We start from the raw sequence: 121,896 nt of genomic DNA on the forward strand, positions 1-121,896 counted from the left end.
AGACAGTCTTTGTTCTACTCAGGCCTTCAACTGATTGCGTGAGGCCCATCCACATTATGGAGGGCAACTGCTTTACTCAAAGTCTACCAATTTAAATGCTAATCTCATCCAAAAACGCCTTCAAAGAAACATCCAGAATAATCTTTGACCAAATAGCTGGAGACCATGGCCCAGCCAGGTTGGCACAAATTTAACCATCACAATAACAATATCTGGTGCTCACACCTGTCCAGGAATAGTGCCTATTTCTATCAGCCAGACTGAAAAACAACACTTTTTTTTTCAGTCTAGGGCATCAGGTAGAGTACTCAGAGGGGTCTTGCCTCAGCAGTGGGAAAAATTTAGCCCTAGACATAACTCTACTCTGGTCCTATTAACAAGATCACAAGCAAGACCCATAAGGATCACAGGACTTCCAAGTAACTTAACTGTATCCTGGAATGAAGTTCAAGAATATTTATAGGAATACAACAATATCCAGCACCCAAGATGGTAAAACTCACAATGTCTGGCATCCAATCAACAATCACCTGGCATGAAAAATAAAGTAGGAAAATATAACCTATAAGAAGGAGAAAAATCAATCAATCAAAACTGATACAGAACTGACACGATATAAATAGTAGACAAATACATTTTAAAAGTCCTTATAACTGTATTCCACATGTTGGAAAACTTAGAGGAAAGACTGAACATATTAAGTAGAGATATGAAAGATATATATATATATATATATATTTTATAGCCAGAATTTGTCTATATTTAAAAATGTTCAAGAGACTTTAAAAAGGCCCAAAGGCCCAAGATTTGTATGTTTTAAAAGATGTCAATTGAACTCTAGAGATGAAAGCTACAGTGTCTGAGAAGAAAAATACACTGCATAAGATTAATAGCAAATGAGACATTCTAGAAGAAAAGATAAGTAAACTTAAAAATTGGATAAAAAAGTAAGATCCAATTATACACTGCCTACTAGAAACTCACTTTAAATATAAAGGCATAAATAGATTAATAGTAAAATATGCAATGTTAACACTAATCAAAAGAAAGGTTCAGTGGCTGTATTAACATAAACAAAGTAGAATTTAGAGCAAGGAATATTATCAAGGACAAAGAGAGTCATTTCATAATGATAAATGGGGCAGTTCATTCAAAAGACATAATCAGAAAATGTTACGTGTTTATGCACCTAAAACAGAGCACAACCCATGAAACAAAACCAATAGAACTGCAAGGAAAAATCAACAAATCCACAAATTGTAGTCAGAGGTTTCAATATCTCTCTCTCTCCATACTTGATAAGACAAGTACACAGAATAACAATATGGAAGAATATTATTGTTGTGGGTTGAATTGTGTCCCCCAAAAAGATATGTTCAAGTTCTACCCTCCAGTACCCCTGAATGTTATCCTCTTGAGAAATAGGGTCTTTGCAGATGTAGTCAAGTTAAGAAGAGCTTGTACCAGATGGGGGGGAAGTGTGTTCTAATCCAATGACTGGTGTCTTTATAAGAAGAAGGAAATTTGAACATAGACAGGGAGAACACCATGTGATGATGGCAGCAGACATTGGAGTGATACATCTTCAAGCCAAAGAACACCAAGGATTGCCAGCAACCCCAGATGCTAGGGAGAGACAAGGAAAGACCTCCTCCTAGAGACTTCAGAGAGAGCACAGCCCTGCTGACATCCTGATTTTTTATTTCTAGCCTTGAAAACAGAGAGAATAAATTTCTTTTGGTTTAAGCCACCCAGTTTGTGGCATTTTGGTACAATAGTCCTAGGAAACTAGTCCAACAGTCACCCAATTTGTTCTAATTGACATTTATAGAACACTCCACCCAACAACAGAAAACATTTTCTTTTCAAGTACAAGATGTCAAGATATGGGTCATATTCTGGACCGTAAAACAAGCCTCAATAAATGTAAAAGTATTCAAGTCATATAAAATATGTTCTCTGATCCCAAAGGAAATAAATTATAAATCAATAACAGAAAGATAGTCAGAAAATCTCCAAATATTTGAAAACTAAGTAACACACTTTCAAATAACTCACAGATCAAAGAAGAATGAGATAAAATATTTGCAAATCATATAGCTGATAGAGGTCTTTTATGTAGAACATATAAAGAACTCTCAAAGCTCAATAATAAGAAAATACATAGTCCGAGAAAATATGGCAAAAGATTTTAATACATCAAAAAAAAGTGGAAAGGTTATCTACTGAATGGGAGAAAATATTTGCCAACCATATATCTGATAAAGGCGTATGTGGGTACCTGGATTTGGCCACCCCAAGATATGTCTCTTTGGCATGATTATTTGAGGCTGGTTTCTTTCCAGACAGGAAAGCAACTGAAAAGTAGAACTTGCTTGCCCTTCGTTAGGAGACGTTTACATTGTAAAGGAAATCTCTATCTGTAAAGGTGCCTCCCTCTCTGTACCAGGAAGAAGAAAGGGGATGACCTTCTCTCTAGAAACTCTTAATCAATGCCAAAGGCAAGGACTTAAATCTGCATTTTGTTTACTGTACTTGTGTGGTAACCTCCCATGATCGACTCCCCCTCCACCCCCAACATCCTCCTTTGTCTTTAGATATTTAAGTGGTGGTTTCAGCCATCTTGGCAAGTTGCTCAGCTTGCCTGACCTCTCCCATGTATACATGTTATAAAGCTTTGTTTAATTTTCTCCTGCTGTTCTGTCTCATGTGAATTTAATTCATTCTCCAGCCAGACGAACCCACTTTAGGTGGAGGAAATGTCTTCCTCCCTACACTTAATATCTAAAATATATAAGGAACGTACACACTCAACAGCAAAAATACAAATAATCCAATTAAAACATTGGCAAAGGACCTCAATAGATATTTTTCCAAAAAAGATATTCAAATGTCCAACAGGTACATGAAAAGGTGCTCAAAGTCACTAATCATCAGGGAAATGTAAATCAAAACCAAAATGAGCTATCACCTCACACCTGTTAGAACAACTACTATCACAAGGACAAGAGATAACAAATGTTGGCAAGGATGTGGAGAAAAGGGAACTCTTGTGCACTGTTAGTGGAAATGTAAATTGGTATAGCCACTATGGAACACAGTATGGAGTTTCCTGAAAAAATTAAAAATAGAATTACCATATGATCCAGTAAATCCACTTCTGGGTATGTATCCAAAGTAAACAAAATCACTATCTTGAAGAGATATCTTCACCCCTCCATGTTCATTGCATCATTATTTACAATAGCCAAAACATGGAAACAACCTAAGTGTCCAACGACAGATGAATGAATAAAGAAAATGTGAGAGAGATATATATACTACTTGGCCATAGGAAATAAGGAAATCTTGCCATTTGTGACAACATGGATGGACCTTGAGGGCATTGTGCTAAGTGAAATGTCAGACAGAGAAAGACAAATACTGTATGGTATCACTTACATGTGGAATATGGAAAAACCAAACTCATAGAAACAGAGAACAGACTGATGGTTGCCAGAGGCGGGGGGTGGGAGGTGGGGGAAATGAGTGAAGGTTGCCAAATGGTACAAACTTCCAGTTATAAGACAAATAAGTCCTGGGGGTGTAATGTACAGCATGGTGACTACAGTTAACAATGGTGTATTTTATGTTTGAAAGTTGCTCGGAGAGTAAATCTTAAAAGTTCTCATCACAAGAAAAGAACTCTGTAACCATATGTGGTGATGGATGTTAACTAAACTTATTGTGGTAATCATTTCACAATATATACATTTATCAAATCTTTATGCTATACGCCTGAAACTTATACAATGTTATATGTCAATTCTGTTTCAATAAAACTTGAGGGAAAATATTTTAACAGACCTTTCAACAAAGAAGATATATAAATAGCAAGTATGCACAAGAAAAGATACTCAACATCATTAGTCACTAGAAAAATTCAAATTAAAATGACAATGAAATACCGCTACACTAGAATAGTTAAAAATGAAAAGACTGACACACCAAGAGATGGTGAAGATGTGAAGTAAGTGGAACTCTTACACTGCTGGTGAGGATATTAAATGGTACAACCACTTTGGAAACAGTTTAGTAGTTTCCTAAAAATTTAAGCATACATCAATCATGTGACCTAGCCATTCCACCCCTAGTTATTTACCCAAGAGAAATAAGACCCTTGTCTATATACAAAGACTTGTGCAAAAATGTTCATAATACCTTTGTTTGTAATGGCCAAAATCTTAAACAACCCAAACATCTAACAGGTGAACGGATAAACAAAATGTGGAGTAACCAGGCCACAGAAGACTACTCGGCAGTGAGAAGAATTAACTGTTGATAGACACAATAACGTGGATGAATCTCAAAATGATTATCCTGAGTAATGAGTCAGTCAAAAAATAAAAGTACATACTATGATTCTATTTATATAAAAGTCTAGAAAATGCAAACCAATCTACCGTGACAGAGAACGGATGGGGATAAGGGTGAGAGGGGAGATGCAAAGAGGAGGAGGAAGGAAGTATTATAAAAGGATGTGAGGGAACTTTGGGGGATGATAAATGTGTTTATTGTCTTGATTGTGATCATGGTTTCACAGGGGTAATATGCCAAAAGTTATTAAATTGTATACTTCAAATATGTATAGTTTATTGTATGCCAGTTATATTTCAATAAAGCTGTTTTTAAAAAAAAAAGACACACCAAGAAAAACAGTGAGTCGCAGATCACAGTCACAATTGACAGAGTCAAAAATTGATCTGATATGAGGTGGAGGACTCAGAAATTCCTGCTGCCTAGGACCTACTCCCAGACACCAGCTGCCATGAAATGCACTTCTCTGTTCTTATTAGCTCCATTTCTTCCTCTCTGCTACATGTAACCTTCCATAAAGCTTTCTCCATCATCTAGGGTTAACCTGATTGACTCTCTGTTTCTTAAAACCCAACATCCAAGCAAAAAAGTTCTTTGACGTGGAACTAGAAGGTCAAGGCGGGAGGTATGATTTAAATGGTTGATTTAAAGGAATTCAAGTTTCTAAGCTAAATGAATTCTTGTCTCAGAAGCCAAGAACTTGCAAACATGAATGAGGAAAGTACCGTTATGTGGCATTCAACAAATGTTTATGGAACTATTACAGATCTCTGAAGAATCAGCATGAACTAGAAAGGGATCAAAAGATAGAAGATAGAGAAAGGATGTCTTAATTTCCCAAATTTGAAAAGGATAGATTCTACAACTTTCAAATCATGAGTTTGACGTCAATTCCAGGAAGAATTCTGGAAGACACAAAATAAAGAAGCATGTGAGTACATTCAGAAGAAAGCAGCTGTCACTAAAAGCCAGCCTGGAGCCAGTTATAGCAAGTCATACTACTCTGAAATCATTTCCTTTATGACAGAATTTACATTCTGGAAGATCAGCAAAGTGTTTGTCTCTTCCATTAAGTGTTGGTTTTTCTCCAGAATTCTGTCCTCAGCACTGAGCGGAGTTCCTAATTTGGTAAGATGTAAACCGGGACCTTCTAAGAAGAAATATGTGGGGAAAGCCCGCCTGGGAGTGAAGAAAACACCAAGGAAAACAGGGTCAAGCAGTGAGGACGGGCAGAGTTCCCATGAGATTTGCTTCCCTGGATCTCCAGTTCTACCTAGAGGGCGACATACCTCTTACTTCAGTCATTAGTCACCACCCCCTCTCCCCTAACTTACTTACTTTATTTATTTAATCACTCATATATTTATTCATTTTAGTAAACTGATTTGAGCTGGATGTTTCGTAACTCGTGACCAAGAGGCTTTACCCACACAAACATTCAGCACAATGCCTCGTTAAAAGCAATCCCTCTGCACTTCATTTTGTCAGACTCGACTAGAGCGCTGTGAGCCACTCGACTGCGAATCGCTTTGGCCATAACTTTTTTAAACCACATTGAGAAGTTGCATTTCCTCCAAAACAGGGTGACCAGGATGGTGAAGATTCTCAAAACTAACATAGACGAAAAGAAACTGAGGATGTTTACCTTGCAGAAGAGAAGGCACAATGGCTGCTTCACATATTTGAGAGGATCTCGTGTATAAAAGTGAGTCGACTTGTTCTGGAGCATCAAAAAATGAAATTTAAGGGAAAGCAGATTATAGCTTATCTGTGCTCGTTTTTGTCCTCAACTCATTTTTACTCATCTGTGAAGATCGCTGAAGGGAATGTACATCCATCCTTTCCAAAAGTAAGACTCTATGATATATTCAATACATTCTATTACATATTCCTCTGATTACTTTTACAAGTAAGAATAGCCCTGGATAAATGTCAGCAGACATTTACTGAGTGTTCCCTATTTTCCTGGAACCATGTGTCTTTATACATATTCCCTGCGTCCTCCGTCCCTGATAACATGGCGCCTCTGCAAGACTAAAACCATTTCAGTGCTACCACTCTTTCTTGCAATTCATAAAGATGTGCTACCTTTCTTCTTGTTGAAAGTAAAATAAGCTCAAGAAATAAAATGTAGCCCCTCTGTAATTTATATACAAGATTTGGGAAAAGGCTCAAATAACTTCTCAGTCAGTCATTAATCCAATTTTCCCCAATGTGTAGCTTGGCGTCTTAGAATCCATGTCAGATATTGTTAACTGCCCACTCAATTGCCATTCTCCCTTCTTCCTCTTAAGAGAACCCTACTTTGATTAGATCAGCAACTTGCTCAGCCTCACTGGACAAATCATACATTCATTCCCTAAGTGCTTACTGAGTACCTCCTCTGTGCCAAGCACTCAAGACTCTAAGGATACAAGTGAAAAAGCAGACAATCTCCTGTCCCTTCAAAGTTTCCATTCTAGTAGAGAAAGACAATAAATCTAATACACAAGTAAATTATATGATTTATTAGAAGAACAATGGCATTATAAGGAAAAAGTAGAGCAGAGTAAAGGGAATGGAATTGCCAGTGGGGGAGACAAGGAGCAGGTTGCAATATTAACAAAGGTAGTTGGGATAGGCCTCACTGAAAAGGTGAGATTTGAGCAAACTCTTGAAAGGGATGCAAGAGTGAGCTGTGTTGATGTCAAAGAAAAAAGCATCCTAGACATGGGGTATAGCTAGAGCAAGGACCCTAAGGTAGGAACATACTTAGTATGTCAGAGGTACAGCAAGAAGGCCAGTATGGCAGGAGTGGAGCAAAGGGGAAAGCAGTTGATGATGAGATCAGAGAAGCCACAGGGTCCAGATGATGCAGGACCTTGTAGGCATTGTGAAGTCTTTGGTTTTTACTCAGTGGAACGAGGACCCTTCAATGAGGTTTGAACAGAGGAGTGCCATATATAACTTCAATTTTGAAAGGATCACTCTGAATACTGTGTTGAGAATAGACTGTAAAGTGGGTAGTATAGACACAGAAAGACCAGTTGGAGGCTATCACAGTGACCCAAAGGAAAGGTGATGGTGTTTTGTACCAGAACGGTAGCAGTGGAAGTGGTTAGTAGAAGCAGATTCTACGTATATTTTGGAGGTAGAGCCAACAGGATTTGCTCATGGGTTGGATGCAGAGTATGAAAGAGAGAAGTTAAGGTTGCCTCCAAAGTTTTTAGCCTGACAAACTCGAATGAAGTAACCATCAACCAAGAAGAAGGCTGAAAGTAGAGCAGATTTATGAAGGAACACAAGGAGTTCACTTTTAGACATAAATTGGGTGAGAGATCTGGGCTGGAGATATAATCGTGGGAGTCATTGCCATGTAGGTGGTATTGTAAACCACATAACTGGATGAGATCTCCATGGGTGATTGTAGATTCAGAAGAGAAAAGAATTGAGGACTAAGAGAGCTTGCCAACCTAAAGAAGTCAGGGAGGAAAGAAGGAACACCAAGGGAGATTGAGAAGAAACACTAGTGAAGCCGAAAAGGCATGAAGCCTCGCCTAGATCCTTCTCCTTATCTCCCTGACAGAAAGATTGGGGGAGAATGTGGGAGCTTGCAATTAACTCAAGCCCCACAATAACAGCCCAGCAAGGGAGTAAGTATGCTCATTTCCAGATATCTGGCTTTCAATCAAAAATTTTGAATTGAACAAAAATGAATACAGCATATCAAAATTTGTGGGATGCAGTTAAAACAGTATTTAGAAGGAAATTTGGAGCATTAAATGCTTATGTGAGAAAATAAGAAAATTTTCAAACTAATTAACTAAGTTTCTGCCTTAAGAAACTAAAAATAATAATAATAATGAGCAAAGTAAACCCAAAGCAAGCAGAAATCAATAAAATTGAGAAAAGAAAAACACTAGGGAAAACTCAATTAAAAAAAAAAGCTGCTTCTTAGAAAAGGTCAATAACATTCATAAACACTTAGCCAGACTGATCAAGAAAAGAAGAGAGAAGAAACAAATAACAAAATATCAGGAGTGAAAGAGAAGATATCATTATAGACCCTACAGATAGTAAAAGAGAATGAAAGAATATAAGGAAAAACTCTACACCTGTAAATAAAATAGACAAATTCCTTGAAAGTCACACTGGCAAAGCTCACTCAAGAGAAAACAGGTAACCTGACCAGTCCTACGTCTATTGGACTTTATCTGTATTTGCTCTTCAGTGTACCTGCAATGTTTTCCGCCAGATCTTTATATTCTCCACTCAGCTCAAGGGTGATCCGCTTTCTCAGAGCTGTCTAAGTAAAGCAGTAATTCAGTTTTATAGTCGTCAAAGTATTCATCCCACATGAAGTTATCTTGTTTACTTTTTACTTATCTGTTTACAGTCTGTCTCCCCATCTTGTCTGTCTTGTTCATGTTTATCCACAGGACTTAGCACAGTGCTTGGAATGGTTCAGGTCCTCAATATTAAAACGAATAGCCATTCCCAGTCATTGCCTATCAGTCACCAACTTGTCTGGGTTAAGATGGGTCCATGTGGGGTACAGACATCAACTAGCCCAACTTCTATATCTGAAGTCCAGGCTGATGATGCCTTCTACTTTGCATTTATCCAGTGCTTCACCTGGTCCTACCATCCAAAAGATTAAAGAAGTCAATTAAGTTCAACCAATCTGCAAAACACCAACTAGAAAACAGAGCCCAACAAAACAGTCTTCTGTTTAAATGTCTAAGTGTGGTAGAAAGGGTTTTTTTTCCTCCTTGCTTCCCATTTATACATACTAACACATTTAATCATCAGAACAATGCTGAGGATTAGGTATTATAATTTCTGTTTCATACATGAGGAAACTTAGGCACAGAGAATTTAAGGCATGCAACTATTCATTGTAGAGCCAGAGTTGAAATCCTGGCTGACTGGTTCCAGAGACTAGGCTCTTAAACGTTACACTAAACTGCCTACACTAAGGGGCATGCAGATACCCTGCCTGAAAGACCCACAGGCGCTTTCTCATCCCCCTCTTCCCACTATCCTGATTGACCAATCACCCAGGCCAGAGACTGAGCAGACAGAGACAAGTCCCTGGAGAAGAATTGTCCAACTGCAGCAAGGCGGGGATGGGCGATAAGATTCCAGAAGAAAGAGGGTCCAAAGTAGGGAGAGGAAGGTTTTTCCCTAACGACCATAGTAGATCTGGTGACATAGAGTGACCCCGAGTTTCTAGAACAAAGAACTCACCTTCTTTGCAAAGCTGGGTAAGTCAGTCAAATCAAGCAGAGAAGCCAGGCTAGAGTTGAACCAACCCCCTGGTTGGAAGATATGACTCAAAACCAAAGCAAAGAACTATATTTTTACTTTCTTCTCAATAATTTTTATATGACTGACTGGCAAAAGTAACGTTGTTGATAATAGGCTACAGGATACCCTCTCCCACAAAAAGAGCAGAGTCCTGGAGTTACATAGGGAACGTGGTCACACAGGAAACTCAGCAGATTGGGACACTTTGCCCAAAGCCCTCCTGATTCCAGCCTCCTCATAACATTTAGTCACAGGGAGCCTTTTGAGTTGCAATGAGAATTTCTCAGTTGTTTTACCTTCCAAGGGATATTTTTCCCAAGAGGAAAAAAATAAACGTAATTCAGACGAGTTTTTCCCTTTTTTCTGCAAAGCTTCTTTTCTCAAATGAAAAACACAGCTTTGTCCTGCCAAGAAGACAAAAATTAACTTTAAAAAAAACAGAGGTCCCCTGAAAACTTCTATTCCTTGGGTAGATTAGGTCAGGCATCGCACAGAATGGAGCCTCTTGAAAGATTTAATAACTCTTTCATATCAGGCCCAGTAATATTGCCCTTGGAGCCAAGAAGCCCTTCAGGAAAAGTCATTAACTCTGGGATTTTCTTGTAAAAAGAAATCTCCTCTTTACTGATTCCAAATACTCCTGTCTCTGACCTCAATGGTTCTCAATGTGCTAGACTCTCCTCTTTCTATAGCAAACATTTTTCAACGCTCCCTTTACTGCCCTAAAAGGGAATTCATACAAAATTGTAACCTACCTACACATATACTTTTTAACAAAACAATATAATGCCCTGACTATAACACAAAGGAGATAGAAAAAGAATGGAATTTATAACAAAGTATGTGTGCCAACAGGCTCAGGCACAACTATACCAGAAGACTAGGGAAGCAGTCAATGTGTCTACATGTGGAATCCATGGCAGTTTGACACCTCCTAACACAGGCTGATTAGGTGTGCTATACTGGTGATTTGAATGCCAAAGCAGAATGGCTGTTAGGTGATGTGGTTTTCCTAAATGGGGAACAACTCTTGGTCAAGTTCCAAACGAATCAAGTAGACTTTTCCTTCAATTTACACAGTTGTAGTCATGGAAAATTCAGTCCATTCTAAAACCATACAAAAAATATTATGAATTTATACGTAAAATGTAATTAGGTTCATAATTATAAACAAGTTTTTCACCCACTTGAGTGACTGGTGAAGCATTCAAAAGTTATGCAGAACATTGAGCAATTCTTCCTCGAGTAGCACTGTCCTGCAAACTGCAACTTTGTAGCACGCCTAGTCTTTGCCCACAGGATGGCTATAGCATCCACTGACACAATCAAAAACAGCCCCCAGTATTCCAAAATGCCCTCTAGGAGACAGTATCATTCCTGTTGGTGACAGGGCATATTTTTATGTGCGCGTACAAAAACAAGCACATTTTAAAAGAAATCTCACTTTAAAGTTCCATTTTTCAGACTTAGCTTTGACTTTAGTATCATCTGCATCAGAGTGGAGTCATCTGAAGTCATATCCGGGTTTAAACCTCAATTTCACCTGGGAGACCTTGAGTAATCTCTGATCACCAGTTCTTCTCCTACTAAAGGGAGAAATGATGTCTTTACAGCAGGACCACAAATTTAACTCACATTCAATTCAATAATGTCCTCATTGTCCATAAACTAATCTGGCATTTCTCCCAAGCTCACATTCACTGGTTAATGGGGAAAGAATTAACTATATGTCCGATGTAGTTTAAATTTAACCCAACCTGACCATTTAAACAATCCCTTTGGGCAACGTTGAGACTCTCTAGAGGAAAAATTGTTCAGGCTTTCAGCAGGGCTGGCTCACGGGCCTGAGGCCGTGCAGGGTCCTGCACTTAGAAAGGCCCCACATCTGGTGTAATGCTCTGCTGTTACAGTCTTAAAATTCTTAATTTTTGAAAAAGGAGCTTGAATTTTCATTTTGCACTGGGCCAAGCAAACTATGTAGACAATGCTGGCCCTCAGACAGCTGCCTCCTTCCCCTGTTTCTCTCCCTAAGATGACATCTGGAGATCTAAGGAGAAGGGTGTTGGTGGGTCCTCATGGCACAAGGGAAGGGGCTACCGGCCTCATGGGGGTCATTGGCATGCATTGGGAAGTTACTACTGGTCTCCAGGACAATGACCATTATTCAATGAGGGCTTCTTGCTTGGTCAGGACCTAGTAACACCTCTGCATGATCCAGCCTCACCCCTGCTATGTTGTCTGCAGACATGGAGTGATTACTCTGTCCCTACCCAGTCTACTGACCCGGCAGTCCACCCTGCCTTGTTGGGGCAGAGTGGGCAGAGGGTGCCTTGGAAGGCCTGCTGGCTCTTGCCACACCATCAGTAAAATGTGGGAACTAGCAGCAGCATAGGAAGACAAAACCACAAGATCCCCTTCTGTCCATCATGCATGGCCAAGCTGTTGTGGTCACACCTCCAAGTTGGTACAAGTGGACAGGATAAGAAATGAGATTTTCAGGGTTCCCAACTTGGAAATGGCCAATATCTCCCCTCTTTGTCCTTGCTATTACTCGTTAAATCACTATCTTCTCTTCTCATTCCTTTCCACAATCTCCTTGACCAAAGGGAGAGGGGAGGTGTCTATTTTCTTGAAATCATATCTATCTGCTTCTTGATGCCAATCTTGTTAGGCTTAACCCTGTATGAGGATGTCTTCTCTTTACAATAGGGACCCCTCTATGATCTGAGTTTTCTGGGCTCAGTTAGTGGTGTGTGAAATGGGAAATAAAGTAATTTGGCAAATGCCCTAATTCTACAACACCTGGCTAAGAGGTCAAGAACTCATATTTTATTTCTCTAGGACAATAAACCTCATGGGCCCCCCTTAGAGCTTTGCCCTTTGCAATAAAATATGACATAAGAGGGAAATTAAAATACATCTATTTAACATTTACAAAAATATTAAGCCAAGAATGTTTTATAGTTGGTTTTGAGTTTTGGTTTTTAGGTTCCTTCCCTTTCAACAACCCTATCTTTTTCTTCTACAATTAATTCTTGAGTACATACAATATCCAAAGCAAGCAGAAAGAGAGCCTGCACATGACAAATCAGGGATGAAATACCTCCACTGCAAACCTCTTACATGATTTCCAGTTCTGTATCTTTTCCCGAATGGCCCACTAAATCCTCAGACTCGGCATATCCAAAATTGAATCCATTAACTTGTCCCTAAAACTAGCTTTCCTTCTTGGCTTTCTTCTTTTATTAGCAATAGATAATGAGGTTAGAACAGCAGTTCCTAATCTTTCTTGGTTCACGGCATGCTTAGCATCTTGTTAGCTTTTTCATAGTGCCCCTAGACCAAAGAAATGAAATTTATTAAGTAGTTAGGTCCAAACAACTTTGTAAGTATGTCCTAACAACTTAATTACATTTGAAAAATAATACACATAAGTTTTTTAAATAATATTTTATTCAATTCTTAAATAATCACAATTACTTAATAATGGGATATATGTGCCTGTTGGGCACAGCACGACTTCTGCTACCTTGAAATCAGATTGGACACCACTATCCTTACATCGTGTTCTACACTGATTTTCACACAGTACTTGCCTTTTATCACAGCAATCATCAAAAACCCAGCTTTGCAAAAACACGACAGCATCTAAAGAAATGTATCATTATGATGTTGTCATCGTGACCCACATCGCACTTGTAGTTTGTGCAATGTCCAACAGTCATTGAGTATAACTACTTTTCTCTCAAAATTTAAAATATCCTACAATACCCCTTGTGAATTCACTGTGGTGTCCCAGGGCACTTCAGCCGCAGTTTGGGAACTGCAGAGCTAGAATGATAGGTTGGAACATATTGTGGAAGATCATTGCAGTAATGGCCCCCACGAATCACGTGTCTCTATACCCATGCACTCAGCCAATGTGACTTGCTTTGGCCAATGGGACATCAGCAAATGTGACACAGGCAGAGGCTTAAAAAATATGTGCACTTTGGGATTTGCTCACTCCTGCTGCTGGAAACCCTTCTGCCACCATATGACACACCCAGGGTAGCCCCCTGAGGGATGAAAGACCTCAGGGAGAGGGGCCTCAGGCATCCCAGCCATCCCAGACATGTGAGTGAGGCCAATCTAGACCATATAACTCCAGCCAAGCTGACCCAGATCAAAGAGCTGACCACTGACCCACAGAATCATAAAACATACGACACTTCTTTGTTTTAAACCACTATGTTTTAGGTGTCTCTTTAGGCAGCCAAACTGACTGACAGAACATTAAAGCAATTGTGCTTTATACCATAGGTGATGGAAAACCAGTAAAAGAATTCATTTCTTAATTAAGTTCAATATAGTTATAAAATGGATGAATGCATGACCATTCAATTGTCCCGTTGAAATTCTCTTAGAAATAGCTTGTGATTTCCAGTCTTATAGCCTCAGGAACAGATCCTGAACTTCATAAAAATTTCATTGTGAACAAGATTAGAAAATTGATTTCATTTACTTTAACCACAGTTCCTAAAATTATAATGTAAGTGATCATTAATGTATAAGGAAGCCTGTTTGTAAAGGAAGATGTGAATTTTAATTTGATTGTCAAAAGGATGAATACAAATCTTGTTGCAAAGTGCAAGAAAGGCCCATTAAGCAGAGGTCAGATAGCTGACCGCTATAATCACAGTGGCCAAAACCCAGCAGCAAATTCAGAAACAAATGGAAATGGCTTCACAGCGGCAGAGATGTGTCTGCCAAAAGACGCTGAGTCTTGATGCTAATCAGAGCCATTCCTAACCAAACGCTACTTTAATATAGCAGGGTCTCAGAAGAACCAGAGCACACAGATTGTCAGATAAAACAGTTTTCAGCAAGGGAAGGAGGCCAACAATCATAGAAACACAAGCGTGACCTTGAAAGTACAACCAGCAACTGCTCTTCAGGACAACATGGCATAATGAACTCAGAGAACATCACCATCCTACAGCACGGTAAAATATGTTCTTTCTAAGGATGAGACTGAGTCATCAAGAAGATACTGAATGTTTGTCGAAATAAATTGAAAACCCTTCAGTAAGATTTCCATTAAAAATGACTCAGGAAAATAGTATTGGCTCTTAAAGTAGTAAATGCTAGCTATCTAGAAACTTCACTTATGTGGAAAATTCCGTTTCCCAGGAGCCATTGCAAATGGTAATGGTTTGGGCATCTCCATGAATTAGAGGTGACTGTGCACCAGCTCGCCGTGAGCTTGGTATTATCTGTGGTTTTATTCTCTTAAGTGGGAGAAGTCTCCCAACGCTCAACAGCCCAAGGAGGACTGAGGCACTGGTTCTCCTCAGACAGCGGCTCCAGCTTCCTGGGAAGGAAACCAAATGGGGCAGTGGAGGAACAGGATCACCATTGCCTCATTTGGGCCCACAGGGGAGCTCCTTTCTGAGCAGGTGAGGCTCTGAGGAGAAGGTAGGGGGTGGAGTCAGTAGTCACGATCACCAGAGGGCCTGGTCCTGTGAGATGTGTCCATGAAAAGGAGTTGTCCAGCTAGGAAAAGCTGACCCAATTCCAGATGTCCTACCAGTGACCACGACCCTGCTCACGCCTGCAAGGAAACTGCCTGAGAGGCAAAAGAATAAGGAAAAGCACACGCCAGCCACTACCAATACAAACACAGGCATAAATATGGCCTATACAGAAGCAAAAATGTAATTAGCCTTTTTTTACGTTGTCACAGAAGCTTGAGAAAATATGGGTGAGGTAAGAAAGAGAGAGGAAAAGAGCACACTGTATAAATACATATTAAGTGTGTTCATATACAAAATGCTATATTAGAATCTTCTTCATTTATCAATGTATACATCAATGGGGTCGTTTCAAATTCCTGTATCATATCCAATTTTATGGACATATCTTTTTAATTGATCCCATGTTTTTGGATATCCAAATTCTAGTTGTTGTTGTTGTTGTTATTTCTTGGGGCCTCAGGAAGCCCCAGTTCAATACTAAGTGAGCAATAGAGAGGAATCAGACCGATGGAAATGAAACTATCAGAATTATTTTTGATAAAAGTCGGATGAGGTCACGGATCAGGTGTGCAGCCCAACGAGACTCCTCACACGGTACCTGGATTAAACAGAGTTCCCCAGACAGGCCCAGGCAGAGCTGGAGAAACCATGCCCCAAGTGCAGGCAGGCCTTCCCCACAGGAGCTCCACTTGGCAGGAAGCCCAGGAGAGCACATGCTCTCTGCAGGCAGACAGATCCCAAAGCACAAGAGTGGAGGAGCAGAGCGCTGACTCCCCAACTAAACAGGTTACTACTTTCCCCCGGAGAGAAGTGTGTGGCGGGAGAAGGACCAGTAGTATTACAGAAGCGGCTGCCCCTCCACACAGAAACCAGGCAAAGGCAGCTTACCCACCCAATGCCATTTTATAAGCAAGGCTGCTGTGAATATGCTTAAATTTACACCTTTCTGTGTTTGTCCTATTGTTTTCTTAGAACCAATTTCTAGAAGAGGGATTCCTAAGTCAAAGCTAAAAGCATTTCTAAACCTTTTCATACGCACTCTCAAATTGCAGGGAAAGACTGTGCAGATTTCCACTCCCAACAGCACTGGGTGGAAGTGCCCACTTCTTCACACCCTTTGTTGTTGTGATAGGTTGAAGGGGTGTCTCATTATTGTTTTAGTTTGCATTTCTTCACTAGTGAGGTTAAAATATTTCCATATATTTATTGGCCATTTTAATTTCCTCTTTTCTGACTCCTTTGATATGCCTTTTGCCTATTTCTCTAGAGAGATTTTCATCATATTCTTATTCATTAGTAAGATGCAAAAATATTTAAGCAAGTCACTCTTCTTAATCTTAGAATTGTGATGCATTGAGTGGCAGTCAGAATTGTAAGCCTAACAAAGCATGGCACTGATATTGAGAGTGATCATATCCATATTTATTAAAACTTGCACTTACACCAAAGCAAGAACCTACTTGAAGAAGAAACAGGTTTTTGGAAAAGGTCAATATCTAGAGCCCACAAAAGTGCTTAGACTTATTATTTTCTGATATGAAGTTTATGCACTGACATTTTTATTCCAAATTTTAAGAAACTTAATTATTATTGATCTAGAAATTTTTTAATATGAAAAAGAAGCCTTACAAGTGTACTTTATTTCAAGCATATTCAATACATGGAAATCTGAAATATTGGAGAAAAAAAACTCAGAGTAATTACTTGTTTTCTTTATTAAAAGATTGCCATGAGAAACTCCAGGTATAAACTACTAACTAAGGCAAGATGTGCTCTTTAAATGATTGAACTCATACAGACATTATAAAATTAACAGCCAGAATTTGCCAAGGATAGTCACTTCATATTTTTAGGTATTACAATTGACCGCTGACTGACAAACAGAATACTCTTTAAAGAACTGTTTATGGATTATTGAATAATACTTTTGTAAGAGGTCTTAAAGTAATGGATATTGAACAACTGCTAGTAAACAAGGCCTTGACAAAAATGTCCTTAGTCTTTCTTTCTATTAAGAGAACTTCCATTCTTAACAGAAACATATATGTTTCGAAATCTACCAAATCACAAAATTTCAGAGCTCTAGAATTCTTACTATTACACATTGTCCCCAAGTCTTCCCTCTATTGTCTTTATATTTTTCCATAAAGTATAACAATGCCTGTTAGAGCCCTCATCATTCATCACCACTCGTTAATCCAACAAACATTTTTAAGAACCTGCTAAAAGACATTCTTAAGAACTTAGTCAGTGCTACATTAGGAGCTAAGGCTACGAAGATAAGTAAAACAGTTCCTACCTCAGGGAAAACATGGTCTAGAGTCTAAGATCTAGCAGGAGAGACAGTCTATGGCTGACATAGTGGGGGAAATTGGCAAGGAACAGGAAAATGGAGTTCATTTTGGTATAATCAAACAGTGACCACTAAGACAGCCCAAGGGAGCAGCCACTAACTGAGGGTGAGGGAATCAGAGGAGGCTTCCAGGAAGAAGAGGATGAGTCACTGAATCCTGGAGAATGAGCAGGTTCTAGCCAGGGGGAAAAAAAATCTAAATCGGTCACGTATAAAAGCACAGAGGCAGGATGGGTCGCAAAGTAGAGAACACGGAGTTCCGTTTAGCTGATGCAGACAGCTGGGGTGGCGACAGATCATGGGGAGAGATCGCACTATAGAAGGAATATTACGTCTTTACAGTTCAATGAATGCTGAGAAAAATTGACGAGGAAAGGTCTATTCTTACCCTCCTCTCCCATTTCACAGTTAAAGAAACAGAAGCCCAGTGAGTTTAAGTGTCTTGCCCAAGGTCATATATTTTACAAGCGGCTAAGATAAAAATCCAATTTAGAAATTCCAGTTCAGAGACTAGGCTCATCTACTAATCATGGATGGATTTTATGCTGTGCCATGGAGTCTGAACTTTACCTTGAAGGCCATGGGAGGCCTAGAAGGATTTTAGGCAGAATGGCGTGATCAGTTTCGCCTTTTGAAAGGAGGACCAAAGTCACTTGGGGGAGGAAGTGGGGCTAGACATGAGATGGAATTACTCTGGACGGTTCTGCGTATTGTACACTGCACAAACTCTGGGGAGGGGAATTAAATGTGGTCTGTGAATGGCGCCCCCAGAGTTGTGCAGTGCACAACCTACATGGCCATACTTAATGTAACCGCAAGTTAGGAGGCTATTACAGTAATCCAGACATAAAAAATGTGAAGGGTTGAACTAAAGAAGGGCAATGGCAGAGAAGAGAAGGGGTCATAATGCAGAGATATTAATGATTTGGAATCAACAGGAAGTGATGGCTGGTTGGATGAAGACGGTGATGCAGAGAGAGGAAAGTGAAAGTGGTTTTATTTTGTGTCAGTCTGCCTAAGTTGGGACTACATTTTAGAATCCCCTTTCCTGTTTGGTTACAGGTTAAATTGGGCCAAAAGAGAAACTTGCAAAAGATTTGGAAAGAGAAGTGAAGCCACAGCCATTACACTCTGAAGGCCGTCATGGTTAGAGGTGAGGAGAGAGAGACTAAGAGACGCCAACAGGTACCCGTCTGTCCTCACTCTTCTTTCCCACTCTGCACCCGCTTCTGCCTTCAGGTCCAGCTGGTCTTCCCATCTGCCTGCCCCGCTGACCAACATCATCCCATGACCACATGCCTGACTGCAAATTCACAGAGGCAATGGCTAGGCCCAGGTCACAGACTTCCACAGACCTCTACATCAGTGTCAGCGCACAACCTCAGGACCTTCCCAGGTATAGTCTGAAACCAGCCCCATACATGGAGGGCAGGGAGAGACAGAAGAAAGAGGCAGCTCACCCCAGACTGGGAGGTGGCAAGTTTAATAAGAAACGGAACTGACTTACAAGGCTTGTCTCGGGAGGCAGCAAGATAAGCAGATCTCTGCGCCCACCCACCAAATCTTAGAAGTGTATATAGGGGCTTTAACTGGGTCCAGTCATGCATGCTGACCACATGGTCTCAAAACCACATTACTATCTCAAGGCTGTGTCCTTTGAACAGCTCGCACTGTAGGAATGGTAGGCAGAGCATACAGGCCAAGGACAGGGGAGAGGTGAGGAGCGTCCAGTTGCCCGGGTCCAGCTCAAGAGTCAGCCAGAGGTCATGTCCTCTCCATGACCACCTCCAACAAGCAGCTCCCTTCGCGGTCCCTCTCAGCAGATTTCCCTCAAGCTCTGCCTTGTCCACCACACCAGGTCTTCAGGAGGGCTACTTAGTGACTTCCCTGAAGTGCCAGCTCTCCTCGTGGACCCCTGCTTCCCCACTTCAGTTCCTGATCCTGGCATGCTTTTTTTGTAGATATTGAGCAGATGAGTCTAAAATTCATACAGAACCACAAAGGTCCTCTAATAGGCAAAACAGCTTTGAAAAAGAACAAAGTTGGAGGACTTGCACCATTTGAGTTCAAGACTTGTTAAAAAGGAGTCTGTAACAGTGCTGTAAAGACGGATGCCCAGATTATACAGCGGCACAACATTTGGTTCAATTGTTGCCCAGGACAGCTTGGACAGCAGGCCACATGCCTCCTGGGACCATGGGTTTGGTGGAAGGGGTTAGCAAGGGAATAACTGTGGGCTTGCTTTTACTTTGTGCCTCAGGCAAAGTATTATAAGAAATGAGCTCAGGAAACACCTGGCCAGTTTGCAAGCAGAAATTGAGGATTCAGAAATTGAGGGCCTGACTAGGAAAGCTGTACCAAAGCTATTAAACCCCAAATTTTAAAAGACAATTTTGGAGAAAATTTGAACAGAAAAGCCCATAAAATCCCAGCTCTGCTGCTGCCACTGGGCCAACCACAGTTGGTCATGGTGGGGTTTGAGGGTGACAGTCCTGACGAAGGGGTTGAGACAGCGTCTCCTGCTGTTCCTGCCACCACTATGAGGCCTCTGTCTACTCGCTGTCATGGGAGGAAACACAGCCCTCACACAAAGAAATTTAGGTCAGAGAAAAAGTATTCAAGGGCCACGCCGGTCCTCCAGGAACTACGAGCAGCGAGGCTGCCTCAGCCTCCCAAAGTGCCCACGAGACACGATGGACCAGAGAAGGTCCTGGCTTCATCCTGGAGATGTTCGTATCCAGATAAACTCCGTGCCTAAAGGATGTGCTGAAAATCTAAGTTCCAGAAATATACAGACTTTCTCTTGTAACTGGGCTTCTAACAACCTTTATGTGTGCAAATAAAAGCGTTGTAAATCAGGCTTTTCTGGGAGAAAGGTGCTCCAAGATTCGGATGCTTGGTTACCGGTATTCTTAGAAGGATCTTCTGTTCTCTTTCATTCTCAGTAACTTTATTACAGCTTAATCCTTTTAAATCCTATTTTGGATCATCCGAGCTTCTGGGAAGTTCTTTGGATTATTGGAATTACAGACTTCATTCTGAAATTCCTTTTCATAGGCTCGAAATGCCTGAGTTTATTGGTGCCTTCTTTCATTGTACCTTTCAAATCCAAGGGTTACTGGTATGTGCTCTTAGAAGAATTGCATCAGTATTACTGAATTTTGTTCTCATCCCAGTTTGGTTTCGTTACCTTATTGGCTATGGGGAGTTTGGTAATACAACTAGTTAGATTCTTAGGATATTACTGGTTTTATTCTACTTCATTTTAATGCTTTTGGATTTCTTTGGATATCTGAGAACTTTCAGACAGATATTTTGTGAATATTTTTTACAGGACCAAGTTACTGAGTGTCTTGTTGTTGTGGATGATATTTGTTCAATAAGCTGAATTTCAGAAGATTATTCTTCCCACCAGTCACTGTATATTTTCCGAAGAGAGCAGCACCTTATGGTTTTATAGAGAGAAAACGTGTCCGCTGTGCAGAACTGTGATTTCAGACATACAGAAAAATGGAAAGATGGGGCTACTTCATCACTCTCACAAACATAACTAAGACCTATAAACAACTAAGACCACAAAATGTTGATTTCACTTCGTTACAAGGACTATCGCTAAAGGCATTAGGATAGATTTCAGTGCTAAAAATTAAGAAAAATGTTTCCAAACCTTTCTAGAATATTAGAATAAAATTTGTGTGTATTTAAATTTTTTTAATTAAATAAATGAAAGGACACCGTTTTTAAAAATATTTAAGTAATGTTCAACCTAATGTGTATGTCAACATTGTTTTATTCTAATTACTCAACAGATGATTGCAGCATAAAATGTGTTTTCTTGTAATGTTACCACAAACAGCAACGGATAACTAACTAGAACTAGAGGTTTTAGAGGGATTTGGGTATTCTTTTCTTACATTGTTTCAGAATAAAGAATATTTTTCATAATATTTTAAGATATATCTTATCCAAAATCTAAAACATTTGCATAAAATTTGTATTTTTAAATGAAAGTTCTGTATGTTATATTTTACCTGTAACAATACGATTTTCGAAGTGAATGTTAATTTACTGAGGATGATATATTTTAATATTGTATTACTCTTTGTAATATGATCAACAATCAATGAGAATTACTCATTTAAATTTTTTTAAAAACCTCAGTCTTGTTGCAAAGATTTGTGGCCTCCACCCAAACCGATTGGCCTCAAGGTAGCCACCTTAATTGAGAAAGAAGGGCATGGGGGCAAGGAAGCAAATAAATAAATGAGACTTGAGAATGACATCTATGCAAACTTTGGATGCATTTACTGGCAGGTGGAACTGACTAGAAGCTAACAGATCAGAAACCTTCTAAGTTTCTGAGTTAATTGCACTGCCAAATAAACACGATGGAAACCTGAAAAAATCTTTGACTATCTGAGCATTAAAGCAAAACTTACGACCTCACAATTGCACAAGCAGGAAGCACACTGTGAACACTGTATATCCCTCAGGAAGGACACACTCCCAAATGTCCTGTTCAAGTGTGGCCATGAAGAATAATGGAAGATCCTCCCAGAGGATGGACCAAAGGCCGTGGACAAGGGAGTTCCACCGAGAGAGCAGAATCAGAATCTAATCAAGGAACTTCCCAACCACAGGGCAGGAGACCATCAGAACGCCTGCTCAGTAAGGTTTCATACACACCAGCAATCAGTAATTGCTGATGTCTTCCATTCTTCTGTTTTCCAAAAGAGAGTTTTTATTGTAGGTATCCTGTCCCTGATCCACCATTATACACTGAGAGAAAGAAAAGACGAATAGCTTATCTTTTTATTTACAGATCACCACAAGAAGCCCCATCCAGACACCATGGAGAAGATAGTACTTCACCTGAAGATCCCAAACTTTGTGCTTCCGCACTGACGTCATCGGTCTTTGGATTGCCTCTGATGGAGAAAGAGTATGTTCCATAAAAGAGAGGAAGAAAGGAACAGACAATTTGTGACCAGAATGACAGACTGTGGAGGACATTGGTTAGCAAGTCAACAAGAACTATTTCCTTTTTCTCCTGGGCACACTGTTAGATTATGCTTCCCAGGCTCCCCTGTGGCTAGACACAGCCCTGTGTCTGAGTTCTGACCAATGAAATGTGGGCAGAAGTGACCTCTGTTTCTTCCAGGCCTGGTCCATTTAGCCTCTGACTCACGACCCTCCATGCTCTTTCCCTTCCACCAGGAGAGACTGGAGAAGACTAGGACAACCTTGGGAGTCATGTTGTGAAGATGGGAGAGCCACAGCTTAGAAGAAAAGTGGGCCCCTGAAAACACGTGGGAAAAGGCCACCCTCAAAGAGTGATTGTATTCGATTACGATATGAGCAAAAAATAAACGTACTTTAATCATACGAAGCCCCTGAGATTTGGGAGTTTATCTGTTACAATCTCTAGCTTACCCTAGTGTACCACAGGCAGAGGGAATAGCACAGGCAAAGACAGGAGGATGGAATAGATGACATAACCAGAGAGGGTGAGGACTTATCTCTGGCTGAAACGTAGACGCAAGGGGGAGAGCAGCAGAAGACGAGTTAAAAAGGTTCCTTTGGGCAAATTGCTATAAGTTTTGAAAACTATGCAAAAATTTGAACTTTATGTTATAGAAAATGAGGACCATCAAAAGTTTTTTATTTTTATATCTTCCATTTAAAACTGCTGTAGTAAATGCTGACTATTACCTGCCTTTTCCAAGGCAATTGAGAATCCAAATCATCCACACACTGTTGCTCTCCAAAATTGAGGATATGAAATATAATCACCCAGCTGACAACAGCTGTTGCAGTCTGTTGAAGCTGCAACTCATCTCAAAATGGATCCTGCCGAATTCAGTAAGAAAATCGAGAATCAGTAACCCTCAGAGAAAAAGCCAACTTTTAAAAGCTGCCTCTTTATGAAACTATAGCATGTGTGATTTTCAAGTAATGAATGATATTCATGCAACAAAATGAAACTTGAGATGGGCTTCAGTTAATGCCACATTTCAAGCTCCTTCCATATGGCAGGTATCCTACTGGGTGTCTATGACGGGAATATAAATAAATGACTTATCAGGACTTTGAATGGCTCACAAACTAATACAATCAGTAGGCACATAAACAGATTAACCAGGATGTGTCAGGTCACACGATATTATAAAAATAGGACCCACTAGAGGCGAGCCCCGTGGCGTAGTGGCTGACTTTGTGGGCTTCGCTTTGGCAGCCCAAGATTCACAGGTTCAGATCCTGGGTGTGGACCTATGCACCAATCATCAAGCCATGCTCTGGCAGCGTCCCACATACAAAAAAATTGAGGAAGATTGCCACAGATGTTACCTCAGCGACAATGTTCCTCAAGCAAAAAGAGGAAGATTGGCAGCAGATGTTAGCTCAGGGCCAATCTTCCTCACCAAAAATAATAGGACCCACTAGAATTACAGAGCTTGGAGGGAATCAGTGGTAACTGAACTTCCTTAGCCTGATACTGAAGATCCTTCTTGGTAGGACCCAACCTACCTTTGCAGGCTGAAATTTCACTACTTTCCTTCACACAATTACTTGCTCTCGTACCTTCCTCCATTTTTCCACCTCCGAGCCTTGCCTTCTGTCTCACACTCTCTCCCTGACCCATTACTGACTACTGTTTCAGGTGCCACTAAGATTCCACTAATGACGTCTTCTCTGGTTCCAGTGGGTGCATTCTCTCCCTTCTCTGCAGTGCCATCAGCTCGCTCTGTCTCTCAGGAGGTTAGCACTCTCTGCTTTGTGTCATCATTATTTTCTGACTTCCTGGTCTTCGCTCTGAACTATAAGCCCCCTGATGATCAGAGCATTTCTGTTCCTTTTTTATATTCCCAGTACCAGGTATAGCACCTTGTATGTACATAGTGGATGTTCAGTAAGTATTTTCTGAATATTAGAATTTTAAACCCAAAACCTCCTCCCTGAAGATGCTGACTATGCACACACCAGTAGTCACTGCACTCCATGGTCCAGAGCTTAACAGTTGGGTGACAGATGATGTTTTCTCATGGAAGGGGGCGATTTTGCAAGAGGAATCAGTGATAGTCAATAGGGAAAGTAAAAATAATGCTACACCCCTGGTTCCAAATAGTGCCTAGCTGTATTACAGAAACTAAGACTGTCCAATGAGCCAATATCTTGGCTTACTGATTAGAAGAATTGAAATCCAATTTTTCCACGTTTTCTTTACTGCAAAACAGTCTTTTACAGAAGAAACTCTATAAACTGTTAAAATGTCATATCAGCATTTTCTCTTAAACAATCCAGTGAGAAGAAAATGGACAGTTGCCTCCTTTTCTAATATTAATACCATTAGCAAATGGTATTGACATCAGGGCAAGTGGGTGGGTAGGAAATATTGACTATCCATAATGTTCCCACGCTGGTGCAGTAAGAGAGCTGGGAGCTAAAACATGGGGACAAATCAGCATTATTCAGGATGGAATGGTCAAAACCAAAAGTGGGAAAGATCAATGCCTATAAAATATTGAAGTATACTGAATTTGTTGACTAATCTCTGGAATATAATAAGACAAATATATGCTTAAAGTTTAAGAGGGGAAAAATTTAGGGTATACAGAAATAGATACAAGTATTTTTTAAATGGAGTAAACTTTAGGTTTTTGTTAAGAGACAAGAGTAGACAAGAATGAAAATATAAGTAAATCAATAATAATAATATCTCCATAGTTTATTGATAGTAGAGACATTCTTATGGAAGTGGTCCTCTAGTTGGGTTCTGGGACCCCTCGACCACTGTAGTTATTAAAGGAGACCTAAATACATACACACAGCAGACCTTGTCTGTGGATTGTATAAATGACATGTCTAACATATGTACCACCATACACAACACAAAAATGGACGCTTTACCAGTGAGTAATGGAACGTCAGACGGGTTGGGGGAGCCAGGCAGACTGATCCGGTAGGGACACGCTCGCAAGGGAAAAGCTATCGGAGAGAGGAAGAGGACTCTCTCCTGGTCGGGGGGCACGTGATCAATGGGAGGATTGTCAGCAGGAGCACGGGTTTTGAGAGGCCCTGAGCAGAAAAGCGAGGAGTACAGGCAGCAAGATAGGGCGAGGCTATGTCGTGAGTGATGGAACCTCTCAGATTTTCAGGAAAACTACCACATTCAGAAAATTCTGGGTATGCTTAAATTTTTTATGGTAACTGGTTAAGGGGCTGAGCTTCTGGATTCGTCCCAGGGCTCATCCCAAACAGCAAAAAAAGTGGGAATAAAGGGAAGCATGAGGAACTCAAGAGCAAGAAACATGAACAGCCCTTCACCTGTTACAGGCCCTGGGAGTGGCGTCCGGGCTTCATTTCATCAGATCTTGAGGGACTTGGGGACGTTGGGAAGTACCTGAGTTCCTCATATAAATTCACTTAGAAGTCTTCCTGAGGGGCTGGCCCCGTGGCCGAGTGGTTAAGTTCTCGCGCTCTGCTTCGGGGCCCGGAGTTTCCCTGGTTCGGGTCCTGGGCGCAGACATGGCACCGCTGGTTGGGCCATGCTGAGGCAGCGTCCCACATGCCGAAACTGGAGGCACCCACAACTAAAAATACGCAATTATGTACTGGGAGGCTTTAGGGGGAAAAAGGAAAAGAAAGTAAAATCTTTACAAAAAAAAAAAAAGGCTTCCTGAATCCTTAGAAGCTTTTTGTCCTTGTGTGTTTCCTCAGTTGATAGAATAATGCAAAAAAGAAGTTTTACATTAAAAAATCAATCTTCACACTACATGAGTTCAGAACCACTCTTTTCGGAGCACTGGCCTGTTGTGATTGGTGTCAAGCTTCCCCAGAGAGGGAAGGCTGAGCTGGGTCCACTGCACAACTGTGACCTGCCACGTAGGCCCGTGTCCTCTCTGAGAGCAACCACAGACCACATTCCGGCCCGTGTGCTGTTGGATAAAAGGAAGACTGGTCACAAGGAAGGCCCAGCAAGGGTGTAAATGGTCAGAGCTTTCATCACAGTTTCTACTTTCCTTTCCTCCCTTGACCTCATTTAATACTCACAACAACCCTCTATGGAAATTAATATTATCTTCCCGATATTAAAGATGAAGAAACTGAGGCACAGAATTGACCAAGGTCTCAACAGCTAGTAAGTGGCAGAGCTAGAATCCAAAACTGTCTACTTGGCTGTGAAGCCGAAGAGCACGACGATTAATAAATTACTCAGCTACCTATTGAGCATCCACACCGTGCAAAGCACTAAAATAAGCATAAAATTAGCTAATGGCACAGACATTACTGTGTTAGGCAGCATTCCCCAAAGAAACAGAACCAATAGGATGGTACAGAGGGAGAGAAAGAGATTTATTCTAGGAATTGGCTCCTGCAGTTATGGAGACTGACAAGTCAGAATCCTCAGTGTAGATGGCAGGCTGGAGACCCGTGAGTCCAGTTCCAAAGGCCAGCAGGCACAGGTCGAGGAAAGTTGATGGTATAGACAAATTCTAAAGGCAGTCAGTTGGGGAATTTTTCTCTTACTTACGGGAGGATCTGTCTTTTTGTTCTATTTAGGCCTTCAACTGATTGGATGAGGCCCACCCACATTATAGATGGCAGTCTGCCTTACTCTACCCATTAAAATGTTAACCTCATCCAAAAACACCCAGAATAATGTTTGACCAAATATCTGGGCATCTTGTGGCCAAGTCAAGTTGACACATAAAATTAACCATCACAGGGGCTGGCCTGTAACCGAGCAGTTAAGTTCACGGCTCCACTTCAGCAGCCCAGGGTTTTGCTGGTCAGATTCTGGGTGCGGACATGGCACCACTCATCAGGCCATGCCGAGGCGGGGTCCCACATAGCACAACCAGAAGGATCTACAACTAGAATATATAACTGTGTTCTGGGGGGCTTTGGGGAAAAGAAGAAGGAAAAAAAAATAAGATTGGCAACAGATGTTAGCTCAGAGCCACTCTTTAAGAAAAAAAATTAACCCTCACAATTATATTTAAAATGAACCTTTCTCTCAATCTTTTCTATCCTTATGGTAACTTTTAATTTATGTACTTTACTAGTCTGAAATTTAATAGAAGTACTTTTTGGTCTCAAATACTTAAGAACCCACAATTCCCTTGAGAGCAATTAGGGATATCATTTACATTTGTATCTCTCATTTTTAAACTTTAAATTAGATTTTAAACGTAGGCTTTCAATTACCAGGTCCTCAGGGAACTCCTAAACTTACTAAGACATAAATTTGAAATTAATGCTTTCAGAGTTAAGCTCCTTTCTGTAAAACTCTTACCTAAGTAAAGTTTATCATTTTTCACTTTTACCATATAGTTAAAGACAAGAAAAAAAATGTCTGAGTCAGGGAAATGAGTACTGAGGAGGCAGAAAGGACAACCTAAACCAGACGGTGATTTAATCAGCAGAAATTAATTAATTAATCACGTGATTAATCAGGAGAAATACTAACAAAATTATAAACAGCAGTGAATACAATGCCTGGTAAAAAAGAAAGCAAACTTCAGAGCTGCAGAATAACTTCTAGCACCAACCATGAGGACCTACCATCGCATCCTAAGCTAAGGGTTAGTGTTAGAGTCAGGACTAGGTCTCAGTGTTAGGGTTCCCTGAGGGCAGAATCACACCTTCATGTCCCCGACATGTGGTATAATACAGGCCTTACACAACAGTCATTCAATAAATTATTTGAAGTTAAACAAGAATCAACTAGACTTATTGTGATGATCATTTAGCAATATATACAAATATCAAATCATTATGTTGTGCACCTAATATAATGTTATGTGTCAGTTATATCTTAATAAAAAAAATATTTAAGGGGCCAACCCCATGGCCAAGTGGTTAAGTTCATGGGCTCTGCTTTGGCGACCCAGGGTTTGCTGGTTTGGATCCTGGGCACAGACCTACACACAGCTCATGAAGCCACGTTGTGATGGCATCCCACACAGAAGAAATAGCATGACCTACAACCAGGATATACAGCTATGTACTGGGGCTTTGGGGAGAAGACAAAAAAAAAAGGGGGAAGATTGGCAACAGATGTTAGCTCAGGGCCAATCTTCCTCACCAAAATATATATATATTTAAGAGAAGAGTAGATATTCCTAGAAAAGTAGTTTTGCAGAGGGAATAGAAGGAAAAAGAGAGGCCTGTGACGTCCAGGCCTGTGCTGTGTCTTGGTTACCGGTTGATTAGGGACAGAGGCTGAGACTTCAAAACCTCTGGGTTATCAAAGGAGTAGGCTTTACATGCAGACAAGTTCCCAAGGCCTAATACCCTTGCTTAGTTCAAGAAATATTTACATCTTCCCTGTGTCAATAGAACGGATCAAAAATTAGATATTTAAGAACTCCCACCACATCCCCCACCCACCTGGCTTTTTTCTTTTTCCTAAAAAGCTAATAACTTTTTCTAGATTAATTAGGGAGAAAGAATGTTCATTTCTAATTCTCCTTTTCTAAGCTTTCTACCACCTTCAAATATTTAGGCTTTGTTTTTGGCTTGAACAACCTTTTTTGAAACACACACACACACTCACACACACACTCACACTAGGATTTATGTCGATCTCAGTCCGATTAGAAACACAAGGTCAGCTTCACTTTATGTGCATGCAGCACTATGGGAATTCTGATGCAATCAGAGGTCAGATACTGCTTCAAAGCCACAAGAATTCTCACACAGATATAGACATAGATATAGATAGGAGTCCAAACACCATTTCACTTCATATAGTACATTTCCTGGGAAGAAACCCAAAAGTTTCATACTCTATATACCTAAGGCACCAATTAAACAAAGCTGTCATGTCAAAGCTTTCAGAACAAGTGCAGAACCTCCGGCCTAGGATACAGGGTCCAGACCTTTACATCTGAGAAAAGTACCTTGAGACCCTTCAGACTCCAAATATCGTCTGAAAGAATAAGCTTAGTCAATAGTGTGGACACAGAGTCAGCTCGCTAGGAGAGATTTCATTAGAATCGAGGTGTGGTCAGAGAAGAACGACAATCATTAAGCCCAGGCTTAGAAGTCACCCAGGAATTTTTCTAACCGCTATTACTAATGAAATTATAAAATAGAATCTTAGGATTAGAGGAGGTGTTAACATGTCGTCTAGATTCTCGAGGATAACACTGCATCAGCCACATGACTATCCATATTTTAATTCATTTTTTATGCTTATTGAAATGCATTTGGAGACAACTGATTTAAAAAGCCTGAACTTAGCATTTTTTAAGTTACTGGCAATTTGACTTCCAGCTTGAATAAAAAAAACAAAAGCAACTTACCAAAAACCAGTCAAGTACAGTATGGAACATTTAGGAAGACAGTTATGTGGAAAATTCTAATGTGTTTTTTAAATGTTTCGGCACATGTTTTGAGACTGGTTTTAGACAACAGAGGGAAAAAGATTAGCAGTCAGAAGGAAGAAGTCTCAAAAAGATCACATGTACACCACTTCTTTACCAAATGTGAAAACCACAACATGTAGCCCTGCTGGTTCTAGTGCCCACGATGGGACGTCTGTCCCACTGACATAGGTCGGCTGCTTGAGATCTCGAGCTCTCCTAAGCCAACAGAGGCAAGAATTCTACTACAACATTTCTCTATTTATTTACATCACCTACATTTCAAAAGATGACTTACTTTTTCCCTGGAGTCTAAGACTTTGCCTGAACGAGGAGATGGTTATTGCTTAACTCTCCCCAAACTTATTTCCACTAGTCAGTCACTTGGTTCAATTATCTAAGCCCTTTCCTCTAACACTGAACAGAAATGGCCCTGATGAGATTTTCTGGAGAGTAATGTGCTGTTTGCCTGGGAGAGCTGCCTTTAAAAATTGTGTCCTCCGTTAGCTCTGAAAATTTATCACTTACGTCTCGGAGATAAAGCAAAGCATGGAACAAAACACAAATATCGTCCACATAACCTTAATTTTCTACAACAGTCCAAATTTCATGGATTAAAATATAGCATTGTGTCAAATAATAGAGTTTTGGTTAAATAAATTGTAATATACCATACAATGGGCAACTGTATAGCCATTTAAAAGATGTGTGGAAGAACATGAAATGGAAAATAGAAAATGCATTTAGGTTAGAAGCCAGGGTGTAGAACACTCTTATAGTACAATCCTGATTTTGTACAGACAGGGAGAGGACTGAAAAATAGACACCAAAATAATAATTTTAGTTATATTTCGGTGGTAAAACTATGTGTAATTTTTATTTTTTCTTTGAATTTTTCCATATTTGCTAAGTTTTCTATAGAAAGTGTTATTTATTAAATAGATTAAAAATAATTGCAGAGAGAAAATACAGTCACTGTCATCCATTCAGCAAAAGATATCTGAAAAAGTCAAAGCTGCAATGTTTCCTCTGAGCTTCAGTATAAGCATCTTTTGCATGGTCTTTAAATTCATTCTTGCCCCTTCTTTCTAGCCAAATCTGTATTACATTCTATTGCTGCATAACAATTTACCACAAAACTTAGCAGCTTAAAACAATGCACATTTATTATCTCACAATTTCCGGGGGTTGTGAGTCTGGGCACAACTTATCTGGATCCTCTGCTTCATGGGCTCTCAGTCAAGGGTTGGCCCAGGATTTGCAGTCTCATCTGAAGTTTCAGCTGGGGGAAGATGGACTTCCGAAGCTCGCTCATTGGTTGTTAGCAGCATTAAGTTCCTTACAGGCTGTTGAATTAAAGACCTCAATTTTTGCTGGCTGTTGGCCAGAGGTTTCTCTCACTTTCCTGCCACGTGTGTCTCTCCCACATGGCAGCTTGCTTCATTCATCAAAGCATACAAGCCAAGAAGACAACAGAAAGGATCTGCTAGCAAGATGGAAGTCACAATATTTTATAACTCAATCACAGAAGTGACCGACTGTCACCTTTGCCATAGTCTATTGTCTAGAACTAAGTCATCAAGCCCAGCCCACACTCAAGAGGAGAAGATGGGCACACGAGGGCACGAACACCAATGGGTGGGGATCACTGGGAATCAACTTACAAGACTGCCTACCATATCCTTCTTTCCGATTAGCCTTTCTGTAATTGCTGATATAACTTAGAATCGGTTCTCTTTTACCTCCCTCAAGTCTCTTCCTTAACCGTCTATAAATTTAAAAAATAAATATAATACAAATCAGGTTTTCTGTTTTACAGTTTAACTTTTTTAGGTAAAATAAGTAATTTAAAAATCATATTTTTCTGATGATAAATTGATGGATTTTTTTTTTGTATGTGACTATCTTTAAGGGATTTTGAATTCCTTTAAAGGGAAAAAGAAAAACTCTACCACTATATTATTTATAACACTAGCAAACTACTTTAAAAACCTTAATTTTCAGTGAATATAAATTATGACACAGTCATCAGAGGGAATAATATTTAATCATTAAAATCATCTTGTAGAGGAACATTTATGACATCAGAAACATCTTCTCTATTGTTAAATGAAAACATCCAGATCTAAATCAATATCTAGAGTACAATCACAACTTGTTGAAATACACAAGTAAACAAATAGGAATATTATTGGAAGTGTGCCCTCCAAAATAGTAACAGTTTTTATCTTTGGGTATTAAAGTCTCAAGTGATTTTTTTCCCTTAACAATGCTTTCAGAATCTAAATATTTTATTAATATATTACTAATAAATTATTATTTATTAAATATTATGTTTATTATTTATAAATAATAAATAGCATTTTCTTCTTTCCTCTCAATGAAGCAACATCTAAAATTAATATATTTATTACTAATATTTAATTAATACTTGCGACCAATATTATCCACAAATTCCTAATAGAGTCTCTGAATAATCCTTATACAACCAAACAATTTTGAAATTCAAGTAATATAAATGAATTTTAAACAATATAAAATATTGAGAAAGTTACAATGATCTTACACAGTGATGAGAATATTATCTGTTACCACTAAGAACAAAAGGGAAAATGAATACTCTAGAATCCTTCTAGATGAAATCTCTTGGGAGCATGAGATGAGTGGAGTATAAATTAATAAAATTTTCAAACAAATTCATTTATTTTTTTCACATACTATTTGAGTGTCTGTTATGTGCAGAGAGATACCTTCAAAGCTCAAATTCAATTTGTTAGTTTGGAACATAAAATCCAACTTAGCACATAAAATTTTCCTGTTTCCTGTATTAAATCATTTTTCAAATGTCTAATAGTATTTTCTAATTAATTTATTGAATTTTTGTGTACTACCTTAAACTTTTGACGGAAGTTAGTTGCTATTGAATTTTCAGTAAACCAGCCTTCTTCCATTTCTGTCACATTATGGGAAGCAGACAAAAAAATTAAAACAGAAAGCCCATCAACATTAAAACATCACCTTGAGAACAGTGCTATATTCCAAATTAGTTTCCTCCACAGCATCTAGCAAATGCAATTCATTTGTGGAAAAAAATTTTTTTCATGGGGGTATTTATCCAAAGAACATGAAATCAAAAATACAAACAGACTTACGCGTCCCTATGTTCATCACAGTAGCCAAGACGTGGAAGCAACCCAAGTGCCCAGCAACTCATGAATGGATAAAGAAGATGTGGTGTATGTATACAATGGAATACTACTCAGTCATAAAAAAGACAAAATCGTTCCATTTGAGACAACATAGATAGACCTTGAGGGTATTATGCTAAGCAAAATAAGCCAGACAGAGAAAGATAAACACCGTATGATTTCACTCATATGTGGAAGATAAACAAATACATAGATAAGGAGAATAGATTAGTGCTTACTAGAGGGTAAGGGGATGGGGAAAGGGTGAAAGGGGTAAAACGGCACATATGTATGGTGATGGATAAAGACTAGACTATTGGTGGTGAACACAATGCAGTCTATATAGAAACTGATATATAATAATGTACACCTGAAATTACACGGTGTTATAAACCAGTATGACCTCAATAAAATAAATATATAAATAAATGAATAAAAATTTAAAAACAACTAGACTATTGGTGGTGAACACAATGCAGTCTATACAGAAACTGATTTATAATAATGTACACCTGAAATTTACACAATGTTATAAGCCAATATGACCTCAATAAAATAATTTTGTTAATTTTTTAAGGGGCTAAATAGAAAACGAAGAACAGAAAATTAGGGGAGGAACTTCCCAAAGCTTTCTGAGGACAAGTTAGCCAGGTGAAATTGTCTAACCAGTCTTTTATTCATAAACATTGTTAATTTAATTATATCCTTCATGCCTACATTTTGATATAGCCACTTCCTTCTTTTTGAATACTGTTCCTTTTCAGAATATAGAAATAATATATAATCATTGTAGAGAATTTGTAAAGTAGACAAAGGCACAAGGAAGAACACATAAGTCACCCACCATTGTACCACCCAGATTTTACTATCGTTAATATTTACATTATTACCTCTCTTTTATATTTTTTACTAAAAAAATTGATCCTGCTGAGTATAAAGCTGTGTGTTCCCTTTTCACTAAACATTATACATTTACTCATGACATTAAATGTCTTTTGAATACAGTATTTTAATGATATTCCATCATGGTGATCATCTTTGTACCCAAATCTCTGTTCAAGTATTCGAAATATTTCATCAAGTTTTATGTGAGCATTATACTACATTTGTAAATTAATTGACAAAATTTTTAGCCTGATGTCTCAATGCTCTGCAACCATTTCTATAAATAGAATTTCTCTTTTCCCAAAACTTGAAAAACTCACCTTTTCTTACTATCTGCACGTAGAGTCATTTGGGAGGTAAGGGGAATTCCTCCATGGTTACTGAACTATTCAGGTTTTCTACTCACATGGAATCAATTTAGGTTACTTTTTCCGGAAAATTTATGTTATCTCTTGTGCAAGTCCTTCTCAAGTAGAGCAGATTGTTGCTGAATGTTCTCGTTTTCCATATTCTTCAAGATTATTTAAATGAGAAGGTGGGAGAAGAGAAATCAGGTGTTTCTAACTAGTTACTGTGATATTCAGAAACCTCTCCACCAGCTTGTGAAAACTCAATGTCTGCCTGGAACAACAATGATAAAAAGTTTGTTAAATATTCACTATGCTCCAGATCACATGCTAAGTGCTTTAGGTATATTATCTAATGTAACCCTTACAAGAACCTCACAACAAGTAGATATTATTATTCCCATTTAAGAGATGAAGAAATGGGATATTGAAGAAATTAAGTAATTTCTCCAACCTGCAGGTGGTGGAACTAGTCTAGCACCCAAGTCTGTATGACTCCAACCCATTTCTTTACCAACTAAGCAATATTGTCTCCCATTATGAGCCATTTTTCTCTACTGTTCTTCAATGTATTACTTAATTAGATATGTTTACATGCATTAACTATTTCTCTCAGATGATGAAAGAATCTGAACTTGGAAAAAGAAGAAAAAGGAATCTGATGCTTTTAGATACAAGAGACTTTTATCACCATGTTGCAAGAGGAATAGGCTTTGAAAATCCAAGACGTTTCCAAAAACTGAAAATGTTATACATTCTACAACATCTTCTTGCCTAAATGACATTGTAAGTGCAAGCTTCTTCTGTGGTACATTGAATGACACAGCAATGATATTTCCACTCACCTTTATATCTTAGAGCCAAGAGATTTGCTGAAGCATGAATGTCTCAGAATATGGAATATTTAAAACATTAATTACCTACAATTTTTAAAATGAACATGATAAAAAATTTAAAAATTAAAAAAACAAAAGTGAAAATAACTATTATGAGAATGGCTGAACTAGTGCCTCAACGAGCAATCAGGGATGGAATTATAGTAATTTAGAGTCAAGGACTAAAATAATTAAAGGAGAATAAGCACTCACTTAGACCAGTTCTCAGCACAAATAAAGGAAAATACCACTACCATTTAGCATTGCTTGTAAAATCCAATTTGGAAAGTAAATATGTAATGCATTGGGAAAATGCTTTAACATGGACAAGAGGGAGGCGAAAAAGCCATTTGCTCATTTAGACCAATTAACACCCTATTAGTTCTTTAACATGATTTGTCTACATCCTTTGCACTGAGATACTCTATAATAATGAAGTAAGCCTAACAAAATTGTTTGAAGTGAACCACCATGTGTATAGGAACAAATGAATTTTTTAAAGGAAAAGTAAGAAAATTGGAACATTTCAATCACCCAGTAAGGGAAGTAAACACAGTGGATGGTTGCTCCCTCACTGAGTCCCCAACTAAAGCAACTCGATATACGCCATATTACCAAGAAGAAATGCAGAGAAAGGAGCATGCCAACAAGTTGCCTCATGCCGCACAACTCAACAATTAATCTATGAAACCCACTTTGACTTCATGTCTTCGAGAATAAAATCCTCTAATGTAGCTGGATTTTGTCTTAAGGCAATAGGGTCTGCTTGGGTGGTATTGTTTTATCTCACGTCCAATATTTCACCAGCTTTCGCATAGGCCTCAACAAAAGACGTTAGTTATTTTTTATTCATTAAATCACTGATTTTATTTAAAAGTAGAAGCATGACAGCATAAAGGAAAAATAGTTTACCAATCTATATGTTCTGGCCATCTGCTTGCTAACATGTCAAAAAAAAGCTGGATGGATTTTTACCAACTAAGGGAGTAAGTTTTGGTTGGTCTGACTTAAATCTAGATTATTGACAGCGGCAAATATTGTAGATTAGTATGCTGAACATCAATTCCAAGCTCATTGTATTATCCTTCTGACACCATAGGGCCCAAAAAGCTTTTTTCCCCCAAGTTCCCTTGCAGCTATGTCTTCTGGATATGACTTAAATGATGCCAATCACATGCACTCAAGACTTGAATTCAGAACCAGGTTAATTGTGAGAGTGGCAGGACATGTGGCATCATTTGCCCTGGTGCCGATAGAGCAGAAAGGGTATGGCCCCAAGTTGGTACCAATTTAGCAGAAGCAGCTTCCTGACCATGGCAGCAGCTCCTTTAGCAACACAGTTGGGCAGCAAGGCTTTGGAAATTCATTCTAGGGTCTGCCTCCTCAGCTTAGAGTCTTCTTTTGAATCCTTCCAACAATTTGGGGCCCTATTTAATAACCCATAAGACATCCCCTTCTGCTTAAAACAGCTACCACAAATTCTGTTCTCTGTAACTGAATCCTGACTAATAGGATGATTGATATAAAATTTACCTTAGAAGGGTCCTGGGACAATGAGAGATCCAAGAACATCCATCAGGGAGGAACACTCTCTCCAGGGCAACTGAAACTGATGCTCAAAGTGGAAATTGTTTGTGCCCTCGAAAAGATGAGCCATAATCCTCCAGATCCACGGAAAATGAAGCACATAGATAGATTCTTGTAACTGTCAGTCAGGAGAACATGGTCTCTCACAGGCTACTGAAATCCAAGCCAACATTTGGTTGGAATATTTGGTTCCAATTAGGAGGAACATGCCATACCTAATAAACCACTGTGGACAGAGACATGGTGGTGCAGAAATGAGCCACAAATCAGCAATGTTAAGGAATCTAATAATAGTTTAATGTTGAACATTCACCACTTTGTTGTTCATGCTATTCCTGGAATCAATTACTAAGCTCCATAGATTATGAAATTCTTATTATCAAAGCAACATGAAGAATTTGGATGTTTAAAATAAGATCAATGTTTACAACAGGGCTTTCAGTAGCTTTAGTAAAGGGACATTCTCCAGAAGCCAGTTGATTCCTTTCAACTTCCCTTCTGCTTTTACATCTCTGCTCATCCCTATAAGCCTCTATTGTACCATGACCAGTTATAAAGCCCAGAGAAAACATTAAGAATTAAGGATATTGATTTGTGATTCAGCTGTTTCTCTCAGGGTCAACTCTACCTCATCCAGCAGCAGGAATTCATTCATATAGACCCTGGACTTGAATTGACAAGTATGGTCTATGAGGAAGCGGTACTATGTTATAATTATAGGAAACTATTACAATACCAATTTTAAAAACTCTTATTTCTAATAAATATTATTCAACTATAGTTAATGAGTCTCCCAAGTAACACTGGGTGATAATAGAGCTAATACACAATAAATAAGGGGAAAATATTCCATGATAAGTACAAAGTAATGTAGCTCAAAAGTGTTGGTAAATACTTAAATGTGAAAAACATCAGAAAGAAGAAAAAGTCAGTTCAATGACAGCTGTTGAAACGGTAATAGTCGAATCAATGTCTGGCCAGAATTCTATCTCAATGAAAACAAGGTCTTCTCAGGATGTGAATCATCCACGTAACATTAATTACTAAACGCAAAGAAGCTCCACTTACTTTATTTATTCAGACAAAGAACAAATTCACAATTAACTGTTTGCTCAAACCTTATTTAAGGGTTTTGAAGTCGTGAATGAGGTCTTAGAGTTTTTAATGTACCTATTTAATTTTATGCTTGGTAGGAAGCCGTCTAAAACTTTCACAGGATATTAACCACAATCACCTCTGCAGGACTTCGGTGCTCAGTCATTTCTCTGCCTCTCAGGTCTGGAGGAAGCTTGGTTGGTTTTGTAGAATTAGTCATTCGCTCTGAATACTCTCCGAGGCCACACGATATAATCCCCAAGATTCCGAGAAGCTATCTGGGTATCCAAGACACTTTAGCTGTCAAGGGACTATCTTTAGTGGAATCACAGATGAGCTCAAAAATCAGACTAGACAAGCCAGAATACATAGAAGAATACAACAAATACTTTTTGACTTGCTATTCAGGTTCAGGGAAGAGGAAGATAGACTTGAGGTAGCAGCCAGGGCAGGCCGTGCCACCTACTGGTCAGCCAAGGTAAATAAAAAAAGTGTCCAGTGACTTCACTTCTGCCATACTGGGCAACTTGGGGATGTGGAGGGTTGGGAGGTCTCCTTCTAACCAGTGAAACACATATTAAATCACCTGGAGGAATCTTTCTGGAAGCTAATTAACTTATTTTAAAAGATTAAACCAAGGTCATTAATAATGTATATCAAGAAAGTCAAAAAGGAGAGCCCCATACTCCACAGAATTTTAGAATGATCACTCTTGAAAATGTCACCCATCTCTATTTCAGTCAGTGTACCTTCCTACATCAGAACTTCCTTGGACCCCATTTAAAGAGGAATTCAATGAACATGTCCTGATTACAAACGAATATTTGATCCTCTGGGAAGGAACATGATTGATTTCATTTTTTAAATCACCACAGTTACAAATAGTCTTACTTTGGTTTAATATTGACAGAAGCCTCACAAATATTCCCTATCCATCAACTCATAAGTTAATATGTTGAAACTGACCACTCTTACGTACAGAAAAGAATCACGTAGGGAATCTACTCAGGGAATGTGTAATCATCTCCATAAACTCACCTTTTGGCATATGAATTAGAGTTCTAGTCCAGAAATGCAACTTGTGAAGCAATCAAACTTGCCAATTTATTTCTCAGGACCCAAGTATCTCAGAGTCTTAAAAATGGTTAATGATGAGATTCCATGCTCCATGAAACCTCAAATGCTCATGACATTTTCAAACAATAAATGGTACACAGAGCATTCATTTGATAACAAGCTGCTACTTTTTTAAATTTCTGTTTCATACTGTTTAAAAAAGAAAAGCCTAAAGAACACAGCAATCACCCCTTTACAGTTTTCTGAAACATGAACTAAACAATAATGACTCCAGAAACAAATACCCACTGCCAAGGTCAAAACAATTAAACCACGAAATCACTTTAACCAGAAGAAATTTTGAAGGATTTCTAAGGCCAGTCCTCATTCTCCAAGAAATGGTCAGGACCTTTCTCTTCCTAATTTTTTTCTCAGTCAAACCAGCAAGAACTTATGCTAGTGACTACAATGTTTTTTAAAAATCCAGACTTGACCCCCTCTGTGATGTGAGGATAGAAACGAGACAGGAGGAGATTGCCGTCTACAATCTGGAAGACGGCTCTCACCACCCCAACCATGCTGGCAACCTGATCTTAGAACTCCAGCCTCTAGAAGTAAATTTCAGTTGTTTATTTTTAAAACTCTAGACTTCTTACCAATTATAATCTTTTTAACCTAAAGAACCACTAATATCCTGCAGCGTATGGTTTCTAACCTAAAATCCATCTCCTTGCCGTGTGGATTTACTTCTTGGTCTGACCTCTGAGTTGCTGTTCCCTTTCTCAGGCTGATGAGAGCAGTTCACTGAATCCATAACCTTGTTCTCTGGGCTTTAATCCCCTCCACAACTTTCTTCAGCTGAGTGACTCAGAACATTGCTCTGGTAAAGTATTAACAGGATCAATTTTGGAGAGAGCTTAGGACTTAAAACTGGATTCAAATCCTCTCTTTGCCGCTAACCAAATATGTGCCTTACAGCAAGATATTTGATTTCTCTGGACTTGTTTCTTCATCTTTAAAATGGAGATAATCATGACCTGCCTCGGGGGCTTGCTGAGGATTGGGTGAGGCAATCCATTTCCTGCGACTGAGCACACAGTAGTCACTCAACACAAATTTGCTTAAGTTCCTCATCAATAATTATTTTTTTAGTGCTAAATACATCCCAGGCTCCATGCTAAATGTTGGGGATACAAGAGGGAGAAAGACAGGAGCAATCTCATCCCCAAGAAGCTGATATTCAAGTGGAGAATATAGAATAAAAACACACTCACAAAATAATTACAAATGACGATGTGTCATGATGGATCTGAAATCAAGAATACAGAGAACAAGGGGAGGAAGAAGGTCAAAAAATGCTTCTCCAGGGGCTGGCCCCGTGGCCGAGTGGTTAAGTTCGCGCTCCGCTGCAGGCGGCCCAGTGTTTTCGTTGGTTCGAATCCTGGGCACGGACATGGCACTGCTCGTCAGACCACGCTGAGGCAGCATCCCACGTGCTACAACTAGAAGGACCCACAATGAAGAATATACAACTATGTACTGGGGGGCTTTGGGGAGAAAAAGGAAAAAATAAAAAAAAATAAAAAATAAAAAATAAAATCTTCTTAAAAAAAAAAAAAATGCTTCTCCAGAGAAGTGGCATTTAACCTAATAACTGAAGGATGGCAAGGACCTGGCCGTGCAAATAGGAGGAAGGGTGATCAAAACAGAGAAAAAGCTTTAAGAAACGTAAGAGCTTGGAAGTGAACGGAACATTCCACAAAACCAGAGCACAGAGCTGGGGCAGCATGGCAGTGAGGTGGGCAGGGCTCTGGATGCTACTGGAAAGAGGTTGAAGGCGAATGACGTGATCCCACTAACATGGAGCAGAAGGGGTCATTTGCCCATGTCCCAGCCAAGGTCTTGTACTGGTTCAGGTCAGCAACTACAGAAGCAAGGATACCCCCCACCATCCCCCAGGCGTCCAAGAGCCCACCTCTCTTTTCTAAGGCTCATTCGTGTGGGTCATGTCATTGCCAAAAAGAGCCTGGGAGTAAGGCACCCCCAAGAATAAGCCAGAGGTTCAGGCTGATGGGGTGACACTCCTGCTGGACAACAACAGGCAAGATTGCTGACAAAATTCTCACCAACTCTGATGATAGAAACAAAGAGGGGATGAAAGCGCTGGTTCCATGAAGGCTGGTGGTCTCTAGTCAATGACTCAAGCTTCCACAAGGGTCTCGGGTGCTCAAACACCACCCCTCACTGTGGGTCTTACTGCATATGCGCCATGATGAGACCAGGACAGTTCTGAAGGCTTTTGTTCCCGTCGGTCTATACATTCCATCTACCCATAATGTGCCTGCAGGAAAACAAGACACAATCCTCCTCTGTTTGGGCCTCCAAAGACATCTTTCTTTCTCTCCTCCTTCCCCAACACACACACACTCTCCCTCTCTCTCTCTCTCTCTCTCTCTCTCTCTCTCTCTCTCTCTTATAGCCGTTAGTCTACACCTGTGAAACTTCTCCCTCTTGCCACCTCCTTCCTCCTAGCTCTTTCACAGTAGACTGCGGGCCCTTTAGCAGAAGGTGAATCATCCAAAACCCAGTGTCCCTTTCCTCAAAGACAGAAAAAACAATGTCAAACCCTTCCAGAGAAGAAAAGAAATGAGATGTTGACATTTCCATTTAATGAAAGCTGAGCACTCCTGTCCTACAGTAAACATTTTCAGAGCCCTCTCATTACTGTGTAAAACACAAATCGGAGCAGGGCAGGAGGGGAAGAAAGGAAAGCGGCAGAGCCTGTGGCCACAGCCCAGGGGAGAAATGAGGCGTGGATGAAACAGGTGACAGTGAAGCTGGACAGAGTGGATATATTCGGGAGCTATTTTTGGAGATACAATGAAGGGGAGTTGCTACTGAATTAGACACAGTAGGTGAAGGAGCAGTGAGTTGAATTTAAGCTGCTTCCTGTCAGAGAAAATTGAGGAAGTAAGACTTTTAAGAAAAATCTAAAGTTGCATCCTAGATGTGTTAAGTTTTTGAGACACTAAATGGAGATGTCAAGGAAGCAGTTGAATATCTGAGTATAGAGCTCAGAAGAGAGGTCCAAACTGGACATACAAATGTGGGAGTTGTCAATATCAAGATGTGTAAAGCCACGAGAAAAAAGGAGTCATCTAAGAGGGTAGAGTAGGGGATAGGCGCCCAATCCAAGGCCTGAGAATCCCCCATGGATTGAGGCTGAGTAGAGAAGAGCAAGCCAGGAGAGGAAGGAGTGGAGAGGAGGGAAGAACATTGCAGGAAGACGGCCACAATGTTCTCATTATCCTTCTCCCAAAGCTAACGTGTCTCATGTTTCTTCGACCACTCCTTAAATCTGCAGGACTTTATTTCCTCATTTTTCTCCAGTGCCACTGCAGTAGAGGAAGTGTTTTGTTTTATGGGGAAGTAAGTCTTCGTTTCATTTTTATATTTGTTTACTTTTCACTGGAAAGCTGTTAAAACAAAATTAAAACAAAATTCTTTTTATAATAAACTATCTGAACCACAAGAGGGTAGAAATTCTAACTTTTAGAGAAACTAGTTTTTCAAAGCTAAACTAATTCATTAGATCTATAATTTTTTTTTCTTCCTGCTGAGGAAGAGTCATCCTGAGCTAACATCTGTGCCAGTCTTCCTCTATTTTGTGTGTGGGATGCCACCACAGCACAGCCAACGATGAGTGGTGTAGGCCTGCACCCAGGAACCGAACCCGCACCAAACTTAACCACTAGGCCATGGGGCCAGTCCCAGATCTTTAATTTTTAAAATCATAATGATTTCCCACATATTTTTACATGACATAAAATAAAATAATGAAGCATGAATCATGTTCTACGCTCTACCCCCTACATGAAAGGAACTTGCTAAAAGAGAAATCTAGATGAGAATTCAAGTAGCATTTTTCTAAGCTGAGCTTTTCCATAATCAAAACCACAGCACGCACTGAAGTTACTCCCATTGAGAGTAACTTCTTATCATGCACGTCCATTCCATTCTACTAAAAGCAAAAATGTTCTTTAAAACCATAGTTTCAGAGGATCCTCACCTGCAAAACTAGAAGAGGAGAAAATACCTAATCATGGTAAGATAAATAGGCAATATTTATTTGCATCAAGGGTAAGCCTCAAATACTGCAATATAAACTGCATGGTTTGCATGAGGCAAAACCGTCACCTGGGCTAATCCATAATGCGCCATGTGGGAAGTCTATTTCTCTATGATGATAAATTCTTCTAGCATACCAAGTTATGTTTAGAAAATTGCCCACATTAGTGTAATTAAAAGAAATCCTGGGGCCAGCCCAGTGGCGCAGCGGTTAAGTGCACACGTTCTGCTTCGGCAGCCCGGGGTTCGCCTGTTTGGGTCCCGGGTGCAGACATGGCACTGCTTGGCACGCCATGCTGTGGTAGGCATCCCACATATAAAGTAGAGGAAGATGGGCATTAACTCAGGGCCAGTCTTCCTCAGCAAAAAGAGGAGGATTGGCAGTAGTTAGCTCAGGGCTAATCTTCCTCAAAAAAAAAAAAAAGGAAATCCTGTTGTCATGTATCACTTTTTCCCATACTACCCATATCCATTTTAGCACTTACCTACTTGTACTAGTGATCTCTTTCACATCTCTGTTTACCTTGATGGATCCTGAGTTCTTGAAGCCACACCCATTGTTCCTTCCTAGTGTGCGGCCAGGACCTTCAGAGACCTCAATGTAAGGGTCCAAGATTCACCTCCATTGGAAACATCTGGAGGATGTGTCAAAATGCAGTTTCCTGGACCCCATCCCCAAACATATAGAATTAGCATGATATTTGTAAGGATTTCTAACAGCTGTGTTAGGGCTTTCAAACTGTATGAAGGAGATAACGAATCCAAAGGCATAACTACCTAAGAGCTCTGGGCTGTGCTTCTTCTACTTACTCCAGCCATTGTTTGGAAACCACTGCCATAAAATTGGTGGAACAAAGGAGAAACTGTCACCCTAGGTAAACCTCCATCTTATAACAGAAACAGCTTATGACTTTTATCTTAGAGGACTGTGACAGTATATACCTCATGTATTTTCCCTCAACCAAAGCAAATAATTTGGGGATTTTAAAACTAAAAGACCTTAGAGATTATAATTTGTACAAAATACACTGAGAAAAAACATACCAAAGATATGTTAAGAACATAAAGGCCCGACTAATCAAATGTATTATTCCCACGATTTATTTAAACAAAACTAAAAAGTCCAACATTTAAAACCCAAAATCTTGATTTTTTAATGATAAAAACAGTCATCACTTTTTTCATGAAAAGGTTTTTATTTTAAGGAGTCATATTTTAAATATAAGAAATATTATAAAATTATTATAGCTTTACAAATAATTCACTTTTTGATCAATATAAGTAGAAATATAGCAAATAATACATTTTTAAACAATATCAAAATATAATTTACAATTCTACAAATAGATGAATAGATTTCCAAAATTCAATCTCAAAAAATATTTTAAAGTATATGCTATGATTATTATAAAAGAGAAAACCTTTTTTTTTGTCTCTCAGAAAAGAACATTTTACCTGTATCTAGTCAATATTATTACATGGCACAAACAGTTTAAAATATAAAATGTTTACTCAAAATTATCTTTCAGAAGTTTTTTTTAATTTCTGCTTTTTGTTAATACTTGAAAAATATCTAAAGCTATATTTAAGTCTTACAGAGACTTAATGTCTCCAACTGAAATAAAGATATCATATTCAGCTTTCACCCTCCTAGCAGATACCATGAGTCATTTCTTAGAACTAGGTTTTCAGGTAATCGGTAGGGACGGGCTGTGCCAGTTGTACACTTCACAATCTTAGAAACATTTTATAACCATGATATGTGTAAGGACTCATAATTACTCTGCTATCTCTTTCAATCTGTGTCAAGAAGATAATACATGTGCTTTTTACACAGAGCACTAATACCTGGGACTGTGGAGTTGAATAGCATCTCCTATCTCTTCATTCAGTCACAGCTTGAGTAAATCACTTAACCATCCTTCTAACCTAGTACTTCCACCAGAATAACAAGAATGCTGTTGGTATCCATATATTTTAAGATGTACCAGAGAGTGAAAGGGTCATTATATGATCAATCTTTTACATCTTTAGTGGATAACCGCACTCTATTTAGAAGAACCTTGGCAGAAGAAATTCATTTTGCTACTGTGCTAGGTAGGCGATGAGAACCGAAGGATACCAGGAAGGCCGTCTCCTGACTTGATGAATGAAGGTCTAGCAATAATATGAACCTAAATAAAGTGCGCTTTACCTGGAAAACGTCTACTTGTTAAAGTTACAGGGGGAAATGTTGCAAATTAAACATCACTGGAAAAATTGAGTTCTCTCTATTTAGTTAATTATCTGTCACATTATATTATTGGATATAGCAGCCACAGAGGTTAACAGATTACTGCTTTTATAATTGAATTCTTAAAGAGTTTCACATTATATAATGATATAATTGTATTTTTAAAACATCACAGAAACCCAAAATGTACCTATTTGTCATCATCAGAATGTGCACATTTGATCAGGACCAAGCTATGTCCAAGGCCCCATTGAGCCCATCATTCAGTCACGTGCTTTTAGTGGCCACTGAGCGATGCTGTTTTGCAGGGAAGGAAATCAAGAATAAAATGATCATCCTCCATTGGGAAAAAACTCCTACAGAACAAGAGAAAATGACCGAGTCTTTCAGAAAATGTTTAGTGGTGCCAACAAAATGGAAAGTTAAAAAAGAAAAAAACATGATTTGTCTCATTGTAGCAGCAGAAGGGCAGCCCACGCTTGCAGAAAGTGGCAACTAAAAATAGATTCTGCTACTTTTTTGTGCGCTGAGAGTTACAAAAAGGCACAAAGTTCACAGATAGATATATTTTCAAGTAAGGGAACAAAATGACATAAAGAAACTGACCTTGTTATCAGTCTAGCAATAGAGGTGAGAGGCAAACACATTTCAAGGAAAAACTTAGTATTAAAGCACCTGTGCTGGAGCCCATAATAAGGATGACTGCCCAGCTAATGCTGTCAAGCAAGTTACAGCTGGACATGGACATCAGCCCCGTAGACAGCAAAATTCCACAGAGATCACGGTGAGCACGCCCACTTTGTGAATATGAGATTCCATAAATCACCAGGAATCCACACCAAGTGTCGGTCTTCATGCACATCCAAAAAGGGAGGGGAAACGGATACCCATCAATAACAAGCAACGATTTGTCATTTCAAATCTAACATCTAGGGCCAAGAAATTTATTTTTTTGTTTAAACTAAAATGTTTCTCTGGGCCTCCTGAGTTATCCAATAACTTCCCCATCCCTAAAAATATCAATTCTTTTTTTGTGTGTCCTTCTAAGAGAAGTGGTATTAAGAATTAACAGGTGTTTGGGGACGCCCAAAAGAAACCCACTAAACAAGTAACAACAAATTACTGCCTGAGCTGGATCCTGTTTTCAAATGATGGGCAAGGGCAATAAGACAATCCACATTCTATAAACTACTTTTGTTACACATTAATAACTAACAGTTTCTGTGCAGGGTTCAGAGTAATAAGACAGAGAACAGCAGCTTCGCAGCATTAAACTTAGGCGAAAGGGGAGTGGACAGCAGGAACAGTGAAATCGCACGGAAAAACAAGAGTCACCTGAGCATTAACCCAGTGTGAAAATGGAGCTACTTCTGATTTCCTAGAATCCATCCCTCCCAGGTTATTATTTCTGATTACCAAGACAGCACACAGCATTTTCGATCCAGCACTTTAGAAGAATGCTTGGTCACACCATGCTCTGCCTTATTAAATGATCTATGTTGAAACCATTCATTTCCATTTCTCTTACATCTGTAAAATGTCAAATAAGAGTGATAAGACAGCCATTTACCCTCAATTTTCTCAATAATGTAAGGTTTTAGAGAGAAAGTGTTAGAACTCTAAAATAATAGGCTAATATATTTTCTCAATTTTCCCTTCTCTCGTATTGCCACTAGGGGAAAATCTATTTCTGATAGGATCTCCTTTAAAGTTTAGGAGGCTGAAAAGCATTGCTCTTTAACGGAAAAAAAAGTTCTCAAACATAGTTATTTTCCGAGTAAATATCTTTCAAAAGAAAAGTTCTGCAAAGACTATAAAAACCTCCCCTGGAGGGTTTATAAAGGGTGACATAAAAGTAGGTGTGGGCGGAAAAAGAAATAATGTTTTAGGAACCGCTTTTAAAAAGATCAAATATGAATGGTTTCTACCCTATCTACCTCTTTTTCACCCTCCTTTCACACATGAAAACACACAGACAGCACACTAGATTTCAGCAAGTGTTAAGAAAGAATTACAAAGAAGCAAAAAAGAAAAATCAATCAATCCTTTTTTTACAAAGAGAGAAAATAGGCCATAGACTTCGACAGGCTATAGGAATCTTTCTCCCCTTACGCAGTGGGTCAAAAACAACGATGCTTCCAGACCTCTAGTAAGCGTAATTCACGTTTCCTTTCCTGAACATATCCTGATCAAGCCCTTAAACAAAATGAAGATGCTACAAGGCAAATCATATTCTAATTCTAATTTTCACTGCATTAAGATTCTGCAAAAGAACTGCAAAGCTATTGCAATCAACTACTCACATGTGGGAAACAAAGCATGGGTGTTAATGGGGAGCAAAATCAGTTATCTAGAAACACTCCCTAAAACTCACTTTTAAAAACCTTTTGAATGAAAAGTAAAATTGATATTTTAAGGTAATTTATCTTAAGCATACTACATATACAACTACATTAAAAAATACCCAGAAATCAAAATTATACTTCAAAGAATGTACTCTACACACATAAAACAAACCAGAGTCTGTAACAGTGTCTAAAAACAGATCTAATCGTTTTCTTAAAAAAAGGAACAATGGTTCATTTCTCCAGAGACGGAACATCCACACCACAATCATCCTCGTTTGGCGTCACCGATGGCTCCCCAAACATCAAAGACAAATTCATCTGGGAACGCGAAGTCTCCAAGAGCTTCGTCAAGGGCCACGGCAAATTCATCTGGATTACCTTTGTCCTTTCCAGCTTCAAACATTGTGGTAGCTATCAAAAATAATTTTAAAAATTAATGATACACGAGACAGCAACAGAAGACTGAGAAAAACGGCACCAGGAAAATTACTTTCTAAAAGTAACATGCATATCTATCATAGATTTCTAGTGCAAATTACAATAACAAGATACTCTCTACCACATACGGAGGTAGCAAAGATATTTTCAAACAACCTGCCCACTGCACCCAGCTGTGCAGCTGCCACCTCGGCCCCCTCCTCCACCTCGGAGCCCCTCAGTTGGGAACCTCTGGCATACCTGTGGGTGGAGCAAGAGCTCCTGAAAGAAAACCCCGTGGCTAACCCCAGCAGGAAACTCAGAGTAACCCTTCCCCCACCTCCCCATAGTCCCTAGCTCTCTCTGCCCCTTCCACTAGTCCCCCACCCCCAACTATGATGGCGTCTAGTCCTCCCTTGCCAAAAAAAGAAAGCAGAAAATAACAGTCTGCAACGGGGCAATCAGGCTTGGAAGAAGGGGAGGAAGATATCTGTCTACTTCTTCTGAGCCCTCTCCAGTTTCGGATAGAAAGTGAAGGTGAGGCCTTTGCTCTGTTTTTCTAGTAAGTTGCCTGGGCCCCATATTCTATGGCTGGGGAACCAGCATCTTCGGGAGTACACACTCCCATAAAGCCTGCCCCCACTGGCTGGGAGCCCATGAGGCTCAGCTGGTTCTTTCTCAGTCCCCTGTAAGTACCAGCAACCAGAAGGAGACAGTGGGAATTGACTTGGGACTTGGGTGAAGAAGCAGGGTAGAAGTGAAAAGCCAAGGCCAAGAGAAAAGCTCCAGCCTCTCCTTTCCTCCCAGGTTAAGGTAGAATGAATCAAAGCTTGTATGATTTCTCTGAATGAGCCCAGAGGTCTGGTCTTTCAGCTCAAATCCACCAGGGCTTTTCAGAGTCTTTAAGAACTGCTCCTCTTCTCAAACGAGCCAGTACTAACACCAGCAGGCTTGGGGAAGAGAGGAGATACGGCCCATGGAAGAGCAGCACGATCAGAGCAGAAGCGGATGCGGTGGGGGGGACCTGGTGCAGGGATCAAAGCCCTAGTCAGGCAGGAGGGCTTCCACGTGGCCAGACAGCCTGGTGCGGGGTGGGAGAGTTCCAGCGAGGTAAGAAGGCCATGGGGGAGGGGAGGACAGCAGCCACAGGAATGAGAGACGGGAGCCCAGGAACAATATGTCCTGGACCTGGCCTGCAATGCCTCGCAACCTCTGGTTTGGTTTCCTTAGTCAGAAATGAGAAAAATCATGATTTAAGATGCCCAGACTATAACTTCACAGTCCAAACTGTATAATCTCACTCATGCATTCAGGCTGGCACAGCAGAAAAGTGAAGAAAAACGCCTGCACTAAATACAGTCCCAGAATTGGCCAGACCTCCAGTCCCACCGCTGACATGCTCCACCTCTGCTACCACGACCACTATTATGGGTAAGAGCTATTAGGGATCGCTGCTGAGAAGGATAACAGCTACACGTATTCTTCATGACGTAACAAGAACCTTATACATATGATTTAATTTGATGCCTTGGCACCTCTGTAAGGTGGTTTTTATTATACCCCTTTTACAGATGTGGAAATTAAGGTTCAAAGTTTAGTAATTTGCCCAAGGGCTAAAGCTTCAAACTAATGAACTTAGGACTCACACTCCCTGTGAATTCATTATTTTTGTGCCTCTCAATAGACATTACGTCAACATTCACTAGGTATTTACTCTGGGGAGGTACTGTGGTAGGAGCTGGGATTAAAAATCGAGTAAGGGGGCTGGCCCGGCGGCGCAGCAGTTAAGTTCGCACATTCCGCTTCGGCAGCCCGGGGGTTTGCTGGTTTGGATCCCAGGTGTGGACATGGCACCACTCATCAAGCCACGCTGTGGTAGGCATCCCACATACAAAGTAGAGGAAGATGGGCATTGATGTTAGCTCAGGGCCAGTCTTCTTCAGCAAAAAGAGGAGGATTGGCAGCAGATGTTAACTCAGGGCTAATCTTCCTCAAAACCGAGCAAGGTATCTGCCCTCAGGGAACTCCTGGTCTTGTAGAAGCAACAAAAACCCCAATCAGGCAGCTTCATAACTGTGTTGGAAATACTGTATTTAATATAGCGCTCCATAAATCTTTTACAAATCAGTGATTTGTACATGTATTTTAAAAGAATTTAAGACTGGAGCATGCACTGAACATGTTACGAATTTTTGTTAATGTATAAAGTACAAACATACATCCTTACAGGAGAAATAAACTGGTATAATTTTATCCTTTTTGATTAAGATTATATCTCTAAGAGAAAAACAAAAGAAATTTTAGCCAAATGAAATACTTTTTAGAAAGTTCTATCACATTAACATAATGACAGCTACTAAAATGCTTATAATCTGCTAACTATAATATATCTGCAATATACTGCAATAATATTTAACACCTGAATACAATCCAGCAAAAAAAATTCCACTAAAAGAGTAGAATTGTGATACCAATATAGCAGCTAAGTGCTGACCTCTCGTGGCCAGGTTGAGAATATCTTTATATCATTACGACTACTGAACAACTTTTACAATACAAATGACAAACTTATTTTGGTGACATAGGTCAATCTACATTTTCCACTAAGCTTTTAAATACTTAAACAAAATTTTTAGACATAAGGTATTGCCGCAGGTGAAAAATCTTGGTATCAAAGGCCCAGAATTCAATCTCAGCTCTTAACTTGTTAGCCAACTTAGGGCAAGTTACCAAACTTCTCTGAATTTGTTTTCAAATTTCTAAAATGACACACAGCGGGGTTTAGATAAAGATTTGTCATTATTGTTAGTTTAATCATGAAATCTGAAACCATATCTCTTTCTATGTAAGGTCTTCAACACTGACATTCTCTAAGACTTTTCATAAATATCAACACATTTCAAGCAACTCACATATGAGCCCAACACCAAAAGCTCAGCCAATATAGAATGTTTTTTAAGTGAAATCTATTTCCAAAACTTCATTGGCTTTATCTGAGAAGGATGACTTTCTTTAGTGTTCATTGTTTTGAATTCACTGAAAAAAGAAAACCATCCTAGGAAAGAATGTAATTATCTCTATTAAAATTATCATATACTTTTAAAAGAGCTATAAAAGATCTTATAGTGAAGATTTCCTTTCCACACATTTCTGGATCTCTTAATAAATTAGAAATCCTAAAATTCTGAAATTGCCAGGATAATCAGCAAACTCCTAAATTGGTATCATCAGAAAATATTGTAGTTCTATATATAATTTACACAGTCGCGTTAAATATTCATGATGAAACATATATGATACAACTTTCCATTAAGTTAGGTCAATCCGAGACAAAGTCTTATAGGACTCAAAATCTCCCAGAAACCACTCTCCCCCCATAGATAACATTCCAAGGCAACCCATGTTGGCAATGGGTGGATTGAAAAGTCATAGTTCACAATGTAACTTTACAACCAAATGAAACACTGTCACCTTCACGGTTACTTCCCATATAAACTCATTTGAGTTATTTTCCATTTTCAAATGGTAAATACATCCCAAAGCTTTTCTGACGATAGTGTTTTGGGTTTAGTGATTTTACTGCCACAATTCTTTTTAAAATTTTTAATATAAACACATTAACAACTCCAAAATAATTTGATGTCATTGTAATTTGTGTTAAGATTTAATATTTCTGAAAGCTAAGAAACATGGGAATACAAACAAGTAAATATATTCGTCTGTTGAATCAGTGTTACATTCGTGATTTATATTTCCTGCTAATCAGATCTGAATAATGAGAGAAATTCCTAATTTAACAATGGCTGACATTCGTCAAATACTTACTTTCCTTAAACTTTGCCTCCCTCAGTGACCACATTGCTAATCATGTATAATGATAATGACTTTTCATGTCATTGGAGGAATTTGCTACAGATGATTAATAACTTTACAAAGGGATTACTAGCTAATTTACAAAGAATTTGTGAGGAATGTTTAGTGCTCTAAATTTGTCAGAGTGAAAGAAAATTGATTCTTAAAGAACTGTTTCTTAATTCATTTATAATTACTTGTACCATTGTCCAAAGCACTTGCATATTTTTAACAACAAAAGAGCAAAACTAATGTATTTACTCCCAGTTTACACTTAAGTAACTATAAGACCCGTAAGTTCTAAATTTAAGGACTCTTTCAAGTTCTCACCTTTGAAAAGTGTGATTCTCCTAAAGTTCATCAAGACCCAGCAACTGATACGCTAGTTCCTGAACCTTATAATATTCATACAGTTAGACAATTTGAAAACTTCTCACCTGGATAGAGACCCATCATATTATTTTTCCAACAAATACTCCCTAATCTGAGTTCAGTAGCACTGCCATCTCTAAATCCCCTGTGCCCTCATTTGCATGTTCATTTGCATAACTGTCACAGGCCCACATCATTTATGCAAATCTCTATATTTTCCCAAATGTAAAAGGGTCGGGGACAAATGTTTTAAGACACTGGCTTTCTGTAGGATCATCTCAGCTTTAACTTCTTAACTTCTGTCTGTGTGGAGCAAGGATCCATTATATGCAAATTTTCTGTTTCTCTCTAAGGAGCTAAAAAACAGAGCGCCAATTTTTTTCAATTACAGACATTATCTGTACATCCCCCATAGAAATTTTATTTTATAAGTTCAGACAGGCAAGAAAAAAATAAGAATAAAGGAAGATGAGTGGAAGTAGAAAAGGAAGAATGAGCTTTAAATACCTCTAGCTGAGGTAGAGTAAAATACTTATCTGGTAGAAGGTAAAGAAAATTGTCCAAGTCTTTGACTTTAAAAAATTTGTTAAGTACCTGACAAACGCACCGCCACGCACACACGCATGGACGCATGCAGCACAAACCCCACCATTAGAGGGCACACTCTCTCTTTCCCCACCCAGCATCCACCTGCCCTTCTTAAGAGAACACGGATCTTGCTTCCGCATGGGAGGGGCCAGGCCTCTCACAGTCTCAGCCCTTGTATTTCAGAGTCACTCTCAGCTCCAGAGGTAGAGCATTTGACTCAGACCTAACCACCCTCCTAGCTTCAGTGACTGGCTCAAGTGAGCCAATCAGACCAATCAGAGACAATCCCAAGCATTTTGTTTGAATGATTTGGAAAGGGCTCTCCCTCTCTCCCATCGTGCTTGCCACCAAGATGATGTAGAGGGCGGAGCCATGGCAATCATTTGGCTGCATGAGGGAGGGTCTGAAGCTGCCAGGAGATACCATGGGGACCTGAAATGAAGTTAGAATTGAGAGAAAAGAAAGCACATCCTGATCATAGCATGAGAACTCCGGATCTAAGCATTCTTGAAGCCAGGATCTACCTCTGGACGTTTAAGTTATAAGAACCAAAACATTTCCCCCCTTTTCTCCCTTAAGCCAGCTAGAGATAGGTTTGTTGGGTTTTGTTTTGCTGTAGTTGCAACTTTTATTTTATTGTTTTATTTGTTTTGTTATTTGCAACTGATAGAATCTTAACTGATAAACCAAGACCCTGACATCCTAATGATGACATAAGAAATACACAGAAATTCAACTGCTCAACTGCCCTGATTAGTCATATGCCAAGTGTGTCCTCTTCCTTCATATTTCTGATTCATTGGTCACAAGGTTTCAGTAATATGGTGCACAACTTTAATACCATGATAAATACACAATTTAATCAATGTAAATCTGTCTCAAACAATATATGATAAAATGCATGTCAAATAATAACACCTATCATATCTATCATTTACAAAATTCTTTTCATATATATTTTCCCAATAGATGTATATATTGTGAAATAATCACTACAATAATTCCAGTTAACATCCATCATCACATATATTTTTTAAATCCATAAAATAATCCTGTGAAGGAAATATTATTATTTATAGTTTATAGATTAAAAACTGAAGTTTAGGAAACTTGACTTGACTCTAAGGCCTCACAGACAGTAAGAGGTAAGGACCAGGTCTTCTTTTCATTATTATTTATTATCTTTATTTTCATGACTCTTTTCATCAATCCAGAAATACCTTTTAACTTAAAAAGTATAATTGGCTATAAATGCAAGGAAGACATAAATACGCACTAAGTTCCATCAAATTAAGAAATATAAGACTTTTTTAAATAGCATAATCTTACCTAAATCAGGATCTCGAATTCCCATGTACAACTCAAGAAGATCATCAATCTTTTCAATTGCCTTTGCTTTGGTTTCAGAGGGCTTTATCAAAGAAAAGAGAAATAAGAGATTATATTTCTATGTGCAATCTCTTGAATGTCGAGGCATCCACAGGGGAAAATCTGATGTGGGGCCAGTTCATGGCTGTGTACGTCAGCTAATTTGAATGGAAATATATCTAGAACCTGCACTACAACTCAACACAAACCAGTAGAGTAAACACTTATTTTTAGTGTTTGTGCTAAGTGTCATGGATTCAAAGAAGAAAAGCCAGGAACACAGTCTCCAAGTAGCCAACAATCTAGAAGGGGAGACAGATGTGAAAGTAAATAACTATGTAGCCATAATAAGGTCAATTTTTAAAGAATATAAAAGATACAGAGGCATCACAAGGGAAGTAAATTTAAATCTCTCAGAATAGCGGAAGCTTCAGAAAGAAGGTGACTTGAGAACTGTTTTCTCAAAGATGAACTAGCGTCAGATAAGCAGGAGAGGGCACTTCAAGTAGAAGGCAATAGATAGATAACCAAAGTCTACGTGAGGTTGCAGAGTCTGATAAAAGATCACAGCCTGTTATGGGGACGGCAAGAGGTCCCAAGTGACTGGGGAACCTAGTCCCAGACATGACCAGATATTAAGGGGTCCCGTGGGGCATGAAAAGGGCTTTGGTCTTTATCGTGCAAGCCACTGCCCCCAACCTTTTAATGGCTCACCTCAAGAGTAAAACATTTCTGAAGACTACTCTTATTATTTATTTTTTACTTAATTTTATTGTACTGTTGAAATAACTTTGTAGGCCCAAGATAGAGCCACTCCTGCCCAGGGTGCCATGCCAGCAAAGAGAGACTTAGACAACTTTCATGCCCCTGAAAATACTCCACTTGACCAGAACCGCAGTCCATCCAGTCAGCCACTGCCCACAGGCCAAGCCAACTCCGGGCCTCTCAGCCCACAGGAGCTTGGCTGTGTGGCCCCAGCCAACCAGATATTTCCTATTTTTCTCTTCCTTGGTCTTTATTCTTTATCTTACAAAAGCTTCTTGCATTCTGCCCTATTTTGCAGTTCTCCGAAGGAGACTAACCACTTCATATAGTGTTAAATTGTTGGTTTCTATCACCCAATTGTCTTCTTTAATCATTTTTAATAGTGTGTAGTTTTTACAAATTACACACATGCAATACCATATGAATATATTATCTAAGTATTAAAATACATAAAAATAGAAACTTTATAAGGATGAAGTCATGGCGAAAGATTTTAAAAATGTCTTGTTTTATGCATTAACGGTAACAAAATGTTTTTTTTCTTCCTGAATCTATTATTAAAGGTTTCAGTGAAAAACATGATTGGATATATTTTATTATTTTTTCAAAATCTTGGTTTAATATTTGCTCAAATCTGGTTCTACGTTCAGCTTATTTGAAATACTTGGTTTTAAATGGCTTCATAGCTAAAAAAGAAATTAGCCAAAGAAATTGAATGCAAAACCACAGCTGCAAATGTAGAATTTAAGATTAGATTATAAGAAATTCATAATACTTTTAATATTGTTATAAATATATGTTACTTCGTATTCTCCAAACTTATTTTAAAATATGCATCTTATTGTAAATAAAATTTAATTTTTATTTCCTTGAGGATATTATTACAACATTCTCATATTCACATTTATCTGAACTAAGGCTTAGAAACAATAACAGATGATACACCACTCTCGCCTTCTCTACAGTGTATTTTGAATGGTCTGGTGAAAGCAACAGGCTCTCAAAGTAACTCAGATGTTTACCTTTGTATCCAGCAGCCATACTGTAAGTTTTCGCAACAAGTATCAGTACTTCTCATACCGAATCCGACATCAATATTTTACCATTCCACCTCCTAAACAGCTCTTGATCTCATCGGCTCTCCTCCATTCACATTCTGATTGCTTGGGTTCAGCCCTCCTCTTCTCTTATGTGCAGAGGTTTCCTAATTTGCCTCCCTGCCTGCAACCTTCACCCTCTCAAATGCACCCTGCTCAACAACCCACCCCCCACCCCAACAAAGGAATTTTTCTAAAATGCAAAATTGATTATGTTGCTCCCCTCGCAATTCTTAAATGGCTCCCCCATTATGCACAGGCCCTTCACATCCTGACCCAGGTCAATACTTCCAGCCTCATCACCCCCCACCAGGTACCTCCAGCACTCCACACTCCAATTTGATGGACACTTACAAGGTCCTCAAGCCCATCATTGTTTCACGCCTAGAACACTCTCCTGCTCATCTTAAACCAACTCCATCATTTCTCCTGGAGGGAAACTCTCCCTGATGGCCCCTCTTTCCCCATCCCTGACAACGGAGATCAGCCCCTCCTTTGGGACATTAACCCTATTGCCCCTGGTTTGTAATAGCCTCCTTTCATGGCTCTCTCCCTTTAAAGTGAAAAACCAAGGTCTTTATTCATCTTCGTATCACCAGCACCTGGACTGTGCCTATCTCAGCACATACTCACATACTGAATAAATTATGAGGTACACACATGGGGCATCTTTCACAGTTTTCAGAATTTGTGTTCTTTTATAAGGGGATGATTTGTTTGAAATCTATAAATCCTTTAATGTCTGAAATTAGATTGTAAGTCATTTGTATCAAATTCAATCTTAGCACCAAACTAGCTTTTTCCTTTTATTATGAGCTATTTTTAATTGCCCCAGTTAATGGGACAGACTATGCAAATCAAAACAGAGTTTCAGATGTTTATCTTTGAATGAATCTTTCCTACGTCCCCAGATAGATCTTCGGCTACTCCTTTTCATGCCAGCACCTTATACATAACAGGTACTTAACAAATATTATTCGTTACGCTATTAGAAGATGACCCTCCTCCTAAAGTGACGCGGAGTTTCTCCTGCTGACCCCGCCTCCTTTGCGGTTCAAGGTCTGTCCTATTTTCCTCACAGCCTCACTCTCCTAGCTCCTCACTTCTGGCTCCTTCCAACTGTTCCTCTATTCTTTTACAGGCTTCTTTCTTCCACGGGTTTGTTCATTCGTTCAATAAACAGTTACTGGCCTGCAGCCGCATGCCTGGCCGTGTGCCGGACAAAGGAACAGTAACGACTCAGCGTGACCAGAAGGCTCTGCCCTGTCTCTTTCACACACCTCATCGTAGCTCATTTTCAAAATGCTTTTGGCTCTCTCAGGTCTCTTCATTTCCATTTGCCAGGACAGGGGCACCCGACTCAAAATCTTCCTCTGGGTTCCCCAAAAGTGACAACATCCTGGGTGACTCAAACATTCAGAAGGACAACCTTGGCCTCAGGGTTCCTGGAGTGTCTGCTCCAACAAACCCCCCTGGACGTCATCACCCCACATGCTCTGGGCTCCCCCTCTGTGAAAACAGCCTCCTAACTGTTCACTGTCTTACTCTTTTGCTCTCCACACATGTGAAGAACCCTAGGACAATACACACATGGTGAACCAGACGGGCTGGTATCTGCACCCCTTGCTGCAGGAGCTCCTGAGTCTCAGATGCCCGCCTGCCCTCCCCTCTGCCTGCACAATGACTTCCTCACCACCATCTTCGCTATTGCGGGTGGGCCTGACCTGCCCTTGACACTTGGAATCCTTTCCGCTGCTGTCCCTTCCCCCTGCCAGCCTCTTCTTCCACCCCTTTCCCTCCGTTTGTCTCTTTTCCTGCTGGTGTTTTTCACTCAAATACTGACCCAGTCAATCAGCAAAACCCTTACTCTTCTCAAGCTTAAGTGAATTATTTATTAATTCATTAATTCAGCAAAGACTTGAGCTCCTTTGATGTGTCAGGTACTAGGTGCTGGGGATACTGAAGGAAACAAGACATGTGAGCAAAGCACCTAACAATAGACAAAAAGGAAATAAAGATATGATAAGTCCTACCGTGTTTAGCACTTCGATGAAACTAAGAGCGAGGAGGATTGAGCAGCAGGAGGGGTGGTGGGAACTGCTACTTACATGAGATACTCAGCGAAGGCCTTCTAGTCAAGGTGACACATGGGCAGAAACCTGAAGGCAGCAAGTCTGCAGGCTGTGCCAATAAATGGGCAACGCCCTCGGACAGAGGACACAGCTGTACAAAGCCCCTGAGGTGGGACACATCTGAGTGTCTGGGGACAGCGAGGAGAGCCCTGTGGCTGGAGCAGAGGGAACAGGGGAGTGATGGGAAATAAGGTCAGAGAAGAAGTGAGAGTCAGAGCATGTTTGTCACTCTAAGGACTTTAGCTTTCATTCTGAGGGACATAGGAAGCCCTTGGAGGGTTTTGAACAGAAAAGTAACATGCTCTCATTTGGGGGGGGGGGGGGGCAGTTATTTTATTTTTTGGTGAGGAAGACTGGCCTCGAGCTAACATCTGTTGCCAATCTTCCTCTTTTTGCTGGAGGAAGATTGTTACTGAGCTAACACCTGTGCCAGTCCTCTTCTATTTTGTATGTGGGATACCACCACAGCATGGACCCACAAGGGGTGTATAGGTCCGCACCCAGGATCCGAACCCACAAACCCCAGGCCCCAAAGTGGAGTGAGCAAACCCAACCACTATGCCACCAGGCTAGCCCCATCACTTATGTTTTTAAAAGATAATTCTGGCTGCTGTGCTGAGCACCAAAGGAGGGAGGGTGGGGTGAACACAGGAAGACTGACCAGAAGGTGGCTGTGATATTCACGAGAAGATGTTGGTGCCCTGGGTCAGGGTGCTGGGGGTAGAGGTGAGAAGTGGTTGGATTCTGGCATATTGTGGAGGTAGACCCACTAGGATTTGCTGATGGAAGGGATGTGGGACATGAAGAGTCAAAGATGACTACAAAATGTTTTCCCTGAGGAGTCTTTCATTATCAAAATGTTAAGTATGTCTGCTCCCACAGGTGGCTCTGAGACTTCTCCTTGGTTCTCAGAGCTTTAGATGATTCCTTTTACATTTTTGAGCCAGTCCAGATGTCTACAGACTCTGGAAAAAGTTGTCTGCTGGAGCTGAGGACTGCTACAGATCACAATCTCTTCTCATGTGCTCAGTTTCTCTATTTCCTTGTTAAATGCCCTCAGTAATTTTCATATTGTTCCAATAGGCCATGAATTAAAGTCCACGCTTTAAGTAGAATCTATGGTATTTTATTGAACTTTGTGATTTTACCTTTATCTCCAGCTCTAATAAATACGAACGTCCACACATTTCCAAGCAGAATGGGAATTAAACAAACATAACATACCACTTCTTCCACGGTGGCAGGACCTTTCGATCTCAGGCGAAGTGTCCCCTTTGCAGTACCGATTTTTTCCACCGACGACTTTCCACCTTTGGACCTTGGCTCAATTTCTACAAACATACAATGGGTGGGGAAGGTGTATATATTCAGAAAGAATTCCAACAGCCTGCTGTAGAAGCTAATGCAGTTTCCATCACAAGACTGTGTACAATTATTGCAGAGATTTGATAAAAGGCCTTCTTATAGAATTCTTACAGAATTTCCCAAACCAAGATAAATTCACCTGCCACCTATTATTCTCACACAGGAGTCTCTATCAGAGGTCTGGGTACAAAAAAGGAAAAGGAATACGTGAAATGTACAGATGGGACACACTGGAAGTTGTAAGGAATAAAAAATAAAACAGTTGGCTTTATTGTAGGAGTAAAGAGGTGTACGAGGCAGGAAAGCAGAGGCAGAACTTCAGCGGGACTTCAACAGATCATGAGGAAGAACGGGAGTCATGTCTTGGGAGAGAACCTATGGGTACCTTGGGGTACCCGCCTATCAAGCAAGTTACAGCTCTCATTTTACAAAAAAGGAAATCGAACTCAGCAAGAAGCAGAACTGGGATTCAAATCCAGGTCTTGTGATCCCAAAGTCCGCATGCTTTCCTCAACACACTCCAACACTGCGCCCCCTGGAAGCACAAGGGACAAATTCAGAGGTGACGTACTGAGAGAAGCAGTTCCTAACGAGGTCAGGAACAGGTTCCAAGGAAGGAATTCCTCTCAGAAGGCAGGCAAGGGGACAGAGAGCAAAAGTCCCCAGGAAGCCACTCCTTTCCTTATGCTTGTTTTGTGTTTTATTTTTGTTTTTCCAATGCACCAAGAGCCACCCCCCAATACCAAGCAGCAGTGTAAATGGGTGAAAGGGGAGGGTGGGCACTGAGATCACTGGGCGGGGCGTGCCCCATCACTGCCACTCCAAGAACTTCCTCTCTCATGGGAAGGTAGGCCCTGCAAAGCCAGATCTACTTTTTTGCAAAGAAACTGGATATTCAGAATTTTGTACGAATCTCCTAATTTTTAAGCTTTAGCAACTAAATCAAACTTTTAAAAATAACACATTGGCAAAAATAAAAAAGATCTGTGGATCAGATTCCAACCACAGGTCACCGATTTATAACTTCTGCAAATATCTCCCCAAATCCCATTGTCTGAGGACCCCATGTGGCAGCAGTCTGGGGCAAGAGCTAGGGCGGTGGCGGGATGCTGCACCAAGAACTGGAGATAACTGAGCGCCAGTGAGGCATCAAGGACAGGCTGGTAAATGCAAGCAGGTAGTGGGGTCTGTACAAAACTCTCAAGACATAGACGTCAAGAGACAGTCTTACTGACTTAGAACCCAGAATAATTCCCATCTTCAGCAAGTACTCCTTGGCTATTGGGAATCTATTCCAAAGTGACTGAAGATTTTACATGTTAATTTTAACCTGCATTCAAGGACACAATCACCAAAACATAAAACATAAGTTTTCCTCTGAGAATGAAATCATTAAAAATTATCACAAGTAGACCAGCTCCCCTAAGCAAAAACCTATAAATGGTGGCTGATGATGCTAAGGCTAATCATGGTGACCAGAGAGATTCTCAGGAGACCAGAGCTACATCAGCAAGTCTACAGCGGTGGCCATACCAGTCACACTACACCTCATCTGAGGAAAGGATGGATTAACAGCAGCAAGATGCTCAGTGGAGAGTTTCCAAAAGGGTGTCCAAAGAAAAAGATGAGGTAAGTATGTCATCAGCACTGTCTAGGATTCTGTACTACCCAGCAACACTGAGTATTCTCAGCTGAGACTCACGTATGGATCTAAAGTGGTCAAGACAGTCTCAGCTCAATGGTACACCCCTTCAAGATACACACCCTTATGCCCCCACTCCTCTCACCACACACACCCCAGCCCACTGTGATTTCACCAAACAACCTACTCAGTATAATTTGTCTCGCATATAAATTTCCTACAGGGTAGAAAATGAACTGCTCAGCTAACATGTGCTTTCACCTACCACTCTATACACATTTCTAAATGTAAAGTAGTACACTGGCCTTCTGGCTTATCAACAAGTCTCTTGTAAGTTTGGTGAGTATGATATAACCTGGAAAATCGAATAATTCTGGATACAGTGAAAAAGTAAAAGGTTTCTGGGATTTATGAAGCTAAGGACCCAGACTCTAGGATGTGAGAACTTCAGGAAGAGATTGTCATCCATGCCTGAGAAGTCAGCCAGCCTTCCTAGATGATGTCTGTCTTACCTTGCTCTTACCTGCAGCATCAGTAGCTAAAAAGGAAAATGTATGTCAAATGGGAGATTTTTTTTTATTAATAAGCTTTATTTTTAAAGCATTTTTCCATTCAGAGCAAAATTGAGCAGGAAGACAGATTTCCCACATACCTCCTGCCCCCACGCACGCACAGCCTCTCCCAGTGTCAACAGCCCCCACCGCAGTGGTGCTCAAAGCCCATAGTTTCCATTAGGCTTCACTCTTGGTGGTGTACATTCTGTGGGTTTGGACAAATGAATAAAGACAAGTATCCACCACTGTAGTATCACAGAGAGTAGTTTTACTGCCCTAAAAACCCTCTGTGCAATTCTGTCTGGCCCAGATTTTTTTTTTTTTTTTAAATCTTTGCTTGTCGACCCATCTTCTCCTCGAGAATGGTATCTCAAAAATAACCACTTGGTGGCACCAAAGCAAAAGTTAAATTTTCAGTTCTGGCTTAGATCGCCTCTAGAAAGGCAGTTTTCACGGCTAAGGAAACAGAAGCCATGTTTCTCTGTGATCCTGACTCAGGGACATAAGTCAACCTGTTTACACATGAAAACAGGCAGGATGGTCCTGTTCACCCACAGGGGAAAAAAAACAAGTTTTGTGGGTTTTAAATGCTTAGAAGATTGTGAATGTTTTCAGTCTGTCCTACTTTGGGGGTGCAGGCCTGTTTAAGCACGTCTAACCAACCAGGCCAAGCCCTAAATCAGTCACTCCACTTCTCCTGAGTAGATGTGCTCCAGGCCTCTCCCAGGGCTGAATAACGAGAGGGATGCTGTTCCTACAGCAGACACCAGTACCCGGCCTGCAGCCAGCTCATTCACTAGACTCAGGGCCCCCCACTCCTGTGAAGCATACTGACTACCTGCCTGCTGCAGGCCACTTAGGGCACAGGATACGCACAGCTGGGGGGCGCACAGCTGCCCCCACGGTTGAATTGAATGTCACCAAGAAGCAGTCATGTCTGTTCCCAAACCCTTTCGTGGCAATTTTATCTGTTACTCTAATTATACAATTTAATTTAAAAGTACATGAGCTGATGAAATAGGCGTGAAACAAGGAGTTATTACTGCCATAAAAACTAGGTTAACTGCTTTGGAAAGACTCCATACAGGGCGAGTCGCAAAAAAAAAAAAAAAAATTAGGTGTGGGCAAGATGACGCTAGGAGGTTAGAAAAAATATCTTTAAACATCCAGCGTTTCATATATCTCGGTTTTAAAAATGAAACAGAACCCAGAGACACACGTTAAGACTGTGACTATGTAAGCACGACTTCACAGAACGCCAATTTGTGTCCTCTACTCAAAGAAAGGGTCTTTTACACGAAAAGAGTGGTAAAAGAATGTATACATTTTAAATTAAAATGTTTATATACACTTGCATCATTCTTTATGATACCCCGTTTCAACTGGCATCTTCAATAAACAGACCAACGCCCGGTCTCTGCTACAGCATAAAGGCCAGGGGGAGAGACGGGGAAATGGGGGAGGCGGAAAGATGTGTCCAGTCCCACCCCAAGCCCTAGGGAAGACGGGGGGCTGACAGAAGCCAAAGGGCTATTGTGAGGAGGAGCACAGGCAACGTGACTTAGCTCCCCAACAGACACAGGGTGACACCATGGGAAGAAAAAAAATCAATAGCATTTTGGTGACAGAAAGGAAACAAACCAATCACTTTGAGTTCAAAACTGTGAGATAAACATCCTAATATGATTCATTCGATTTCTGCTAAAAGTAGAGACCTCTTTTATTTTTCTGATTTCTCAAACACATATTTTACATCTGGCCCTTTTTAAATGTCTGATCTGAGGTCTGATCAACTCTACCTTCACACTCAGTTTTCAAATGTGGTATCGTAAAGCCTAGGAGTAATTTTCTCAATTGCATTCTGATTGTTGATATCTAATGGTTTCCCCTGTGAGAAAACTAATAGTTGGTAGGAACTGTATTGTTATCGGTAGGGCAGTGGCTAAGAAGATTCCAAAAGCAAGGAGTGCAAGGTTAATGTTTCTGGGTCCCTCCCAACCAGGTGATCTCAGTTCACTAGGCCTCTACGCATCCTGGGACGATTCACTGGGAACTTTCTTCCCACTCGGTCCCTAAGAAGCTGAGTGTGCATGGACGGCACCAGAGCAAAGGACTTGGGCATAAAGGACAATTCTCTCAGACGTTTAGGCCAAGGCTGCAAATAGGTTCAGTGTTAGATGTGGTCCACAGAAATGTTTCTTGGGTATGAGGGATTTTTAGATTTTTTTAATTAGTTGCCAACTTTTAGAAGTTGGGTGATTTCTCATAAAAATTCAAATTTTAAGTTTCTCTTGAAGACTGACACATTGCTACAAAGCAATAATAGGTAGGGTCCACACCTTTACCCAGAGCCCGCAGTTCTCGGCTCGCATTTTCAGACAACCTCTCAAGTGTAATTTCTCTCTACAAGTGGCTATCAAGCATTATACGCTGTTTCTTATACTACTATTATTCTTCGAGTGCAATCTTATTTCAAAGAAATATACATAAACACACATACACGAAACGTCATCTAGGGACAATAAAGTAGAACGGCTGGGGAAAGTCAAGTTAAAGGTAATGTCTTTTTTTAACTGAGCATTTAATATGAGACAGTTATTACTATCGTAATTTTATGGTTGAGGAAACCAAGGCTTGGAGAAGTGAAACAATTTCACCAAGGTCACAGCCAACTGGTAAGTTTAATTCTATTAAAGATTATGAGTTGCCACTGGAAACAGACATTAATTAGTTGGTTGTCTTCTCAGGACCCATTGGTCATTTGAGGGTCACTGTGGGTCAGGGGAAGCTGATTGCTCCCAGCTTCAGGGATGGGACACATGAATGGGCCAAGCCAATTGATGCCCTTCATCACAGTGACTGTGTCAAAGGCAGGCATGTGACCAAAGTCAGTTAAGTCAGAATGAATCTAAGGACTTTTCCTAGAAATTCTGAGGCAAGGACACTCTTCTCTCCCGTTCTATATGAATAAGGAAGCGGATGGCCCCAGCAGTTGCTGACCACCATCTTGGGACACAGCGTGGAGCTAAACTTAAGATGATATCTAAATCATGAAGCTGATGCCTGGGCAGCAGAGCAGAGAGAAAGGGCCAGAAACTGAGTCCCGATCACCCCGTATGGGCCCTACATAGAGCTTTGCTAACGCCAGCATCACTCTCGGACGGTTGATTTACTTCCTTTCTCTGCATAAGGCAGTTCGCTAGGGTTTTCCACCATCTCCAACGGGAAGACCCTTCACAGACACAGAATTCTGTCTAAGCAGCAAAGCGACTCTTCCAAAAACGCCTGGACGTACACAAGGGCACGGTCCATAAACAGCTCGTGTCCTTCCCGCCCTACTACCACCCCAACACACACACACTTCTCAGAATAGTTGACATCAAATCTAGTTTGTGTCCCAGAATTTAAGATTTTAACTGCACAGTCCCTTTTTTCATGTGTCCTTTCTCTCTCTGACATTTCTCAGACTTTAGAGAAGTCGGGGGTTTTTCATTTGTTTTAATTCAGCTGGTAGGGTGCTGGGGCAGATAAAAAGCAAGGAAAAGGAGGCAAGTCCCAGACGCCACGTGCGTAAGGCGCCGTTGTTGCCTGTTGAACCAAAAGGGCTGCCAAAACCTCAACCAACACCATAAAAAAACACAAGGTGCCCTTAACTATTCCTTTGATGAGACTGAACAGTGCATGACAAGTGTCAAAAGTGGAATAACTGTGCCCAAAATCTTCTTGTTCTTTAGTTAAGGTATCATTTGAGAAAAACCCAGCCCTGTTTTTATAACTCCCTGAAATCATGGGCAAAACTTAATATGCATCTCCAGGAAGAAGGCTCCACAGAGCTTTAATCCAGAGGGGACCACGTTACAAAAAAGATTACAAACCTCTAGACTCCAATTTGAGGAAATTTTTTAAAAAGGGTGATAGCTAAAATATTTTATTTTTACCCTTTTATTTATCATACTCCAGTATGATTTCACCATGGGGATTCAAAAAAAACTAAACACTATTGTTCACTTTTATTACTGGTTTATTGCATATATTTTTCCCCTAGCCTTTAAAAAGTTAAGTAGTTACCAAAACCAATTTAAAGAGTCAAAACAATATTCTACCACATTTCTCACATGAAACCATTTATAATAATATTAAAGAAAGCTGCTTAAAATGAGAATAATCATATGCTTAAAAACTACAAAGTGACTAAAAGTGAGAATGATCTAGTTTCTCTACTTCCCAGCCTAGGAATACGAGACTTCCTCTTTTAAAATAATTGTTTTCAGGTTATGAAAATTAATATGTTCCTTTTACATTTAAAATGTGAAAAACAAAAAGCCTAAAGAAAGAAATGTCATTCATAAACTCACCATCTAAAGATAACAACTGTTAACCTTTTCATACACTTACACTGAGACTCACTTTTCTTCCACATTTAAAGATAGTTTTTACAAAAATGGGGTATTACTGTACATTCTTTTGTAATCTGCCTTTTCACTGAATAAATCAAACATTTTTCCATATATAAAGGGAATTGATTATCTACTTAGATTTTTCTGAAAACATACCCTGACCACAATTTTGAGTATAATTTGTTAGATCTGTTTTCCTATGGTTAAATGACAACCTTCATTATACAAATACCCTCTGGCAGAATAAGTATTACTGGTATAATTGCTGTTTTTCTAATAAGTTACATTATATACATACTATTCAGCTATATCAAAGGAGCCACTTTACATATTAGCATTTTTGATCCCTTCATCCTATATTGCTATTTTAACTAGTAAGTTTAAAAACAGCTGAAAATGGGGCCAGCCCAGTGGCGCAGCAGTTAAGTGCACACGTTCCGCTTCTCTGCAGCCCAGGGTTTGCCAGTTTGGATCCCGGGTACAGACGTGGCACCACCTGGCAAAAAAAGCCATGCTGTGGTAGGTGTCACACATATAAAGTAGAGGAAGATGGGCATGGATGTCAGCTCAGGGCCAGTCTTCCTCAGAAAAAAGAGGAGGATTGGCAGTAGTTAGCTCAGGGCTAATCTTCCTCAAAAAAAAAAAAAAAAAAAACAGCTGGAGACTATAATTTACCTTCTATTCATGGTTGTTATTAATTCCAAATACTCCTTAAAAAACATTATAGTTCTAAGAACTCAATCACTGTTTAGGGTAAACATCTTGGGAAATTCAGATAACAAAGTTTTTAGTAGATTATAATAATTTCACTTTTCTCAGATTAAAAACATGAGCACTTAATAAAAAAAACCTTTTTTCTCCCCAAAACCCCAGTACATAGCTGTATATCCTAGCTGCAAGTCATTCTAGTTCTTCTATATGGGACACCACCACAGCACGGCCTGATGAGCTGTGCTAGGTCCGTGCCCGGGATCCAAACTGGCAAACTCTGGGCCAACCAAGCTGAGCGTGCAAACTTAACCACTCAGCCACAGGGCTGGCCCCCTAACAAAAAACAATTTTAATGAGTGTTTACAGCTAGAGTAGAAAAGAGAACATATTTAACCTGAGTCTTTTTCCAGCTGGTTCTTTTCATTAAAAACACATTTATCACTTACACTCAATATTCATCTAACACGTGCCACGCCCACAAAAGGGAACTGGCTCTTCATTTATCTTCTCCCATGGCATCTTTGTGGTAAATGTCAAGCCAACATCCAGCTAGATATAAGAAGGGCAGAACAAACTGTACTGCATAAAAAGATGATTAAGTGCTATGTTCTACCCCCCGAAAATTTGTCACTATGAGCACTTTAAACTTTTGCCAAAAAATATACGAGAGTACCACGGTCAGATAAAATGTAGTACATTTAAAACTGAACTTCTCTCCCAGACTTTCTCCCAAACTATTTCTGCATCCCAACTGCCTCATTCCCAATGATCACTCTCCTCACAGGCTCCCCGGATAGAAACCTAGGGAGCAACCTTTGCTTCTTCTGAACCTTTCCTCCTCTCTCCTTTAGCTGAGCAGCATCAACCCACCTCCTACCCCATTTCTGCCTTCGCAATATTACTCAGGCTTTTTTCTTTCTCTCAAATTCCCACTCCTACCCTAACCCCAGCCCTTATCATTTACTCCTGACTGTTGCAGTGGCCTCAGACAGGGTTTCTCCTCTAGTCAAATATAGCCACATTGCTCCTCTGGGCTTAATGCCCCCAAATCTACTTCATCATGGCATTCTTCAGTTCTGATATCTAAATGATCCCCTATTATCCTCTACAACAAGCTCAGGTTCCCCACCTCATTTTCAGAGCTCTTCTTAATAAGGCCTGGAGCTGCTTTTGTAGCCTGATTTGCAGCAGTCCCTACAAGAGTAGGCTCTTCACCGCCCTGAACACTTCCCACAGGAAACCCCCCTTGTCTACATTTTCCTTCCCATCTGCCAAGGCCATCTTCAAGTGCAATCTTCTCTAGAAATCTTTCTCACTTAGTCCAGCCTATTCATATCTTTCCCTTCTCTGAACACCAATTTAAATTTCTATAGTGTTGGGGCTGGCCCGGTGGCGCAGCGGTTAAGTGCACACGTTCTGCTTTGGCGGCCCGGGGTTCGCTGGTTGGGATCCTGGGCCGAAGACATGGCACCACTTGGCACTCCATGCTGTGGTAGGCGTCCCACATATAAAGTAGAGGAAGATGGGTATGGATGTTAGCTCAGGGCCAGTCTTCCTCAGCAAAAAGAGGAGGATTGGCAGCAGATGTTAGCTCAGGGCTAATCTTCCTGAATAAATAAATAAATAAATAAACTTCTATAGTGAACTTAAAATTTTACTCCACAATTCTGAAGATAACAAACGTCAGATTGAATCTGACTTGGAGGCCCCCACTCCACAGGTTTGGTGAGAAATTGAGTCTGGCTTTTGCTTTGGAAGTCTCTCTGCCCCTCTTGAGATATAGAGGCCTAATGCTGTGCTCAGGCCCACACGGACTCTACCCTGAAGCTCTCTGGCTAAGTCAGCCTGTCCGCTTGCAGGCTGAGCCCAGAGCACAGAGGGCCTTTCACCCCAGATTGCAAGGCCACAGCTTCTGAAGCTCTCATATCTCTATGCAACTCTATTCGGCATCCTGTCACCTCTCACGAGGAGTTCCATGGGAACAGGACACTGGTGGGACCTACAATAAACCACTCATCCCAGGCTTTCTCTTTGGGGAAGTTCCTTCCCAATCTTACCGTTTCTCCCAGCCCCCATCACTCTCTAAACCTAGAGCCCCTCCCAATCATAGACAAGTCAACTCTCAGCTGAACAGCACTTTGTTTAAATCCGCATTTCAGCACACACCAAACTTTGCAGTATACTCTAAAGAGGCAGTAACACAAGGCTAAGAACACAGGCCTTGGGAGCAAACAGGACTGGAATACTATCCTTGCCCTTCCCGCCCGCCACTGAGGGACCTTCCCTTGGTATTTAACTGTCCAAAGTCTCAGTTTACTTATCTGAAAACCCCGCAGGAATGGCATGACAAAATCTGGCAGTAACAGCAATAGTCCTGGGAGTAATGACTTCCGTTTACGTAGCACTATGCACCAAGCACTATTTTAAGCACTTCACATATGATAACTCATTTGATCCTCACAACACTTTATGGATAAGTAAACAGGCACAGAGCGGGTCAGGACCTAGTCCAAACTCACATGGGAATAAGCAGCAGAGATATGAGTTAAACCCAAGCAGCTCGGCTCAGAGTCTATGCTCTTAACCACTGCATTCTATTGCTTCTAATAAGCGTGCAATAAATGGTGGTTATTACTGCCATTAATAGAATTGATTCTCAAAGTACCTGCCTCTTTATGTAAACTGTAAGCTCCCTGAGGACAGCCGACATACTGACTCATCTGTAACTCTTGCTAGAGCGCTGGCTCTGGGGGCTCCCTTCGTGGGTTAGAAGCCTGCCCCCATCTCTCACTAGCTAGCTCTAAAACCTTGGACAAAGCACAGATTTGTATGGTTATAAGGATTAAGCGATTTCCTACTTAGAAAGTACTTAGAAAAGTGAATAGCAGCTACTGCAATGAGATACTGATACATTGCATTATTTGATATGAGACCATCCTGTCTTCCAGGATCTGGAACAGTGCCAGAGTCTTCAACAAATACTTGACAATCACTAGCTCACCTACACTGTTTTTCCTGTTTCACGTGGGTTTATCTTGTTTCCAAAATTATTCCTTCAAGAAAAGGCTACACCTTCATAATACTAATTTTTATTGAAGACTTACTATGCTCCGGAGACTGTGCTATGATTTTTTTCATATGTTTGATCGTTTAATCCTCACAATGGCCCAATGTGGCAATACTATTACCATCTTCACTTTTTGTATAAAGAAACCAAAGCATAGAAAGTTTAAGTAATTCACCCAATGTCACATTATCACATATGCCCATATGTGACAGAGGTGACATACTTAACTACCTGCCCCTTGTTTGTCTTTTGTAACTTTTTTCATATTCCCCAGGATATTTTGTAGAACTCAGTATATATGAAAAGGTACCAAAAGTGTTTGCTGGTTGAAAATTTTTTACTAGAAATAGCATGAAAAATAGAAAGTACTTCTCAGATGTTTGAAATGTCTATCTAAAAAGTCATATAAAAGTTAAAAGCCAAAGTTTCTAAATATGAAATAGTCTTAGTCTTTGAAAATGAGCACACCAGTGAAGCTGAATCATGAAGATGAGGTCCGAGTTTTCCAGCTGTGAATGACTCAAAGGACTCAGAAGTCCTTCACATACTGAACATCCTATTCTGATGGACACACAGCACAGAAATGAAACCTCTAAAAGAAGACAGCCCAGAGATCTGGGGCCAAACCTAACCCCAAAACAAAGATTATTAATGCTTTAGGAGGTAAACTTTTTCTTTCAACTCCCTTTCTGATTTTGAAAACACTTTACAGAAACATTTCAGGTCTCCTTCCACAAACCTCTTTTCATAAAGGGCAATAATCACAAATTAAAGAAATTCTCCAGGACAAATCGAGGAGAGACTCTCATCTAAGTAAAACTGAACTGAAGCCTCATAGATTTAATAGTTATTTTTCTGCAGTTAAGAGGCCTCATAGGAAACAAACCAGTTGAACTGGTCCTCGAGCCAGTTAAATGGAAGAACAGATTTTTATAGTCTTGAGAAAATCTAGGTTTACAGGGCAAACTCTGCAGGGTTGAGCTCATTGTAGAGACATGTTCCTTTTCATTGGCAAAAGGGGAAAGGAAGTGAGCCATGCCCTAAAAAAATATCACTAGACACATTCCAGCCGATACTTGATAAGGACTGGGAAGGCTGCCATCAACTCATGGCTAGAAGAAGGAAAATTTGGATCAGAAAGCAGCTGACCAGGAGAAATCACGTTAGGTATGGGAAAGCTTCCCCTATAAACTACAAATTTTTAGCAAGGGAGTCATTTAAACCAGTGGCTTTCAAATGTTTTTGTGCTGTGACCCACAGTGAGAAATATATATATATCAGGACCCATAAATACACACAAATATATATATATATATATATAACTGAAACAAACATAATGTAACTGAAACAGTATTTACCCTTACTAGGCACAAAGCACTATGAAGTTTTCAAGTCTATCCTACTTTGTGTTCTAAACTCTGGTTGAGATCCACTGGATGATGAAAACAGTGACTTAACCTCTGACCAGCACAGGAGATTGTGAGGGTGTGTTTTGTAATGGCCTTTATTTCTCCCTCAGAGCCCCACAGCCACCTTCAGAAAGCTGCAGTGGAGCACCTGCTCTTGGGACAATTGACTTGTTCTCGGGTGCTTGGGTAAAGGCCACCCAGAAGCTAGCTGTCTCCTCCACGTCTGGCCATTCCTCACTGTGCTGGCTCTTCCTCCTTCTACCTCTTAAATGCTGGAGTACCCCCCAGAGCTCTGCTTTGGTCTTTTTCACTTATTACTCTGAGTTACCAGATTTCCATGGCTTCAAACTACCTATAAATCCCATTCCCTAGGCCCCAATCCTCAACATCCATCTACCTCTTACACGTTTCCAACTGAATTCTCCCACAGATTTCAAACTCATCAGGTTCAAAAACGTATTGAAGTAACAATCTCTCTTCTCTATCTCCCCACCCAAATCGATTCCTTTTCCTCATCTCAAGGAATGGCACCACACTCAATCCCTCAACCCAAGCCACAAATCTGTGGGTCGTTCTTTGCAATCTCTTTTCCTTTACCTCTTCCTCCAATGGGTTACCAATCCTACCTTCTTACTATCCAGTGGTACGTAGGTAAATAGCTAACTTAAATCAACTCTCCAGGCTAAAAACGCCCTCACTTGCAGCACTTGCCTATGTCTGTGATGTAAATCCCACCATAGCCAATTTCAAGCAACCAACTTGATGTTACTGAACACGGAGCTGTGAAGAGATGTGCACAAACGGCTCCAACACACCACTGCCTATTCTTCAGAACTAGTTCTTATCTCCATGCCTACTGGTATTGCCTTAATTCAGGATTTCATCTTCTCTCTCCTCCACCTACACAATGGAATCTATGGATTTCCTGACCTCTATCTCATAACCCACCCCTCCATCTGACATGGTCTCCAAAATCTCTTTCCACAATCCAAGCCTCATCATGTTACTCCTCTGCCTAAACCCCTCCATTGGTTCTCCATTGCCCGCTCTTTATCTTCATATATAAGGCCCTTGATTATTTGGTCCCTACTGATTCTTGAGCTTCATCTCTTATCATGCAACTATCTATAACCTCTACTCTAACCACCCTGACATATATGGTGTTCCCAAACATACGATACTGCTCCACACCTCCGCACCTTTGCTTATTCTATTCCTGTTCCCTAGGAGAACCTTCCCCAATTTGTTCACTGAACATGCCTCTTAAGAGTCAGCTCAAATCCCCTCTCCAGGAAGTTTTCCTGAACTCCTCAGGTAGACTTGATGTCTCCCACTTGTATATCTCCAGTACATTTTAGCACCTCTAACACTCTTTATTGAGTTTCTTTCATATCCATCTCCACCCACTAGACATGAGGTTCTTGAAGGCAAGAACTGGATCTTATTCATACCTAGCAGGTAGTATGGTGATAGAGTACAGCAGACTCTCAAGAAACAGTGACTATTACTATCCTGGCAATTAGCACCCTAAGACCGAATACACCAATTGCTCAAATATTTATTGAATGAAAATATCAGTATGTTCTTGCCATCTGCCCAAGGCCAGAGGACTGCTGAGATACTCAACCTGTACCTTATAGATTGTTAGGAAGCCCAAGCTCTACTGCCATAGTCAAAGAATTGCACTGTAATTTTTTTTGGCCTATCAGCCTCTGTGTCAGCTTCCTAGGGCTGCCATAAGAAAGGACCATCCGGCTTAAACAAAAGAAATTTATTTTCTCACAGTTCTGCAGGCTAGAAGTCTGAAATCAAGCTTTCACCAAGGTTGCTTTCTTTTGAGGCCTCTCTCCTTGGCTTGTAGATGGCTATCTTCATGTTCACAAGTCATTCTCCTCTATGTGTGCCTGTATCCAAATCTCCTCTCCTTATAAGTACACCAGTCATGTTGGATCAGGGCCCACCCTAATGAGCTCATTTTAACTTAATCACTTCTTCAAAGACCCTTTCTCCAAATACAGTCATATTCTGAAGTATTAGAGATTAGGACTTCAACATATTAATTTTAGGGTGACACAATTCAGTCCATAACAGCCTTCTACTAAACTGTGAGCTCCTCAAAAGACAGGAGATATAGCTTAGTCTTCTTAGTATCAGCTGTGCTAGTGGAGTACCTGGAACACAGCAGATTCTTAATGAATTACTTGTGGGATACATAAATAAAGGACCTTCCCAAACTATAGTCCAAATCTGGATTGTGCTCCCTTCCAAATCTGGTGGCCAGCACCAAGAATGTGGCTTTACTCTTTCTCTGAAAGAAAGCTTGATGCTATCATGGTCACTAGCTAGTCCATTGCCAAACAGCCATTTATACGGCACCCAACACTGAGCAGAAAAATAAAATCCTTAAGACCAGACACCCAAAGCCAATTGACAATACCCTCCTCCCTCCAGATCCATTCTGATACACTTAGATTGAAATTAACATGTATGGCTAGAGGCGCATTTGAAGTAAAGAGAAAACCAACACTGCTCTGCCCAAAGAACAAGGTGTTAACAGCTTAGGAGAAATGGTAAAATGGACATCTGCTACTTTTTTCCTACCCAAAAGGAAACTTCTCCCTCACTGTTCTGTGTGATTTGGGTGGGCCAATCAATGATGTAGCCTACCTTCCCCACTATCAAGATGGGCATGTGACCTAATCAGTACCCCCCTCACAGGAATTTGAATCCTGAGTGGAGTAAAATGAAGATAAGAAAAAATTGAAGGGAATCAATTACGCCAGTGCCATGAAATATTCCTGGTTCACACATCCCTGAAACAGCCTTAGTTCCTGACCCTCCCAAGGCTTGATCGACACTGTCTCTGTTTCTGAGACCTACCTGATAGTCTTCTCAAAAATTTCATTAAATTAGGAAGTGTTTATTTTGTAGCTCTCAATCAAAGAATCTTGGCACATATAATGGTCCCTTGAGTGGAATGTGGCTAGGGGTGGATCTAAAATATGGAAATGGGAGCAGGCAGTAAAGATTCTCCCATCCATGGCTGAGATATTCATGTGCTCATCATCCTTGTTATGCCACTGCAAAGCAGCCAACTATACTACTCCATCCCGTATTTTGGGGGACAGTCCACATGCCTCCACAGGCTAAATCTTTTGAGAAGTTAGTAGAAAAGTGTCAAAATACTGGAGTGTATGGCCATTTCTAACAGCTCTTGGTAAACTCCTAGAAATGACTCAGCTTCAGACAAGATGGCCTATGTGAATGTGGAGAAGAAAAAATTCTGCCCCATCTAGACTGGCCCTCTTCTCTGGGTAGGAATCCAAGATAGTAGCGAGTCAGATAGTCACAAAGGACTATGAAATTTGAACCAACGCATCAATGATAATGCTAGAAAACACAGGAAAGAAGGAAACAGCGAAAGACAGGATTCACACCAAGAATATTTGGGGAGGCCTGATCCTCCAAGTACCTCCCAATTTATCTCCCCTCCCCAACAGAGCCAAGTCCTGGGAGGAAGTCAGAGGATGAGGAACAAACTAGTGTTGCCTTTACCCCAGAGGCAAAAAGATAATGGCAAAAAGATAAGTAGCAAAATTAAGGGCTGAAGGATGGGCAGAGCAGCAAGGCCTACTTCTAAGAGGAAAGTCCCTAGGCTAGGGCCCAGAGTCAAGGACCAAGCCAGAGTGGCAAATGCACATAGACCAGTAGATTTAAGCTGGGTTGAGCTGAGCTAAGCTGCCATAGAAACCTTGGAACATAAAAAACTACCACTGCTCCAAAATCAATTTCCACATATCCTAACCCACAGCACCACCAGAATTTGGGATGCTGAAATAATATACCCACATCAGGAAAATCTTACCCAGTTCCTTCTCAAATGTGTCCACGGAATTCATATGAGGCAACAGAAAGCAGGTTCAATAATAGCCAGGCACATAAGGCAGTGCAGTACGCCAACCAGCTACATGTGTCTCAGATATTGAAGGAAAAAATCTAATCATGAAGCAATAATAACTAAATACAATAGCCTCCATAAAGTCCAAGACTAACACCAACCTAGCATCCAAGTTAAGGTGTATCAGCAACTTTCTACAAAGATACAGGAACCACAAGATTTAGACGCAGACGATAGGAAAGAAAATGGGAAAAGATTAACTCTGGAAAATAGATTATAGGTTAGAGTTAATTGTAGAAAGACATTATATTCCTTGAGTTGTGGTAAGAGAATGACTGAGTTACAAAGAGTCTAAATCAAATAAGAATATTTATCTCAAGCTGCCTACATCCTATCAGTTTATATGCTATGATACCTGAGGAGTTGGTGAGCAAACAAAGCCATTTCTAAAGGAGCTGCTGGGTAGAAAGCTGGGTGCTGCCCACTTCTTCTGGGGGAAGGGAGCTCAGATGTTGCAACGCGCCAGGCAGAATCAGTGTCTATAGCATTGATTCCTAGAATGGTCTCTCTGGGAGCAGCACCAGCATGAGGCATCCTTTTCTTACATCATCTGTGGAACTCTGTCTCCCACAAGTAATATCACCTACACTGTATTTCTATTAAATGGCACAGAATCACTTAGAAGCAGAGAAAATTTCCACTTCCACATGGCTAGGATCTGTCACTTACTCACCAAGGGAGGGGAAATGTAATTCCCCAGACCCCCCGGATTCTCCCACCATTTCCATTAAGTGCCCTGAGAAAAACAGCCATTAGAGACAAACTATAAGGAATACTTACATTCTATAAGCAAAGGAAAGAACATAAGGTGGGTGGGGTCATGGATGAGTAAGGGCAGGCCTAGAATGATTATTCTGAAGATATTTTAACAGTGATGAACAGTAGGCCATCATTTGGCTTATTAAAATAGTGCTGGGTAGTGAGAGAGAAGCTGGCACATTTTCCTGTAGATGAGGTGGCCCTGGGGGTTTGAACAACAGTTGGAACACAGCTGCCATGGCTAAAACCAAGCAAGTACAGATGCCACACCAAAGTGGAAGTAATCTCATATCATCCCCTGCTGCCAAATTCAAAATGCCAATGGAGGAAAAGTATTGAAGGAAGTCTTTAAAATAGACTAGATAACTGTTTTAAATACCAATTCTGTGTGTAACTAAAGTTTTTGCCGTTGAGGTCTATGAACAGCAGTTATTAAGTTTAGAGAGCTCAATCAAATGTCCGACTGCTCAGCAAGATGAATGAAATACAACGTGCTCTCTTAGAGTTTGGAATAGCCCCAAAGTCAAAGTCACTGGACATTATTAGACTTTGTAACTCCAAACGTCCTTTAGAAAACGTCCCTCTAGCAATATTTTTCTCCTTCAAGAGCTGTTTCCCTTATAGTGCCGTCCATCATTTTCTATGTTCTCAACCGACAGACTAAAAGTACATGGCACCACTTCTCAGTTCTCATTTCTCTTGGAAAGATAAGCCAAGGAAGGGAACATTTCACACACACACACAACCAACTTACCAAATGCTTTCTTAGGTTCTATTAACTTCAATGTAAAGAGTTCCTCTTTTTTTAATTCCTTTAACTTCTTAGCAACATCATAATGACGCCATCCAACGATATTTTCTCCATTTATGCATTCGATATGATCGCCCACACAGATTGTTTTAACTGAGTCAATTGTGCTACCATCTTTAATTCTCTGAAAGAAAATTAAAGATAACATATAAAATACAATTGTGTAACATTACTTTTCATGCTCTTGAGACATCATATACAATATATTGACATATTAGCAGTGCAGTTTAATGTTCAGTTAAAGACGGAAGGCCAAGGCAACAAAGGACAACCATCTCACCTCATTCGGAATTCCGCTCCATCAGCCACCGCCTCCTCTGAAAAGCTTTTCCTGACATCCCCCAGTCTACCTCCCCCAAGACTGGGGAAGGTGCCACTCTCATACCTCTATAGTAATTTTTGCTACATATGCTGAGCTCTAAGCTAAGCACTTAACATTCGTCATCTCATTTAATTCTAACAACCTTTATGAGATTCTCATGTCATAGATCTGGAAAATTGAGGGTTAGGAAGATCAAGGAATTTGCCAAGTTCAACACACCCTAGTGTGATTGTTCATTATGGCTCATCCTCCATTACTGAACTGTGATATCCTTGGGGACAAAGATGGTCTTATTCACCGCTGCATGCCCTGTGCCTAGACAATGCCTGCCCAGCAAAGTCCCTCCATGAGTGACTGCTGAAGCATTTCAACTTGAGGCCCATTGCATGAGAACAGAGACTGAGCTTCTTCTACTGAGTATGTTTTTTAAACCTTAGTTACAAATGCAGTGATTCAAGAACTGGGACAACTTTAGCTAAGAACACTGGTAACTGGTAAGGGACAGGTGTGGTTACCATTTGGAGAGCCAGTAAGAGTGATTTTAGACTATCATTTTTCATTTATATATTTCAGGTGAGGAGAACTTAGGATCCACGGGAAAACTTCAAATTGATCTTTTTAAAATCTATCTTACTTCTATACAATAAATCTATAGTGCAGAGTCTCAAAATGAGGCCTAAGACTCCCTAAGACAGACGGCACCAAGAATTTCTGAAAGGATTTTAGGGACAAGAGCTCCAGAAATCTCCATACAGGTTACAGCCCTACAAAAGTTGTACAAATTCTACCAAGGGAGTGAGGGATGGGGCAAAACGAAGGCCACACTCTGCCTCAGGAGTCACAAATCCTTCACGGGAATGACAGGACAGAAGTATTAGGGGTTGCTACTATGGTGTAATAAAAGCACGTGTGTTCCCCACTCTTGCCAGCTGAAGGAGTACCGTCCTCTGAATCAGCAGGGTGACTGATCCTGTGTCCAAGAGTTAAGAGAAAAACTGACCTCACGTACCCCAGCATGTCTCCATATTATCAGGAAAAAAAAATTGTGAAAGGCTAACCTAGGAAGGTTAGGCAGTTTTAATTTTTAAATTTTATTACTATACAGTCATGAGTCATTTAACAACGGGGACGCATTCTGAGAAATGCATCCTTAGGTGATTTTGTCGCTGTTCGAACATCACAGAGTGTCTTACACACACCTAGATGGTATATCCTGCTACACACCTAGGCTACATGGTACTCATCTCATGGGACCACCACTGTATACGCAGTCCGTTGTTGACTGAAACGTCATTATGTGGTGCATGACTGAATACCAAAACTCAGAAGAGGTTTCTTTTTCACCTCAAAATTTTAAGCACATTGCTACGTTCATTGTAATAATAACTGTTAATAGGCTTTGTGCAAATGAAACAATAATGCCAACTCAAACAGAGCTCATTATTTATAATTACAAATAGTGAATTATAAAGCAAAGAAACCAGAAACTTCATAATCTGACTGACGTTGTTTTATTATAAGTCCATATTAGCATTATAAGCTAACAGAAACAAAAGTAACCACAACACACCACTCAGTACAACTGGAGTCTCTAAACTGTCACAGAAAAATAAGCAAGATTAAACAAAAGACTAGAGTCTAAAAAACAAAGAAAAAATCTCTATTAAATATTCTGTCACCTGATCACCCTTAAGCCATTAGAGAACGTGAAAATCTTTAACTATGGCTTTCTTAATTTTTAATTCTAATTTATCTCTTGATACCTTCTGAACACATTTTTTTCCTTTGTCAACTACACTATACAAATTTCAGTGTCCCATCACATATTTTTAGTTTTTTAAGACATTGTTATAACTTTATTAAAAATAAGCATTACATTAAATTAATTGAGAGATTTTAAAGATATGTATGAATCTTCCCAATAAATTAAAAGTCAGAGTAATGGAAATTTAGGTTTGCCTGGACCTATGAATGGCCACAGAGGTCACCAGCAGAATGCCCAGACGGTGGGAGGAAAGGCAGTTACCGGAAGTCAGAGCAGGCAGCAAGGCGAGAATCCAGGTGGGCAAGAGAAGAGTCAGAGCATATGTAATCATCAGGGGCAGCGGATAAGGATCTAGGATGAAGAGACAGGAAAATCAACATAAGAAATCTGGAGAAGAGAACCATAAGGTGGACCAGACGTAGAAGCAAAGTGGGAGACACTGATTATATATTTTGTGGTACCCAAGCCTTGGCCTCCCTTGTGCATAGACTAAAGGTAGCAATTGAGACAAGATTCCAAAATCTAATATACTTTGATAATCACATCATAACTTGATAGAGATTGATAACATTGCTAAAAGTGCTACTTGGAAACAAAGGACTAGGAAGAAAAAAGGAGAGGCATTAATTCTATACTTATATTTACTGAGTCACAATATCATTCTCTATAACACTTGGAACTTTGTCCCATCTGGCTTTGGAGCTTAATGCTGCAAAAAGCAGAGAAGACAAATATTTTTTGGAGATAGGATTTACAACATGACTAAACTTCGAGGTTCCTAACCATTTCAGACCATTATTATAGTATCGTCCATCATTCCATCCCCTATATTTACAGAACTCTGTCTTCTCAGCACAGAGATCAGCAGGCCTCTAGGGCAGCGTCCCACCCTCTTCAAAGTCTTAGGCATCAGATCCAAGGTTGTTTGTCAGATTCAAGGTTGTCTGAGCTGCATGCCCTCCTGCCACAGTCAGCTCTGCTGGCTGAACCTTTGAGATCTGTGCTGCTGAACCTCTCAACACTGTCCTCAAACCTTGTTTCATAATGATAAACTAACATTCATTTAACAATGCGAACAGTTATTTCATTTAGTCCTCACAACAAGCTTCATTCCAGTAATGAATGGGCAAAACAAGGTACAATGATTACATGGCTTGACCAAAATAACACAACAGACAACAGAACTGGGTTTCAAACAAAGGTGGTACCACCGCAGACTCTAGGACCCTAAATTATGAAGAAGCCCAAAATATTTACCATCTAGCCCTTTACACAGATGTTTGCCAACTCCAGTCTTCAACTGTTCTAGGAATGTATGGGTTTTGTTATAAGCACACTCTGAATTTTCTGATTAAATTACCTACATAGTCTTGTTCTGAGAAACTTAGAGACTTAGGTACTAAAATCATGAATGTTTAATCTGTTATCTTTTCACCTGAAATATTTCATCATGTACTATATTTATTTAATTTATTTAAACTAAAAACAAAAACAAAAATAATTCACTCATTCCTCTCACCCTCCACATCCCACCTCTGGCAACCACCAATCTGTTCCCTGTATCCTTGAGCTTAGTTGCTTTTAGACATTTTTTTTTTAATTCCACACATGCGATAGATCGTACACTATTTGTCTTTCCCTGTCTGACTTATTTAATTTAGCATAATGCCCTCAAGGTTCATCCATGTTGTCACAAACAGCAAGATTTCATTCTTTTTTATGGCTGAAAAATACACCATTATTTATATATAAACTACAATTTCTTTATCCATTAATCCATCAATGGACATTTAAGTTGTTTCTATATCTTGGATATTGTAAATAATGCCGCAATGAACATAGGGGTGCATATATCTTTCCAAATTAGTGTTTTCATTTTCTTCAGATAAATACTCAGAAGTGGAATTGATCATATGGTAGTTCTCTCTTTAATCTTTTAAGGAATCTCCATACTTTTTCCCAGAGTGGCTACACAAATTTACATTCCTACCAACAGTACACAAGGATTCCCTTTTCTGCATAACCTTGCCAACACTTTTTATTTCTATTGTTTTTGATAACAGCCATTCTAACAGGTGTGAGAGGTAATATCTCATTGTGGTTTTGATTTGCATCTCCTTGATGATTAGTGATGTTGAGCACATTTTCATGTACCTGGCAGTCACTTGTATGTCTTCTTTGGAAAGATAACTGTTCAGATCTTCTGCCCATTTTTTAATCAAATTGGGGTTTTTTGGCTATGGAGTTGTATGAGTCTTTATATACTTTGGATATTAACCCCTTATCAGATATATGATTTGCAAATATTTTCTCCCATTCAGTAGGTTGCCTTTTTATTCTGTTGATGATTTCCTTTGCTGTGCAGCTTTTTAGTTTGATATAGTCCCACTTGTTTATTTTTGCTTCTGTTGCCTTCGCTTTTGGCGTTAAATTCAAAAATCATCACTAAGACCTATGTCAAGAAGCTTACAACCTACGTTTGCTTCTAGGAGTCTTTTAGCTTCAGGTCTTACACTCAAGTCTTTAAATCCATTCTGAGTTAATTGTTGTGTATGATGTAAGATAGTGGCCAGTTTCATTCTTTTGCAACTCACTGTCCAATTTTCCCAACACCCTTTATTGAGGCCATCCTTATATAGAGACTGTCCTTTCCCCATTGTATATCCTTGGCTCCCTTGTCATAAATTAATTGACCACTTTTGTGTGGGTTTATTTCTGGGCTCTCTATTCTGTTCCATTGACCTAGTGTCTGTTTTTATGCCAATAGGGAATACTATAGCTTTAATTACTATAGCTTTGTAATATAATTTGAAATCAGGGAGAGTGATGCCTCCAGCTTTGTTCTTCTTTCTCAGGATTGCTTTGGCTATTTAGGGTCTTTTATGGTTCCACACAAATTTTAGGACTGTTTGTTCTATTTCTGTGAAAAACGCCGTTGGAATTTTGATAGGGATTGCATTGAATCTGAAGATTGTTTTGGGTAGTATGGACATTTTAACAATATTAATTCTTCCCATCCACAAGCATGAGATATCTTTCCATTTATTTGTTCCTTCTTAAATTTCTTTCATCAATGTCTTATATTTTGCAATATATAGGTCTTTCACCTCCTTGGTTAAGTTTATTCCTGGGTATTTCATTCTTTTTGATGCAATTATAAATGGGATTGTTTTCTTAATTTCTCTTTCTGATAGTCATTATTAGTGTACAGAACACAGCCAACTTTTGCGTATTGATTTTGTATCCTGCAACTTTACTGAATTCATTTATTAGTTCTAACAGTTTTCTGATGAAGCCTTAAGGGTTTTCTACATATAATATCATGTCATATGCAAATAGTGAAAGTCTTACTTCTTCTTTTCCAATTTGGGTGCCTTTTCTTTCTTTTTCTTGCCTGATTGCTCTGCCCAAGACTTCCAATACTATGTTGAATAAAAGTGGCAAGAACGGGCATCCTTGTCTGTACCTGATTTTAGAGGAAAAGCTTTCAGCTTTTCATCATTGAGTATAATATTAGCTGTGGGCTTGTCATATATGGCCTTTATTATATTGAGGTATAGTCCCTCTATACCCACTTGGTTGAGAGTTTTTATCATAAGTGGATGTTGAATTTTGTCAGATGCTTTTTCTGCATCTATTCAGATGATCATTTATCCTTCATTTTGTTAATGTGGTTTATCACATTCATTGATTTGTGGATACTGAACCAATCTTGCATCCCTGGAATAATTCCCAATTGATCATCTTTTTAATGTATTGTTGTATTTGATTTGCTAATATTTTATCGAAGATTTTTGCATCTATGTTCATCAGGGATATTGGCCTGCAATTTTCTTTTCTTGTGGCATCCTTATCTGGTTTTGGTATCAGGGTAATGCTGGCCTCGTAAAATGAGTTTCAAAGAGTTCCCTTCACTTCTATTTTTTTGGAAGAATTTGAAGAGGATAGGTATTAATTCTTCATTGAATGTTTGGTAGAATTTACCAGTGAATCCATCTGGTCCTAGACTTTTTTTGTTGAGAGGTTTTTGCTTACTGATTCAATCTCCTTACTAGTAATCAGTCTGTTCAGATTTTCTATTTCAACATGATTCAGTCTTGGTAGGTTGTATGTTTCTAGGAATTTATCTATTTCTTCTAGGTTGTCCAACTTGTTAGCATATAATTGTTCATAGTAGTCTCATATAATCCTTTGTATTCTGTCATATCAGTTGTAACTCTCCTTTCATTTCTGATTTTATTTGAGTCTTTTTTCTTGGTGAGTCTAGCTAAAGGTTTGTCAGTTTTGTTTACCTTTTCAAAGAACCAGGTCTTAGTTTCATTGATCTTTTCTTTTTTTTTTTTTTTTTTTTGAGGAAGATTAGCCCTGAGTTAACTACTGCCAGTCCTCCTTTTCTTTGCTGAGGAAGCCTGGCCCTGAGCTAACATCCGTGCCCATCTTCCTCTACTTTACATGTGGGACACCTACCACAGCATGGCGTTCCAAGCGGTGCCATGTCCGCACCCGGGATCTGAACCGGCGAACCCCGGACCGCTAAGAAGCAGAACATGCGAACTTAAACACTGTGCCACCGGGCCAGCCCCTCATGGATCTTTTCTATTGTCTTTTTAGTCTCTCTTTCCTTTATTTCTGCTCTTATCTTTATTTCCTTCCCTCTACTAATTTTGGGCTTCATTTGTTCTTTTTCTAGTTCCTTGAAGTATAAAGTTAGGGTGTTTGCAACTTTTCTTATTTCTTGAGGTAAGCCTATATCACCGTGAACTTCCTCTTAGAACTGTTTTTGTTGCATCCCCTAAATGCAGAACCATGCAACATATTAAATGCATTTCTCTGCCATTGATCTTATCTCATAATTATGTAATGCATTACTATTGCTATTATTAAATTACAAATTATGAGTATTGTCAAACATTTTATATGTCATTACTTTATACTCAAATAACCCTACACAGTATGTGCTAGTATTCCCTTTGAAAGAAGGCTCAGAGAAGTTTAACAACTTGTCCAAGATCACACAGCAAGTAAATAATGGTTGGACCAAGACTAAAAGCAGGCCTGAGGGCTTCTAAAGCCCATGCTCCTATGCACCACACTGCACCGCCTCCCTAAGCAGAGAATCCTTCCTCCTTACCCTTACCTGAATCCATACTACACTGTCCTACTCTGACTTTCAGCCACTGCTGGAAGCATATCAAGTACTCACTTCAGCGGCATATACACAAAAATTGGAAACACACAGAAAAGATGAGCAGGCTCCCTGCACAAGGATGACACGCAAACTGGAACATTCCATCTTTTTCTGCTTATCTTGATGAAAAGAAACTCTGGAAGGGTAAGCCAGAAATTAATGAAATTGATTACTTCCCAGGAAAGGGAGAAATGAGTAACGGGATAGAAGGGATGGGGAAGAGTGACCCATCTCTGAATATATCTTTTCATAAGTTTTGGCTTTTGAAACACATTGGTATTTTATGTAGTCAGAAAATAAAATCAAAACAAGGATGAGGGGAGAAATACAAACTCAATTCAAAGAGAAGCAATTGGATTCAACAGTATTTCAAATGAATAGCATAATCACCAGGGGGAAAGGGGCAGGAAAGAAGCTATTCCAGGGGGCCAGCCCAGTGGCACAACGGTTAAGCTCACACATCCTGCTTCTCGATGACCTGGGGTTTGCCGGATCGGATCCCGGGTGCGGACATGGCACCACTTGGCACGCCATTCTGTGGCAGGCATCCCACATATAAAGTAGAGGAAGATGGGCATGGATGTTAGCTCAGGGCCAGTCTTCCTCAGCAAAAAGAGGAGGACTGGCAGTAGTTAGCTCAGGGCTAATCTTCCTAAAAAAAAAAAAAAAAAAAACCCTATTCCAAGTAACTTCTGAATAGAATACTTTGATTATATACATATATTTAAAGACAAAAAATGCATATAAATCTTGAACTCTTCTTAATAGGTTTATTCTTCATAGTAATATGGATACAGCAATTCTGAAACTATTTTGCGTATATTGTATGTCTAAGCAAATGAGTAAATATTATAAAGATTTTAAAAAGTAAATATTTTAATGTGGAAGCCAAGGAAGAACACTGTGAGGCAGCATTAAAAATGGAGGCATAATTATAAATTCATAACTTCTAAAGTACATTTTTCCAGCCCTGCCACTGAAAGGTCGTAGTAACAATGACACTCCAGCAGCAATAAATGAGTGCAACCAGCATCCAAAGCTTTATTTCGAAATACTAGTCCTGACTAAAAAAACCAAAGCTCCTTGAAGAAATGGTTGATTCCAGGCCCGGGGAAAAGATAAACGATGAACGTAGAATATCTTGTGCCAAAAAGGAAGGAACTTCACAATAAGATGCTGGGGGCCATGTCAAAAAGACTCAGGAGCCAGCTGAAGGGGACTCCTGCAGGTCAAATCTTAAAAAATTTGAGCATCGAAATAAGTGATGGTAATGGACTATAACCCACTGAATAAAATAAGAAATCATGTGTCCGTACTGATAAATAGATAAGTAAATAAATAAGTGGAATGCCTTTTTACAATAGAATGTTTTAAAGAAATATATGAGAAATGATGGAATTAGAAAAATCACCATTTTGAAACCATTATAGTAAAAACTGATTCAGGCAAAACTCATCAACAGATGCTAAATCTGTGGGGTGCAAGAGAACAGGGTATTTTCATAATCTCAAAATACCTCCCCACAAATTCTTAATTACAAAGGAAAATACGATAACTTGGCAGTGAATAAGACTGGCAGACACTATCTTAGAGAAGCGACAAAAATTAACGTCATAAACAGACAAACTAACATAATGCACTTTCTGATGTGGTGCACTGAGAAAGACATGACATCACTTACCTACCTACTTTTCCTGCCAAAAATACATACACTGTTTCTCAACATGAAGAAACATCAGAGAGGCCAAATTGAGGGACATCCTCTAAAAATCTGAGGAATTGTTGTAGAATAAAGACAACTAAAAAGACATGACAACTAAATGAAATGCATGGTCCTGGATTGGACCTATACTAGAGCAAAAAAATGCTACAGAAAACATTAGGACAACTGATGAAACTGCAATATGGACATGAGACTGAAAGTATTGGATCAATGTTAGATTTTATGAATTTCCTAATTGCACTGCAGTTATATATAAGACAATATCCTTGTTCTTAGTAACTACATTCTGAAGTATCAATGGGTAAAGGGGCATAATACATGCAATCCAATTTTTCAAATGGCTCAGGAAAGATTACATATATTTTTATTTATGGGAATAACAATACAGCAAATGTGGCAAATGGAAAAAATTGGAGATTTGGGTAAAGGGTATTATGGAAGTTCTCTGTATTATTATTACAATCTTTCAGTAAGTTTGAAATTACCCCCCACGCACAATTTTTTTTAAAATCATATTAACCATGTACACAGTATGACATTCATCTCTCTTCTACGTGGACCTGTGAGTTGGCAGTTTGGCTTACACTCCACTTTCTCTTTGCCACTATGTTCTCTGCCTCCAGAGGACTAGTGACTAGTACTCTGAGGCAGGCACGTATTCAATGAGGCGTTAAAAAAAAATAGGAACACAAGCTCTGAACATCAGATGCTAAGATCTAAAAAGTCCACGCATGTTTGCAAAACTTCCAAGCCCTCCCCTGCTGACATTAGAAAGGCATTGCTGCATGTGTCTCATGTCCTGAGCTTCCCCCGGATAATCCCACATGACTTTCCCAACTCACGGATTTTCCATTTGGTCACCCACTCAACCTTCAGCACAGTCATATCTCTTGCAGAGCTAAAAATAGCCATTCTATCAAGTGGGAAGTTAAATAAAGTACTATTTACAGTGAAGAAGATAACTTCCCTAAGACTATTTTTTTAATGATGACAACGTATCAGCAAATCAAGGTTCTGGACAAAATAAAGGCACGAAAAGTGCTCTGTTGCATGAAGTTTATCACTAATTCTTAGCTCAGTGGATAGGAATGCCAGCTCTGGAGTCAGAGCTCTTGGATTCAAATCCTGAATTTGTCCAGATGCATAACTCTGGGCAAGCTCCTTAACTTTCCTGATCCTGTTTCCATGGCTTTCAAATAGAGGTTGATAATAGTGCCTACCCACGGACAGATCTCACAGCCATCATGTTGAACAGAGAAGCCAGAAAAAACAGAGTACGTAATATACCCCTCCACTTAGGTGAAGTGCAAGAACAAGCAAAACTATGGAACAGAGGTCAGAATAGTGGCCACCTTTGTGACGGAAGAGTACTGACTGGGAAGGGGCACAGGGGAGCCTTCCAGGAGGTGGAAACGTTTCCCTTGAGCTGGGGGGTGGTTACACAGGTATATGTAAACATCCATTAAGCTATACATTAAAAATTTGTTACATCTTGGGGCCTAGCCCTGTGGCCCAGTGGTTAAGTTTGCACGCTCCACTGCAGGCGGCCCAGTGTTTCGTCAGTTCGAGCCCTGGGCACGGACACGGCACTGCTCATCGAGACACGCTGAGGCGGCATCCCACATGCCACAACTAGAAGGACCCACAACTAAGAATATACAACTATGTACCGGGGGCCTTCGGGGAGAAAAAGGAAAAAAATAAAATCTTTAAAAAAAAAAAAATGTGTTACATCTCAACAAAAATGTAAAGAAAAAGAAAAAAACCACAGTAGCAACCACATAGAATTGTTGTGAGGATTAAATGAGAAAATGTACGCACAGTGCCCAGTACATGATAAGCATTCTATATAAAGTCAGCTGTTATTACACGTGCTTAATAATAGAATTATTATTTTTGAGATGAGTCTACTTTTCTTTTTACCACCCCTCTGTTCTTACAGTTTTTCATACCATTTCAAACTTCCTTCTCTTGCTTTTGCAGCTTTATATTGTTCTCCTTGTATTTAAATAAAGCAATTATATAGTTTAGAACATTTTGAAGAACATTTTTTTAAAAAGTAAATAAGGTAGCCAAAAATACAGGCACTTGGGGGCCGGCCCAGCAGCACAGTGGTTAAGTTCACACGTTCCACTTCCGCGGCCCAGGGTACGCCAGTTTGGTTCCTGGGTGCGGACCTACGCACTGCCTGTCAAGCCACGCTGTGGCAGGCATCCCACATATAAAGTAGCGGAAGATGGGCATGGATGTTAGCCCATGGCCAGTCTTCCTCAGCAAAAAGAAGAGGATTGGCAGCAGATGTTAGCTCATGGCCAGTCTTTCTCAGCAAAAAGAAGAGGATTGGCAGCAGATGCTAGCTCAGGGCTAAACTTCCTCAAAAAACAAACGAAAGGGGACGGCTCGGTGGTGCAGCAGTTAAGCGCACACGTTCCACTTCAGCGGCCAGGGGTTCACTGGTTTGGATCCCAGGTACGGACATGGCACCAGTTGGCATGCCATGCTGTGGTAAGCGTCCCACATATAAAGTGGAGGAGGATGGGCACAATGTTAGCTCAGGGCCAGTCTTCCTCAGCAAAAAGAAGAGGATTGACAGCAGTTAGCTCAGGGCTAGTCTTCCTCAAAAAAAAAAAAAGAAAAGAAAAATACAGGCACTTGGAAATAACACTACGTCAATGGAAATCAGCATGGAAGCCATCAGATGTTAATGGACTACAGATCCACAAGAGCTCATCTGGATAATGAGTAGACACCAGGGCCAGGCTTTCCTTTCCAGGAAGTTCTAAATTCCAGAGGAAGTTTAAACGGAAAGAAATTCAAGGAAAGGGTAAACAAAAAATGATGCCTTTGAAACTTTTTTAAAGGAAACATTACCAATCCATCCATCCCTGCTGAGCCAGCTCTCACTCTGAAGATCATTTTCAAGTTTCTTTGACCTGGTAAATTCTCTTAAATGTTACCTTCAGTTAGGTTGGTCACACAGTTATTTTTTCAGACTTACCTTTATAAAAGCATAGCCAACACCATTATCCGTAATGGTGAGACCAAGGGAATCCTCAGACTTATAGACATCCACTTCTTTTCTGATCCCTTTCACGTGGGCAAATATGAAATCTTCAAGACCCAGTTGTCCTCCTAAGAGTTTTTCCATGTCAACTTTAGGGGTGTTTAAAGTGCAATACAAGATCTGCAAGAAGAAAGAAATATGTTAGGTCAGTTTCCATCAGGATACCATTCTAGTCATTAGTTTAATAAATATTTGAGTGAAATAGTCCAGAATTTATGATGCAGAAGGTTACATCATTACTTTTAGGTCATACGTATTGAGTGTTTCCCATAGGGCAGGCTCTGTGCTAAGCAATTTACATCCGTTATCTCATTTAATCCCCACAATCACTTTATAAATACATTACCATCTCCATATTACAGATGAGGAAATCGAGGCTGAGTGAGAGTAAGTAACTTGCCTAAGATCACAAACCCAGCACTTGCCAGAGCCAAGATTCAAGTTCAGGGCTTACCAACTTCCAAGTGGTTTAAACTCCTATGTTACCCGCCATATAGAATGCCGAAATCGAAGGCTGTGTTCCCAAAGGGAAGGTCGTGATCTGTATGCTACCATGAAAATACAGGCAAGACTACTTTCAAAAAGTGGCGAATTTTTTTTTTAAATAAGGCACACTTTATTTATCTTGCATTATAATGCTTGAGAAGAGTAATTTAATTAGTGAATGAGGTGCTAAAAATAAAAAGGTCTAAAACCTGGCTAAAATGGAACTTAAAGACTAATTAAGCCAATCCCTTAATTTTTTTTTTTGGAATTTTTAATTTTTTTAACTGCAGAAACATTGGTTTATAACATCATATAAATTTCAGGTGTATACCATTACATTTCAGTTTCTGTGTAGATTACATCAGGTTCACCACCCAAGACTAATTACAATCCATCACCATACACACATGTGCCTAATGACCCCTTGCCCTCCCCCACTTCCCCTTAGGTAACCACCAGTCTAATCTCTCTCTATGTGATTGTTTGTTGTTGTTTTTATCTTCTATTTATGAGTGAGATCATACAGTATTTGACTCTCCCTCTGACTTATTTCACTCAGCATAATACCCTCAAGGTCCACCCATGTTGTCACAAATGGCCGGATTTCATCATTTCTTATGGCTGAGTAGTATTCCATTGTGTATATATACCACATCTTCTTTATCCATTCATCCGTTGATGGGCACCTATGTTGCTTCCAAGTCTTGGCTATCGTGAATAATGCTGCAATGAACATAGGGGTGCATGTATCTTCACACATTTGTGTTTTCATGTTCTTTGGATAAATACCCAGCAGTGGAATAGCTGGATTGTATGGTAGTTCTATTCCTAATTTTTTGAGGAATCTCTGTACTATTTTCCATAGTGGCTGTGCCAGTTTGCATTCCCACCAGCAGCGTATGAGAGTTCCCTTCTCTCCACATCCTCTCCAACACTGTTGTTTCCTGTCTTGTTAATTACAGCCATTCTGATGGGAGTAAGGTGATATCTCATTGTACTTTTGATTTGGCTTTCCCTGATAGTTAATGATGTTGAACATCTTTTCCTTTGCCTGTTGGCCATCTGTAAATCTTCTTTGGAGAAATGTCTGTCTAGATCTTTTGCACAAATTTTTAATTGGGTTGTTAGTTTTCTGTTGTTGAGATGTATGAGTTCTTTATATATTTTGGATATTAACCCCTTATTTGATATGTGGTTTGCAAATATCTTCTCCCAATTGTTAGGTTGTCTTTTCGTTTTGTTGATGGTTCCTTTGCTGTGCAGAAGCTTTTTAGTTTGATGTAGTCCCATTGGTTTATTTTTTCTGTTGTTTCTCGCTGGGTCAGACATGGTACTTGAAAATATGCTAAGACTGATATTAAAGAGTGTACTGCCTATGTGTTCTTCTAGAATTTTAATGGTTCCAGGTCTTACATTCAAGTCTTTAATCCATTTTGAGTTAATTTTTGGGTATGGTGTAAGATAATGGTCTACTTTCATTCTTTTCCACGTGGCTGTCCAGTTTTCCCAACACCATTTATTGAAGAGACTTTCCCTTCTCCATTGTATGTTCTTGGCTCCCTTGTCGAAAATGAGCTGTCCACAAATGTGTGGGCTTATTTCTAGGCTCTCGATTCTGTTCCCTTGATCTGTGTGTCTCTTTTTGTGTCAGTACCCTGCTGTTTTGGTTACTATGGCTTTGTAGTACATTTTGAAACCAGGGAGTGTGATATCTCCAGCTTTGTTCTTTTTCCTCAGGGTTCCTTTGGTTATTCAGGGTCTTTTGTTGTTCCATATAACTTTTAGGATTCTTTGTTCTATTTCTGTGAAAACTGTTGTTGGAACTTTGATAGGCAATCCCCTAATTTTAAAAAAGAGGGAACTGAGGTCTGGAGAGGTTAATGCAACTTGGTCAAATTCACATCCTGGTAGAAACAGAACAAAAAACCGGAACTGTGGAAAGTCATGTGGAGATTTTAAAGGGACTTCTTATGTTTACCAAGTCTTTATTTGACCTCATCTTCCTTCAAAAATATGATTCATTTTGCTAAACTCTGCTGTGCTACTCTTAAGTTTGTGAACCATAATTTGGGTAATTTGTGGGGCCCAAATACAAAATTATGGAAGAGGAGAAGGAGGACTGAGAACATGTCATTGGTTTAAAAATTATGTTCAACAAACATTTATTGAGTATCTTCTGTGTATCAAACCAAAGAAGGATATTTTAACACAGCTGTTTTATAGCGAAACAGCTAAATGAAAAATTTTTTAATTTGATTATCAAGTAATGTTTGCCACAGATATTAACCCTTCCTCCATCCCTGAGCCTTGCTTCAGCCCCCATTTTCAGCCCTTTCCCTGTGTCCCCAAGTTTCACAGCATTCCGGATTCCCACTGGAACCTTGAGCCTTAACACATCCTTAAGTCTCACCTTCAGATGCGGTGCAATTACTACTTATTAAACGGCTTTTTAAGCCACATCAAAACACGAATTGGAAGAGCTCTCCCTGTTACACAGTTAAAGGTGCAGCAAACTCTGACCAATCCCAAAGGTGGAGGAAAGCAGCTAGTGACAAGGACAAGGGAGAGGCCACAGGATACAAAAGAATGAATGTCTCCAGGGAGAAACTACTGCCCCTGCCCTTCCTTCTTCCCATCCAGGTCTGTGGGGACCTGTGTTAACTGGTGGGCCTTTAATTTAACCCTCGTGTTCCCCGGGAGGACATCATATATTTGGCTTTGCAGTTAGTAAGTTTTTGCAAATATTCTCCAGGGTAAAAAATGTATTATTCACAGAGGGGGAAAAAAAACACATTTAAACCAAGAATGGCTCCTATTTCGTATTCTAATTGTGAGATCAATGGTACAATTAGTCCACTAACAAAAATCATGAATAAAGGTTAGAGGAGGGAAAGGAGTATGCGTAGACCCCTGACTCTCTGACTCCCTTCTCAAAATGATGGCAAGTGAGTAGAAGAAATAAACAGTTCAGGGGAAGGCCCAATGGCCAAGTGATTAAGTTCGCATGCTGTGCTTAAGGCGGACCAGGGTTGCACCGGTTCAAATCCTGGGCGTGGACATGGCACCACTCCTCAAGCCATGCTGAGGCGGCGTCCCACATGCCACAACCAGAAGGACCCACAACTAAAATATACAACTATGTACCAGGGGGCTTTGGGGAGAAAAAGGAAAAATAAAATCTTTAAAATAAATAAATAAATAAGCAGTTTTCTCCTTGTTCTTTTTTCAGTGAATCTGTTCATGGTATTCAGAGGGGATCCCAACCACCACTAATATAAAAGCAACTTACCAATTAGATAGGAAATAAAACATTGAAATATAACGGTGATATAACAAGGTAGGGAAAAAGCCCAGAAAAGGAAATCCCACACAAAGTGAACTTCTAGTCACTAAGCCACTTCCTTTCTTTCAATTTTTCACATGCTCGCTGCAGAGCAAATACGAGACTTCCTGTAAGTATAACCCCTTCCATTGTGCTCCCTCCCCTAGAGAATAACGTTCCAAGCCAGGCAGCCAAATGTTGGCAGGCAAGATACTGCACTTTTTTTTGTGGAGGTAGTGGAGCCAGCTATATCCTTCACGGATGGAGCTGCACAGGAAGTTGTGGCAAAAACCTTCAGGGATGTAATGGTCACTGGGAGGCGGAGGAAGAGCCCTCTGCAGCAGCAGGTCACTAAAGCTCCGCCACTTCAGGTCAGCTCTTCATGTGAGAATAAAAACCTAACACACAATCGCAATGCACAACTACCAGCAAATATATCCATAAGTACACAATAAAGGGCTAGAAATGCAAACACATCCTCATAGATACTGTATTTCGAACTGAAAAACAAGAAAGCGATACACCACTTTCTTTTTTGTTTGTTTGTTTGGGTTTTTTTAAAGATTTTATTTTTGCTTTTTCTCCCCAAAGCTCCCCGGTACATAGTCATATATTTTTAGTTGTGGGTCCTTCTAGTTGTGGCATGTGGGATGCCTCCTTAGCATGGTTTGATGAGTGGTGCCATGTCCGTGCCCAGGATCCGAACCAGCGAAACCCTGGGCCACCGAAGCAGAGTGCACGAACTTAACCGCTCGGCCACAGGGCCGTCCCCATATACACCACTTTCTAAATGCTGCAGAGTTCGTGCTCATTCGCCCACTCATCAATTATCGACTGGACACCTGCTCTTTGCAGGTTCTGCGCTGCACGCTGGATGTACAGAGATAAATACGACAGTCCCCATACACAAGGAACTCCCGGCTGGTAGCCGCTCCGCTGAGGTACAGTGAGGCAGCACAGAACCAACTGTACTATACTAAAAATCATGAGTATTCAAACCAAAAGGAACCTCAAATGCATCACGAACTTTCCTACCTTCATTCATACATTTCCTTCAACTCAAAATCTGAAACGCCTGCCCAGCCACTCCGCCCCTCTGTCCTTGTCTATTGAGACTCTGCTCAGATATGACCTCCCAGGTGGAATCAATCACTCTTTCTTTGCTCACATCATTAAATCTAATACCTCATTCGAGCGTCTGAGTCACCCTGCCTGGAAGTCCAATTGGTTTAACATACATATTTGTCCCTCTCAGAGAGACGAGATCTTAGTCATCTTTCTCTCTGCTACAATGTCTAACACCGTGCCCTGCCCAGTTTACATCAGAATGGCATTTACATGCGCTTACCTCATTTAACACAACATTCCTGTCTACTAGGTTTTATTATCCTCATTTTGTAGATGAGAAAATTATGTCTTTATCCAATTAACAAAGCTAATAAATGTTTAATGTTAAAAGAAAACATGACAGACAAAAACAAGAAAAGAAACAGTGAAGTGGTCATGTTATCAACGTTCCTCCAAGAAATATTTGCTTCCGGAGTTAAGTACACTGGATGAAGGGTAGTAAGATATAGTATTTAACACTGGGTTTTTCTGTATTCTGGTGAACAAACTAAACTAAATCAAAAGGAAATAAACTTGGGGCCAGCCCGGTGGTGTAGTGGTTAAGTTCATGAGCTCTGCTTTGGCTCCCTGGGGTTCGAGGATTCAGACCCTGGGTGTGGACCTAGCACCGATCATCAAGCCATGCCGTGACGGCATCTCACATAGAGTAGAGGAAGATTGGCATAGATGTTCGCTCAGCAACAATCTTCTTCAAGCAAAAAGAGGAAGATTAGCAACAGATGTTAGCCCAGGGCCAATCTTCCTCACAAACAAAAATAAATAAACTCATGGCAAGGTACCATGTAATACAAGGAAAACGATCCATCCATTAGATACAATATTTCTGATGTTTGTCATTGTAAAACAAAATCCTTAGCATCTTCTGGGGCATCCATATTTGGTGCTTTACCATCATCATTGCCCATTTTCATCAGAGAGATGGAGTACTCACGGCTACTCCATTTTCTAGAGCAGCACTCTCCAACAGAAATGTAACACAAGCCACAGAAAATTTTCTTTTTTTTTTAAATGTCTTTTTTTTTTTTAAAGATTGGCACCTGGGCTAACAACTGTTGCCGATCTTTTTTTTTTTTTTTCTGCTTTATCTCCCCAAACCCCCCTGTACACAGTTGTATATCTTAGTCGCAGGTCCTTCTAGTTGTGGGATAAAATTTTCTAATAGTCACATTAAAAAACATAAAAAGAAACAGGCGAAATTAATTTAATTTACTCAATTATACAATCCCATATATCTAGAAGATTATCATTTCAACATATAATCAGTATAAAAATTGAGATAGTTTACATTTTTTACTAAGTTTTTAAGATCTTACTCAGTTTGGACCAGCCATTTTTAAAGCGCTCAGTATCTATACTTGGCTTGCAGCTACCATGTTGGGCAGCTCAGGCGTAGAATCTCATGTCTTTATCAGTTTTATACTTTGTATTTTTCCCACCTCCATATACTGCACGTCATTCCCTTGGCCAGAAATGCCATAGCTTAAACCCAACTTCTAAACCCAGTCTTTAAACCCTGTCAAAATCTTCCCCACCCGACAAAGCCTAACCAAACTACTACATTTTCTATTATGACACTAGACTAACGTTATTTCTTCATTTTCTATATACCAATTAAATTTTATACATCCTTTGTAGGGCTCACCATATGCTTCTTTGTAAACTTTTAGTAGGTAGGGATTTATTTTATCGTCTTATTTGTCTTATCATGTGTCTATCACTGTGCCTTATCTAAAGGGAGACATGGATTAATTCAAGGAGCCGGATGACGGAAGGCCTTGCGTTGTTATTGTGCCAGACATCAAGATCTGTGGTATCCATTCCCCTCCCCCTGATTTTCCTTTGGAAACTTCTCCTTCTCCATTTTAAGCCATATGGTAACTTGAGTAGGAATGACCCCATCCTCAGTTCCACGAGGAATGAATCATAATTAGGCTTAAATCAGTTAATAACTAATTCATACATAATCCACTTTAGGCCAACAAGATCCAAGAAAGAATTTGTTGGGGTTTCTGGGGAAAGAATCCTCTTCTCTTTTCCACAGAAGCTACTGGAAAGGTGGATCTCCCTCTCTGCCTCTCTTTCTACCTACTATCTCATTTTATCCTTAAAAAACAACTCAGTGAGGTACACGGTGAATTTTGTTTCTTTTAAGCACTGATGTATTATGCATCTTTATCCTAATTTCATATCCTATTCTCTATCAAAAACGTCAGGCACAAATAAGTGCCTTCCCCTTACTTCCAATATCAGCAAAATAAACAGACCTCTAAGAGGAGCTATATCATCCTCGTAAGGGTTGTTAAAAAGAAAAAAAAGAAAAGATAAAAGGAGAGGAAAGAGAAGAAAACGAGAGATTCAAAGGTAAGAGACTTGGCTCTAGTTCCAATTCTGTCCTCCCAGTGAGCTCCGTCAAGGGTCCTCATGGACATCATGGCGTTAGTAAAGCTTGGTCTGTATCACAGGGTTGTCACAAAAAGTCCATAAGAGAGTATATATAGAAGTATTTTTTAAGTAAGAATTCTTTATAAAGGTTATTATTATTATTCCTGGAATACAGGTACTTCTTGTACAATAATATTTACACCCATGCTTGTTAGCTTCTTAAATTGCAAGACTTTTCCTGAAGAAATCAGATTTTGCTCCTTTTTAATGTCATAACCAGAATGGATTTCATTTTTCCCCATAAATTACATTATCCTTCAACTTTTTTATTGTTGAAGGATAACTCGTGGACAGTATTACCATGAATTTATATTTCAATTGCTATTTTCCAATTCTTATCACATAGTTATAATTACTCACCCTTGAAACTCAATGTGGCTAGGATGATAAAAGTCTGAACCACTGTACAGAGCCATTAATGTAAATCAATACTGCTTTTTCTCTCCATTATAGATTCCACAAATGTGCTTTGTGAATAGGGTTAAATAAATCATTTGTCATTAGTGCTTCAAAAGATATTCTGGCCCACAAACAGGTTACAAATCTGTCCAAAAACACAAATTCATTTTTAAAACCCCAGTAAGTCCATTTCCAACTTTCTTTTATTTAATGCTTTTCTTACACAGGAACTCAGTTGGCCAAAGATTCCACATGTTCCAAAGGTCCCTGGAAGAAGTTATGGGCTTGTGTAGCTGGCATTCCATTATTCATGGATGTGATTTTAAATATACTCAACTGGAACAGTGACCTTTTGTGCTTATCTAAAGTAGCAGTCCAGTCACATACTGTGTAAGGAAGTTTTGGTCAATGATGGACCACATATATGACAGTGGTCCCATGAGATTTGTATCACATGACCTAGGTATGTCGGAGGCTATACCATCCAGGTTTGTGCAAGTACACTCTATGATGTTCACACAATGATGAAATCACCCAAAGACACATTTCTCAAAATGTGTCCCCATTGTTAAGCGATTCATGACTGTATAGTAATTTAAAAATTAAAAATGCCCAAACTTCCCAGGTTAATCTTTCACAATTTTTTTTGTTTTTCTGATAATATGGAGACATGCTGGGGTACATGAGATCAGTTTTCTCTTAACTCTTGGACACAGGATCAGTCACTCTGCTGATTCAGAGGACGGTACTCCTTCAGCTGGCAAGAGTGGGGAACACACGTGCTTTTATTACACCATAGTAGCAACCCCTAATACTTCCGTCCTGTCATTCTCATGAAGGATTTGTGACTCCTGAGGCAGAGTGTGGCCTTCGTTTTGCCCCATTCCTCGTTCCTCTGGAAGAACTTGTACAACCTTTGTTCTTCGTTAAGCAACACATTACTCTATTATTAAATATTTTAACACAATTACTTTCCTCCATTTCAATCTATCCCAAGAATCTTGCTAACTTTTTACATGTTTTCTAAAAGAAGCATTATAGAAATTACAGTCAATGTCATTATAGAAAATACAGAAAGTATATAATAATAAACCTAGTAATTAACTAAACCACACTTTCATCAGGAGTTAATAAACTAGAAAACCACTTGGATTATGTTTCTTAATGACTAAGGTTTATCTGGTTTTTTTCTTTTTTTTTTTAAAGATTGGCACCTGAGCTAACATCTGTTGCCAATCTTTTTTTTTTTTTTTTCGCTTTTTCTCCCCAAATCCCCGCAGTACATAGTTGTATATTTTAGTTGTGGGTCCTTCTGGTTGTGCCATGTGGGACGCCGCCTCAGCATGGCCTGACGAATGGCACCATGTCTGCGCCCAGGATCCGAACTGGCAAAACCCTGAGCCACCAACACGGAGCACGTGAACTTAACCACTCGGCCACAGGGCCAGCCCCTGGTTTTTTTCTTATTGTCTAAGTCTCAAAGACTTTTTCTCAAAAAAGAGGAAAAGAAAAGATTATTTAACCTACATCTGGTTAATTGCCCTTAAGGTAACAGGAATTAAAAATCACCTGAAACTAAGAACAGAATAATTATTGGAGGGGAAAAACACTACCTATTTACCCTGAGTGCTTGAACAGCAGGGGCTTGCTCTAGCCAAGCCAGGGACAGAATTATGTTACTCAAAACCTTTCCAAAAAGCTGGATGTCTTATGCTACATAGTTCCCTCAAAATATTTGGTAAATGTGTTGTACCAAGGAACTTCTGGAACTCAAACAATTCTTCAGTTAGTCACAGACTGCTCATCCCTCTTAGCTGTACCCGGTTTGGATACTGCTCCCACTTCCAGTCAAGTACTTGAAAGTGAAGGAACCGGGGAGAGAGAGGCCTGGAAGAATAGGAAAATAAAGTCAAACTTTAGGGTCCAAAAAAACATTACTTGATTACTCAAGAGCACCAGGTACTTTCACATATTACCTCATTCAATCCTCACAACAATTCTATATGAGAGGTATTATTATATACCCATTTTTTACAGATTAGAAAATAAAGGTTTAGAAATCTTGCCATTTGTGACAACGTGGACGGACCTTGCAGGCATTATGCTAAGTGAAATACGTCAGACAGAGAAAGACAAATACCACATGATCTCACTTATATGTGGAATTGAAAACAAACAAGCTCATAGATACAGAGAACAGACTGGTGGTTGCCAGGGGCAGGGGTGGTGGGTGGGCAAAATGCGTGAAGGGGTCAAAAGAAACAAAATTCCAGTTATAAAATAAATAAGTCCTGGGGATGTAATGTACAGCATGGTGACTGTAGTTAATAACACTGTACTGTATATTTGCAAGTTGCTAGGAGAGTAGATCTTAAAAGTTCTTGGCACAAGAAAAAAATATTGTAACTACATGTAGTGATGGATGTTAACTAGACTTGTGGTGATCATTTCACAACACATAGAAATCTTGAATCATTATATTGCACACCAGAAAGTGACGTAATGTTCTATGTCAATTATACTTCAATAAAAAAATAAAACAATAGAAGGAACAATGGCTAAGAGAGACAGAAAGGTGTGCGTAGGGTCACACAGGCCATAATTGGTGCAAATGGGACTCCATCTCCGATTGTCCAACCCCAGCTCTTCTCCCTGCAATGTTGCCTCTCTGGCACCTAATATCTACACAGGGAGGTCTAAGCTACTGACCACTTCCTAAAGCATCAGCTCAGCTAATCCTTGCGAGCAGGTCATGAAGGCAGGCATCACTGGGCCCCGTGCAGAGGAGAAAACCAGCTCAGACCCACGAAGCGATTTGTCTAAGGTCACACAGCTAGTGAATGACAGAGTCAAAACTGGAATTCAGACTTTGGGCTTTTTCTAAGCCATGATACTGGAGCCATGATGTAAATATAAACTCAGCTTTGAATTTAAAACTAGAAGGCTGAGACAGCACAGTTTTTGCTCTATATGGAGCCAAATACACTATGTTTATCCAATAAACCACTCACTTCCTAAAAGGATTTAAAACAGCTTACAAAAAGGAACTATTTGTAATTGGACTTTAAAAGTCAGACATATTAGATGATTAATAAATATCAAAAAATTAATGACATTATTGTTTAATTTGATTTACTTTAACTTTTAAATTATTTCTTCCAGTTAAATGATTTTAAAACTGACTAGTTACACTCATTTCTTTGTATTATAAACACAGTTGCTTAAAACCTCAAGCCTACTATTTTCCCAGTATAATATGTGTAGTAAATTTCTAAGTTTTTTTTTAAATATCCATTATGCTATATACACAGTGCCTTTGCCCTCACCTTGTCAATGGCCACAGTCATCAAGAAACAAGTTTCACAGTTTGGAAAAGACAAAATTGGCAACAAGACAGATATTTAGAAACCTGATACTGTCAGCTCTATTTAGACCTTCATAAGGATATTGTTCAAAGCCCTGCCTCGAACTGGGTAGAACTTTCTATAAATGATTCACTTCTAAATTAGCCGCCCTGGGTCAGCAGCAGTCTTAAATAAAAGGTGAATCATCCTTTGTACTCTTCCTTCTTCGGTACAACTACTTTTTTCCAGCGTTTTTAGTAAGTAAAATAATATGACAAAAATAATTTTATCCAAAAAAAGGAAAGAAAATCAAATTTATATTTGTTAGTCTACCGAATGACTTCCCAGAGCAACCAAAAGAACATTGTCTTTTGCTAAAATGAAAGCTAATCAAAGCAACTATGTATCAAAGAAAATCAAAATCTCAAAGAAATCCTTGAAACACAAAAGGCTAAAAGGATAGGGACAGGTTTTAGTCTTGCCTTTGTGAACGTTACACAGACACTAAACCAACGAGGAAAAGAAATCAAATGTGTGTAGCTATATATATCATCCTCTTCCACAATATTCCTCCAGCCAGAGGAGAGACCTGAGCTTTATCCTAGTCTCATAACACTGCGAGTTACATGCCAATTTTAAAGATCATAAATCACTGCCATTCCCCTTGTCAAGTACTGTCTCAAATTTTCCAGCTTTCTAAACCACTTATCTTCTTAAATCTGTCCTCTCGTTTGACATTTAAGATGGAAGACAGCCTAAGAGGGCAAAGAGAGTCTATAACAAAGGGGACAATTTACATCTGAGACCAGTGAAGAAGTGTGGCTTGTGAAACATAATTAATATTATAAACTAGAATTATTAGTAGAGATGTATGGTTAAACTTTGCAGTTCGCCAAATGAATATAGAAATACAGTTCATAAAAGATGGTTATTAGATCACAAAAGGGTCCTTAATCAAAATTTTAAGATTTGTGTTTCCACAGCATTATTAGCCCAGGACACAGACTTACGACGAAATGTGTACAAAGGATGTGATATTTAAAAACCACCCAAATGAATCATGGAAAATTGGAAAGCAAGCATGGTGAGCCCGTCAGGTGTCAAGATGGGGGAGGCTGGTCTATTCCTTACTACTCCCTAGAACAGAAATTCTGACAGAGATGAGCACTTTATGAAAAAAAGGGGCCATGCGAGAAACATCTTGAGAGAGAGAGAAAGACTGAAATTGATTTTTATTCTAAACTAGGACACCTGAAAGACATTAGGAAAATGTACTACAGAGTGACTGGGTTAGAGGTGACAAAGGAAAATGTACTACAGGGTTCCCTAGATGAGGGTGACAAAGGCTTGGGGGGAGGGGGTGGAGACAAACTCATTGATCGCCTTAGACACTTAAATTATTCATTAGAAAGTTTGAGAAGCATACAAAACTTCACCTATGGGAAGAGCTGGTGTGACACAAGTGAGGTTAGCCCTGAATCTGGGGAGCGTGTGTGAAGATTCTCCTAGGCTTGGGCTTGCGCCATTTTGAATCATTTCCCACCCCAGGGATAGAGAGCCCCAAGAACAGAGGCTGGGAAGAGGTGGAGAGCAGCTGCCAAGAAGAGAATTCTGTCACAGAACGGAGACACTTAGACACAGCCCTGGCTGAAAGACTCTTGCCTCTGCTCGAGCTGTTTATTACCAGCTCCTGCCTCCCACTCTCACAAGCAGCTTCTTCCCTCCCCCTGCTTGCCAACATTACTGCCATTCCTGCCTGTCCTGCTCCTGGGACTGGGGCAGGCGAGCAGTCAGAAGAGGGGAGGAGGACCCAGCAGGGTCAGGAGGCTTCCCGAAGAAGCTGGCGGCTATCACGGGGCTCCATCCTCAACTCCCAGGAATGTGTCACCAAGCCAGGGCCAGGACGAGGAGTACCAGAGTCTCCTGGCTCCAGGCTTCGTGCTGACACTGCGCCCTCACTACCTGCTTCTATTTTTATGCCCACACTCTTCTCTCCCATCCTCTCCCCAAATGCCTCTAATTCAAAACCTTCCTTACTGCCCAGCAAACTGGCTTGTATACTGTTGGTGCTTAATTAGCAAATGTTTGATAAACTTTCTCACATCATATTCTTCTTTTTCCTCTTCTCGTAGGCAATTTGGTTATAACTGGGATGACCCCAGGTCCCAGCTTACCCCTGTTGTCCCAAAGTAATTATTAATACCATCCCTTTCATTCTCTCAAGTGTCTGGGTTTAGAATATAAATTATATGGCCACCTATTTATAATGCATCTTCTGTTAAGTTGACCAAATAAGTATGTTCCCATTTCAGGATGGTAAGACTAAGATAGTACAGGACAAAAGGAAAAACATGTGATTTGGATTTTGAGGAAAGGCAGTGATAGAGTTCTTCCTTTACCCCTTAGCATCTAAGCAATCTTCCCCAGAAGCTTCTTGGGAACAAATATCAGTGTCCATGACTTGAGCATAATTAAGATTCTAGGAGACTCAATGAGTGTGAGGAGAATTGAGAATGACTCTAAATGTTCAGTGGTGGAAGGGAGAAGAATAGAATTATACGCTGAGACACATTTTGTCACAGATATTCTCTATGCTTAGAAATATGACACAAAGAAACATCAGTATTACTAAAGAGTTATTTTTGGCTCAGGAGAAACAAGCATTGACAAAGACAATGCAAAACAATTCTGAATAAACTGGTATATTTACTACTTCTCTGAGATCTTCAACTTTGTTGACTGAAATAGTTTATTAGGTTTATACTAAACTTTATTGAGGAAGTTCTCATCAGAAGAGTCCAGATTAGTCCCTACAATGTAGATTTCTACGCTGAGATAACTTAGTTTAAGGGTCATGTATACAGATATACTTTTAAATTTGTTTTCCTTATTTTCTCAGATTAGGCAAAGGGTAGGAGAATGAAAATTTTACAGGTCTAGAATAGACAAATCACAAGGAAAATTTGCCAAAAAAAGTATCAAAAAATGGCCAGAGAAAGCATCTTTTTAGAGGGAAAGAGAACTAACATTTATTGAACAATTGCTCTAGATACCCAATAAGCTATTTCATTCCATTCTCAAACAATCCTATAAGGTAGATATTATTTGTACATTTTCCCAGTGAGAAAACTGATGCCAAAAGATGGCATCTCCAGGCATCAAACCCAAGGCATGCCACCCTACACTGAAATTCACCTCCCCATCAGACTGACCCCAGAGCTTTCCTATCAGCCGCCTGACTCTCCATCTTTCCTAGGACCCCATAAGCCTGCAAAATAGCCAAGCAACACGTGGAGCTTTGAGAGTCTACAAAAGCCTGAAACCCCAAATTTAACAAACCCACCACCTGTTCCACTCTGTATAATTACAATCCTAAAAGACTGACCCTAAAAGTATAAAACCCACAGGAGGTCTTCCCACTGGTTTTCCCTTCTTGTTGCTTTCCCATTTTGTCCCCCTTGTCTCCTAATTTCACAGTGTAGAGCAAGTACTTAACGTCAAGCAACCCGGCATAACTGCAGTGTTGCAGGGGGAGGGTGGTGATGTTGGCCTCTAAGGAAAAAGACTGAAATTTTGTGGAGCTTTTTTGGTTGTTACCATGATTGTCACACCACTGGCACTCAGGAGAGACAGGGGATGAGGTAGGAATACTATATGAACTCTAAGGTTCAGAGAGGCCCAGCTCAGTGAAGAGCTGGGTGACATTTTGCATGATTTTCAGATGTCTTACTAGTTACTCATGGTGGGAAGAGAAAATATATAATTACTTAAGCTCAGACCCTGTGTTACAGATAAAGTATGTTTTGTTATGAATTTTCCTGGACTGCAATTACCGTGTAAATCAAGGGAAGACTGATTTCTTTGTGCAGAACCTTACCAAGAATTGTTCATCATTTCAGAAAAGTTGCTGACAGTAATTTCCAGGGGTTCTGGTAAGAAGAATTATTTCAGGTAAGATAGCATGGGTTAAATGGTGATAGCAGGTAGTCAACAATAATTCCTTCCTCCTTAACACTCATGATGTGCTTCCCTTCCCCCACTCACCTTTCCATAAAAGCCAGAAAATTAAGATAGGAAGGGGACAGTATAAAGAATACAGAAGGAGAAAGGGAGTAAGAGGAGTGATGACCAGCACCTAATACCTAACGAAACCCAGAACACACTGCTGGTATCAAATGTAAGAAGGTTCAGGAGGTTAAATTAAGGTTCTGGCCCTGGATCACGAAGGACATAGTGTTAATGTCAATCACACAACCACTACTACATTAATGCAACATACAGATATGTAAATTGTTCCAAGAATGGATACAGAATTATCATATCTTCCACCTTGTTACTGTGTATCCCTCTAAGGTCACTTATAATTAACGCTGTAACTTAAGAACCTGTGACTTTCACAGACTGAGATGTAGATCCTGGATTTTAGCCATTAAAAAAAAAAAGCTGAGACCATTTCTCTACATGTGCTTTATCTCCAGGGAGATTTTTTTTATATAATAGCATATATACTTTCTAAATACTCTAGTTCTTGAGCCTCTTAGCCACTACTTATTAAGGGTCAGATATGTTTCTGAAAAGCTAATATACTATCACTGACGAGGTCTAAAGTGCCTTCTTGCCTTTCACTTATCCACAGAAGCCACAGGACCTCCCTGGTATTAGTCATGTCTAAGCTTCAACTTCCTACTCCATATTTGAATCTCCAAGAACTCAGCACAGCAAATAGCAAGGCTAGAGTTTCTCAGATGAGTGAGGACAGCCAGTTTTTTAGAACCCAATCCAGAGAAGCAGTGACAGCCATCCATCCCTAATTGGCTTCCTCTTTCCTTTGTCTATCCCAAATATTTAGCCCAAAGGTATTTGTTAATTAGTTCCTTGTGTCTGAATAGTTTCAAGGAACACCTTTGGTTACCTCAGGTGATGGGGATTTTATCATAAGGAGACACACAGAAACACAAGCAGCTTTTCAGAAGACATGCAGACTTCTTAGGAATTATTGACAATTGGCTCATCATCATTAAAGACACAATATCAGCTCTCCTGGCATGAAGGATGCTCTGTGGCCCCCTGGGACACTGCAAGGACCCTAGCGACTCTGCCATTCCCACACCTCAGGGGCTCTTTCTTAGGTCCACTCTTTCCTTCTGCCACTACCAACTGTATAGCATAGGTATATAGTGCGCTCCTAGTTGCATTAAAAGAAAAGTGGAAGCAGGGGTGTCTATACTTACACAGATGTGCACATACTTTCACACGTACACACACACTTATAAATTCATAGAGTATTTTTCTGGAAAGATGGCCAAAAATGTGGCCACAGCAGACGCTTCTGGGGAAGAGGACTAGGGAACTGTGGTTCTGGGTGACCCACTTTCTTTGAATTTTTATTATGTGCATATGTCATCTTTTCAATTAAAATAAAAACTGGTTTTAAATAACATCAGTTACTGTGCACCTCCACTGTGAACTTCCGCTTCACAGAGAGTAATTTCTGCTAGTAGATTCAGGGAATGAACAAAACACAAAAGCACAGAGACCGCTTTCCTTTGTTGGTTTTCAGTGACACATTATGGACACCCTCATTACCTAAGAGCCAACAGGTGGATGGGAAGGGGCAGACCTGAGAGGCAGGGTGCAATTAAGAACGCTGGAGGAGGTCAAGAGACGGGACAGGCTGGATTAGGAATAGATTTTACAAATTGATTATAGCTATCCTGCTTATATCCAGAAAGTTTTGAGGCAACTACAAAAGAACTTGTGTGACATCACCATCCCAAATTGCCAAGCAATACATTTGAAGTCAGAAAAGCAGAAAATATGCCCTAGCTTCTAAAATTTTATTTCAAGTTTATATCACTGGGCCTTACTGAATCATACAAATGGAATTCTATTTTCTAAAATGTTTATTGAGCTCAAAACACTTCATGTTTTATTTATCTCTGTTGGACAGGGAGGACTACTGGTGTTTCAGTCTGAAGCTCTCTGTCCTGCACCTGACTAACAAGAAGCGACCTGTAAATGACCATTCAAACACACCAGGCTCTCTACAGTTTCAAGGATTTCCATAGTCCAGCCACTTGCAAAGCAGACAGAGCTTTTGCTATGTTTTGTTTAGCATTTTAGTAATGTCAAAAACAGCCTCTGATTTGAAGTCTTTTTATTTCCTCAGTTTCGTTGCCACACTTTCCCGTATAGTTAGAGTTTCACAATTGTGGAATCAAAATTACATGTTGCGTATATACACTGAGAAGTAAATGTACACATGGCTCAAGACTTTTGGGGCTCTGCCATAATTTTTCCAGCCAGGCTCCATCTCACCCTTCTTTGATCTCTGCCTACCATATCCCCACCAGCATATCTGGTACCTCCGGCAGCATCCTCCATATTCCATATACATATCAGCATTATGCATAGTTTTAGTTTTACTCTTACCACCACCACTCCTATATATTGTAAGCTCCAGGCACTTGGTGCTAACCTTTTGTACGTACTGTTTCAATACTTTGTACACAAAGATGACACTCAAATATTATTGAGTGCACAAGCCCTGCAGGAATCTTCAAGCTGAAAAGTACCTTGGCTCTCCTCATCTAATTAGTGGTTCCTGAACACCTCTCTACTGATGGATGACAGGCTGACAGCCTGGGGATCAGGGAAACTTTCAAAAATTACAACATTCTCAGGCCCAAGCCCAAATCTGTAGAGGTGGAGCCCAGAAATCTGTTTTTTTCAAAAGGTCACCAGGTGATTCTGAGATACAACCACTCACTTGGGAACCACTGATCCAGTCGACCCCACCCCATATCACATATGAAGAAACTGAAGGCCAACGAGATGGAAGACTTACCCAAAGCTGGACAGTGAAGAGAAGAGATCAGCAAAAAGACCAGCAGAGGACAAGGGTAAAATGGAAACTATCTGGCAGAGTTCATCAGAATGAAATAAAATATAAGCGTTAAGTAAATAGAATATTATCATCATAGACAGGGAATTTTTTTTTTTTTTTTTGAGGAAGATTATCCCTGAGCTAACTGCTGCCAATCCTCCTCTTTTTGCTGAGGAAGACTGGCCCTGAGCTAACATCCATGCCCATCTTCCTCTACTTTATATGTGGGACGTCCACTACAGCATAGCTTTTGCCAAGCGGTGCCATGTCCACACCCGGGATCCGAACTCGCAAACCCAGGGCCGCCAAGAAGCAGAACGCACGCACTTCAGCGGTGTGCCACCGGGCCAGCCCCTTACAGGGAATCTTTTTATCACAGAATGCGACAATTGAGGAATAGCTTTTTCTTTTGAAATTATAAAATTACTTATTGAGATTAATTGAGGAATAATAGATGATGCAAAAGTGAATTTTCTAGATAACTGAACACTTAAAATTATTCCAAACTGTTGAAGGAAAGCTTTCTACAATGTATTACACCTTAGAAAAAAACAGTAAAATACACATATCACACCATAAGCTAACGAGCTGACACCCTAGTAAGTAATAATGTGGTACCATGATAATTATGAGCGCCACTGGGAACATTTGGTGGGCAATACGCCCTTTCGGGATGTCCCCCAACTGCCTTGCTGGTGTAGTTTGTGTTTCTCTTCTCTCTCATGGATCTCCCTACCTTCCCGCACACTCTGACCCTCTTCTCTGACCATCATTCTCTTCAGCTCAAGCTGCCATTTCTGTGCCCTGTTTCTTTCACGTGGCTGACTTTCTTTTTCTTCTCTCCAGCACATGGCCTTCATTTCTCCTGCCACTGCTGGAGTTTTCAGCATTGGGGCCAACAGAGCTTGGCTTTCATTTTCTTCTATAGGTCAGCCAAGTTGGCTTATGATATCTCCTAGTCTTTTACTCTCTCCATCTCTTTTCATGCTGCTCCCTTGGGATCGGGCGGTTGAGGCTGGCTGGACAGCTGGTTACAAACGAATACATGGAAGTATTGGAGGGAGTGGAAACCAAAGCCCTCGAGGTATGAGCAAGGGAAGACGACCTCCCAGAGGGTTGAGCTCTTATTCTCTCGGCCTTTTAATATACATGTTTATTTCTGTAACTCGCTTTTCCCATTTGGATGAATGATGAACTGAAAGGCCCAGAGTAAAAAGCTACTAGGAGTGAGTTCTGTTCAAAATTAGAGGTTTACGTTGGAGTCTCAGTGAGTCTGCCTGAGTTCTCAGAATAATGCTGAAACATCTTTAAAAGAGATAGCAGAAGAACATGGTGTGTAGCTGCTGCTCTTTTGATGCTGAAATTGGTTTAGATATAACAAAACTGTCCTTAAGACTTAAAAAAAGCAAAACAACTCACTCACATATCTCAAATCCCAGTTGAGCTAAAGTTACAAATCACATCCATCTGCAGAAGATGGTTGCGAGATGACTCAGATAATGAAGGGTCATAAGCCTGGGCTGTAGTAAACATAAGATGTAAACATGGCCTTCTGGTTTTCACTCTGTCGGAAGCTCTAATTCATTTCTAATTACTGCCTCCTGGAAAAACACTGTGCTGTCTTGCCTTTTAAATGTCTTCCTCATTTACCAGTTTATTAAAGGATATGATAAAGGATACAGATGAACATCTAGATGGAAAAGATGCATGCGACAAGGTATGAGGGAAGGGACACAGAGCTTCCTGGCCCTCTCGCCGTGCGCCACCCTGCCAGCACCTCCATGTGTTCACCAACCAGAAAGCTCTCCAAAAAAAGGCAAGGAATAGCTTTTTTAATAATATATAAGCACTTTTTTTCAGTACGTCCCTTGGAATGTTGGTCCAAGGAGTGTTATGCAGAGGAAAAAAAGGACAAGTTCCATAGTCAAATAAACGTGGGAAAGGAGAAACACCAAGCTTTTGAAATTTTTACTGGACTTCTTAGAGCCTTTAATATGTACTACGAATTTACAAGATACATTTTTCAAAGTTATTTGACAACTGAAGGCATTTCTCTATAATATTTCAAGAGATTAGTATTCCTTGGAACACATTTTGGGAAACTCTTCTAGCTGAACTAGAAACTAGTTAAGTTTCTTCTCTTTGAACTGAACGCAACTGGAGGAAGGAGCTATGTATTTGTCACCTTTATGTTTCCAACATCAAGCACAATTCTGGACTCATAGTAAGCACTCAGATGAGTGGATTCCTTCAGCAAAAATTAGTTAAAAGTAATCAGGCCTGGGGGCTGGCCCCGTGGCCGAGTGGTTAAGTTCGCGCGCTCCGCTGCAGGCGGCCCAGTGTTTCGTTGGTTCGAATCCTGGGTGCGGACATGGCACTGCTCATCAGACCACGCTGAGGCGGCGTCCCACATGCCACAACTAGAAGAACCCACAACGGAGAATACACAACTATGTACCGGGGGGCTTTGGGGAGAAAAAGGAAAAAATAAAATCTTTAAAAAAAAAAAAAAGTAATCAGGCCTGGCTTGTTTACTTGGTAGGTAAACAGGTTAAAAGGTTGAAATTCAGGGCCAGCGCCGTGGCTGAGTGGTTAAGTTTGTGTGCTCCTCTTCGGGGGCCCAGGGTTTCGCCGGTTCAGATCCTGGGCGTGGACATGGCACCGCTCATCAGGCCACGTCGAGGTAGCATCCCACATGCCACAAATAGAGGGACCCACAACTAAAAATATATGCAACTATGTACTGGGGGATTTGGGGAGAAAAAGCAGAAAAAAAAAAAAGATTGGAAGATTGGCAACAGTTGTTGGCTCAGGTGCCAATCTTTAAAAAAAAAAAAAAGGTTGGAATTCAATATAGGCCCTTTTGACTCCAGAATTATAACAACTAACATTTGATGAATACTAACGCTATGCCAAGCAGTGACCTATGTGCTTACATACATTATTTCATTTACCCCTCACAATAATCTTCTATGGTGGCTACTATCATTAATGCCATTTTACAGATGAGGAACAGAAACAGAGCAGCCAGGAACTTGCCCAAGGTCTCACAGACAGTAAGTGGCACTCTCAACCACTGAGCTCTGCTGTAATTCAGTACTTCCAGACAGTGGGGAGGTTTAAAAGCATATAGCACAGAGGAGGTGAGAGCGACCATATAAATGACGGAGGGTTGTCCAGCAAAAGGTATACACACGCTTATGTTCTCCTCCTGCCTGGCAAAGCTTCTAGGTCCCTTTTTCTTAAAATACAAGAAAAATGGATGTAAAAAGGAGCCCTACATTGTAAGAGCTGAGAGAATAGGCCAACAAATGCCCAACGCACTCAGTCTGGCTGATATTGGTCATGACTCCAGAAGCATCCGCCTCATGGGCAGGAGGCTTAGAACACAAGCTCCCCACGGGCAGGGACCGTGTCTGGTTTTGCTAACTGATGGAGCCCGAGATTTAGAGCAGTGACTGGCACAAAGTCAATAATCAAGAAATTTTCTAATGAAGGATAGGATTGAACAGGCCTAACATGAATCCCTTCTATTTAAAAATCAGAATGACTCTCTCCTGTTGCAAATTCCTAACATGTACAAACGATAAAAGTGCACATTTCTGTACGATAAACACCCCTTACTAGAGGGCATCCACTTTTTTCCCAGTACTTGGTTCTTTATACACATGGCAGGAAGAAATATCTTTCCAGCGATCTCCTTTGAAGAATTAAAATTCTGCCAGCATCCTGACGTAGGAAGGAATCCACCTGGCTCTGTCAAGGGTACGGAGGCAGGGTTTATTCGGGATGAAGGGCTCCCAAAGAGTTCTAGCCTTAGGTTCAAAAGGTTGTGGAAAGGCACAGCTGCTTCATTGTACAGGCAACAGGAACAGGACAGAGAAGAGATTTTTCAAAATGGGCTAGATCTATTCCAGCAGGAATATTGACACCATTATAAAAGGTAAGACTTACCCCGTTTTCCCTGTGGATTTTATTCATTCATTCCATCAGTAAAAACTTTAACTCGATTTTTTATATTGTCTCATCAGGTAGAAAAAATAGATTAAACCTCATCTGATTAAGCCTTAAGGTATAACTGTCAACTTATAAGATAATACAATGACAGGGGACACTAAACTACACTACAGGAATGCAGTCAGCAAAATACAAACTGAAAAACTATACAGGATAAATGATCCGGCGTCTTCAACAATACATTAGAAAGGGAAAAAACAGGATGGAAGGGAACCTATAGATTTAAAAGTAGTCTAAATTATTCTGTTTACGAAAACACACTTAGGTTATAAAACTATTTTTAAAAAGTACTAATTGCCATAAAGTCAGGACAGTGGTTACTCTTGGGGGGCAGGTAGGATGGGAGTATATGGAAGGTTCTGGCAAGGACTGTCTTCTGACATGGATGTGGCTACATGGATGTTTAACTTATCCATTAAGTTGTATCTTTGTTTTATGTGTTTTCCTCTACTTGTGCTATATTTAATAAAAATTTTTTTTTTTTTTTTTTTTGCTGAGGAAGATTTGCCCTGAGCTAACATCTGTTGCCAATCTTCCTCTTTTTTTGCTTGAGGAAGATTAGCCCTGAGTTAACATCTGTGCCAATCCTCCTCTATTTTATATGTGGGTCACCACCACAGCATGGCTGACAAGCGGTGTAGGTCCATGCCAGGACCCAAACCTGTGAACCTGGGTCACCAAAGCAGAGTGCACCAAACCTAACCACTATGCCATGGGGCTGGGCTTAAAACTTTTCTTTTTTTTTTTAACAGGGAATGAAAAGAAGAAATGTTGGCAAGTGTTGATAATTGTTGAAGCTGGCACAAGGCAGTTAAATGACACTATTCTCTTTGCTTTTGCATGTATTTAAATATTCCATAATAAAAAGTTTAAAATGAAAAAAATTCACTGTATGTTAACTGCCAGTTCCTGCCCAGAGCAGCTCTCAATCTTATGGAAGAGACAGACAGTAAGTCAATAACTACCATCCAGTCTGGAGGAGTTATGGAAGCTCAGAGGAGAGGCATGGAACCCTGAGGTGGGGGGAAGACTTTGGGTAGAGACTCCTGAGCACAAGTACAAGTTCTTAAATTAATTAAGCAAGGAGGCCTTTAGGCTGAGGTGGTTCTAATGCCTCAGCAGCCTACAAACCAAACCAAAACCTAAGCCTGAAATGCCTCAAGGTTAAGAAATCAAAACCTAAGGACAACCACTCACAAACAGCAACTAGGCTTTCCCAAATAAGGCAACTGCTTAACTACCGCCAACGAAATAATCTCCTTGCTTTGCTTTGTGCCCTCTCTGTAAAACCCTTGCCCACAGCTCCTGTCTGTGGAGCACTACCAACCACTTCTGGCTTGGGTCTGTCCAATCTGAATTGGTTTTTGCTCAGATAAACTCCTGAAATTTTTAATATCCCTGTTTATCTTTTAACAGAGTTAACAGGGAAAGAGTTCCAGGTAAAGGGAAGAACAACATATAAAAATCACAGAGAACTAAAAATAGTTTCATATTCTGGACAGGTCATGGGAGATACCTGCCATTCCCCTAATTTAAGAAATCTTCAGAGGGGCTGGCCCGGTGGTGTAGTGGTTAAATTTGCATGCTCCGCTTCGGCAGCCAGGGGTTCACAGGTTCAGATCCTGGGCGCAGACCTACACACTGCTCGTCAAGCCAAGCAGTAGCAGAGTCCCACATACAAAACAGAGGAAGATTGGCACAGATGTTAGCTCAGAGCTAATCTTCCTCACCAAAAGAAAGTCTTCGGAATACCTGCCATGCCCAGGACCCTCTCCACTGGGACTCCTTATCCACTGTTCACCTGCCTTTGTACCACACTCCCCCCAGGCTGGACCAGAGATGAGCCCCACAGGTCCAACGGTGCTGTCCCACTCTAACTGTACCCTGACTCACCAACACAGGGACTCTCTCTTAGGGAGTTTACTTTTTTTTTTTTTGAGGAAGATTAGCCCTGAGCTAACATCTGCTGCCAATCCTCCTCTTTTTTTTGCTGAGGAAGACTGGCCCTGAGCTAACATCCGTGCCCATCCTCCTCCACTTTATATGGGGGACACCTACCACAGCATGGCTTGCCAAGCGGTGCCATGTCCGCACCTGGGATCTGAGCCGGCGAACCCTGGGCTGCCGAAGCAGAACGTGCACACTTAACCACTGTGCCACCGAGCTGGCCCCTGGGAGTTTAAATTTGAGACAGAGTCAGGCATAGAAAAGTAGAGAGGCAAAGAAACAGAAAGACACAGAGAGATGAGATAAGATGGATCTTAAAGGAGAAAAGTTAAAAGGACGAGAGGAGAGAATCAGTCAAGAACAGAAGAAGAAGTAGAGAGAGAGGCTGAGACGGCCGGTGAAGGATACCTAGATTTGCTCCTGGTTCGCCAAAGTCCAGAACTACTGCTTTCACGTGGACAGCATGAACGATGCTCCAGTTGTCCACGGAACCTGACTGCACAGCTGCAGAGGCCGTCCTGAGCTTCCTTACCTCCCTGTATATCCTAATGACATAAACAAATACACATCTACAAATTGCTCGAGGTAGCCAGAGTGCCTCCATCTCTCACAACCTGCCAGAGCTTTCCACATCCGCCCGGAATGCTGGAGTGGAAGGAGCAGGTGGGGGAAGGAGGAGGGCCAGCCATCGGGCTGTGAGGAAGCAGGGAGCGGTGGGCCCCTGCCCAGGAGTCCGAACTTTATTCCGGGATTGTTCACCCACCTCCTGCAGGAGACTTCGCGCATAAAAAGCAACAGTCATCCATTTCTTATCTTCCAAACAGCAATGAGGTCTATAAGGCAGCTGCTAACCTAGATTATCCTCCCACTTCTCAACATGAGTCATGGTTGGGGTTTTTTTTTTTGTTTTTGGGGGGTTTTTTGCTTGAGTTTTTCATATGAAAACAAGGCTCGTGCTCATGAGGGATAGTAAGCATACATAATGATTTCGATATATTTAGAACTTCTCAGATGGTACTGTGCAATTCCAGAAAATACCATTATATTCTACTTAAACCAAACATGTATAAAGAAAACACAATAAATCAATGATTGATTGTGTTTCTACTTTAGAAAATACAAGTCAGGGATCATTTCTCTGCTGAAAAACATCTGAGTTATGCTCATTACCTACAGAATAAAATCCGTACAGCTTCAAGGACATTTGTAGTCTCACTGTCTACATCTTCAGCTTCATCTCCTACTGTAGCCATCATCTACTTTTATTTATCAAACTTTTATGGTTCAGCTAAACCATCCAGCTATTCTGGGGAAAAAATTTGAAAAAAGTCCCAGCCCTCAGGAAGAGATAGAGTAACTAAATTCAATGTTCAGTGTGCTAAAGCTATGTTAAAATCACGCAATAGTGGGGATTATACCTAATCTAGGCTGGCAGGTTCACAAGGAAGGCTTCTTGGAGGAGGTGACAGTTGAGACTGGAGAGGTGAGTAGAAGCTTTCAGAACAAAGAATGGAGAACAGCATGGGCAAAGGCATAGAGGAATGAAACAGCTAAACACTCCGGGATGTAAAAAGGGGATTGTCAGGAGATGAGATTGGAACAGCAGGCACAGAATTCAAGAGGCAGGCAGGAATAGGAGACACTGTGAGGCTGGGGGGGTGGGTTATTTCTAAGTGTTATGGTCTCAATGTTTGTGTCCCCTCCCCTCAGATTCAAATGTTGAAATCCTAATCCCTAAAGGGGATACTATTAGAAGGTAGGGCTTTGGGGAATTGCTTAAATCTTGAGGGTAGAGCCCTCGTGAACGGGATTCGTGCCTTACAGAGAGGCTCCAGAGAGACCACCAGCCCCCTCCACTATGTGAGGACACAGCAAGAAGGTGCAAGCTAAGAACCAGGAAGTGGGCCCTCACCGGAAGGTGACCATGCTGGCACCTTGATCTTGGATTTTCCAGCCACCAGAACTGTGAGCAATAAATTCTTGTTGTTTATAAGCTACCCAGTTGGAAAAGGAATAAGACAGTAAGTAACGGGGAGCCCTGAAGGTTTTTGAGATAGGTATGAACAGAGAATCAAAATACTAAAATAGAGGATGCGTGGGATCAGGGATACCATATTCAGGGTGCCTCTTTAGAATCTGCACTGTAATAATCCAGCAGGACAACTGTCAATGTCCACTCAAGCAGCACTAGGAACTCTCACCTCAAGTTTATTGTTCTTTGGATCAAAGGAGACAGCACCCATGGGGAACCGTGGGAGGGCTGAGTAAGAAGGTGTTAGAAAGGATCTGGGCTGGTGTTACGTGATTTGGGGGCAGGTCCAAGGAAGCTTGGGTTTGCTCTGCATTGGGTGCCACCAGGAAGTGGGGGCAATTCTGTGACTGAGTATCTTAGCAACCTACCTATAGGTGGGAGGGAAGATCAAAGCTAAAGCTGTGATTGGGAAAGGAGCAGCAGTCATTTCCATCAGCCAGGCAGGGGGACGCCCGCTCATCTTTGTGGTTTGGACAATGTTCACGTTTTTGTCTCTGCTCAGGCATGATTACAGAGTAGTCTTATTGTTGTCTTGATCCATCACGGTCACAGAGTGGTCTTATCTGATGTTGATGTTCTCTGAAACCACTGATGTCCAACAGGAGAACGCCAAGACCCAGCTACGAGGGTCAGGCCAGCTTCCAGAGGTCAGGGGCTGCTTTTCTCTCTCACGTACTCTTTCTATTCGATTTCACTGAGCTTGTTTCATAGTCCTCAGAGCTCAACGGCTCCCAGCTCCTTTGTTTTTTTTGTGTTTTTGTTTGTTTTTCCTGGGGGGGGGGTGGGAGGGGTGGGGGGGGCTGCATGCAAGTCAGTGAACCCCATTTTGCTCTATTCTTCCTGGATTTTCCATTTTTGAAGCAGAAAAAAACACAGTTCCCCTTGCCAGTTATCTGCATTGCCAGGAAATGATAAAGCCTACAGGACGGTTCATGTTCTCCAGAAGTGCCGCATAAATACAGAATATTGACGTTCACAAGAGCTCAGTGCTGGTGCCAGCAAATAGAGAAGAGGAAGCAGTTTCTGGGAAGCTTCACCAGCATCTCCTCATATGCTCTAACTCATCTAGGAAGCGATTTTTTGCAAACAGAGCCTCCAACTTCATAACTTCTTATGAATTTATAGAGATGCAAGCATTTGATAGAAACAACTCTTACGAAATTCCCAGTCTCCATGCTTCACCCTCCCCCGTCAGGACGTGAGTGATGCTCCTCACTCCTACCCCCGCCAAAGGCTAGTCTCTCTCCTTACATAACAACACAGAAAAATTAACACCTACCTGAGATCTCAGTATTGTCACCAGTACTAAAGCTTTATGCCAAAGCTACAGGATTTTACGTACTGTAGTTGTGAGAATTGTTTTATTCAACAAATATTTTTTGAGCTCTAATTACATTTCAAGTATAGTTCTAGGCCTTTGGGGCTACATCCATAAAGAAAATAGACAAATCCTTGCCTTTGTGACGCTAATATTCTAGTACATGGGGAGGAAAAACACAATAAATAAGTTAAATATCCATAGGGGGTTAGCATGGTAGGGAGGAATATTAAGTGAGGAAGGGAAGAGGGGTAATTCTAAATGGGCTGATCAGTGCCAGCCTCACCGAGAAGGTAACATTTGAGCAGACTTCAAGAAGGAAGAGCATTCTGCAGGAAGAGGTTCTGGAAGAGACAATGACCTAAGCTCCAGAGTTCCAGGAATGGCCAGGAGGTCAGACCGGCTAGAGCAGGAGCAACAATGAAGTTAGAGAGGTAACGGGCCAGTAGCCCACCACAGGATTTGGCTTTTGCTCTAAGTGAGATGAGGAGCTATCTGAGAGTTCTGAGCAGAGAGATGAGATACAGAATGCATCTCACTGGAGACGGCAACCTCTGAGTTTTGCTGTAAAGGAGAAATGGGGTAACAGCATAAGCAATGGGGGCAGGTGACAAGGGAAGGTTTGTTTTGTTAAGAGAAATAATAGAATGATTGTATGCTGAATATAGAGTTGAAATTAAAATCACAATTCTCGCCTTTTCTGCTTCCCCAGTACACTGCTTTATTTGACTGCTTTATATATTGAGAGAGAAGTGGCTATATTTGCTTGGTCCATTCATTCAGTCAACTAGTTAGTATTATATCTTACATAAGCTAACATAACCAAGTGAAAGGAAATAATTTCTGAAATCTATAAAGAAACAGTTTTCAGTTTCTGGACAGGTAAAGTATCTAACCCACAACATTGATTTATTTCTTAAAAAGCTCTTTCAAATTCATTCTCTTTTCCTACAATCTTTCCACACAGAGAATTAAGAAAACATGTCATGTTATAAACTCCTCGCCAAACATTACAGTGGTCAAATATTCAAAATGCCCCTTCGACAAATTTTATGCCTACAGCTCAAGAGTTTAATGATCAACTCATTTATAATCTGAATATTTTAAAAGATGGATTTCCATTTATTGTAAAAGTGTCCCTGCATTTATGAGTTAACTGTTCTTTTAGTCAGGATTAATTTACTTTTTCTTCTCTTTACAGAATTGCTCATTTAGAAAAACACTATCAGCTGTAAGGGATTTTTGCATAATTGGCCATCTGTTTCAAGGTAATGATCACAGACTGCACGCTGCAAGAGAGTCATAGGTTTCCTTAGCTTCCTCCTCTAGGGATCATGAAATAGGTGAAATCCACAACTGTTAGTTTCACAAGAGCATCTTTTTGAGGCAGTAAGTACTGTTGTGGTTGAGTCTGAGGCTTTAATAGAAAAGACCATTTGTTTAAAAAGGAAGTTTTTCTGGGTTTGTGTTCAGAATTTCAATGCAGTTACCAAGAATCTCCGAGTTGCTGCGTACGGGATGTGGAACCAGGAAACCTGGATTCAAATCCTGGCTCCGCCTCATACCAGCCCAGCAACTCTGGGCAGGCTGCTTGACCTCTCGGAGCCTCACTTAGCTCAGCTGTAAAATGAGAGGGATCCTTGCCCCAGGGCTCTGGGGAGGACGGAAGGACCAGACTGTAGGCTTACAGGCCTAGCACAGCCATGTGCACATTATGGACTACCAGTAAATGTGCCTGCACCTGCCGTACCTGACGTCAGGTGAGGCTCAGTCCTTCCCTTTCTGCCTCAGTCAAGAGACTACAGCTCCTCATACAGTGCCGTTTATGTCCTTATAGCCACCTCTCTGGAGAAATGGCAAGACTTCTGAGTTAACCATATTCAACCTATTAAGGGGAGAAATGTTTTGTCCCCATGGACATCCTAAAAGTTTACACCACTATTGCTCTTGCTGGGGGAATGGGATGGGAAATGGGATCTCACTGGAGTGCATTTTATTTTAACAAATTACTTCTGTTTCAAAATTAACTACTGCGATACTTACAACATATTGTACTATGATGACCAATACCTTATCCTTAACTCTTTTCAATGCTTACTTTATACTTAACTCTTTTTAATACACGTGGAAAACTTGCATTAACGTTAGTTGTATGCATAAACATACTAACATATATATTTTGGGTTATAAAAATTTATGAACTTTGATATAGCACATCTAAACACCTTATGTTTATATTATCTTGGAATTTTATCTTGCAAGTCAGTGTGTTAGAAACTGAAAATGTTGAACACGGCTGCAAAGCTACTGCTGAGAAACCCTGGAAAAACTTGGGAAGCAACATAGCAATATAGCTTCGTGGAATCTGGAGTCAGAAAAAAACCCTGGGTTTAAATCCAGGCTCTGCCACTTACTATGTGTAATTCTGAAAAATTCCTGAACCTCAAAGCCTCAGTTTCCTCTCTGTGAAGCAGGGATACTAACAATAACACTTCTCAGGGATTAAGTGGATTAAAGAAAGTCATGCATCTGGAGCTCAGAATAACGTCATATATTATGATGAGGAAGACTGTTAATGCAAAGGAACTAAATCTGGAGTCCCCGGTTACAGGAGAGACATTTAAAGTCGTCAGTTAAGTATGATAACGAGCTCACTAAGTTTAGAAACCAGAAGATCCAAGTTTAAATACCAGTCCAGCTTTCTTCTTGCCAGCTATGTGCCCTTGGCCAAGGCCCAATGATTTTGTACCTCAGCCCCCTCATTTAACTCTTAGGGATTAATAACATTAGTTACAATTTGCTAAGCAGACCATATACCATTCAATCTGACAGGTTTATATATGAACTCCAGTCTGTACAACAACCCTTCAAGGTAGATGTTCGTGTCTCTATTTCATACACAGCTAAAACTGAGGGATGTTAAACTTGCTCAAGCCCACACAGCTAGTAAGTGGCAGAAGCTGGATACACACCCAGGTTTGTAGGTCTCCAAATCCTGTCCTTAGCTACCCATCGAACTACCTGCCACCTACCTCTCCTAGAGAAAAATCAAAAGACATTACTCCCATGAAGGTGCGTTTTTTTTTCAAGGATTGGCACCTGAGCTAACATCTGTTGCCAATCTTTTTTTTCTTCTTCTCCCCAACCCACCCCCCCTACAGAGTTGTACACTCTAGTTGTGGCGTGTGGGACGCTGCCTCATCATGGCCTAACGAGCGGTGCCATGCCGGCGCCCAGGATCCCAATGGGCGAAACCCAGGCAGCCTAAGCAGAGCGCGCGAACTTAACCACGGGGCCACGGGCTGGCCCCCCGCGCCGTGAAAGTGCCTTGAATTAAAACATCCTAGACAAACGTGAGATATTATCGTTACTATTCTATATCAATATAAATAATTCACAAATAGGTTCGTAATTTGCCCCTCACTGCCTGGGAACCCTGAAAGAACAAAAGGTTACGCTTCAAGCTCTCTTTCATCTCCTCTTGGAATTATGCCTTGACCTCCATTTCCCTTCCACAGACCTGATAAGCAACCTTAAAGAGCAGAAATCCATGCTGCTCGGAGTCACTCAAAGGCAGCTCCTTGCACTCCCGGGACTCCAGAGCAACAAGATGTTGTGATTTTCCTAGAAGTATGGACAAAATATTTTCTTGGGCTAACTTCTCGCACCTATATTTGCAGTTCGCTTGGGTAAGCATAAATAAAGTCATCACGTAAACATCCGCATAGACGAGTGCTTTCGAAATCGAGCCTCTACGGAACTCCACTTCCAGGAACACACGCAATCTAATTAGAGCAAATTTCGGTCCCTTTTCAACGATATGGTGTAAAATTTAGTGATTTCCCCTCCGAAAATTTTAACTAGTCCTACGTAGTTAAGTATAACTAAGTTATCCACTCGTGCAATAATAAGCTTCTTGGCAACACCAAAGTCTTGATGCTGGACGTGACATATGAGGAGCAAAGTGGGCCTCGGTTTGGTGCTACCTGGAAGGCAGTTCCTTTCCCGGCCCCCCTCCTCCTCTTTTGATCTGGGAGATGCTCAGCGCGGCCGTCTCACCCCCGCAGAGGAAGCAGGAGACTAAATTCCAGACAAAGTGGAGGGTGTTCATTTGCCCAGACAGATCTGGACTCTGGGAAGGCGCTCCCGCCCTAACGGCTGGATCCAGGACTACTAACGCACACTTGTTCGCGCGAGGAAGCAAGGTCATCCCGCGTTTCCGAGAAGCCCATCTCCGAGCACAGGGAATGCGACTTCCTCCGGTTCCGGGACCCACCTTTCCCTTCCCTGCAGGGCCCTCTCGCCTTCCCTGGGGCGCTGCGGGCGGGCTCCACCCTGCGCACGACGTCGGGCTCAGAGAAGCGCTGCTCACCAGCGGGAGCAATTTCAGCCGACGCGGCGCGTGGGAGGGAGCGAGGGGCTGAGCCCGGCCCCCGGCCCTTACCTCGGACGGCGAGATCTCGAACACGCCCGCGATCTTGGCGTAGAGCTCCTGGATGCTGGCGAAATCCTCCACTCGGCCCGTGGCGCTGCCGTGCGCCAGCTGCGCGTGGAAAACAAACCTGCGCGCGGGACCCGGGGGGTCCGGGAGGCCTCCGCGCGCGCCCGCCGGCTCGCCCTCCACCAGCCGGGCGCTCTCCCTGGACTTGGCTTTCTTGTTTCGCCGCAGCCCCAGAGGCATCTTGCCTGGCCGATGGCGGGGCTCACCTGCGCTGCCGACGGCCGCTTCCTTGGCCCGGCGCCGCGGACTTTGCGCCCCGGCCCCCGGGCTCGGCTCAGGTAAAGGACGCCGCTGGGCCAATGGCAGAGGCGCTTCCGCCTGGCCACGCCGGGTCAGGGCTCCCTCCTCCCCCCGGAGGAGCAGTTCTTGGACCTGGAGCGGCCGCCTGTCCTCCCCCCGTATGGCTCGAGGGAAAAAAACTGGGCACAGCCCCTCATCTCATCTCCCGGCGTCTCCTTCCTCCTTTTAAAAATGGCTCGATTTCCGTAAAAGCTTTGGGATGCTAAAGCTACGGAAAACAGACACTCTGGCCGTTCTGGTGCTTTTCAAGAAGGCGCAGTAGGCTCTCAGACACTATTGGGCCACACGCCTTGGTGCCCGCACGTCTGGGCCGTCGAGGGTAGGGATTTAAGCGGAAGTCAGCCTTCATCTGCCTTCTCTGCGCTTTACATCAATCTCAAGGTGCCACCTTAAATTCATAGTTAAACACCGTCAGCACCCCTCAGTAATCCTTTTTGCTTTTTCCTGGGCAGCTTTCTCTCCCACTCAGTATTGTCCTCGAGTCATTTGCCCGACCTCCGCCTTTCTCGGTCTCTGCAGAGAATCCTTTTATTCTACGGAGAAAATTGAGGCTATTAGGTGTGACGTGCGAATTCCGTCTATTCCCCACCCCCTGCCTATAACCCCACCCACCTCCCGATCCCAAACTCCGAAGAAATCTTTCTTTTGATTGCTCTGATCTCTTCGCTCCTCAAGGATCTCTATTTTTTAAGCTACCAGTTGACCCTTGTCCTCCGTCTCCCACCTGGTGCCACTCACTGATCTCTTACATTGTTTTCCTCCAGCCCTGCAGTCGCCTGTGCCTACATTTTCACAACAAAGCCAAAGTCTTAAATTATTAG

General features: G+C 40.5%; 1 protein-coding gene, 1 non-coding gene and 1 pseudogene across 4 annotated transcripts; 2 read left to right on the top strand and 1 right to left on the bottom strand.

The window, feature by feature from the left end:
* Positions 1-18,657: 18,657 nt before the first annotated feature.
* Positions 18,658-21,064, top strand: LOC100066220 (E3 ubiquitin-protein ligase RNFT1 pseudogene; annotated as a pseudogene).
* Positions 21,065-45,066: 24,002 nt separating this feature from the next.
* GIPC2 (GIPC PDZ domain containing family member 2) lies at positions 45,067-121,608 on the bottom strand. 3 transcript variants are annotated; one of them, XM_014740030.3, is made up of 6 exons: positions 120,719-121,608; positions 88,888-89,073; positions 76,835-77,015; positions 59,443-59,549; positions 54,186-54,267; positions 45,067-48,038 (listed from the first exon to the last, which is right to left on the bottom strand). In XM_014740030.3, the coding sequence occupies exons 1-6, from the start codon at positions 120,953-120,955 to the stop codon at positions 47,893-47,895; spliced, it is 939 nt and encodes a 312-aa protein (XP_014595516.2). In that variant the 5' UTR covers positions 120,956-121,608; the 3' UTR covers positions 45,067-47,892. The 3 variants fall into 3 exon arrangements, with proteins under 3 accessions (XP_014595516.2, XP_070123574.1, XP_070123575.1); XM_070267473.1 differs by having other exon boundaries at positions 120,551-121,367; XM_070267474.1 differs by lacking the exon at positions 120,719-121,608 and adding an exon at positions 113,543-113,692.
* Positions 84,174-84,277, top strand: LOC111773680 (U6 spliceosomal RNA). Its single transcript, XR_002808376.1, has one exon. It is a non-coding gene; the product is annotated as a U6 spliceosomal RNA (small nuclear RNA).
* Positions 121,609-121,896: the final 288 nt, after the last annotated feature.

The sequence above is a fragment of the Equus caballus genome, chromosome 5 (assembly GCF_041296265.1).
Source record: "Equus caballus isolate H_3958 breed thoroughbred chromosome 5, TB-T2T, whole genome shotgun sequence".
NCBI classification, from domain to species: domain Eukaryota; kingdom Metazoa; phylum Chordata; class Mammalia; order Perissodactyla; family Equidae; genus Equus; species Equus caballus.

Coding starts and splice junctions, on each gene's coding strand:
- GIPC2 (XM_070267473.1), bottom strand. CDS start 120,955: ATGCCTCTGGGGCTGCGGCGAAACAAGAAAGCCAAGTCCAGGGAGAGC. Junction 59,550..76,834: donor AGAACCTAAGAAAGCATTTG/GTAAGTTGGTTG, acceptor GTATGTTTGTAG/AAATTGAGCCAAGGTCCAAA. Junction 54,268..59,442: donor CTGCCACCGTGGAAGAAGTG/GTATGTTATGTT, acceptor TCTTTGATAAAG/CCCTCTGAAACCAAAGCAAA.